The sequence below is a fragment of the Solanum stenotomum genome, chromosome 1 (genome assembly GCF_019186545.1).
Source record: "Solanum stenotomum isolate F172 chromosome 1, ASM1918654v1, whole genome shotgun sequence".
NCBI classification, from domain to species: Eukaryota; Viridiplantae; Streptophyta; class Magnoliopsida; order Solanales; family Solanaceae; genus Solanum; species Solanum stenotomum.
In genome coordinates, this window is record NC_064282.1 from 16,391,103 (window position 1) to 16,531,282 (window position 140,180).

Here is a 140,180-nt window from a genome sequence, read left to right on the forward strand (position 1 = left end):
AGTAGTGTCTAATGAGAGTCCATACTTATAGGGAAAATGCTAAAGTGAATGTGCACAATAAGAATTTCAAGAATCTTTTTTGGGTTTTTGTAAGCAAAATTAACGAGGAATTGTGGTGGGGGTGGGGGGTTGTTGAATATTGAGGCCTTTTGGGATTTCAAGGGCCATGTAAGTAGGAACAGTTCCAACCAAGTAACTCATTAATCTATAAGATTTTGACACGTTTTACAATATGGACTAGTTAAATAACACTAACTCCTAAAAAAAACAAATGAAAGTGGCCATCCCTTTCAATTTGTTTGCTATATACTTTAACTGAAATTAAAATTTAAATAAAAACATGATTTTCAACACTTATGTGAATAAATGTTATACGGAGTAATATTTATGTGATTATAATTTTTTTAATAATTTATGGTCCTAAAATTACCATAATATTTGTGTAACTATAGATTTTTATAATCTCCTAATATTTATGTGTTTTGTTTCTTATGAAAAGTTTGAAGTTGATTGTTTTCAAAGATAATCATATATATTTTCTTTTAAATTGGACAATAAGAAAAAATTCCTTTTATTACAATTGTTTGTCTAATATATTAAGAATATTTTTTTTCGTCATTACGTTACCAAAACTTGTCACATTACAATTTACGGGGAAATAAAAGGAAAGAGAGTTAATGAAAAGGAGAGTGCAAAATAAGGGTTACAGTGGAATATTTGAATAAATATGGATATACTATCCTCTCAACTTTAACAAGAGGTCTTGCTATAATTTTAGATATTATGGAAAAAAATTCTTAATTAGGAAGTATTTCTTTTTTAAATGGTGTGCAAATTCAATTAATCAAATCTCTAATTGAGATAACTACTATCGGCTGGCCAATGAAAAATTAAAGAAAACATCATCTTACCACCCTTTTGAGGTGGTTCATCATCCTGCAGGTTGTACATAATGGTGGAGTCATATGTGATTGTCAACTAATACTTTTTCTTCGAAAATTATACTATGTAGCTAGGTAAATAAATTTTCCTTAAGTATATATATGTTACATATTGATACCTTTTGATTTTTTCGTGAATTTATTTCTTTATAGTTTGACATTTCTTAATGAAAATTATGGCTCTATCATTGATCGTACATTTTAATTCTTCTTTATGTACAAACACAAGTGGCAAAGGAGAGCCTTGACATAACAAGTAAAGTTATTTAATTTTCATGTGATCAGATATATGTTTAAGCCGTGCAAACAATCTATTGTAGGAATGTAAGGCAAGTCTTTTATATATATACACAATATATTTTTATGATTCGGCTTTTTACCAAACTGTACACATACAAAAAAAAATAAATTAGTGCATCGAATTTTATTTTACGTACAAGCGGTCCGTGACTGTAAATCACTCTAATGGAAAGCAACATCATAACATCACTCGAATTTCAATGCACATAAAATAATATGGACATTAGTTATTGAAAAAAGAATATTCTTCTTTTTATCCCAACGTTACGTACAATTGCCCAAATTAAGTCATTTTCTAACAAAAATCAACATGGATATTTTGATTATTTATTAATTTAATAAAGCTCTATATTGTCTCCAATTGTTAGGGACAAATATAGCCAACCTAAAACCAGAGTTTAGTAGTCACAAGCAAATACAATATTACAACTAGCTACCTAGGACCACTTTTCTCATGTGCGATTAAGATTTTTTTATTTTTTTTGGGAGTTTCTTGCCCACTTCATTGGTAATATATTAAACTTAAAAAATGATTAGTAAGTGCGTTAGGTTTGATTAAGTGTATTTAAAAATTGGTGTATAGTTTATTTGCCTTTAATTAGGTGCAAGATAATATGTACAAAGAAACTCCACAACTTTCTTAGTCAGGTATGGCTGTATGATATTAATTTAATTTAATCGTAAGACATTTATCTACAATTAGCTTAACTTGTATTTTTTTATTCTTTTATTATATATGGTCGAACGTGTTTTGTTTTTTTGTCAAAATAAAAAGCATCATGAGTCCAAAAACATAGGCTTCTTTCACTAATAATTTGTATGGACCTGCATCAAAGATTCTCTCCCACCAAAATCGATCTTATCCATTTGAATAAATTAATACATTCCTCTGTTCGCTTTTACTTGTTCAGATTAAAAAATCAACAGATGATTTATTATTTTATAGTATCTATTTTACCCTTATTATTAGGTATTAGGATTAGTAATTAATTATCTCAAATTCATTTTTCAACGAGTGAGATGGACAAGACCGAATTGTTCGGATGATAATTTCTAAGATACTGACTAGTGAGTTCGAGTCACCAGAAACTCAAAAATGAGGTAGTAAAAAACATCGGAAAATGACCATTTTGCTCTTGTACTTTCAGGAAAATGTTATATTTACCTTTGTCGTACTTTTTTGAATATATTTTCTCTTACTATCCAATTTTAGATACATATTTATTAAGTCTCATGTTCTCACTCTTATTATCCTAGGTTGGAGAAATATTCAACATATTTTTCCTAATTTGTTAGGCTTCCATTTTCCTAGCCATAAATTGTCTATGATGACCCAAAATGTGAATTTTGTAGTACTTGTTGAAAGTAGAACAAACATTAGTAAAGGGAAGAAATTGCATGAATTTAATGGCTCTATTGCTTGTTGTTTAGCCTACTCCATCCAGTATTAATTCATCCTCCCATGCCTCCACTTGTTCTTTTGTTCAACAAATGACTTAAGCTCTTGAGGTTCATAAAAGTGTACAATATGGATTTGTATAACTAGGAGATTTCTCTAACCCTTCTTCCATGAATTTTCTCCATATACCATCTGAATTGCACGCCAACGACGACTCCGAACATATTTCAACAGTATTTGCAGGAATTATTGGTTCAAACTTCAGCAGCTTTGCGTATTCGTTCAGCAAATGAAACATGTAATCATACACATATTCTTCGTGAATAAAATGACTTCCCGTTCTCCCAATATCCTGTGCCTGCCAACACATTGGAACCTGTATTGGTGGGACGTAGTAGGATATCTAATGAAATAGTCAAGATGTGTGCAAGTTGACCAAACGTGACCATTATACCTTGTCAGTGTGATTGTTGCCCCATTACATGACTTGAAGAGATCTTTTCTGTTAGGAGAAACATAAGGATTTCCCAGCTTCCAATAAGCGAAAGACGCTCTATCCTTCCATTTGATTCTTTTTTTGCTACCTTCCTTAATCACACTTCTCCATGGCTTTATATTTACTTCAGCCCCACAAAATTTAATAACAAATCAAATTATTAGTATATTCAGGGGCGGAGCTACCCTTGGGGCAAGGAATATATATAGGTCAAAATTTGCTTTAATGAATATATATACTAGTGTTTGACACAAACTGAAAGCACTACAAGAAAAACGCTCTATAGCGAAGGGAAAACTAGTCCCAAAAAGTAAGATTTTGGTCCCTAAAGGTCAATAGCGACCGAAAAATCTGGTCGCCACCTCGTCCCTATAGCCTCCGTCACTAAAGGACATTAAGGACGAGGTGGCGGAGCTGGTCTTTAAATTATTATTACGACCAGTATTAAACTGGTCTCGAAGATTATTTTTGGGACTGTTTTTCTGGTCCCTAGAGATATCTCAGGGCCACCAAAGATCTGGTCCTAAAAACACTTTTAGGGACTATATTCAATGGTCCTTAAATAGAAGATCAATTGGTGCTCAAAGATTTTTAACCACCAGCTTGATGGTCCTAAAAAGATTATTTTGACAAAGTGTGGCCCTAATATATACATTCTCTTTATATCCTATTTTTGAAATTATAATATAATTGCTAATGGCAATAATCAAACAACATTGATAAAGAACTATCATAATCTGCTTTCATATATATATAAATATACACCACAGTACATGAGTCGTCATGTCATTATTTACACAAATACCTCATAGAAAAAAAAACTAACATCCTTTATCAAATAATATTAATATAGATGTCTCGTTTGCTTATTCAACTACCTAAGCTCTTTGAGTTCAAGCACCTGCAATTCCCATGTCTAATAGTGCCAGGTCCAGCAGTCTTTCGAGCTATCCTAGGTCCAGTTGTTGTCGAGCATATAGAGGAAAATTGATCTTCACATAGATTCCAACCTTTAAGGAGTGGAGTAAAGTGTCATATTTCCCTAGTGTAATATTTAGAAATTGGCTGCGAATCCCTGGAGCATGCTTTTACAGTTAACGTGTTTGCGAGGCCATTAATATATTGATGCAGCCCCATCATTTAATGCACCTGCAATGGTCTCCATATGCATATGATACTTTTTCTTAAGATATGTAAGTAATTTAAGAACAAGCACATAACTGAAACAATAAATAGAGATCTAAAACAAATAACATCAATATGCCCACTGTGATCCGACAAGTAAAGTCTGAAAAGTGAAAAGGCATGCATGAGACAGAAAGGTTGTTTTCGGTATCACAATATCTATAACTTTCTATAGATACAATATGAGTACTTTCAAAAGTTCAACAATACTAGTGATTTTCAAAATAACGAGTTAGTAAAATAAACAACCAAGTGAAGACAAAATATAAGAAAATACCTATTGCCTTGAATGTTTTCATCAAAAACAGCTTGGCAAGACGAATGGGCCACAATGCTTTTTCGGACATGTTGAGAGACACCTCATGGATGATCCAGGACTTGTCTACTGCATAGATCTTGTATTTGATCGGAGACACACGTATGAAACATTGATAACTAAGTAACTGGGTCTGGACCAACTAGCTGGATGTGAATATTGTGCTTGCTCAACATTCAACCAGTATTTACTTCCATATACTCGTATTTGGGAGTTGATTCCTAAAAATAATCAACTTGACATATTAAACTAAGGTTCAGCTCCCTTAAATATTGAAATATGCGGAAGTAAATCTTATCTTGTCTTTCTATCTTAAAAGACCAAATAGTAGTTTGTAGTTGTTTCAAGTTACTCAATAATTAGCTCAATACATTAAAAGAAATCAGTATGGAAAAAGGTTAAAAAATAACTCACTGTACAGTAGGTACTTGCCTCAAAACATTTAGGAATGATGTAGAACGCAATGGGACAGAACAGACTACTAGTATAACATCTAAGGATTCTCAAGCTATATCTTTTCTCCTCAACAATTTGTACTATCTATACTAAAGATCTTTGTTTAATTTAGAGTTATTATGATCAACATGTAAACATAATTCATTATCTAAGACAGTAGGTTAGAAGCTAGTGGCAACTTACAGGGTATTTAAGCTTATCTCATTAAAAGATTATACAATTGCTAAATGCTGACTTCTCAACCCTGTCGATCTTCTGTCTCTTCTAGCTCTGTAATTGCTTGTGGCTGTAGATCTTCCCCTATTCTAGTTAACAGAAAAAGCTAGAGTACATATTGTAAGGCAATTGTAAATCAACAAGTATGGTTTCGATCTTCCTTATAAACCTTGCACGCGCACACTACCTCATCCTTCTCTAAAACTTTCATTAATAAGAGTTGGTTCACATGCTATATATAAATTTAAAATGTAACTTTTCTTTGGTGTCTTTATGTTCTCTATCCTACAAATCAGGTGCAAAAGTACGATACGTCTTTAATTACAGAGCTCTAAAATATTTTGCTGCCAAGCAACATGACAATCTTCATCTCAACATGTCCTCAAGATTTACCAAGTCAAATTCCATATACACATATCTATGGATGCTAGAAAATTTTTTGTGAATCACAAATGAGAAGTGATCCAATATTACTTTAGTACCCTTTTACACCTTAAACCACGCACCTCACTATTGGTATAAATGCATTGTGTAGCTAATAAAGAACTAGCTTTGGCTACTTGGAAATTTCTCTAAATGATTTGACATTATAATTTTTCATTCCCCACAGTATACCAGTTTTTCTACGTATCACAATCTAGTCAAAATATCAAAATCAACTTATCAAGAATCTATTTATCACAAAGGATTATCAATAATATACTCTTCTCCAATGCATTACTTCCTATCATGTACTTCCTCATCCATAATAGAAGACACACAAATTTAACAACAACACATGTTTAATCTTTAGAATGTCTTAATCCAATAAAGAGTTCTTTTCATAGAATTTATATTTGACAAGTACAATTGCTGCTATAATACATTTAATAACAATATTTATGTACCATATCACAGTTCATAATTACTTGTTTGAGATTAGCCTAAAGTTAAAAAAAATCTTAACATCATCTTTCAGGCAGATTGCAAAACGACTATAAATGCAACAACCTTCAAATACTTGATTTTGACTCCTCAGGAAAGCCAAAGCTTCATGTCAGACAATGAAGGCCATCAGTGGTGTAGTCAAAATTTGGATAAGGGCGTTCAAATACTGATAAGTAAAATAAACTTTTTTCCTAATTATTGGGTGCACCAAAATTTTAAATCAATTAACGTAATAGTTAGTCAAATCATAAAAACTTACTAGGACTAACAAATATATAAGTCAAAACTAGCATTAAAAAGGTCAAGATAAAATTCTATTTGCGAAACTATGATTCAAATATATTGCAAAGCACTTTAATTCAATGTGTAAACACAAAACAGAATCATATATAACTACAAGAATTTATAAGAAAAACAATGAAAAGTTAATATTTCATACATAAAGGTGGGAAAAAGATAAGGAATTTATAATGTCATTTAGTAGAACTGGAACAAAAGACTCTTATGATTAGTTGTAGAAATTTATTCCAAGTACAAACAAGAATTAACTTTACATATTTTTTTACTATAAATGCATAGCTAATTCTATTATTTTCTTGCGGTAATAGCTTCGCCTTCAGAAGCAGCAATGAACAAAATAGAGACAGAATGACGCCACAGAAATGAATCGAACACGCGAGTTAAAAGCAAGATTGAATACATATCGACCACTTTGCCATCACATTTTAAGTGTTTACATGGTATAATTTTTCAGCTGGCCACCCCAGCTTTTCAATTTGCTATATCAATTTTCTAACTTCTTAATACTTCTACAGTTGATAGTTAACCACTAAGATGGTGATTCCAATAAACTACTACTTAGAACCATTATCAAACCCACAAATTGATCATAGATAAGAATAAAAGAGACAAAAATAATTTATACTATACGTCTCTGGAAAAAGACTAAACATGCCTTGAAGATGAACTTTCGACAGTTTTACAAAAAAATCCATGAATCGCAACCCATATTTATGTTCCATCTCAAATAATCAGTTAATAAAACCCTGTAATGTAACTGGTGCTTACCATAGTCAAACGAAGAGTGTATAGAGGTGAAATCGAAGAAATTACGTGGATTTTCTCCATTTTGAGAAACAGTTGATGCAATGGTCTGCATTTCACAACTTGGCGACAGATTCCACAATTCTCAAAGATCTGAGACTCCTATGGAACATAAGATTACATATCTCATCCAAGCGTGGAACATTAAGATCGTGAATCATGGTTTCAGAGAAGAATTTAGGGTTCGGCTCTCCACTGGAAATTTAGGCCTCGGCTCTCTAATGGTATGAGAGAGAACATTTCTTTTGGATGAATAAAAACTAGAGGGGTTTTCAATTTTGATTATTTTTAAAAGGAAAAAAGTCCAAAGAGCCTTTTTGTCCACTCAATTTTGAGATTTAGGACCAGATCTTTATTAATTTAGGGACTATTTCTTTTCCCTTCACTAATTAATTAGAATTAACCACGAGAAGAAAACCTTGTCCTTATTAGTATGCTTTCAAGGACCAGTTTATTAACTCATCCCTATATTTTGGTCTTGTAGTGAAGTTTAATGTAATGGTTAATTAAGAGGCAGCAAAAATTGCGTGTTAGTACTCGAGGGCAAAGGAAGGTTACCACTAATTACCAGCCCCAAAATGACCAATCTGGGAAGACAATATATATCCAAACTTTGCTAATCTGAACAGTAACTAATATAAACAACGGCGGAGGGCAGGAGTTAGGTCTCTGGTAATATTTGGATGGGATGGCTGGCCAGTCATCGATCTTAAACATGATCTATAAATTAGGCAATTTGCCAGGGTACCACCTAAGAATCCCATACATAGTGAACAAATGTCTACTCTGAAAGTATTGTATCAACATATATTTTGCCATCTACTATATATAATTATTCTGAAATAAGCATTCCATTTCTCTTTCTCCAACATTTTCCTAGTGATTCCTGTTTCCTTCCATCGCTTTAAATCTAATTCATGAATCCATCTAAAATACTCAGGACATGTTGAGTTGTGTTAGTGTTGAAGGGTTTATATGATGTAGGATAGTGATCTCTTGGGCATGTATTCGACCGATTCCATGAAGCACAATCTAACTGGTATTCCAGAATAGGGGATTCATCGAAAAATTACTACTCCCTCCGTTTCAAAAAGATTGGTTTGGTTTGACTTGGCACAAAATTTAAGAAATTAAAGAAAACTTTTGAATCTTGTGGTCCTAAATTAAAGTTATGTCAAATGTACAAAATTGTCCTTAATCTTGTGATTTTAAACATGCCACATGGAAAACAAAAAGTAAAATGTTACCAAAAAAGGAAAGAGGTCATTTTTTTGAAACTGACTAAAAAGAAAAGGAGGTCATTTTTTGTGAAACGGAGGAAGTACTATATTTTACCTGCATAAATTTAAAGATGTCATAATAAAAAGAGATTTTTATGTTTCACAAAGAATGACCTCCTTTCCTTTTCAGTCAGTTTCAAAAAGAATAACCTCTTTCCTTTTTTGGTAACATTTTACTTTTTGCTTTCCACGTGACATGTTTAAGACCACAAGATTAAGGACAATTTTGTACATTTGACATAACTTTAATTTAGAATCATAAGATTCAAAAGTCTTCTTTATTTACTTAAATTCCGTGTCAAGTCAAACCAGGTCATTCTTTGTGAAATGGACGGAGTATCAAATAGTATACTTGACTTACAAGATCAAACCATCCAGTCAAGGACAAGAAAGAAACTGCGACCAGACTAGAGAAGAAAAACAACAAAGATTTTTTGTTCAGATATCTCCATTTTTTTTTGCCATCACTGAATTATATATTTGACATAAGGTATAGTATAATATTGTAAGTACTTAATATTGATAATCAGAGTATATAGTACTACACGTTAAGATTCGTGCTGCTTCCCTTGCCGTTTATGTTAACACTAGAACAAGCGACCTCAAGGATTTTTCGCAACCATTTAATCACTAGACTATATACAATGTAATTTTTCGACAAAAGGGTGTCAAGCGACACCCTTTGGCCAACGGTGGCTCCACCCCCGGACTCACTTGTACATGCAATATGTTATATACATGCGACTTTAATTTAGTGACAAATTCATGAATGATAATTTATAATTTTCACCAATTTCCTATTTCTCAGCATTAATATTAATTTATGAAATTATGAAAATATTAAATTAGGGTCTCAATGGCCTTATATTCGAGCCGACCCTGCATTATTCCCATCATAAGGAGATGGATCACCTTTGACCTAAAAAAAAAAGAATATACTTAAGTGAACTGTAAAATAGTACCTAATTGGCTAATTCAATTTAATTATACAGCTATCAAGTAACATTTGGAAATCACAAGGGATGCATTATGAACTCGGAAATAGTTGAGGGTAGTTTACTAAATCCAATCCCTTTATCAAAGCCCTTCACACGACAATTTTTTCTCCTTCGAAGAGCGACACAGAATCTCCAACACTGTCTTCAGCAATGGCGACTCCTGAGGAAGCTAAGCTCCACCAGTTTCTTCAATGGCTAGAGGTCCCAAAATTGTTTCTTGGAAACTTACCTTTATACCTTTTAACATAATTTTACATAAATGATAATGGGTCACTAACTTGGACTTCAAATTCAGTTAAACAGAGCAGAACTACGTGGTTGCAGAATCAAATACAGTGAATCCAGTAAAGGGTTTGGAATTTTCTCATCTAATCATGCATCTGATGGTAAAGTTTTGATTTTTTTTTGTTTTGCTTTTTCTTGCACGAACTGTTTAATTTTGGCAGCATTTCTTGGTTTAAAGGTTATTTGGTTGGTAAGTAAATGTGGAATTGTCGATAGGATAGCAAGTTTAGATGAATAGAGAGCTCGTTTAATTATCTTGGTTTCTATTGTCCATTTTTTTCTTTGTGAAAATTATGCTTTTTTTCTGTTGGGTCTTTAGGGTGAAGAGGAGGGAGATAATGCTTTATTGCAACTCTGGAGTTTGAGTATTAAAATTCTCGATGTTCGTTTAAATTTCTGTGATTTTTACTTGAGCATGTAAATGTTTTGATTGATTGAATGACTCTTCTACGAGCATTTATTGTTCAACATGATCCTCTGCTACTGGCGACAAAAGGAATGATCTTTTGTTCTGTTTAATGTGGTTTGGAAATCACTGGTCCCCAGTTTTATTTTATCTTTTTCTTGTGTATATAGGATTTTGTTGTTTAAAGATGTATTCATGTTTATGTGCAACATTACTTATCAAAAATAGTGGAAGGAAAATCTGTATTGAATACTGTATAGTAGGGCGTTTTTTCGTTTGTATTGTAGTAATGTTGTTTTGTGATCGATGAAAACTTTAATGTTTGGGGAAAAAGATGGAAATTCCTCTCAATCATGCATGTGCTTATTTTGCTGTGTCAATTTGTATCAGGGATACTACTGGTGGTTCCATTAGATTTGGCTATAACTCCAATGAGTGTACTTCAAGATCCTCTTCTTGGACCTGAATGTAGGGCTATGTTTGAGGAAGGGGAAGTAGATGATAGACTCTTGATTACCTTATTTCTAACCGTGGAGCACCTACGAGAAAACTCTTCATGGAAGCCGTAAGTATTAAATTAATCAGTGTTCATTTCTAAATAGAAAACTCAGGAAATGATTGCTAGAAGACAACAGGTACTTTGATATGCTTCCAACCACATTCGGAAATCCACTTTGGTTTTCTGAAGACGAGCTTTTAGAGCTTAAGGGAACCACATTGTATCGGGCTGCTCAGTTGCAGGTATAGTTTCTTAATGTATGGCGTACTTTTAATAAGGTCTTTCTATTTGGCCATACATAAATCCCTGATAAGTGATACCTGCCACTATGCCATTGTGAGCTTAAGAAAATGAGTTGGCGACATTCTTTTCCTCTTGGATTTGGATAGCTTATTGTTTTACTACTTTAGTATGAATGTTAATTCGTTCTTTACATTCAGTATCAAGCACATAAGAACTTAAGCAGGTTTCTGTTGCAGAAAAAAACATTGCAGTCTTTATTTGATGAAAAGGTGAAGAGGTTGGCTACGAAGCTTTTAACTCTCGATGGACATCCAGAAAGGTATGTGCCATATCAAACTTTTATAACTAGTGATAAGTGTATAATTCACCCTTGCCTGCACAATATTATACTGCTAAAAACAAACTTATACTCTGTAATCACCATTTTTACAGTGGAGACTACATAGTGTATTACTGTGCTTAGATTAGGTGCAAAGGATGTTACATAATGTGCTAACCACTTCTTACCTATGCATACAAGAAAACTTTGTAGCCTCAGTTTCATTGTTGTCACTGTGAAAACCTTTTGGCTTTTTGCTTGTACTTTGAATCATAATTTTATTAGGGGTCAGTGTTCCTTCAGGTGGAAAATGACATAATACGTACTTCAATGCCTTCATGGTTGGTCTCTATGCTGCATTCACGATTGATGGATTGATGGTTTCTTGAACAATTCATGCTAGATAAAAAGCTATATGCTGTACTCACCAGTGTATAGTGGAGAATGCATATTATATTAGTATACAGTATACTTAGATTCAGTGCAAACAGTGTTACATAATACTCTTTAGTTGGCACTTTCATCTTTTTGAAGTTGAACAGCTCGCTAGCCCAATGTGTTGGTCTTGTGGTTTTTATGATGTGATGGACTTTAAAAGTGCATCGGTTATTTAGAAATCTTATTCTGAACTTGTTGCTTTTTTGGCAGAGATGTGAAGTTTGAAGACTTCCTTTGGTATGCATCTTTCTAGGAACTAGACAGTCATTCTCTTCCTAAACAATGGCCCCTCATCTTCACAATTCAATATTATATTAATTTTATGTAAGCTGCTGACACGTTTTAATCTCATGGACATCATAGGGCAAACTCCATATTTTGGAGTCGAGCACTAAATATCCCTTTTCCGCGCTGCTATATATTTCCTATGGATTCAGAAGGACAAGATAGTGACATTTCTAGCAAAATCGTCAATTCTGCAACACAAACTAATGGTTGTGGCAGTTTATCTAATGGAGAGTCTGCAAAAGGTGAGGTCAATGTTCATTGTCTTTAGTATGTTTCTTCCAGCAACGTCCCCTCTCCAACTAAGGAACCTTATTCTTACTTGGTAGAATGAGATCTAGTTCTGACTATAATTTAAATACCTATGATTTCAGTACCCGAATATGATGCACTCCAAGATAAAGTTGCTTCTGCTGCTTCCATTTCACAAGGAGAGATAGTTTGGGTGGAAGGTCTGGTCCCAGGCATTGATTTTTGCAACCATGGTAATTTAGCAGTCCTTTGGTACCACCTATTCCTGGATTAGTTCACTGATATTCTACTCTGCAGTTCTGTATTTGAACTATTTAATAATTTCTGACTAATTAGTGTGATTATATGGATGTCATGGAGCCTGCGAATACACAGAACGAGCTAAAAGACATCTTCCATCTTGCTTCTCCGCTGAAATCTGTAATTTTTAGAGGCTGTTTGTTTCTCTTGTTTCCTTTCTCCGTTGGCTTCAGCTATTTCAAATGTCCAATATACATGTATAATGCTATCTTGTATCTCCAGGACCATAAAACAAAGTTATTCTTAGCGCTTTTTTCAATTAGGAGAAAGTATCAAACTATTGACTCCAATTGCAATACTTGTGCAGCTGTTGTTTACTGTCATACTATACCCTCTTTTTCAAGAAATTATGATTTTGGCTTTATTTTGATAGATTTAGCTTCCTTTTTGAGGCACCTCTATTATCTCCAGAAAGCTGTTGTTGACAGTACACAGTGTCAATTTATACTTTACTACAATCGTCAATCAGGCACACTCAATCAAGTTTTTGCTTGGATCTTTGTAGCTTTTCATAGATTAACATCTTACTCCTTGTATTCTTTTCTTCACTACTTGTTGTAAAGAGCGGATGTATAATATGAAGAGTGGATATATTGGTAGAGCTATTTCAGCTTCGTTTTCATGGCAAATTTCCCATTGCATCAATTTACTTATAGCTTTTTTGATGGTGTTCTCTGCCTTCTAAAAGCTTTATCATTTAATTTCAATTACTGGTCCAAATTAGAGCGAACTGGATAGTGTGAACTCATATGCCAACCCCAATTAGCTTGGGAATGCATAGTTGTTGTTGGAGCACAAAGACTCTTGTATTTATCTATTTCCTTTTCTGCTGAAATTGCTGCATAGATTTCAAAGCTGCAGCAACATGGGAAGTTGATGGAACAGGAGCAACAACTGGAGTTCCTTTCTCCATGTACCTTCTTTCTGGTAGAATTTTTAACCAATTTGATTTCAGTTTTTTTAGTATATGCTATTTTTTCAATCCATACCATACACTCTTTGCTAGTTAGCCAACTAACTCGTGTGCTTCCTGATTAAAAAGCTGGAGAAAATCCTTCCCTGATTGAGAAAGAGATATCAATTAGCTATGGGAACAAGGGAAATGAGGTACATTCACCTGTTATGTGACATTTCATACACCAAATTTAGCATCGGAAACATTGCTTTGCTTAATTTTGCTGAGAATGCTGGCCTTTTCCATTGATGAGTTATCTTGTAGCTTTAGTATGTTTACCACTGTTCATCATCACTAATTATTAAAGAGGATCCTGCTGAGAGAGAAAGGTACATTCATAATGGTGCCTGAGCTGCTATATTAATGAGCTCTCCGCTGATGTCTATCTGGCTTTGGTGTAATGTCTAGAAAATAATGCAGTTTTTAGTCATATTGCCCTTTTCTGGATCATGAAGCAATAGAAAAGCAATTTTGGATCTTTGTTCTGTCCTTTCCACAATTCTGAGAATAGGTTTATCTTTTTCCCCCCTATTATTCTTTTCATGTTTCATGCTAACATAGGTGGTTATCTTATGACAGGAACTGCTGTACCTGTATGGATTCGTCATGAATGATAATCCTGATGACTACCTCATGGTAATCTATTTAACGAATAATTAATATTATGAATCATTACCGGTTGCAATGCATGCTTGATCTCGTCTTCGTCCATGTTACAACATGACCCATGTTAAGAAGTAGAGGTCTTTGTCGATTAAATTGATTCAGGGTCTTAATTAAACTTTTGGCTTCACCTAATATAGTGGATGCATTAATGGCATTCATTAACAACATATCAAGCCTAGGGCCTTTGTTTGGTATGCTGTCCAGTCCATGTTTAATTTCAAGCCTCATAGCTACAACTGAGTGTGCTTCATCTATTATGAGGCCTTCTTCGAGTGGAACCTCATGGAGCACTTGGCGTTAAGGGTCCATATGGATCAGAATTAAGTGCCGAAGGTTCTTAGTAAAGACCTGAAACTACTTCATCCTCATTAATTTGCTTGGATGCTTACCTTCTTTAACTGGTCAAATAACGGATGGTATTAATCTGGATTAAACTTACGCAATTGGAAAACAAATTTCAGGTTCATTATCCGGTGGAAGCTATTCAAAACGTTGATTTCTCAGATTCCAAAGCTCAACTTCTTGAAGCACAGGTCAGCAGGCTTTCTCTTACAAAATAATCTCATGGAACTCTCAAGCAAGAATCAGGCTTGGTGTCTCTCTATGTGCAGTGATAAGCTCATATCTGTCTGCAGAAAGCTGAATTTAGATGTCTCTTACCGCGAAGTTTGCTAAATCGTGGATTTTTCCCTCCATCCAACTCATCTGAGGAAGATAAAGATAAACCCGTCAGTAGTCAAGTTTGCAATTATAGTTGGAGTGGTCAGCGAAAGACGCCCTCTTATGTGCATAATCTAGTTTTTCCTGCAAACTTCTTGAATGCATTGAGAACCTTAGCAATGAAAGAAAATGAACTTTATCGTGTTTCTTCCCTACTTGAGGAGGTAAGATTCATCTTCAGCAACATCTCTTGGTCTTTTTTCATTTTATTTTTTTTAGATGGAAAAGAATAGATAAAAACCAAAATCCCCAAATATGCTTCTGGTTAATAGTTCCTACAACTCCAGTTTCAGTTCTGTGAATACCTGGTCACTCGTGAATCTCTTATGTTAATTAGATATTTTCTTTTGACTTCTGCTACTACGTAGATTCATTTTCTCCATTGTTGGGAACTAGGCATCGTCTAAATTCTTCTACAATCATGAGTAATCTTGATACATGTTTGCTATAAATGAACTGAAAAATATCATGGAATTTAAACTGATGATTTTAGAAAGAAGTATTAAACTCTCATATTTCTGCTCTCCCTTTGGTCGTCACCTGAGAAACCAAGATGTGAACACTGCCGTGTCTTGTAATTAGTTTAAAAAGAGTACAGATGCTTCATTAGTACTGCTTGTGAAGGTGTTTAACAGAAGTACATATAGGAAGGTGTTATTGTTCATGGAACAGACTAGAAATTAAAGTGTGAAACATAAAATGGTAGAGGGAGCAGTAGGTTTTCTCCATTGGTTTACTTCTTGTCTTATTAATCTTTCTAATCGCTTAAGCGAAAAAGCCATTTCATACAGATCACTAATTTTTTTATATTTCTCAAAGCTTGTTGGATCTGGAGGAGAAAGGCAGCCAACTGACACAGAAGTTCAAGCAGCAATATGGGAGTCTTGTGGAGATTCTGGAGCTTTACAACTTCTTGTTGATCTGCTTAACATGAAGTAATCTTCTACCTAGTACTACCATATGGTGCCATTGGCAGTGTAGATTGAAAGACTTGCTATTAGATTCTTTGTGCTACTCGTATCTCTTGGCCTGTTGACAATGTATTTTTTTTCTTTACTTGCTTACTCACTCTCTAAACTTTGTTTTCTATTGAAGGATGTTGGATCTAGAAGAGGGTTCAGGAACAGAGGAGAATGACACTGAATTACTTGAAAAGGCTTGCACCGCAGAAACCCCAGAAGATTGCAAAGAGTATGATTGAAAACCACTCCCATACTTTTACCTTTAAGAGAAGTTTTTGTTACTTGACTTACCAACATGAAAATAGCTTGCAGGTTTAACTTTGTTAAAACTAACTTTACTGCAGATCCAGGACCAGTGACATTGCCCAGAATCATTTGCTAAGTAGAAATAAGCAATCTAGCATAATATACAGGCGGGGGCAGAAACAACTAACTCGTCTCTTCGTTAAGGAAGCAGAGCACGCGTTGCAATTAGCATTGACTGAGGAACTCTAGATAAATCTTGGGTTAGAACTTTTACCTAAATATTTGCTCTATACATTAGAACTTTTAACTTACTCTACATTAGTCAGACAGAAAGAAGTTAAGAACATTAATATTTCAAGATCATTTAGAACACGATTTTGTCCGTCACAAAAATGGTTAAAACTGGGAAATCACCAAGTGCTTCTCTCTTTCCATGGCCAGTTTTGAAACATAATAGTGACAAGTGAGTGATCACTCTTCCAAGCCAGCAACATTCCTGAGTGTCCAGCCAATACCATACGCGGCAGCCCCAGCAATGAGTCCATTGAAAAGGGTGATGCCTGCAGAAAGTGCATAATTCTGACTAGCAATCTTGGCCTTAGCTATCCCCAACAGTGCCAGGGCAACTGCAGAAAACACACAGGCACCAATGAACTTATACGTGTCATTTTTTGTGAACGGGATGAGCACGATGAATGCCAGAAGCGGGGCACAACCAAACACAATGAAGGCAGTAAATGTGATTATCCCACTCTTCCATGGCTTGTCAGCTTGATCTGGTGGCAATAATCCTTTCTGTATTGCCATCTTCTCATCTATCATGATGTCCCTATACTTTGCAAATATATTCACCACCTTGCACCAACAGAAGAGATTGTTAATCTCGTGCAGGGGATAACTGGTGTCTGCGTGATACTGAAAAGAATGGGAAAAAAAACAGAGCATTCAAGTATAGGATGAAAATTCAAAACATACTGTATTAGCATCAGTTTCATTCATTCCAAGTTGCTGATAATGTCGAAGTAATTCCTCCTTCTGAGGCCTGTGCTGGTTAATGACATCCCACTCAGTTACTGTCCTCTCCTTGGCTGCCACATCTTTCTCCGTGCTGCTTGACACGTAGTCCCCAAACCCCATAGATATTCCATCCGCAACTAAATTAGCAAAACCTAGCACCAAAACATCAACTGCAACAACAAAAACAAACATTTACACAGTAAGCTAGCTGCAATATTCTCCATTGAACAAACTCATAGATAAACTGTTTCTATGGCTTCATCTTTAATTTTATGGTTTCATATATTATAATATTTGTTGCAATTTTGAAAGTCGAAATTACTCGATATATATATATATATGTGTGGACAAGGACAAGACCAAATGTGAAATGAAATCATTTTTCTTGGGTACCAGAGGAAAGATGGCCAGCAGAGATGGAAGAAATGAGGGAGAAAGAAGTGACAATGGCATCAAGCCCTGCATACACGATGCTCTTCACTACTTCTCCTTTCCATGGCTCTTTCGGTCTCCCATTCTTCCCCTTCCCTTTCTCCAATTCTCCATCTAATGATCTCAGTAATGGCGCCTTAAATCCACCGTTGCTGTTTGTTTCCGCCATTTTTTCTGATCAATTCACTTCGACTACTCGATCGGGGAGGGTAAAAAGTGTTTTATGCAATTGGTATGTACACGTGTTAAGCTGTTATTTATTGTTGTGAAGAATTTGTCATCGATGCATCTTTCTTCTTCCTTCACGTGTCCATTTCCACTTTTTAGCATCTTGTAAACGGCGTGTGGCAGCCACAGTACCCTTCACCTAAGGTTCCTTAATTTACCCATTTTACGCCTAATTTGTTTTTATTATTAAAAAATAATAAGATGTATGAATGGATATTTGATATTGAAATTTGGGACAAGGGTCAAAAATGCAAGGATCAAAAAATGTCATCTGTTCGTAGTTTGATTCAAAAATATTTATTTTTCAAGTTAAATATATATATATATATTTTTTAATACATTCTTTTCTAATAATATTTTTTAAATTAGCAAATATTTATCTTATTTCAATTCAGAAAAAAATGAAAATATTTCTTATTTTATTATAATTATTTTTTGTGATGAATATACTATGATCTTATATATATGGCATATATTATTGTCTAAAGGGTAAATAAAGTTATTTTATTTTAATTGATAAAATGAGATTAAGAAGAAAAAAAATTCCTACATTTTTATTTGTTAAAGTGATTTTAAAAGAAAGAAAACAAGAACAATGTTCTTTAATAATATGTTAATTAGGAAGAAGATATGTTTAAAAAGAAAAAATTAATATATTTATTTGAAAAAGGCATTTTTGACCCATTTAGTAACTATAGGGGTATTTTTGGACCAAAGTATTGACTGCAAGAGCATTTTTGAACCAAAGTATTGACGGCAAGGTCATTTTTTAGCCAAACTATAAACGAAGGACATTTTTATTCCTTTCACATAGTTTAAGGACATTTTTGATCCTTTTTCCTTAAAGTTTAGATAAGTGAATCAAAGTATATACATATGAATATTTGAAGAGTATATAAGTGTGATGATTAGTGATGGTTAATGTAAATTGGTGATGATGTTGACTACTAGAGATGGTTATTAATAGTATTTAGCTATGATGGTCGAAGGCAATAGTGAGTAATATTAATTATTGATAGTAATAGTTGATGATAATGATGGCAGATAATTGTGTGATGGACTACAAAATTAATGAATGATAATGGTGGTGGTTATTGATATATGAAGTGATGATGGTTAATGGTAGTGATTATCACTAATGATAATGGTGATTGGTGATGTTGATGGTAAATGATGATGATGATTGTCAATATATATAGTGGTGATTAATGATGGTAATTGTCGATAGTGATAATGTTGGTTGATGGTGAATATTGGTGATGATCGTAAAAGATGGCTAATGACAGTGATACAACGATGATGATTGTGGGTGAGTTGGTTGATAATGATGCACAGTGACAACAATAATGGTAATTAGGGGTGAAAGTAGATGAAATAGTGATGAACGGTTATATTTATAGAATCTTTTTAATGGATGTTGATATTAAAACTTCGCTATAATCTTAATCATATAGATCTATCTGACTTATTAAACAATTATAAAATTAAATAATTATAAAAGCACTTAACGATTAAAATTGAATAATTAATTCAAACCTAAAAACAAACTGATACAATTATCAACTCCCTTACGTGCAAACAAATAAGGTCTAAGATAATTTTCACGCTGAAATAAAGTTCATAAGCTTTCAATCTATAAAGCGGCTGGGTTATCTTCTTATGGAGGAAAGGTCAAATTAGTAGTACTTGTCTCTACTATGATTTTAACTCAATCTCCAAAATTTTCACTCACTTCATTAATCGTTAAATCACTCTCGAATGTTATTAGAAGTTAGATCATACCTTAGATATTATGAAGACTCGACTTAGATCTTAAATAAGATAAAGAACCTAACCAACTGTCTGACCAAAAATTAGCATTACTGCATCCATATTCATCATCTAAAGATGGACTAAATTCCCTCAGAGGAACAAATCTGATAAATGTGTACCACCTTACATGAATTGCAATAAAGTATATATATATTATATTTTTTTTTAAAAGAGCCTAGCATTTTGTTGCCATATTACAACTATGAAAGCTAATCAAAATTGAAATAATAGACTAAGCTAGAGTCTCTACTTTTTGTTTTAGACCAAAGGTCTCTTCTCTTCTTCCTCTTCAATGCCTATCTGAAATCTGTTATCTTCAGTCTCGCGAGGTTTCTCAGTTTGTTGAAGAGGGATAATTTTCTGCGGCCTAGGATGCGGGGGTTTGTTTTCAGGCAACATCTTCATTATGATGCACATACACATCAACAGCAATCCAGTACCATGTTGTTCGGTCAAAGGCTTTGTGAATATCAAGTATGAAAGCAATAATGTTACAGCCTTCCTTGCAGTTGTAATCTGATAATGTCAATGCAGTTAATGATTTGTACAAATTCAAGCAAATGCGAGTTCAAGTTGGAGATGTATACACACGGTCATAATGAGATAATCAAGAAACTTCGTTAAAGGACAAGTCTTAATAGAAACAAACCATTGTAGTAGTGGCAGCACCAAATATTGCTACGAGGGAAAGGACAGACACTTGCCCCACGAAAGTAGCGCAGGCTTCAAACACCAAGACTCCGTAAACATAGGGATGCTGCAGGAGAAAAAGAAACAAGGTAAGCAGGAAAAAAGGTTGAAACAAGATGCATGTTTCTGGTGATGATTACCTGAGCACATGCAGGCCATGCTATCCTTAGTTCTCCTGTTACAATCATAGCCACAAACAAGATAGGAAAGCCGACAATTGTTGAGCAGTAGAGCATCTCCATCTGTTAAAGTTAAAGGTTAAACAAACACTCCTAAAGGTGTGAACTAGTCATAAGTTTGTCATGAACGAGTATTCTCGTGATTAAGCATCATATTGAATGCAAAAGCACATTAAATAAACCTGTATTGTGTTAGGATTAGACGTGAAGATTGCCTCTTGATAATTCCCCACAAAAGAATCCATAACCAAAGCACCAGATATCATTAGCACACCAATTAAGCTGAAATTTGGCGAGGTTTGTGCATCAGCCAAAGTGAAAAGAATCAGGCCTGCTACCAAGAGTACTGCCGAAACATATTCATGGGGTGGATATTTTCGTCGCAGACCGGGCACGAAAGCCCCCATTACCATGACAGGCAAAACCTGAAATATTTGTAAATGGAACATGAAGCTTGTAAAGTACAACAGACTAATAAACTTCTATCCCACTAATCAATGAGACGCACAAAATTGTTATTCCACCAAGATTATCATTAATCATGTTGTGTCCTGGACTATGAAGAATAAAAAGTTAACGACTCTAATTGCACAAAATCTTATGTTAAAGGAAAGGCAGTTGTCAAGGTGCACCAAAAGGCACTTGGTTAACTGAAATATCATATTTGTTTATTTTGTCCCTTATTGTTCTTATTGATAAGTTTAGCATAGGAAACAACTTAAAAGTCCTTCGAGATCTGTCATAAAATTGGTCTACCATATTTACCAAAGACGGGGATCTCTGATTGGTATTCTTTTCCTACTAATTTCATCTAGGCTGCTTCTGTAATTTTAATATATTAGAGATGAGCATCTTCTCTTTGCGAGAAAGAGAGGAATTGACATAGGTATTCACCTTGGCAGATTTGAACATGATTTGTGCTGGATAGTTGAGGAAAGCCAAAGACCCTTTTGTTAACCCATGTGAGCCCATGAGAACGGTAGAGAGCTTAACATAATCCTTCCACGGGTTCACCATTTGCTTAGGAGTAAAACCATTGAGGAAATGAATAAGAGCCACATAAACCAATCCTTGAACAAAGGTAAAGTACCATCCATAGCTGCATTTAGTCAAATACCCACCACATAACCAAATTAATCTCTAAACGCAGATCAAGTCCAAAATATTTAATGATGATCCTAAAAAGGAAACATGTCAAATTACCTGAATTGAAGCCTATTATATACATATTCCTGTAATTGATCATGAAAATTAAGGTAAAATCAGACATATTCATAACATTCTCATCATGAAAGATACAGAACATGCTTTGTAACTCTAACTGCAAAAGAGAAATACTTCGGTATATAGCTTATAAGCTAAGAAAAACTGAGTAATGTTCTACAATGCTCTCGCCCCCCAACATACTAGATATTTGAAAGCATTTACCAAATTCTAAATCATGACATTGGAAAAGCTAAAATTAGCTTCACCTTTACAAAGGAAATATACTCAAGTGCACTAGTAAAGTCCAATATAATGTCAATTGGTACCAGTACCAGGAATAACATGGAGCCAGAAACAACTGTAATAAACATCTAGCTACGCTTGCGTATTAAGGAAAAAAGCAAGGGCCCTTGAAGTGAAAACACAGGCAAAAGCTGGAAAACAACAATTTCTTTATCTAACAGTAAAGAGAATTCTTCTGCAAAATGGACCACAAAGGGGTCCCAAGAAAAAGATTCAACATTGTAGAGACATTAGAAAACAACAATTATATAAATGAGTTACTATCATGAATGATAAAGATCTCCACAATATGTTACAAACTTAGTGCATTCAATCAGTATTGTCCTCTAATATAATCAATTTTTTAAATTGAAACTCATAACATGAAATCAAACACATTTTAAGCCAGAAAAATTAAGCCCAAAACATAGTACTAAACATGCAAAAAGGAAAAAAAAATCAAACAAAAACTTCCACCTACTGAAAATTCTTGTTGACCAAAAATCCCAAAAATCAAAACCCTTCCTTTTATGATGATTTCTCAGTGACCAAACACCAGATAAAAAAATGGGCAATTCTTGGTGACCAAACAGCAGACAAAAAAATTGCAGAACAAAAAATAGAGATTCATAAAACTTGCCTCACAGACGCCATTAACAAGATACCCAAAGAAGAACCCAGAAGAGCATAACAGGAATTGTTGCCATCTGGGTCGGGTCGAAAGAGAAATACCAAACAGAAACAGAGATTGATCATCATTCTTCATCTTTAATTTTTTTTCTTTTGTTTGTTCTTCCCCTTTTCGGCAAACAATTTTATTAAAAAGGGCGGCCTCAAAAAGTGCTCTTGGACTTCGTAATAAATCAACTTAGCTGATTCAAAGCTTGCATGTTGACTTTGGGTACACAAAAAACAAACAAATTCTAAGAATTTAAGGAAAACGTATCGGTTCCATTACGTTAACAAAAAAAAAAAACAAGAATTAATCATAGACACACATGTGGGCTTCAATAAAGAATCAAGAAAATGAGAAGCTTTGGTGAAAGCAGAGAAGAGAAGAGGGTGATGGGGGTGGGGGGCGGGAGGAGACTTGGAAGTCTACACAGTTTTGAGATGACAGAGTACTAAGGGGAATAGAGAAGAAGAAGATTCTGCTAATCTTCAATTGTGATTATATAGACCTCTTTCTTAAATTGTGCGACTAAATTTAGTCCTCCTTTTACTTCTAAAGTAAAAAATAAAAAATTTACTTGCTCTATTCCTTTTTACACTTTGTTTGATGCTTATCTGTATTGTTAGTTTAAATATAATATTTATTTTTATAAATTTTTTTATATCATATATTTAAATTCATCATTAGATAACGAAAAAAAGTCTCATTTTTATGTAAGGACTAATTCAATGTAATTGTGTTATTATCTTAATATTTTCTTCTCATTTTGTCTTTATTTATTATTTAATAATCATATTTTATTTTCTTGTATTACCTTTTCATAATAGTTCTACCTCATTCCTTACTTTTATCATAGGTTTATCACTCAATAATTTCTAATGTATGATATTATATTATAAAGGAGAACGATATAATCAATCTAAATATTGTATTCGTTAAAATAATACAATACGATATAATATAATATGACACATCATAAAAAAATACTTAACAACTATCCAAATAAAGTGTTAATTGTCACATAATTAATTAAATTAATTTTCAAAACTAAATTAAATTACATTAATTTAATAATGTTAGTCAAAGTTTATATGGTTTGAACAGGTAAATAGAAACAGAAGGAGTATTTGACTATTCTTGTATGATGATAAGTTTTCCTTTTTTAAAGGTAATATTTTTTTTTATCATAGAAATAATCTAGATACCATTTAATTCGCTTTAAGAGACTAAAATGAGAAAAACTACATGCTTTTCTTTATTGAAGATGAAGATTTAACGCGTTTTATTAAATATTTGAGGACCAAATAAATATTCATTTAATTGAGAGCCCAAAAGTACAACTATACCTTCTCTTCTTGATTATTATAATTAAGTAAAGATTAAGTAGTTTTCTATTAACTTCAATGTCAACATATCTATATCATAATCAAGTAAAGATTAATTAGTTTTCTATTAACTTCAATGTCAAGTTGTCAACTTATATTGAAACGTCAAAGTGGAGGAAATTATATGTTTAGTCTTACTAACGTATAGGAGTTATTATTAATTAACACCTTCATAAACTATGGAAAAAAAAAAGAATAATCAAATACTTCTGCCCATGGACCAAGGAAAGTATATAGTAAATTATTTCTGAATTATAAAGCAAATCAAATTTATAATTGTATCTCGTATCTCATGAACCAAGCAAAGTACAATACTTTTACCTTATTCCACTAACTATTAATTTTGTGAATCATGTCATACAATCTTATATATTCATAATTTCCAAGAACAACAATGATTTTTTATCAATCGTATATATCCAATAAAATAAAGTATAAATAAAATCGTTATATTTTATATGATTACGTTGTTCATAGAGATTAGTACGTACTTCATATGAATCAGTTATTTATTCTACAAAATTTGAACTTAATTAAATCTTTATATAATATGGAGGTATTTGAATACTTGTATAGTTGTATAAAGTTTTAAACTTATATAAGATATAGCTGTATACTGTTATCAAGCATAATGAGAATACTTGAGTAACAATAGATATTTTTGTAACTTAAATTCTACTCTAATTAAGATCGAATAGTTTGTTTAATTAGCGTAATTAGTAGCAAATTATTGAGCTAGTTATTGCACTCTATTATTTTTGCATTCCATGATTGAATAAGGATTGATGAATTATTATAATGCAAATTAAGAAATGTATTCCTTAAAGAGGAAATGTGACTGGTAGATGTAATGCAAAAATAATTAGTGTTTAAATTTATTTATATATGTCTGGAGAGGATATGTGACTGGTAGGAATTTGATATAGTAGAGGATTGAAGGGTTGATTTTCTTTCCTAATGAGTTATAGTGAAGTATTATTACAAATGAATTATATGAATGAGTAAAGTATTTTAAATTATAAATTATACGAATTTAAATTTCACAAATGAATTTTGGTTAAGAGAATGGATAAATTTTAACTCCAAATCTTAAATAAATTATGAATTAACATTGAGTCGTCTGAAGAACAAGATAAGCTGAGTAAGTTTGTATCTTGTGGTAAGTTAAAGACATTTACTTAAAGAATTCTAATAAAACTCATATACCCTACATTGTTCGATAAATATTATAGATCATAAAATAAAAAAACGTTTAATTAATATAAATATTTTTAATAAGATATTCATATCAGACGGAGGAAATATATGCTATGAAAAAAAAAACACTTTGTAATGGAATGATTTGGTAAAATATCTCCCTCAGGTATTAGTGTTTAAGTGGTTTATGATTTCACATCTTCCAATAAATTAGTTATAATTAGAGAGTGATAGAACTTAAAAATAAATTAATTTCTACTAATACCTACATACTCAAAGGCTTCTACTGGTCCACATTTTGCTTGAGCCACAAGATCAAGACAAAACTTTTGATGATCTTGCTTTGGACAGACTCATCAAACTTTACTCTAATGTCACGTTGTCACAATCTCTAAGTTTCTAATGCTTTCTCCGTTTTTTTTTACTTGTCAAATTTTGATAAAATATTAAATAGATTTACTCATTATATTTTTTAAAGAATGTTAACTCAATGTTAGTAAATTGAAAGTATAATAGGAAAAAGAAATTATCCCTCCTTAATTTATCAAAAAATAACAAGTAAAAAGGGATATTAAATTAGGAAGTATTTGACAAATAAAATAGGAACAAAGGGAGTATTTATTTTGATTAAACAAAGGTTATTAACATTAATTTTAAATTATTAGTTTTCTTGATCAAATTTTTTAAAAGTAAAAAATGTTTATTTATAAAAAATAATATATATTATCAGAGAGTTTAAGTGTTTGATCAAGATTTCAGAAAGAAAAAATATATTTTTATGAAATATCACAAGTTATTTGTCAAAATTGAAAAAATGATTTTTCTTCTAAAAATTATTTCTGTTAGTTTTTAATATATTTTAATATTAAATTAAAATATTGAGCGCACATATTAATGGATAAAAATTGACAAGGAGATGATCAATATTTTTTATGTAACTGCGTCTACTAGAGTCGTGATCTACCACTAACTACTCACCAATCCGATGCAATATTACTATCGGACTATTTTGTTATTTAATCTATGAAAGAGTTCTAAACTTATAAATCCTGGTGTTTTATCTTTGCATAGACAATATGAAAAAGACGAGAAATGTAACAAAATATGATAGTGAAGTTAATATAGTAAAAGAGGAAATTGAGATAAAGGAAAAATATTTTAAGTTTTCAACTTATTTATTGTATGTAAAAAAAAGAGTATGATTGAGTCAACGAAGTTGTTAGACTGTTGTACTTTAGAGAGAATAAGTGAAAAATTATATTATTTAAACAGTGTAAATTATACAATGATGGACTTGAATCTCTTTAAAAAGAGTGAAATATTTATGATTTAGCTTGTAGTGCATATTTTTATTCTTCTTTGTTAGTTTTATCTTTCAATTAGTATAATTTATTATATGGAGTAGTCACCAACAATTAGAATCTTGTGCAAATACAAATTACTATATAATATTGGTAAAAGTATTTCTCAATAAAGTTATTACTCTGTAAAACTATTTTTTCAAAAAACACTTCTGACAAAAAAAAAAATCAAAATAAGTAAATTTAAAAAATTTAGTCAAAGGCTATAAGTTATGAAATGATGTCAAATTCCTCTAAATTCTCTCGAACTTAAGCTAAAAAATTCTAGTTCCTAACTAATTATTATTATTATTTTTCTCTAATACCAACTACTTGTTACTTATGTTATATATATATAACATCTGAATTTTGAAAAATTATTCATACTGTGACAAATAAGTTTGTGGACTTGAAGTAATTTGATCCAATTGTCAATACCTAATATATGGCTGCGTCAACCTTAATTTCATGGACAAATCAAATACAAGCCGTCTCAATTATTATTGCACACTTGTAATTTTCCTAAGCCCATCATATTATATCAAAACTAAACATGTGATTAAAAAAAATAATTCAAACTTGTTGCACAGTTAGTTTTTTTAAAATAATATCCTCAAACATTTTGGTAGCTATTATAATAAAACATTATTATAAAGAACATATAATATAATGTAATTAATTTTCAAACAAACTTAATTATTATAAAGACATGTTATTGTAGATCGATGTAACTGTTATAAAACGAATCTTACTATATTTGTAAAAGTTAACAAAGCGGTAAAAAAGTGCAAACCATTAGTTTTTAAATCGAACTCCTCTAATAGGAATGTTAAAGATTTTAAAAAAAAAAACTAATGTAACGATATCCTATAAAATACAATTTTTTTTTATGACCGTCTATAAGTTAAAAAAAACAATATACAAAAATTTAATGCATTTTTTTATGAGAAAAATTCAGAAAAGAAAATATAATAAATATAAGGATCAATAGCTATCGTTTTGATAATTGCGCTCATTAGTTATAATTTTGTTTGCTATGGAGGCTGCGGTTGTATATTTCGATTTTGAATATACAAATTTTATATTTATACATTTAGAATTTTTTTAGAATTTCATTTATTTCTGCCAATAAACAAACATCGTAATTATTTTATTTTTTTCATAAATAATTTATAAATAGCTAGAATAAGCATACACAAAATTCTAGATTTATACAAATTATGTGAATTATATAAATCAAGCGAATAACAAAATTTGTCGAATCTATAGCTGCTAATTAGAATTTCCCTAAACACTACCTATAACATTTAACATGGTTTAAATTTTTGCTATTCTGCACAATTTTTTTATTTATTTATTGATTTTTATTATATTTTTGCTGATCTCCCAATAAAAACGATCATTAACAAAATCATAGGTGCTATAATATACTGTTTCAACAAAAATAAAGTTCGTGGGAAAATAATTTATTTTTTTATGATAATTTTTAATAAAATAAGTCACTAATTTTAAGTACACGTACTAGTGTAGGAGACAGGTGGCATTCTCGATAGCTGGGGTGATGGTTCCCAATGTATACCTCTTGCTTGGACTTCACCCCTAAAATAAATTGTTTTAAGAAGAAAAGATATAAAGTCACTATTGAAATTATCTCAAATTTTTAAAAAGATATTTTAATTTTGTGGGTGTCTTATTTCCCTATTGAACAATTTAAGAGTGTTATAAATATCTCACTTTTCACTCAACCTTAATTGTAAGAATAGAGGTGCAATCACGCACCAATTATTGTTTGACACGTATTAAATTCTTTTAATTTTTAATTTTTAGTTTATTTTCATTTTTTCTATTTTTATTAACTTTATTTTCATTTTTTTTCCTCTTTCTTCTTAAATCTTCATAACTTAAATCCTTTGTTCTTTATTGTAAATCCTCCAAAAGTAGTTGTCATTGTCACCTTCAACGTAGCCTCCATGATGCTTCCCTGCTACAACACTATTTCCGCCACTAAAACATCCCTAAAAAAAATCAATTCAACTCTCAAGTTACTAAAGCAAGGTAATGAGATCAAAAAAACAAAATGAAGTTTCATAGTACTCTCTAATCAATGGAGTTCACATTTTTATTTTTATTTTTAAAAGAGGATAAAAGAAGAAAAAGAAACAAAGAAAAGCAGGAGAAAAGAAAAAAAGTGATAAAAATGGATGAAGTAAATGATCTTCTAAGTTGAAGAAGATGAAGAAAAGATAATTGGATTTTGAATTTGGGTGAAGAAGATAAAAGGGAAAAATGATGTAAATTAATTAAATAATTAATAATAAAGAAATAAAACGATACATGACACTTCAAAACTAATTAATGGCAGTGAAAAGACTGGGTCATGCGCCTCATGTGCGTGGTAACAATCAAGACGAGGAAATGGGTCAAACCCATTTACAAAGATATTAAATAGTTCTGTGGGATGATAGGACACTTCCAAAATTAAGGCATTTTTATATAAATACGGAACAACTTTAGTGGTGACTTTATTGTCTTTTCTCTTGTTTTAAAACTTGAACCATCAATATATTTTTAAAATTATTTCACTAGTAATATTATATTATATAAAATTATGAGAAAAATTTAAAAGTATATGTATTTCAAAATTATTCCACTACCCAATAAGTCAACTTTACATCTTCAAATTGGTACTTAAAATGGTGCCATATTAGTTCTACTATAACTTTGTTTTGGCGGTAGATTTATATGACTTATTTTAATTGAACAAATAATAAGATATTTTTATTAAATATTTTTCAAGTCAAATCGTCAAATTTAGTAGATTAAAATGTTTAATAATATATATATATTTTTATTATTATTATTATTATTATTATTATTATGCTTAAATATTCAATCGGAACAAATTATAATACAAAGTTTGAATAAAATTTACTAGTAAATTTAATAGTTATCATTGAACTGGACCTTATTTTAATGTACTCTCTTTGTTTAACAATAATTATTCACTATTAATTTGACACACCCCCTAAAAATAAAATAAAATAATAGAGTTTGAATCTAAGGGGAAAAATCAGTAAGGTCAATGGTTAACACATGCAATGNCTTAAATCTTCATAACTCAAATCCTTTGTTCTTTATTGTAAATCCTCCAAAAGTAACATCCATTGTCGCCTTCAACGTAACTTCCATGATGCTTCCCTGTTACAACACTATTTCCGCCACTAAAATATCACTAAAAAAAATCAATTCAATTCTCAAGCTACTAAAGCAAAGTAATGAGACCAAAAAAAAATGAAGTTTCATAGTACTCTCTAATCAATGGAGTTCACATTTGATTTTTTTTTTTTAAAAAAAAAGGATAAAAGAAGAAAAGAAACAAAGAAAAGCAAGAGACAAGAAAAAAAGTGATAAAAATGGATGAAGTAAATGATCTTCTAAGTTGAAGAAGATGAAGAAAAGATAATTGGATTTTGAATTTGGGTGAAGAAGATAATGGGGAAGATGATGTAAATTAATTAAATAATTAATAGTAAAGAAATAAAACGACACATGACACTTTAAAACTGATTAATGGCAGAGAAAAGACTGGGTCACACGTCTCATGTGCGTGGTAACAACCAAGACGAGGAAATGGATCAAAATGGCCCATTTACAAAGATATTAAATAGTTCTGTAGGGTGATAGAACACTTCCAAAATTAAGATGTCTTTATACAAATATCAAACAATTTTAGTGGCAACTTTATGTTTTTTCTCTTGTTTTAAAACTTGAACCATCAATATGTTTTTAAAATTATTTCACTAGTAATATTCTATTATATAAAATTATGAGAAAAATTTAAAAGTATATGTATTTCAAAATTATTCCACTACCCAATAAGTCAACTTTACATCTTCAAATTGGTACTTAAAATGGTGCCATATTAGTTCTACTATAACTTTGTTTTGGCGGTAGATTTATATGACTTATTTTAATTGAACAAATAATAAGATATTTTTATTAAATATTTTTCAAGTCAAATCGTCAAATTTAGTAGATTAAAATGTTTAATAATATTTATTATTATTATTATTATTATTATTATTATGCTTAAATATTCAATCGGAACAAATTATAATACAAAGTTTGAATAAAATTTACAAGCAAATTTAATAGTTATCATTGAACTGGACCTTATTTTAATGTACTCTCTCTGTTTAACAATAATTATTCACTATTAATTTGACACACCCCTTAAAAATAAAATAAAATAATAGAGTTTGAATCTAAGGGGAAAAATCAGTAAGGTCAATGGTTAACACATGCAATGCTATTGTGAAAATTGTAGTAAAAGGTTCATGTTTTGCCATACCTTTGCCACTTTTGTAATTTGTGTATTAATTACTAGTAGACACATTAAATGCACATGGAGTATAGGATTATGGGTTAATTGCACTCTTCCTTTTCTAGCTTTCAATGTAATTCCGGCGTCTCTATTTATAGGTCATCATTTTAGATTTTATGTTCCTTAAGAAACTGGATAAATTTATCATTATACTCTTATTTAGTATTCCCTTTGTCCCTAATTACTTGTCCACATTTCCTATTTTAGTTGTCCCTAATTACTTGTCCATTTTGACAAGTCAAGAAAATATAATTTTATTTTACCTATTATACCCTCAATTAATTACTTTAAAAAAGATAAAACTTTTTGAAAAGCTTAAATTTTTAATTCATCCACTTCATAATTAATAGGGGTAAAATGGTAAAGTACTATGTCAATTATTATTTTCTTAATAGGTGTGTCAATTCAAAAGTGGACAAGTAATTAGAGACATAGGAAGTATACTCTTTTAATAAATGAACATGAATTAATTTTTTTTATTAATTAATTTGACCAATGAACATGAATAAATTATTTAGTTTTTCTATGTTGTTCAAATTCATATTTTCATTCAAGGCTAATAATTTTCAAGGGTAAAATAAGAAGAATAATGTTATTTATGCATTGATTTTGTGAAATAACAAGTAGAAAAAAATATCTATTTTCAATAAAAACGATGTATAAATAGAAACGGATGAAATATTTGTGTATCCTTCAAGTTTTTTTTTCTTAAAGAAAAGTTTTTGTAAATTATTATTTAAAAAAAAATTGGTTCACAATTCACATCATTGTCAAGTGTACCTATTTCCGCTTTGATTCCGTTTATAATCCAAAACTGTTAGGTTGATTTTGTTTCCTTTCCTTTTTCTGCTTCCACTTATTCTTTTTAAATCAAACTAACTAATTTTTCCCATATCTATATACAGTAACGAGAGATATTTTAAATATATGCATTAGGTATCAAAATATTTGTCAAAGTTACACAATCAAGACATTATTGATTACTCCCTTTCATTCTAAAATAAGTATCGATTTAATTCATCCATGCCTAATGAGAAGAGAAAATACTCTCCCGTCAACTTTTATTTGTCATATTTTGTTTTTCGAAAGTCAGTTTAACTAATTTTCAAAGTTAAAATTAGATTACATTAATTTTATATTTTAAGCAAGAAAATTTAGATATTCAAAAACTACATGAAAAACACTATAAATTGCAATTTTTTTGCATATTAATATGATGAAAAAATACATCGTAAAATGTTAGTCAAAATTTTTATAGTTTGACTCTAAAAAAGAAAACTATGACAGTTAAAAATTGACGGAGATAGTAAATATAAGGTATAGTTTGTAAGTTATACCAATACACTCTATTTATTAGATGTTTTTTGAGAATTGGACATCATTATTATTTATTAAGAAAAAGTTTTTTAATACAAGGATATATTTAGAAATAATTACTATTTTTCTCTTGAATTTCTAACATGGCACTTAATTTGTTTTTTTCTTTCTGTCTAAAGCGACACTTAATTCAGAATGGAGGGAATAACTTTTTCCCATTCTATCCTTAAAATTAAATGATTTTGAAAGTAAAAATAATGATTACATAATGTGTCAAGGGTAAATTAGTAAAAAAAGTATAACTTACATAAATCTCATAGTGTAAGACCTAAATTACATCTTATCCCTACTCTTTTCTATTTTACAAAAATCCCTTAAAATATCAGTCATCCCGATATATAAGTTTCATCCGGAGACATTAATTGTGATACATTATAAAAGCGCTTAATATGGAATATTAACGTAAAATTGATTTTCTTTCCCCCAAATCACGCATAACTAATTTCTTTCCCACAAATCACGTAGAACTGATTGATATCAATCCATTCCAATCTGTAACAGCTTCACAAATTTCAAAAAATCAAATTTTCATCTTCTCTGTCAATTCGAAATCTTGAATCTCAAATCAACCATTGTAGATGATTGGACAAACGATTCAGGATTTTAAATCATCAATTCGAAATCAGTTATGGATGTTGTGGTCATTATTGTGTTTTGATGTGAATACATAGAAGGTAACTAATCTACATATGTTTGTTTGTTTGGCATTGAGTTCCAAAAGAATATTTGTTAGGAATTTCTTGTGGCTGGCCCTAAGCAAAGACATTGAAGCAGGATAAGTTGGGCTTAGATTAATTACTAAAATTGACATGCAAATTACTGTAAATGAATGGAGTATAAGCGCCACCAGTATAGCAGATGGAAGGTTCGCGAGCTTTGGATTGTCATGTGAATTAATGTGTAAAGATGGTTGTTAATTACTTAGGACTTCTGTCTTGTATTTTGTTATGATAAAAAAAGTAAGAGAGTAGTTGTTCTATATTGTAAATTATTATTTTTCAAATTTTGATAAATAAAATCTTCATACATTGCTATTTCCAGAGGTATTTCGTGAGTTGGTTATTGATAAATTGGTATATATATAGTATTGTAATGTATCATGGTTATAGTTTTATTTTGTCGTTTTGATGTGAATATGTAAATCATGATATATTAGTATTAAACGACGCTCGTGTATTGTAATTTGTATCTATAGATTATGATGTGGTCATTATTGTGTATCTAAATGTGATTTGTATAAAAGTGTATCATCATAATAGATTGTATATGATACATGTAACAAAATGAATTAACAATTGAGATGGATCAGATACGTTTTGAATATCGAGTGTATGTATCATGAATTTCTATAAATGTATATCACTCTTCTTGGATTACTTGTTTTGATCAATAAAAATGTGGATGATACACTAATATATATATATATATATATATATATATATATAAATCAATCTTGAATTTTTGTGAATGATTGTATCATTAGTTATTGTAATGTATCTGGTACATGTTATAAGATGGTTATAAAATTGTGTCGTTATGTGTTAGTTTGTTGTTACATAGGTATCACTTTGAAAATTAAAAAAAACGTATTTCATATAATGTATCATTGAATTTTTTAATGTTTGCAGTTGTTCCATGTGGTCTAAGTTTAATTTTTCAGTTTATGTTGCTGGGAGAAGATATATTGTTTGTCTTAAGTGAAAAATATGTAATTGTGGTAAATTTCAACTAGACAAGATACCTTGTGGACGTTGTGGACAAGAAGGACACAATCGAAGAACTTGTATTTTCTTCCTCAAAGAGAAGTGAAACAGATTTTCAGAGCAACTACAAAATGTTTTGACTGTGTATCATGACCAAACTATATTGTATATGATACAAAATTATGAATATAACAGTCCATTCAACAATATGAACTTTATACTTGATACATCCATAAGATCTATTCACACAAAAAAAATTAGAACCGAGCTGTAACCATCAAATTTACGTTATGATACATAATTTGCACTACAAAGTATCTTAATTGTTGATAAAAATGTATCTGATACAAAAAGGTTATGAAGAAAGGGTCTATGTGAGCTAAAATAAAGTGTATATATAAATGTATCAGAATAAATAAGAATTAAGTTATCAATTAGATACATGAATGAATCGACAACTAACTGCAACTAAGTGTCCAATGTATCAGCATGAATGAATCAGCAACTAACTACAACTAAGTTATCAAGTATATACATGAATGAAAAAACAAAAAAATTATAAAAACAAAAAAATTGAAAAAAACAATAATGGAGAATACGCAAAGTATCTATTTAGTGGTTTGAATTTGATTGATTGGAGAGAGAATCCTTTTTAAATTCAAATTGAGATGAAAACTGTAACTGATAAGATTGTGGAGTGAAATTAGGGAGAGATTCAAGGAGTGAAAAAAAGAAAGGGATAAGTGGGTTAAGGCTGGGATACTTATGTATCCGGTTGACTTAGAATTGAGGAAAAATAAGGAATTTTAGAAATATTTTGAAATGGTAGGAAATAATGGAAATTATGGAAAATAAAAGTGTGTATATAGGTAATTTTTTCAAAAAAAAAAAAAACTTCTTATTTATTATTTTTTAAAGAGCATGTCAAAATTAAAACATAACAACTAATTTAAGATGATGAGGGTATCATAATACTAGTATGTTTTTAGATATTTTAGTTTTCTCAAATAGTACCGAGAGAAAATGGAATTCAATAATTAGTTTTACACTTAACTTGGACCATCCAAGATTGCCTTCCATATTTGATTAACGCTTCACACATAATCCTAATTAGTACTCAAAACAAGTTTTGACTTAACTATGCTACTACAAATTTGTTGTACTAATCCGTTAGAATAATTAAATACATTATGAAAGATGCCTCATATATATAATATAATTTTTTTTTATCAAAAGGGTTTGAATGTGGCTATGTAACATCATGTCAAAAGTATGCACGTCGATCGATCTTTTGTTCAAATCTATCTATAAAAAAAAAAAACATTTTGACATGATAATTAACTTTTAGAAATAATTTTCCCTGCATCGCGCGGATATGTATATTGTATACTTATATCTGATGAAAAGAGACGAAAAGTCCACTTGTTCAGGTAGAAGAAGAGGCCAGATTTTATGGGCCAGAAACAGCCCAAATGAAAATGTTGGGTCCAAGCCATCGAACTAGACACTAGCCATCAAGTTAAGTACTTATTGGGCCAAAGAATTTTCAAAGTGGAGATATTTCATAAATAGCTGTAGTTTAGAGCATAATTATCAATTATAGTTATAAAGCATAATTATCAATTATAGTTATAGTTTGTCTAATAACGGTTCATAGATACTATTTTGGAGTTGTACATGTTCTACCTGTTCCTTCAATCTAGTTGTGTCGACAAATGATACAATTTCGTTGGATACACTCATAACCATCGCTAGTCATGATTTCTGGATATATGAATACAAGTATATTTTTGAACTCATGAATAAAAGTTGATTGTTGATATAGTGACTCCGGGCATATAAAAATCCACCTCAAATCTGCACCTAAATCCCTCAAATTTGAGATATAAATTCCTCATGATACACTCAATCTTTTGAAATAATACTAACAATTTTGAATGATAATCAACTTATCAACAATGGTGATATCTGAGATATAAAAAGGGAACAAAGCTGATAGCTCAGATTAGAAAACATCTATTAGTTCAGGTTCAGATATAAAACTCAAAAAATTTCATTATTTTAGATATTTTTCTTTACCTTTTACTCTGAAAAAAAATGATCGTGCTCAGAAGATAGAGGTAAAAGGATTGATAAATTTCTGACCTTGAGGCTTTAACGGGGCCAAAAGTCACAACAAGAAATCATAGAAACAAAGAAATACTTGAATTTAGTGTGTACTATGTACAAAAGCAACAAAAAAAAAAAGAATTGAAAAGCTCTATTGATATACTTCCTCCTCTTTCGTTAATTGAAAGGGAAACATAATTTGTCTACGAATTTTAAAAATCCGTGGCTTTATAACTAGAACTATACATAATTAAGTCACAAAAAAACGTATCCTAATATCTAATCGATCTATAATTTACTTATATGTATTAATTATAACATGTTCTACACATGTTAATTATACGATACATGAAATTCAATGTTCTAATTATGAGAAAAAACACCTTCCAAGACTTCATTGACCAAATCATTAAACACTTCAAACTCCAAATCCAAGATAAAGTCTTGTTTTTCCTCTTCAAACTTGTTCCAATTTGCTACTTTTTCCATGTCTTTTATATAGGCTTCTCTTTTATCCTCAATTTCCCATTCAAATTCCTCATTGTAATCATCATTGATCCAAGATTTTGCCTCTCTCAATAGCTTTTCATCAATATTAACATTGTTTTGATGTTTTCCACTTGTAATCAATTCATTCCAAAAGAAATCAAAGAGAAGTTGATCATCATCCATATAGTTTACTTCACAATTGATCAACAATTGCTTTGCCTTTTCTTCAATTTCTTCATCTTCTTTTACTTCTTCTACTCCTTTAGAGTTGATGTTTTCTTCAGCAAGACTCTCAAATTGTTGAATTCTTTGCATAAGCATGCTTTTTCTTTCTGTAATTTAATGAGGAAAAAATATTGTTAGCTACAATTCATGTGATATTTAAATATAAACATAAAGCAAAGTTATATTCCTACACAAAATTGGTTATGACAAATTAGTACTTTATTTTTTCGAATTACCTATATACCTTTATTAGGATTTGTTACAAAAAGTTACCTTTTATTGTCGGTTATATCTTATAATATAATTTTTAGCATTTTTAATTAAAGAAAACTTCTACAAAGTAAACATACGCTGTATTTATTACTCATAGACTAATTGTAATTCCATATGAAGTAAATTTTTTAGGCTTTTTTCACGGTTTAAATAATTGAATTATTCAAAGTATAAAAATTTGAAAAAAAATTGATTTGCCCTTTCATTTATTGAAGTTTTATATTTTCTAGGAAATAAATTACACTACTTACAAAGTTATATTTATGATTTTACAAAGGATTAATAATGGAAAATATGATTTAAATTATGTCATCAAATATTTTTCTTATTATGTGTGTATCAACTCACAAATTCAGTTAATATGGAATAGAGGGAGTATGATATATAGTAACTTTTCCCCCATTTAATTTCTATACCATAATATCAAAATAAAGGTAATTAGAAGTAAAATTAAGGTAATTAGAGATTAAAACTTACTCTGGAAAGAGAAGGCTATAATTCCTTCATCATCATCTTCTTGAAATGGAGATTCAAGAATTGAAACTGGGCTATATTGCTCATTCTCATCAAAACACAACTCTTCCTGTTTAATTAAAAAAAAAATACCATCGTTAAGATCTTTTAATATTTGGAAAAAAAATTACTATATTTGTTATGATAATGTTAACCTAATTGTATTAAAGTAATAATTAATTCAAGTGTAGTCAAAGTACATTATTGGGACCATGACAGCCTCTAGACAAAACTATGCCAAAATACGACAAAATAGAGATTATTAAATATAGATATTTTATATAGGTATCCAAAGTTTCATGCAAGTAATAAAAAAATCACCTTATTAATAATTGATTTTCTGGTTTCCATGCAATATCCACCGACACTATTCTTTCTACCCAAAAATTCACCATTTTCACCCCACCATGACGGTAAATCCTCCGCTGTAAAATCGCTATCGCACCAACTTGTTCTCTTGCTGCTCGTGGTTGTGGTTGTGGTCGTGGTCGTGGTCGTGGTAGTGATTGTACCGCACCTATACGGTGAATAAGAAGAATCTAATTTCTCTTCCGCTAAGTCTCTAAATGATTTCCATCGTAAGATGTCTTTGACTTTGACTTTAACTGAGACATCTTGGTCAACGTTATATTTTTGACTTTTCTTGTAGTTATTCTTCCTTGATAGTTTTCTTGAAATGCTTCTACGGAAAATGGAAGGAGATTTCACAGAGGTAAAAGGTAAGAACTTAACAATGTTGATGACCTTATTAATTGCGGAGATTGTAGCAGTTGCGGCTCTAGATGATCGACTTCTAAGTAATTGATGAGATGAGCCTTTGTTTGACCTAATAATTCTTGAACCATGAATGTATTTTTTAGGGTATGATCCAAAATCATTAGATGAATATGGATCGTCTTGAAGAAGAAATTCTTTAAGCAATTTGGGTCTACGCTCAAGTGATAATCTTGCAAGTTGACTAGGAGATGAAGAAGCCATGGTTAAAACTTATATGTCAAAAAGAGTATTGTTGCGCGCTCTCTCTCTCTCTTTCTTTCTTTTGTTTTGGTGGGGTTGAGTTGAAGGGAAGAGTGAAGTTATACCGATATATATAAGAGGAGAGAGAGAAAAAAAAGATAAGAGGTCTCTAGAGCAAGTGATAAGGTCAAGAAATTTTGTTAGGGATAATTTAGAGTATTTAAAATTTAATGTATATATATAAAATATACTATTATTTTTTGGAAATAATCTCTCTGTCTACACGAGATAGTGGTAAAGTTTACGTAAATTTCATCCTTTTCAGACCTTACCTTATGGAATTTCACTCATCTCCGTCTACATGAGGTCGTAATGGTAAAATTTACGTAAATTTCATCCTTTTCGGACCTTGCTTATGGAACTTCACTAATTATATTGTTGTTGTACTGCTATTTCATTTCATTTTTATGTGCTTTAATTTGATTAGCTAAATACATAATTTAAGAAAATAAGGGAGATTTTTTAATTTTATTGTCTTAAACGAAAAGATGTACATGTATAATATGTCGAAATACGTACTTTAAATCTTGTGGTTAATCACTTCGGCCGGTTAGACTCTCCTAGAAAACATTTTACTTCTTTAATCATTAAAAAGGTACAATGAAATGGTTAAAAATAGAAAAAGACTACATAATTAGACATCAAGAATATATTACTTATATTATTAGTAATTAAGAGTTTTCTACGTATCTTACACTTATATTTTTGTTACCATAAATATAAAAATAAGGAGAGAGATTCGTATGTATCCCAAATACATGTGAATCACACTAGATACATGTATGTATCTCACATACCAGAGATACATGAGAAAGTGGCGAGCGATATTAAAGAAAGACGAACGAGATTCGCTATGTATCACATATAGAATCCACTTTAATACAATTTATCTAAAACAAGTTATATTTAAATTTGACCGCATGTATCCAAGATACATATATGTGAGTGTATTTGACCTCTAGAAACACCAAAATCAGATAAAAATACGTAACTAGAGTAATTAGCTCCTGAGATTTATGTAAGTTCACCTTAAAAATATCACCACTGACCAGAAACTTAATTAAGGTTCAAACACGGCTAATGGTAGGAGTAAAAATTAATCAAGGTAGTAAACTTCAATATATATCATTAGCATAAAAGAAAAATCAAAAAGAAAAGGTGAGGGAACCGATGCAATGGACGAAGAGAAAGAAGACAAAGCAGAGGTAGAAGCATGGATACTTCTTAACTTAGTAGAAATTTAGGAAGACAGATTTAATGGTTGTTGAGGTATGTCGGAGAAGAGCCAAAAGAAGCCGCGATTTGACTGACATTTTTTGTTAATTATTACCGGCCATTTCTGCGGGGCTGGATTTGTCTGCTACTTTTCCGTCACATGCACATAACCACCGCAACTTCTACCTACGTGCCTTGCACTATATATATATATATATATATATCAACTCTTTAATAATTAATACTAAGGAGTATCAAATCATTAATTAAATGTATATACCTTTCTTCAAAATGGAGAACGAATGCAGTTCTAGTATCTTGTAACGATGATGGATATCTCTATTGGAGTTTGATTATTTTGGATTCGTGCCGGTTAAGGCCCAAATATTCCCTACCTAGTATTTTTCCATACCTAAAACTTTTGATTAAGGGAGTTGGAGCAACCTATTCACTGTACCACATCATTTAATGACATGATGAATCAGAATTGAATATAGTTAAAAACCTGATATTTGTAAAGATAAAAATAGAGAATTCAAGTTGTTTAATTTCCTGATGTATCGCCGAACAAATTAACTAGTATTCCGATATCCTATTCCTATATTATCAATCTTTTAATTAAATAAAAGTTTTATATACCCACACTTTTGAGAAAAATATTTAATTAACTTTATGAAAACATGTTTGTTTAAATTATTATTTATATATAGAGCTGCTAAATGTATCTAAAATGACTTTGAACATTCAATTATTTCACTTTAACGTCTCAGTAATTACTTAACAATGATTAGAATTTAGAAGGATACATTTTGGAGAAAAAGAATTTACATAAAATCAGTCTGTAATACACTTATGAAATCTTTAGGTAGGTTCATAATTGGGTAATGATGCGAACATACATTGCACAATTTTTATGCATAAATTGAAATCATTTGAATATTGTACTATATAAACATAAGGAATTTAATCATTGTAGAGAACCTTTAATTTGTCTAAAATTATGTTTTCGGCTTGTTAAGTTAGTACATGACATTGGAGGATTCTATTCGCTCATACATTAATTAATTTACTACTAAGTATTAATTAATTACTTATAATTAGTTTTAAGTTGTGAAAAATGTGCCACTACAAAACAAAGGTGACTTGTTTGACTTTGTTAACTTTCATGCATGATGTATATTTTGTCGTTTAGCACAAAATTAATTAAAAGAAATAATTAAAAAAAAACATAACTAGTGGATACTACTAGTTGAGAAAATGTGAAGAAGCATGGAGAGCCTTGCCTTGGTGTTGGATGCAAAATTAGTAAAAAAAGAAGAGCACGCATGGACTCAAAACAATTTTGTACTACTCCAATATATTATTAATTTGCAAAATAAATTGGAGGTGGAAAATATTGATTTTGGCATCAAACTTGTCTCCTTTTACTCCTACAACTACAAGAAATGAAGATTTTACTAACTTGCAAATCTATATACTAGTATTTTGGTACCTAGTTCTCTGCATCAATTAATTAAGGTATCCAATGTTGCAGTTTTTACCTTACCCCCTACCGCTGTTGATTTTTCTATTCTCTCTACAATTGCGTACTGCTAAAAACTAAGAGTGTGCTTGCTACTGAGGAAAATATTTTCATTATGTAAGGATTAATAGTGTAGAGGTTATTTCATATTATAATTGATTTATCGTACAAAGAAATTGGTAGATATATATAGTATATAATTAAATATTTTAGACTGGATTTTTTTTAAAGAAAAAACTCTTATTCGATATTTAATATTTATTTGAAAACTTAATTAATTTGAATTTATGTAAACAAATCTCATTATGAAAGTAAAACGCTTTCCATCAAAGAACTGACTCTGTATATAATTGGTTTTCACCGATGTGGCGAGATGACCATATATAATGCTAGGTATATATCCTTCCCAATATCAATGTATATCCATTTATCTCTTGTTTTACGGGAATATCCATGAAAATTATGTATGATATATACAATATATAACATGATATACATAATATATTTACATTAACGACAATGAGCATTGTGCTTTTGAGATGCTAGTATACGTGATCTATGACGCTATAATTGCATTTTTAGGGGTGATGTTTTACTCCAAATCTCCTAAAATCTTCATCAGATTTTATATATATCATCGTCCATGTGTTTCTAATCAATCCTCACACGCACTTACACCCGTGTAATCCAACATCAACAAAACAAATAGAGATAAAAAGAAAGTTAAAAATATGCATTTTTATCTTCTTTCTTCTCTCTCTCTCTCTCTTGATTTTTCTTCTTAATGAGATGAAAATTAATATGTTGTTTTTAGACATCTTTCAAACATGAAATTAGGATGATAATTTTCAACCAATTTTTTTGGATATAATAATAGAGAGATTTGATGAGAAGATTAAGGGGTCGTTTTGTTTGAAAATGAGTTATGATGGGATAAGTTATGTTGAGATTAATTATGATGGAATAAGTTGTGTTGGGATTATTTCTTATTGAGTGTTTGGTTTGCTGTATTCAAAATAATATATATTGATTAATTTTAAGAACAAGTTGTTTGTTTACAAAATTACCCTTCACTTTATTTAATTTTTTAAATTTTCTTTGAGAGCTTTAGTTATTTATTTTTTAAAATAAAACTTTTATTTTATTTAACATAAATATTTTTGTTTATGTACTCCCATGTAAGTATCATGTGTATTTTAAAATATAACTTTTTTTTATTTAGCTTAAAAATAAAACTTCCCTCTTTAGTTTGTTAAAGAGAAGAAAATTTATGAGAAATCAAAATAAAATAAACATAATAATTAGTCAAATAAAAATTATATTTATATAGTGTAATTTTTTAATAGAAAAATATGAATGATTATCATAAAAATAAGAAGTAGTAAATATTATTATACATGATATTAAAAATAATGTAAATATAAGTAAATATGAAATGATGTATAAAAAATATTTAAAGGGATATATTTGTCATTTACCTATTTTATCCTGGGATAAGTTATCCCGGGATTACTATACCACCCAATATGAGGGATACCTTATCCCGGTACTAATTCATAATTCTAGGATAAGTTATCCCAAGCTTTCCAACCAAACAAGGAAATAAAGGGCACTTAAAATTTATCCCGCGATTAACTTTCCTTATCCATTACACCAAACGACCCCTAAAGATGTTTGGGGAAAGTAATTTGATACAAACTTCAAATAACAACAACAGTATACCTAATGAGCTCTCACAAATAGAATTTAGAGTAAATAGACTGTTTCAATACAAACTTAAAAGACAGAGAAAATGAAACACTCAAGCTGTTTTAATAGAAACGAGAGAGAGTTGATCGGATGGTAAGTACCCCTCACTTCCAACTCGAAGATTGTTTTAATGGAGATGAAAGTGAGTTGCTCGGATGGTAAGCACCCCTCATTTTCAACTAGAAAGATTGTGAGTCTGAGTCACCAAGAGAGCAAAAAGGGTGTGGCCCAAGTTATAAAACGTGTATTGGGCTACCGGGTGCCAATTTAAAATACTTGGGCTTTTAAATGCCAATTAGTGGCCCAAGTTTATATGCAACACGAAATTTCCAAAAAAATTACTACTACCAGTTCATGGGCTGACCAAGAAATTGCTCATCATTGGGCTTGTTATGAAAAAAGAGCCCAAGATTTTTCTTCTTGTAACAGTCCAACCAATTTCACAACGGCTAAAATTCCCCTTCTTCTTCCACTGTTTCAAGTTGTAACTCTCGTAGAAGAAAAACCTTTCGAATTTGTGAGAGTAAATTGATGAGGATGAAATGGGGGTTGGCGGAAATTTCTGGGATTTGCTGAAACCCTACGCTCGAGCAGAAGGATTTGATTTCTTGAGAAACAAACGCGTAGCTGTGGACTTGTCATATTGGATCGTTCAGCAAGAAACTGCACTCAAAGGCCAAATTCGAAATCCTCATATCAGACTCATTTTTTTCCGTACCGTCAACCTCTTCTCTAAGGTACGATATTGTTGCAGACACCCACCTAAGAATTTGAATTCTTTTTCTATTTTATTTTAATAGAAAAAAGAGAAAACTTGGCGGGTTTCCTTGTTTTTTCATTTTTTTATTTTTTGTGGTGGTGGTGGGGGTTATTCTAGAGCTTGCTTAACAAATGTATTCATGGCTTCTTTGATCATCGTTGTCAATCAATTATGTCTCAATTCCATTCTAGTGGAACTCAACTATTTGAATGATTTGTACCCATTCGGATTTGATTTTCTTTAGACGATTTTTAGGTCAGTCAAGCTTGGGACTGGATATGCTTTGAAATTAGGATAGGTGGAGACTGGAGTTAATTATAAAGACCAAGATAAAACTATCATTGTAAAGACTTTGTTTTTCTGCATTGGTTTCTCAATGGGAGCAGATAGGTGCTGCTTGGCAAACTTTAGTGTTGACGGAAGTGTTGTTTGATGATTTTGTAGTTTGGGGCATATGCTGTGTTTGTCACGGATGGTACTGCATCACCACTAAAGTCTCAGGCAAGGATTGCACGATTTTTTCGGGCATCAGGAATTGATTTATCAAGTTTGCCAGTGGCTGAGGAAGCCATTTCAATTGAAAGGAACAAGGCATTTCAGAAATGCGAAAAAGAATGTGTTGTAAGTTTGGTTACTGTCACTTTTTGTTTTGACTCTCTAATCAACATGTATCTTTGTGTTTCTTTTTTATCTCAAATTTCTCCTTAGCAGTTCACTATGACACTGGCTTAGGGTTCTTTAATATGTAAAAGTCGTTGTAATGAACAAGTTTTGATATTGTAGCAAGTATTGAGGCTTTGGTAATTTGTTGGATAACTTACCTCCATGATATTGGGTAGTAGGACTAGAAAGCTACTTTGGTTAAGGAGCTATTCACATACTTTATTTTGAAGAGTAAGTAAGACTATCACATGCTTATATAGAATTGTAACGTGCCCTAATATCTCAGTTTTTCACTGACCCCACATGGGGTGAAATGATGCAAATTTTAGAGTCTTTCATGTTGCTTCGACTGTTCTCCACGAGATGCAAAAGGTTATCAAGTCAATCTTTTCAGATGGAATGAATGATATTATATGAAGAGTGAAGAAAACTGAGGGTTGTTTTGTAATAGGACTCCATACTTTAGCTTGCTATATGGTCAGTTCAGGCACGATCATGTGTGAATATATATTTAACTTCTTGTATTAGAGGAGTAAAACTTATAGATTGTAATTTGTTTAGCTTGTCCTATGGAAAATACGGGGATGTTTTGTCCCAATCTCGTTACTACAGGCAGACGGCAGTACAGTCTCTTATTTTTGACTTTATCCAACTTCCCTTTATTTTTACAAGTCACCAAAGATGGAAGTTCTTCTCTAGATGTTTAGTGAGCTTGACCTTCCTCTCTTACATAGCTGCTAATATTACATGTTTCTGGTTGTTAGCTAAAGTATAAATTATTATGTTCCATTAGGAGTTGCTTGAACTCCTTGGAGTGCCAGTCCTAAAAGCAAAAGGAGAAGCGGAAGCACTCTGTGCACAGTTGAATAGAGAAGGACTAGTTGATGCTTGTATTACTTCTGACAGTGATGCATTTCTCTTTGGAGCCAATTGTGTTATCAAAAATATGCAACCCAACTCCAATGTAAGCGTGCTTGGACTCTCCTTTCACATGAGGTCATGGTTAAACTAGATGCTATTACTTGGACTCTCCTTTTGCATGGGGTTGTGATTAAACTAGATGCTATTACTATGCTCCCAAGTATCTTTATGTGTAGAGAATGCATAAAAGATGTAAAATTTTGTTAGTGTGTTTATAACTGTGGTACGAAACATTTGACATGATATAAGCTCTTATTTCATTGTTCTGTTTTATAAGGTTAGGTTGCTCTTCTTTTATTGTGTTTGTAAGTCTTTTTTTGTTTCGCTTATGCTTTCTGTTTATGGGATATGGTGCACATTCCTACAATTGATTCTTTTTTTTTTTGGTTTCCCATCCGGTGTCCGGTACCCACATTGGAGCCCAACTAAATCCGGATTCACGCTGGGAAGTCCCACATTGAGGGGTAAAGCGCTCCCTAACAAAGGAGCAAATGCTAGTAACAAAAGTTGAAACTAAATGAGCATAGTTCTTACCAAAAGTTTTAATAGGATAGATATATGATACTTAACTAAATAGGTGATCATAAATAAATATAATAGAGATAATATGTCTTTAAATTTCCTTATCATAGAGTTTTGTCTTCTTCACTTTTTTTAAATATTTGTTTTTCTTTTACAAAAAAAAGAAAATCTTGTTAGGTCAATTATAAGAAAAATGATGTGATTTAGGCTCTTTTGTTATTCTATGTGAATATTTGTAATATATTTGTCATATTAACCATTTATGATAAGTCATAAGTAACACACTAAAATTCTCTTAAGTCATAAGAGAGAAGTTTTCTAGTGGTATGCCTTTGTAATTCTTTTAGTTTCTCAATTCATATTTAGTTTAGTACTTTTAAAATTTTCACCTTCCTTCCATTGCTTTCTGTCTTAATATTTTCTATCAAGAAAGGGATGTGCTAGCATAACTCTTGATAAAAATTTTCATGAACTTTGTATTGTATGAAAGACCGGTAGAGTTATTTATCTAGTGAAACAAGTTGATAGAGTAAGATGCTTTTAGTGGTAATTAAATTCCCGCAACTTTGTATGCAGACGATTTAACTGATATCACTTGTTGTACATTGAGTCTAAATTAAATCTTACCTAAAGATGCATCTCATTTTTGGTGCAGGAACCATTTGAGTGCTATCACATGTCGGATATTGAGTCTGGTCTAGGGCTGAGGAGGAATCAGTTGATAGCAATTTCGCTTTTGGTGGGAAATGACCACAACTTGACTGGTGTACCAGGGATCGGGATTGAAACAGCAGTTCGGTTTGTCAAATCTTTTAGTGATGATGAGATCTTGTATAGGTTTGTATTTCTCTTGATTTGAGTGAGCAGGTGGATTATGGGGCATGGGAAAGTCAATGATGATATTTTCAAATTTAAGTTGTTGGTATGAATACAATGAATAGTGGTTCCTGAGTACCCATTACAGTTTACTGCCCATTAATGCAGGTTGCGGGAAATAGGTGGAGGGGATCTACAGGATTTTCAGCACGACGTCAACTTAGACAGTAGTTTAATACCCAGTTCAGATGAGAGCCCTCGGAAAACCAAAGTGCCACATTGTTCAATCTGTGGACATCCCGGAAGCAAGAAAGCTCACCTTAAGTTCTCTTGTCAGTACTGCAGTGCCACCGCCAATGAGGGTTGCATTAAGAAGCCATTGGGCTTCAAGTGTAATTGCTCCCCATGTGATTTGGTACATCTGAAACACCCTGCTTCATTGATCTTTTACTGAAATGATATGTTATTCTGTCAGGCAGCTTCTTATTCAGGGCATTCCTTTTTCCTTCTGGTCTCATCCTTCACTAAACGCTGGCTGTGATGTTATATGACAGGATAATAAGGAAAAAGAACAGAAAAGAAACGAGAATTGGAAGCTTAAAGTTTGCAGAAGGATAGCCTCGGAGCAGAATTTCCGAAACAATGAGATCACAGAAATGTACTTGAACAAACAACAGCAATATAGTGAGTGAACTGGCAATTATGATAGAAGTTCATTTATAGTCTGCCAGTTTGTGGTGCTGTTTGCATATTTAGAGAAAGAGACTTGAGAAAGCAAGTGCAATTTGCATGTGAATATCTTTTTATTTTGATTTATTTATGTTTACCTCAGTCGCATGGCATCTAATTTATGATTTTTTTTAATTTTTTTTTTGAACCCAGTGCTTTATCTAGAGGGCCAGTAAAATTTTTGTTAATCACTGTCTGCTGTTTACTCACCAGAGCCAATGGATTTCCCACCACCCTCAGTCCTCCTTTTCTACATTTCCGGTCTTCATTTTCAGCTCGACTTGTATGATTTTTCTAGCCTCTTGTTAACAAATTAGACCTTGTGCCTAATTCAACCCGGAAAGCTTGCCCAAGTAGTGAGGATATTTCCCAAGACCATTTAAGGAGACTCCATTCCATTCACTTAACTGATGTGGATTCTAACACCCTTCACACCCAGGGCTGGACATTAAGAGTGTGAAGTTATCACATTGGTGGCCCAACCTTGGTGGATCGACATTAGGGATTTCGAGCCTAACCTAAACCTAAAAACCTAGCTCAAATAGTGACGTAAATCTGCTATATGAATAGGAGTCTTGCCTTACTCTAGATTTTTGTTATTTCATGTCAAGTTTTTTTTTCCTATTGAATAACTATATTTATATCATGCTTAAGGAGTCCAATGGTATATTATCTACAGTCAATTCTAGCAATTTCATTTCTTTTTTCTTATATTTTTCTATATAGTATTAGCGGCCCTACAATCTTGGAGTCTAGGTAGACCTAAATAGCTTCCGGCTAAACTTTTCTTTTCTTTTCATAAGTTTACTGTTGTTGTTTCTTCTATGTGACAACAGTTCTAACAGAAAACATTCCCTAAAACTCTCTCTATTTCATGTTAGTATAAGTTTATCTTGTTGTAGTAGTCTGAACTCCCATATAAGTTCCCTCTTGCATGTTGTCTATAATCAATTCAAGACAAGTTTCTGTACCTTGTTTACCCTCGTGGAATTATTTTTTGCAGATGGAGATTATCATTTATCATGGGAAAATCCAAAGATTGATATGATAGTTGATTATCTGGCTTATTATCAGCACTGGGAGCCATCTTATACACGTCAAAGAATGTTTCCTATGTTATCCACCATATTTCTGAGAGACGTGGCCTCAAATTCCAAAGATCAATTGTTAGGCGGACAATATGAATTTGACTCCATTCAGCGGGTGAAGACAAGATTTGGACATCAACTTTACGTAATCAATTGGAAGAAACCAACACGTGAAATGAGCAATGTAATCTGCATACCTTCTGAAGACTCTGATACGGAGCAGGAGCTGGGGATAGCTGATCAGTCCACAGATTTACTTGATGAACCTGATTCTCCGCAGATTCATGTCAACGAGGGATGCAGCTTTTTGTCAACTGAAGAAGATATGGTGCTTGTACAGAATGCTTTTCCAGAAAAGGTGTCCCAGTTCTTGAGAGACAAGGTAAAGACTGATTTACTTTTTCTCTGCCGTACTTCAACCCCCCAACCCCAATTCCATTCCGCAAGAATGTTAGTTTTGTTTACTAAATGCTCATTTGTGATATCCCAGGAACTAAAAGAATCAAGATCACGTAGAAAAAGACCAATGAAATCTGAGAATTCAGAATCACCGAGAGGTGTTCAACTCAGCATCAGCAACTTCTATCGATCATCCAAAGTCCCTTGTCATGAGAAGCCAGAGGAGAGTGAAACTGGATGTCCAAAGATTAGTGCGGATGCTTCTAGAGAAAGAGATAAAGAACCCATCCGAAACTACTCCAAGTCAGTTAGACGCAAGCTTTTGTTCGATTAGCCATATTGCAGGATTATTCAATACCTTTGAATCCTGTAAATTGGTTATCACAGTGATGGTGCATATTAATCTTTATTTTTGTTTTTTTAACCCCATTTGGTAAAATGCAAGCTCACTTGTATAAATGTAGGTTAGTTTTTCTCTTAGGCAGCAATAATTAGAATGATGTTCTTAGGCAGCAATTGTTAGAATGATGTGCATATAACTCTTTTGTTTTGTTTTCTTCCCCATTTGGTATATGTAAGCTGACCTATAAAATGAGGTAAATATAGATGAGTTCTCTGCAGCAATGGGGCGACCTATTCAAAAGCGCCTTGTTTTGTGGAATGCATGGGGTGGGGAGGTCCTTGATATTAAGGTGTCAAGGTCGAAGACCACAGGTGTAAGCAACCGGTTTGATCATTCGATTGACTCCTTGCTGCCGGTTCGTGCTTGTGGTCATGCTGGCAAAAGCTGGGGTTTTGCCTACTATTGAATTTGAACCAATGACTTTTGCCGTATGGAAGCGATACTCTATCCGCTAAGTCAAGTAGGTCAAAAGTTCATGGATTTACCTAGTTCAGTTTATGAGCTAATGAAAATTTTATGAGAAATATTACTGCATGGTCTAAAATTTTATTGAAAAGACGATAACCTAATGTTTTGTCAGTTATGATAACTATTTGCACAATTTCTAAAATATAGGAATAAAATCTGAATGGTGACTAAAAATAACATGTGTGTAAATCTATTGAAAACGAAGAATTTAACAATTGAACCTAATATTTTTTTGTGGTTGAAACTATATGAATTCTCTTCGCTTGATTCGTTGAAGTAAACTACTTATATGCTTCTAAATTTGTTTTGATGGATGCAGAAGTTTGAATCCACATAATCATACATAGTAAAATGTTAAAATCCTTGAATGAGGAATAAATAGAAAAGGAAAAAAAGGCATAATTATCTACACCACTTCATTAGAACTCAGAAAAAAAAAACCAATGAATATACTCATGTTTTTGAAGATTTATCCATCCTTGTTCTCTTATAAACTTACAAAAAGGCTCTCACAAACTCTCTCCTTTTAAATTGGAATAATTATCTTTCTAGAGCCGCCCCAAAAATAACAGTCACAATAATATACATATTTTGTATATTACCCTAAAATATAATAGTCGCAACAAATATATATATATATATATTTAAACCTTTTTTCTTCTTCTTTTGTGTGTATGTGTTGGGGGTTGTTATGATAGGAAACTCTCAAGGAGAAGAAAATCCAGGGCTAGTCACACTTTTATTATTTCTTAATATAAGATTATATAGAAAAACCAATAAAGCTATTTTCTAAGTAATTTTCAGACTACTTTAGAAAATTTTGCATTGGGCCTACAAACATAGTATAAAAGCAATTAATGGAAATAATTTGTGTTTGCTGTGCTCTTACAAAATACAACATTATATCCCTTATTGTCACATTATTACCTCCAAATTAAACATCTTCCTTAGAAAAAAAAAAAATGGACATTCCTGCCAATTCATCTGTTATGGGAACTAAAAATATCTGCATACTTTTAGCTCTTGATGATTTTACTTGTCATAATATTGTTTCTGATATGCTTCACAACCAAACTTATCAAGGTATATATCACAGTATAAAGTTTCTACATCTTTCTTTAAAATAAAGTTATTAACTTTGAATTCTGTTGTTTACTGTTTTTATCAGTTTTGCATGTTGGAAAAACAATGGATACTTTAAATGCTGTTTGGGAAAGAAAGAGTATCTTCAATCTTGTTCTTACTAACATCCATAGGCTTAACACAAATGGGGTTGATATTCTCCAAATCATCAAGAACAAACTCAATCTTCCTACCATTTGTAAGTGTTTTCAGAGTTTATTTGTTTTTTGCAATTAAAATCTTTAAAGGGGTTGCACATTTTTTTTGTCTACAGTTATGTCACCAGATGATACAAGATGTGAAAATCAAGTACAAGATTGTAGTGTTGGAGCATATGTTGTGAGTTTCTCAGATACAGATGAGATGAACAAGTTTTGGCAAATGGTGTTAGAGAAGGAGAAAGGTAGAAAAGCAGCAGTTAGTCAAGAAGAGAATGATTCAAGATTGCCTCAGAATGTAACTGCAGAGATAAGTAGAGAAAACACAACATCTGCTGATACTGATGTAGCGATAAGGGCGTATGATCTGAAGGGTAAGCGAAAAGCTAACAGTGACAGAAGTGAAGAAAATAGAGACTTCGAAAAGAAACGAAGGGTTGTATGGACTCCAAAGATGCATCAAAGTTTCTTGCAAGCTATCCAGTACTTAGGCTATGAAAGTAAAACATTTCCTCCTTTTCTTTTTTCCCCTGAGAGTTCTTTTTATTTTTTTTGTTCTAAATTATGTAGTTGATATTCATGATACTTTTTTTGGTTTTCTTAATTGATATCCAGAGGCTGTTCCTAAGAAAATAGTTGAAATTATGAATGAGCCTGGATTGACTAGAGAACATGTTGCCAGTCATTTGCAGGTGTGTTTTCATTTATATTACTAAAATTTTCTGCAGAACTTTGAATCTCTTTACAATCACTTCTATCAAATTTTCATCAGATATGCTATCCTGTTAACTTTTCCTTTTTCTCCATATGGACATTGCTTCTTTTTTTCTGTTCTAGGAGTTATCCAAAATAAGGAAATGTGAATCATAATAGCGTAATTACAACACGAAATCTCTGAAATTAATACAAGAATCACCAGTTTTAGTAAACACATGATAAAATGCATTTAATATCTAGCAAAATCTTTGCATTAAGAGCTAGAACCTTGCACTTGTCCCTTGATGCATGTCACAGATGTTGAATGTCTTCATTCTCTAAAAATCGCGACATATTAAATTCTCATTATATACTATTATGGATAAGTTTTAATTGCTATTTAACAAAAATAATGTACATATTTGCAGAAATATCGCATGTGTATTAAAAGAGCGCAAGAAAGTTCAGCTGCTTCTATCTATGACCAAATCCTAACAAATGATGCTAATGCAAAATGCTTTCAAGTTCAACCATACCTATCTCCTCTAAATTTCAGCAGTTCGCGAGGATATTCTCATTCTATACAACAGCCATTTCAGACTCACTTCCAGCAAGGAACTGGCGGCATGAACTGCCCAACTTCTGGCCAAATGGGCAGTTTCCAGCAGCAGAACAGTCTCTTGGATTTTGCAAATTTGCAACAAGCAGATCATAATGGCCCAATTGGACAGCATTCGACATTTATGCCAAGAATAGCTCATAGTAGTAACTTCAGAGTATATGGTGACAAGAGAAAGAACATGCTTTTCAGCATCCAAAGTGGCAATGAAAACCAGCCCACAAACTCAAGTAATTCTGGTTTGGAGTTTCTTGGTTTTAGATTGAGCACAGATGGGAAATCTGTCAACTTTGGTCACAAAAGTTCCTCTTGTACTGTAATCCCAAATAACGCGTATTCTGGTCTATGTTCCTCAATATCAGAGGACTACATTCACAAGCAGCAATCTTCACCACAATTCTTGGAAACCCCTACTGAAAATACCTTAATTCAATCCTCTTCAGTTCAACCTGAAAATCTCACATTTAATCATCCTTCTAACAGCATTTCACAACAACAGAATCTTCTACCATTCGATAATGCAGTAAATACAATATCATGTCAAATCCCAGAAATGACTGACAGCTTCATACCGCAAGAACAGCTTGCAGCACAGCCATCATCAAAGGATCTTGAAAACTATTCTGCAATATTATTCAGTGATGATGAAGTATATGTGCCATCACTAGAGAATTATGATTCTATACAGCAACAATATTCTGCACCAGAGTTACCACAAGTAACTCTTGAAGTCAATAGTTTAGGTACTGAAATAGACATTAAGTCTCTACTGGAAACAACAGAAGACAGAAGTACACAACTATTTTGGGAGGAGAATGAACTTCTTTAATCTTGCTGACTCAAGCTTTTACTCATTCAAAGTTGTATAGGTAGTTTAGCGATTCGATGTACCTTTTATCTCATCATGTTTGTATATAAATCTGAATTTTCATGAACCTCAAGTTACTAACTAGATGCTGTAGTACTACTATGTTCTTGTACTATGCTTACACATTTGGTCATCATCATAATAAAAAGAGTTTTGTTTGATAAAGTCTATTTTACCCTTGGAATGTAAAAGAAGATAACCAATGAGTTAGGGGTGGGCATAAATACCGAAAAATCGAAAAACCGAACCGAACCGATAAATTCGGTTCTTCGGTGTTTCGGTTCGGTGTCGGTTTTTTTTTTTCGGAACTTCGGTTCTTCGGTTCGGAGTTCGGTGTAAGGGTTCCGAAACTACGGTGCACCGAAGAACCGAAGTTTTATTAAATAAATTTAAAAGTATTTATTATATTACCTAATTTTTAACTTTACTTGGCCCATTTCAATTTTTATATTTAGATCCTAAACTTAAATAGCAAAAATCTTAACAACAAAATAGTAAACCATAAAGACCTAAAGTCTAAACTAAACAAAACTCAATTTAATTCAAGTTTGAGCGGCAACTTGGTGTTTCTACTTTCTACTTTATGATTTTATCATTTTATGTTGTTACTTTGAAGTGAGAACAACAAGTTGATGTTCTTACCTTTTATTGTTAGACGGTTAGTTGTTACTTTGAAGTTTGAAGTGAATAACAATTGTTACTTTATCATATTCTCTCTTTATTTTTGTTGACACCGAAAAACCGATTTAAAAACACCGAACTAAACCGAACCGAAGTAGAAAAAACTGAACCGAACCGATCTAGTTTGGTTTAAAATATGGTGCACACTTTCTAAAACCGAATACCGAAGAACCGAACCGAAATTTGATTAAACCGAACCGAAGAACCGAACGCCCACCCCTACAATGAGTTCATTTTTAAAAGGGTAAACCTGTCTTTTAGTGAACATTTCCCTGGATAAACCCCTGAAATTAACAGACCAATAACTGCAAAAGAACTACCAATGCCTTCTTTGCTACATCCCCTGTTGCCACTCTCTTCAACGCCAAAACCTCCGGCAAATTCGCCGGCGTACGATGGACCCTTTGCTGTCCATAGTACAAGAACCAAATCCCTTCATACGGTAGCTGCAGTACCTAAAACTACAGGCGAAACAAGAATCAACAAGGCTGAGGATGACTATCATGCCACCGTCAAAGCTCTCAACTCTAAAGGTCGTTTTCCAAGAAAGTCACTTGGGCAGGTATTTACTGGTTCTGAACGGTAATTCCATTCTATTTAAGTATTTCAGTAGATAGGTATTGTTCGTTGGGGCATTTCATCGAACAGAGAAGTGGGTATTATTAAGCGAGCTGGTGTTTGATGTTTTTCAGTTGCGTAGTAAAGTGAACAGATAAATGGGTGTGATTGAGTGAGTTTGGCGTTTTGTGTTTTTCTAATTGTATTTTGAACTGTAGCATTACATGCTGAATTCAGAGGTAAATGATCAACTAGTTGCTGCTGCTGATGTGCAAGAAGGGGATTTGGTGGTTGAAATTGGGCCTGGTACCGGTTCCCTGACAAATGTTCTTGTCAATTCTGGTGCAACTGTCCTTGCAATTGAAAAGGTTTATTCTTTTTCACTATCAATGTACTTCTGATTTATTTATTTGCCAAGCATAGAGTAATGTTAGGAGTCTTTAGTCTGGTTAAGAGAGTCTTGTATGTTAGTGAAAAGTTTGAGATTTAAAGAGAAATTAATTCATGTTGGAATGACATTAGTTTAAATAGAATGTAATGGTTACAGCCCACTATCTTGGGATTGAAGTGTAGTGAGTATATGTGTGTATCCCTCTGTGTGTGTAATAGAATAGCTTGGGATTAAAGCATAGTGAGTGTATGTGTGTGTCCCTCTGTGTGTGTAATAGAATATCTTGGGATTAAAGTGTAGTGAGTGTATGTGTGTATCCCTCTCTGTGTGTAATAAAATAGCTTGGGATTAAAGCGTAGTGAGTGTATGTGTGTGTTCCTCTGAGTGTAATAGCATTGAAAATGTTAAAACTTAACAAACTTTGAGGATATATCTTTACGTAAACAGTTATGAGAAAAAGAAAAAAAGCTTATCTAACTTCTGTTCTCAATCTTGTTCTTGTTCCTTTTTATTGTTGACACAATTGTTCTCTTTTTCAATGATTTAAGGATCCCTACATGGCAGCCCTTGCAACAGAGAGATTTTCCAGTCTAGACTATGTAAAGGTACAATTTTAGTTCAGTTTCCTCCACTTTGAATACATAATTAAAAGTTAATATTTGAGAATATAGTTCCTTACCCAATATAGAATGTTCTTCTACTGTAAAAGAAGATAAATGTACTTGGTTTACGTTATGCTTCAGTAGCTTCTATTGCAAGGAAATATAGAAATGTGATAATGTGACCACTGCATCTATAGGTCTTGCAAGAGGATTTCACAAAATGTCATATACGCTCCCATTTGTCCACAGTTTTGCAAAGTAGAATGAATTCTTCAGGTGTAAAACCGAAATATGCAAAGGTGAGAACCTGCATTTATTTCTCAAGTTCTTCCTTTGAATCTTGGTATAGGAATCTGTTGGTCCTATTCTTGACACATTTGTGCTTTAAGATTATGTGTTTTGTAGTGCAAATTACCAATGTCTTCAATATCATGCTAACAGGAGATGTATATCCCTTTCCTTATTGCAGGTAGTCTCCAATCTACCTTTTAACATAAGTACAGAAGTTATTAAGCAACTTCTTCCCATGGGTGATATCTTCTCAGAAGTAGTTTTGCTACTGCAGGTTGGTATTGTCAGTTTAAATATGCTTCCACATTAATTGATCGCTAATGCCAAAGATAGGTAGTAGGAATTATTTGTTGATATTGGGAATAGTGGCATAGTTCTCTTTCTTTTTTTGCCCTTTCTATTTTTTTTTTAAAACTGGATAACTTATGTTGTGCATCAGAGACTGTTGGCTGTTCTGTGTTTTGTCATACTCTTTTACGATCTACCCCTCCTTGATCTCGATTAGAATTCACCAATTAGATGTAAAAGATTATAAGGCTGAAGCAATAGGACTAAAACTTCTTTGACTCAGTCCAAGCTTTTGCATCTCAATTTTTAAAGGGTCGTTAACTACCTGTATGATTTCTTTTGATAAATCCCAGAACTAAGCAGGCTTCTTTGTAATGCCTGTGCATGTTTAGAATGAGTAATATTGGTTGCCTCGGGTCTTGTCATTTTTCTTGTGCCCCGTCCATTTTGTTACTGTGAAAGTTTCTCTGATTTCTTTTTTCATTTCTTATGCCCAAATTTTTATTACTGAACACCAAGTTGGTGTCAAAAATATGTCCAAGTTGTTTATATGACAACCCAAGCCATCTAGGTACCTATAAAGTTTGTGAACCCTCTATACAACACAATATTCACTCTTTGCACCAAAAATACAAGTGAAATAAAAGGAGATTTTCATGCTTTCCACATCATTCTCACTCTTTTCAAAACTATGTTCGTTTTCTTCCATTCCATAAGCCCCAAAAGAGACGTAGTGGTGACATTTTAAGGCTATTCCTTTCAGTGCTAACCTCTGTACTCAAGGTTGCATCCTTTATAGTCTGTGTTTGTTAAAAGACGAGCATACTAGAGTCCTCTATCTTGAAGCTAACCTGGATCCAACTAGTAATGATTAGTATCCTCTCTAGATTCTTTTTCGTGCAACATCGACTCACAAATATTCTCCTTCTCTGTCTCAAATTTAACACAATTGGGGAGGCATCACGAACTGCACACCAAACAAAGAAATCAACTCTTTTTGGAGTCTATGATAGGGCTTTGACTTCTGCCATAGTCTATGTCTCGTTCTGCATCGGCATCCTGAACTGGTTTCTAATTTAACGTAGCTAAGTTTCTTGCTTAAACCTACATGGTAGTTACTTTTGATGGTTACCAAAACCTAACAAGCTCCTCGTGCTGTTTTTGTATGTTTATGGTAACATCTATTACTACTAGTTCTGGAAAAATATAGTGGTAGATGTTCTGGGACGTAATGTAGGAGGTCATTTTCACAAAGTATGCAACTTGATGGCATACAGGAAACAGTTTGATAGATTTCACCTGTTACCAAATCCCACCCAACTGTTCCAATTGTTGGAAGGATCACTGACACAGTTGATTGTATGGAATTTCAGGAGGAAGCAGCTGTGCGCATGGTGGATTCATCCTTACGGTCCTCTGAATACCGACCCATTAATATTTTCATCAACTTCTATTCAGGTACTTGAGAAGTCTTGTGAGAGGTGAAGTAGTCCTTTATACCTCAATGTCATAACTCTAGTCCTGGACTGAGGATGACACACATTTTGTGGTGATATCTTGAAAAAAGACAACCCTAATTACTCGAAGTATATCTCTGTAGTTGTATACTGTTTGACTACAAAAACAACCCCCAGTTATCTTATTTGGACTGGGATAGTACACTTAGTTTTACTTTGTAGGCTGTAGCTATGAATAAGAATACATACAATATATGTAAAAATATATGAAGTAAATTTTCTGCATATGAAAGGTGACAAGTGCGCCAAAACCTCATCTTTTTCCAAGTTTTACTTGGTTTCCGGCTATCGTTACACCAGGTCCTAGATTCATTTTTGGCTACCTGGTCCCGGGAGACAAAAAAAGCACTCTTCCAAGATTCTGCTGATAAATTCCAAAAATTCCACTTCTAATTATCTGATATATCAACTCCTATTTGCAGTGGATTTCATTTCTGATCCTTAGTACCTCAAATTTGTGTTTAGTTGAATGCTGGCGGTCCATATTCTTCGAGTCTCAAAGATATACTGTACTAATCAAAATGATATCTTTAATATCAATGACATTTTCACATCTTTGTAAAATAAATAGATCCAAAACTTTTTGTATGCTTTAATCAATATTCTCAAGTTTTTGCATTTACATTTATCTCTGCAGATCCTGAATACAAATTTAAGGTGCCGAGGACAAATTTCTTCCCACAACCTAAAGTAAGTGCCCCTTTTATATTTACTGTTTGAACACTGTCACGACCCGGGAGCACCCCCAAGTCGTAACAAGGCGTACTCGACCCCGAAGGGGTCTTATACAAGCCACATAGTCATTCATTGCATTCAATAATGAAAATAGTGCGGAATAATAAAAAAAAACTTATTTACATCCACACATTTAAACTTCTTAAAACAACTTTAAAAACACACAGCGGAAGTCTAAGTCTCACATGGCCATCTTAGACACAGTCGCAAAACATAAGTAGGGACACGGCCCTTTACAATCAAAAGAAGTCTATTACATGAACAAAAGAACTTAAAAGTCTTGTCCTCGAATCCATGAGGACATACCAAGTCTTGGAGGAAAGCAATCCAACACTTCAAACTAGCTAGGAGGGATCACTTGCCGGAACCTACACTTATAGTAAAAATATGAAGAATATGGGTTAGTACACAAAATGTACTAAGTATGATGACCATGCAAAACATGCTTAAAAAGGGACATTTTAGTTAGAAACCATGCATTATGCCACCTTTTTGAAATATCATGAACAATAGCATAAAAGACATACAAGACAAGCATAACATCAAGTAAGTCATAATATCACCTTTAAACAATATCAACATGAAAACCTTTACCTTGGACCTTCACCTCAAGAAACCCTTATGCTATACCTCGTGCAATGTATGGATGACGTCCCATACCACCATCCATACTAAGGCACCACATTTAGGTCACTTAAAGTAACTTATCATTCCTTTCTTTCACCTTTGCACAATATTCATACATAAGAGGTATATCATTAATTAAGACATGACAAGGGAAAATAACTCGTAATATAACCCAAGTATAACATGCATAACATATTAAGCATTTAAGAGCCAACATTCTTTAATAACCTCATTTAGGGTACATTCATGTCACAGTCATTAGGATTTAGAGAAACTCACTATGACCCTCTCCAAGCCTACTCGTGCAATGTATAGGTAGCATCCCATACTACTACCTACACTTTGTAGAACCTGTCAAGAAACCATAATGAAATCTCACATGATGGGAAGTAAGCGTTTAACCGACATAGACCATGAGAGCTTGTCATGGAATCCGGTGTCATGAGTCCCCACACCGAAAAGAGGTGGTCTACTTGCCTAAGGAAGACCGGTATATATAGCTTAATGGATCCACTAGCTTCCTATGCGGGCACATAGTTTATGGGATAAGGTAGACGATCATTGAAACTCATGCCTAACTGTCGGGGGAGTTTCCATCTAACCAAATCCGCTCGGTGCTTAGCCTACATTCCCATAGAATAGTTCATTACTTTGACATCATCACACATGAAAGGGTGCCATAAGCCTACCGATTCAAGGTACATTATTTAACACATGAAAGGGTGCCATAAGCCTACCGATTCAAGGTACATTTAGGAAAGCTCATTAACTCCTCTTGAAAGGGTGCCATGGGCCTACCGATTCAAGTCTCATCATTAACCTTTATGGAAAGGTGCCATAGGCCTACCGAATCCAAGGTTCATTACTTATCATTAATGGAAGGGTGCCATTAGCCTACCGATCCAAGGTTCATTATAAGCATGTGTGGAAGGGTGCCATAAGCCTACCGATCCAAGGATTCAACAATCAACAATATAATCATTTATACAAGAAAATGATGCATAAGCCCTACCAATTCAAGGTATACTTTATATTGAAGAATCCTTCATATTATATCATCAACATTCATGAGTGTCATCAACACATCTCTGGATTTCCATACATCTCATAACTCAAACTTTAAAGCATCGATTCATCAATTCTCCATAGTTGGACATTTTGTCAAACACCTTGAAGGCATGTAATGGAATCAAAGAGCATGGAAAATAGGGTAGTAATTATGCAACCAAACCAGTGAACAACCTACAACAACACCTTTACATTCATAACATGATCACATTATCTTCATTGAATTCTCATTCGTATAATGTCATGATAACACTCCAATTTCTCATACTATGCCTTTAAGGCCATAAGCCTCACATACCAATACACCAACAATACACCATAAAATAAGCATGGGTAATGACATACTTCAACAATCTAAAGACCTTTAAACAAGTTTGATTCATATACATTCATTATCTAGCAACCCACTTCATAAAGGCATAAACTAGGAATAGAGAGAAATCATGGGTTCATGGAGTATTTTCATCTTAAATCGTCAATACAACAACAATATAACCATAAAGTGCCATTAGAAACCTTTTAAAACCATTTGGTGGAAGAACCCATGAGATTGAGTGAAAACCTAGATTTTTCATACTTTGAAATAACTTTGGATTTGGCTCCTTGAATGGAAAATTAGACAAGGATCAAGACCACCATACCTTTGCTATGATCTCCCACGAAATTTGATGAAGAAAGCCTTGAATCCAAAGCCCTAGCTCCCACTTCTTCTTCTTCTTAAATGGAGGATTGTAGAGAGGGAAATGTTTTTAGGGATGGGAATGAACTAATGGTATATAGGAAATAATATAAGTCCTTTGAAAAAAATGGTCCAACACTTAGAAAAAATTTCAGGCGGGTGAACAGTAAATGAACAGTAAAATCAGCTACTGGAATTTGCCTTTTTCTGCCGGACAGATTTTACGAAAATGGGCATAACTTCTTCGTCCGAACTCCGAATGAGGTGAAACGAAGTGAGTTAGGTAGCTAACTCAAAGGGCTTTCCATGGATATATTATTGGCCACCCAAATAATTTGTGTGCTAGGAGATATGACCCTCCAAAGTAGACCCTCGAAAAAGGCTTCACTTGGAAATTTTGGATTTTGATACGGTTGCTCTAAAATTTGGGTTAGACCCATTTCCCACTCAATTTGACCCCCTAAACAAGAATATGAAGTCGGATTTTCGAAAAACGAAACGGATCTTTTAATATACAGCTAAACAAGTTTCCGGTAACTTCCGAAGCACATTTTTAAGAACTTTTGGGTCAAATTCAAATATAATCATTTCATTAAGTTCTTGACTCCAAACTCACATGTGAGGCTCTAGTTTCACTCTATCATTTTCCGAGTCGTTACAAACACCTATTCTGAACCGAGAACAGATCATAATTAACTATTTTTTGAACTTAAACATTAGCAGTTTGAAATTTAGAGACTCTTCCAGGCACACTGTCACTTCCAGTAAATTGAACATACACCCCTAGACAACTTCAGATGTGATGCTCTGTCCAATATCAAACACTTTGAACTATGGTAGAATGAAGCTTTACTTTAATGTCTAAATAAGTTTCCTTCATTACAAGATATCTTATAAGCGTGTTTCCTTTAATACTTCCCTTGATCTCTTTGACGAATAGTATTATTTGAAGAACACAGTTCCCAAATCATGTACAGGATCTTTGCTGGTGGTATAGTTTTTCCATGTCCATATGATGGTGTCTAATAGGTAATTGTTATGATTATTTCATTGGGTCACAAAGTGAAATTATCTGTTTTTTGTTCTTCAGGTTGACGCAGCTGTAGTTTCCTTCAGACTGAAGCAACCTGTAGATTATCCTCCCGTTTCTTCAGCCAAAAGCTTCTTCTCAATGGTACTCACAGCCTTCTCTTGTACTTCCCTTTTTGCTTCCCGCGTGTGTTCAAATGTGATATGATATAACGATTGGAAGCATAGCACTACTTTATAAACTTTATATAAAAATAAACAGCATCTGCAATCCGTGGTTAGGCCAATACTTGTTTATAAAACTAATTTGGGAATTTAGGGTTAAATATGGCGAGTAGTTCATCTTCATCATTATTATTAGCTGACATTCTATTCCTCATTGATGGTTAAGGTCAACTGTGCATTTAATGGGAAACGTAAGATGTTACGAAAGACGCTACAACATATATGCTCTTCTCTTGAGATTGAAGAAGCTCTTGTTAGTGCTGGTCTTCCATCCACGGTATTACTGATGTAGTTTCTCATTTATCTAGTCAATGAAACTGGTCTGTCTAAATCATTTCTTCTCACGTTTTGTTTTCCCCTTCTTTTCTTTTCTTTTTCAGTCAAGGCCTGAGGAGCTTGCTCTTAATGATTTTGTAAGGCTGCATAATTCAATTGTTAAACCCTAGGATCTTCTGGTGTCACTTGGTGCTGAGCTGTCCTGAGGATACTTGTGCTTAAGCTTCACTGGTACCAGAATCTGGAATAGGGAGTCTACAAGCTGCCACAAGCCCAGAGCAATATCACCAGCAGCAAATTCAAACAGCTAAAGTTGACAGCAAAAAGAGCAACCCCGCAACACTTGATTTGAGCCTCCCTTGCTCTACTGTTGTCAAATTAATTAAAGCCTTAATCCATTCAACACAGCATAAGCGCTGAGAGAATTGTCAAAGCATCAGATATGAGTGTAAATATGTTATAGCGTGCTCTCATTAGTAGAGTATGCCATTAAGTATAGTCGATATTTTTTTTGCATCAGATCACCCTCTATAATCCATGAATAGTGAGAATTCATATGACACTCTAACTTGGTTTGGTATTTGAAGCGTAATTATTGTTGTTATTTTATCTCATTCCCTTTCATGTATTGTTATGTAATTTTAATTTTGACTCTTGAGTCGATCAATTAGCACTATATTTGCAGTGAAATGAAGAAGCAAAATCAATTCATAATCCAAATAGGGGAAAATGGTTTAGATTAGGGAATATGAAAATACATTTGGAATGACCAATAATTTATCTTATCTACTCCACTAGTAAAGTAATTTCAAACGATTCTCTATAGAGTTGTTCAAGAATGGAACTGATAAATAAGATCCAAGGACCTCAACTTAGTCCCATGAGGATCAAATTCCAAATCAGGGCCGTCATTGTCATAGCTCCGCCGCTGCTCAGCCACAGCTGACGTCGGGGAAAGAGGTCTTTTAGGTCTCTTATTCTGAATGAAACAATCCCTCATCCTCTCCTCAACTCTGTCAATACTACTCTTGGAATTGTGCTCGGTTTCATTAACAGCATCTTCCTCATCCCCAACTTGCATAGGTTCACCGCCTGCGGCGGAGGAGACGGAATTCTCGGGAAACGGAGGTGGTGCAGAGAGGAGATGTGGTGGTGGATAGTGGTGGGATTGGGAAAGGAAGTTGGAGAGATGATGGTGAGCAGATTGAAGGGAAGAGTAGATTTGCAGGAGTTGAGAAGAATCAGCAGTGGTGGGGAGTTGTTTAGCCATTAGGGTTGCTTGGTCAAGTGCTTGTATCAGTTCAGCTATGCCTCCTTTCTCTGAAACTATCTCCATCTCCATTTCTGTTTTTGCCTTGTGACTTGTGTTATGTTGATGGATATAAGCAAAACCTATTTCAAAATTAGTACTAATTGTTTTTTTCTTCTTCTAATCCAGCCTTATTACAACAATACATATTATAGTCCAATAATTAGTCATTTAAGCAAAACATAAGATTAATTTAGTCAAATGCCTATTTCCATTTCAAGAGAAGAGTCCATGCTTATTACTCCCTCTGTCCACACTAATCAACTTTACTAATTCGTCAAATCATTTTTTGAAGATGCTAATAATCATAAACACTATAGTAAAGCTAGTCCATTTCGCACTGTCGTAAAAAATAGTTCCACAAGTGAAATTTGGGAGAGTCTACGCAGACCTCACATCTATCGGAGATTGTTTTCAATAATGAGAAATACGGAGAGACAAGTCACAAAACTATTTACTACCAAATCTTTGACCTCCATACTCTCCAATCTAGGGTCATGTGATTAGATCCTACCTGATCAACTCTCTCCAAGCTTAATTATATCTCTCCTCAAGTCTTCTAGCGTCAAATAGTGAAATTTGTAGAGTCTGATTTATCCTAGGCTAACCATCTACCTTTTGAAGTTCCTTCTTTTTGGTTCTTGGTTACCCTAGTATATAAAGCAAATTATCATGGATGAAATAGAGTTGGCGTCCATGTTTATATATATATATATATATTCACTCGAAATAGATGAAAAATGTTTTCTTCTGTCCGAGGAACGTTAAGTCTCTTTACATTGTGGCATTGTTAGGAACATCAAACTGATTATACAAGCACGTATTTAGGAGTACCACAGTTATAAAATGTACAAACGGCTCTTCAAAATGGCCAACAGCTAGAGAAAGACAAAAGCTTTACATGTACAAGAAATGAAGTGAATGAGGAAAAAAACACTAGTAACTAGACACTGAGCATCCGTAGATAGTCATCAATTATGGACATTGCAGAAGATCGGTAACCCGATCCAAACAAGTTATAGTGATTGAGGTAGTGATACAGCATGTACAAATCTCTCCTTTCTTCAAAACCAGGTTGTTCAGGCATCACCTGAACATACACGGAAATGAATAAGAGTAAATACCAAGAATATGAAGCAAATGTCAAGACAAAGACCACCATCCAGTGGCTAGTTGACAGCCTGGTTAACAAGCCAATATGGTGGTGGATCACAAAATTCAATTGTGATCCTAATAATACTTCACTCGTTATTCGAGATTACCGGTTATCTATTAAGGAACAATGGGAAAAAAGGATTTCTTTTTCTTTCTTTTCCCCCCTTTAGAAAGTCCTTGCAGATTAAATGTCGAAGACAAAGTGAAACAAATGTGAATTTTGGAAATGTAGTTAATTGCAGCACCTCAAAGTAAGCCTTGTAAAAATCTCCTCCAAATCCAGCACACCATGACATTCCAAATTCTGCCTCATTATGCCCATCTACAGAGGACGAGATTCATAATATTAGTGCATCTGGAGCCATTAATTCGTATACCAAAAATCAAGCACCTGACAGCCAGAACATAAATATTGCCCTGAGATCGTTCAACTTATGTATATTTCCTTATTCATCTGAATTGCAATGTGCAGACTGCAGATGATATTGGCACAAGGAATAATGAGGAGAAAGGGATTTAAGTCATATTACAATAGACATTAACATGAATCACATAAACCAGGCTGTACATCTGGAGGTAAATCAAACCCAATGTCCAACGATAGTACTTTCAAACCCAATGTCCAGCTAAAGTACTTCCAAAACCCAATGTCCAACTATAGAAGAGGCTACCGGAGGATCACTCTACCAATTTATGTGAAGTTTGGCACAATTCAAGAGGCAGTGTCATTTTTAAGTGTTGACCTTTCATTAAACAGTAATCCCAATTCCTAACTGAATGTTTGCGAGCTATGTTGCTTGGACAATTCAAAAGTGTCATCGGGTGTGTGTCGGATCCTTCAAAAGTAGTGCATTTTTGAAGGATCTGACACGGCTGCGGCAACAATTTTGGAGAGTCCGAGCAACTTAGTTTGTGAGTATAAGGACGAATATCCAGTAGAGGTAAGATCTTGTCCCTCAAACTTGATAAAAATTCAGACAAGTGCATGTCAGTTCTCCAAAAGTAGTGCATTTTTGGAAGATCCAGGGGTTGCGGCAACATTTTTAAAAGAGTCTGAGCAACATAAGGTAAGCTGACACCATATGGAGACTTGTCAACTTTATGTATTTGTGGACTTTGGTCAATGCATTTATAGACAAATTTTATGCAATTTGAGAAATTTCAAAGTTATAAGTATTTCTCATATATTTTATCATTTTCGCCATTTCACCATTTAAGTTTCGGAAATTGTCTTTAAATGGTTTTGATCAAAATTCCGAGTTTGACCATTGAAAGTCAAACGTCAGGCAATTGGGAAGGTTGGATTATCTCATACTGGTCTTCCTCTGAAAAGTCGAAAAGGAAGCAAATATTTACCTTATTAGTGTCCTATATTTCAATATATACTTGTCTTATTGTCATTAAATACTATAGGAGTAATTCAACAGGACCCTAGTCATTTACATTAACTATCTAATTTTCCATCTCTTATACTGTATTGATCTTTACTGCTATAACCGGTAATGTTAATGGTTCTGATAAAAGAGGTCGTTATATTAAAAGGAGCTATATAAGTTTCCATAGTAATATAAACTGCACCAAACATGCTTGCCTCAGATAACGCAATTTTCAGGTGCTCGAAAGAGATATATTTCATATATGAAGTAGTGAATTATGAAGCAAAAACAATAATTTTTTATAACAATATTGAAACCGAAACATAGGACTTACAGTAACATGCAGGGTCAAGAATCACAGGTTCACCATTCTTGTCATATGTCATGTTCCCGCTCCATAAATCTCCATGCAGCAAACATGGCTCTATCACAGCATTTTTGAATAAAGGTCCCAGGTTCCTTGCTAGCCTTTGCCCTAAGAATGGATCAATTTGATAGAACAAAATAAATAAAGCATGTCAGATATTGAAAAACCAAGTAAACATCATTGGGTTGTTTAAAAATATTTACTTATTTAGCCGTTTATCTCAAGTTGTAGAAACTGCCAAGCCTCAAATTCAGGAAAAAGGAATATTACAAAAATGTGGGTTTTGACATATATTCAGCTCCTTAGAGTTTGATATTTGCGCATCATTCCATGTATGTCGATGTTGTCTCATTGCCCAATGAAAATACTAGGTTGTAGAAGTTTAAACTAGACACTATCTATCTCAGAATGAGCAGGGGAAGATAGGTATGATTATAAATCACTCAAAGGCAGATTAAAAGATAAGTGGGAGCACTGGTTTGCGCCGGAGAAGAAGAAAGCAAGCTACTTTTGGCCGTTAGCCCATTACAATGAATTTAATAAGCAACAATCCCTTCTCTGCTACTACAGTAAGTTGGTTCAAATTATAATTCCAAAACGAAGCCTGAAGCAACTTCAAATTAAGAATGAAGGAGGAGGATGTACACATTTCCACATTGCATTTATCATGATCAAACAGGATAAATTCCATAAAAGGAGTCAAAGTTTTCTTTTCCAATATAATGGGTGATTTAAACCTCTTTCATAAATGGTTGGATCTCCATACTGTTCACGAGCCATCTTCAACTGGTATCCCAGTCTGTGTTCTGCGAAAAATTCAACCCAATCTGACATCCATGTGCTTATCTGTGGAGTACTACACATATGCACAAGTATTCAGCCCTTGATATGTCCGATCGCCTTAATATATGGAGCGATACAAATGATAAGAAAACTCCAACTTCAATTACTAGACATTAAATTGAATATTTCTCATTTCACTTTTTTTTTGCCTAATAGTATAAAAGCTACACATGATCCTTCCATTTAAACAAATAGTACAATTGTGCAGGTGTGCAATTCACCAAATAATAGGTTTTGCGAAATGCACCCTCATAATGGAAGAATTTAGATATGATGCTGGCATGATACCTGCCAATAGTATTGTCAACGTGAAAGCCAAACCCCTTCTCAGATTTTGCTGCTTTGTGCATTTCAGCAAGCTTCCTTCCTAATGCAGACTGAAAAGCAGAAAATGGTCAAATATCTGAATGTTATCACCAAATTAACGAAGAAAATGATATTAAGGAAATAGTAATTATGGGAAAAAGAGACAAACAATCACTCTCACCTGATTGCCTCTAGATGCACCAAACTCAATAAATTCCATAATGATATACGAGCCGCCAGTTGGCAGAGAACCAACCTACACAATGCATCAAACAATAAACTCTAGGATACAGTTACAAACTTTTTTTTTTTTCAGGAGGAAGAGGAGGAAAGCTTCTACAAAGTTTTAGGACACAAGAAAAAAACTGTCATCCTTACTTTATATGGTTTTGGTACACGGATTGACCCTGTTTCGTACATAGCGTTTAAACCCAATGCCTCTCCCTCAAACATTGATGGTCCAATACTCCTGATTAGATTTTTAACAATAACATATTAAGCAATTATCTACCCCTTTTAATACCATATTAAGCAACCATCTATCACATCTATTTAACGTTTTAACAGGAGAAACATAATCAAAATACCTGTTTGTTTTAACAAAAAAGGAACCAACATCAGTGTCATAACGAGTTGCCCGATTTATGCACCCACCACCAATTGGACTGATTCCTTTGATCTGTGTTGCCTTTCCTTCTGAAAGGATCCATTCACGAACTGGATCATCACTCATTGCAGCCACTGTGGAATTAAAAGGAGCGAATACACTTGATATGGGAAATGAATGTTTGTTAATGAAAGCAGATAGCACATAATTGAATCGAAACCATAAAGGTTCAATGGATTGTCATGACCAATCGGATGTACAGGGTGAAGACTTTTAAGGCGAAATCACAATCACAATAACTTCTTTCACACTTCTAATGAGTTCAACAAGTTGTAAAGTGCACTGGAAGAAACCACTTCTATTCAACGACATTCAACCCACAGTATCAGGAATCAGGATTGTAGGAATTCAAGTGGCTGTAGTCTAGCACCTTAAAAATGAATTCTAGATTTTCAGATTCCGCTAAAAATTCCAGAATATAGTATTACTACCAATTTTCAGTTACCTAAATGAACAACCATATGGAAGAAAAATGCTAAGACAAAAAACTATTTGTACAATGTTAAAAGTTGGAAAAAAATCCTGAAAGGATCATAATTGATTTGAAATGGACCAGTAAATGAAGTTACTTTACAGGCACTCAGTGAAGTTCTTATCTCTTCTTTACATCCCAAAACTGGGATTTGATAAGTCAAGACTCAGGAACAATCTTTGCTAGGACAACTTACATTACTTGCATTGTTTGGAGTGGAGGAAAAGGAAGAAAGGCAATTGAGAGTGAAAGAAGGAAAATAGCAGAGAATGTGAAAGAAATTTAGTTTTTCCTTTGTTTGCATAAGGAAGAAGGTGGTAACTGAATAATTTTTTTTAAGTACTTATTTATCATCATTCAACTAAAAGGATGGGTGCAGGGGAAAATTACTTCCTATTTTTGTTTTCTTAATGATGGTTGTGTTCGGGCCAACTTGCGAGCACCTCAACTATTTCACCGAGCACCTGGTACATCCCAGCATAGCTACAAGGTAACTCCGAAGCTCCTTTTTCAGTGAGTAGAAATTAACTCTCTCTATCATAAAGTCATTCATGAAAATGGAGCCTTGGGAGTTTTATTCTGCTAATCCCGACAATTGATAGAGCTAAACAGTGAGACAGAGATATAGGAAACAAAAATAACTATCTGAATTCATCTAATTTGCTTGACGAGTCATTACACCCTACAAATTAAACTCAATATGCCCCATAAACAACACCTCCAAGTTAACCCCCAAACCCTTAAACTTCAAATTAACAGGAGAAAAAGAATTAAGCGGGCAATTCCATGATTAAAGTTGGGCCAGAGAATAAGCTCTTTGAAACCATCCGGTATAATGCTTCACATCACATTAAAAAATTAACAAGAAAGTTTGATGTACTAATAAAAGAAACAGACATGCACAAAAAAGTTGGAATCTTTACGCAAAATATCTTCGTTACATGAACTAAATGAGCAAATTCAGAAGAGCATATGAAATTAATAAATGGTTCAATTTGTAAAGAAGCATACCAATTAAAGGTTTGTTCTTGTTGAAGTTGAAGGGGTGTTTGAGAGAAGGGGAAGATATAGAAGGCATGGAAGAGGAAAAGGAAATACTCCCCAAGTGTGTTACAGCCATTTTTGCCCTCTCTTTTGCCTGGAGATATTTCCCCACTTTTTATTGGTTCTTGATTCTTCATTTTTAAAATTTTTTTTTTACCTTTCTACTGCTGTATGTACTTTTTAAATAAGGGGTGATTGTCATGTTTCATAATAAAATTGAGTATATTTGAAAATTGTGTTTGGACATGAATATCAATTAGATTTTACTTTTTATTTTTGCGAGCAATTTCGAGTGAAAACATATTTTTAAATTCTGACATGTTTTTTCTTGGAGTTCAACTCCCAAAAAAGTGAAAAAAAATTCATGTCTAAACTTCCTCCACCGAAAAGAGAGAAATTATAGGATTAACATCATTTGTGGGTTATGGTGACATTACCATTGCGTTTTTATACTCCAAAAGAGAATAAAAAGTGTGTAAGTTGTGATGAAAGTAGTAGTAAATGGTATAATATGTGTTCTTCTTCCTTGTGGGTTTCAAAGAATCTGTGATGATCTGATGTTTGACATCTAATCGTCCAAGTTACTAATAAATAGTAGTAGTAATACTTTGATCCACTTTCCCGTTTAAATGAGAGTCTGACTTGAATGATTAGATACACAAAATCGTAGTTAGAATTTATACACACAGAATCAATAGATGCATGACTTGTATTTGCATAATCCGTTAACCATGGTAAGTGATGAGAGTAAGTTTTTATCCAAAATTATTGGATCTTTATTGGATGTAGAAACGATATACTTTCACACAGTAACAGGTGTAGTTAGTAATGATATAATCCATGTAATATGAGGTTGTAGTGGATCCAAGTAAAGAAATTAAGAGATCCAAAGAATATAAACTACATTGTGAAAACACAGTAGCAACATTCAGTCTTTATAGGTATATGATCTTCTAGATCAGCTGTTAGAAAAAAGCTAGAAAGCCCAACATTTTATGGTTTCATCATATTCTGGATATTGCATATCAGAAACCAGAACTGCAGTGAGGTAAAAACTTATAAGCATAGCTTGACTGTAAATTACTAAAAGTCGTGTATGGAGGCTCATATTCTTACAGAGTATATGACCCTCAAATGAGCCAATTCTAGAGCATTTCAATAAGACTTTAGTTCGTTGTCTACTTTGGTAATGTCTATGATGAAAAACGGAGACTCCAAACGCCTTCTTTACAGTGATACTACAGAAGATTTGACATTGTACAACATCATATAAGATGCACTGTGTTTTGATAGGATAACCAGTGTGCCACAAACTTGGTCCAAAATCTCCGAATTGCTAAAAGAGTGCAACTAGATCTTCTAACCGGTTATATGTAACATTCATCTACAGAAGTTTGTGCGTCCTTCCTCTGTGTCTTCAGATTCTCTTTGTTCAGAATCAGTCCCATTTGTCAGTCTCCAATAAGATAGGTCTGATACAAGGAAACATCTGAATGCAAACAGAAGGCATAATTTCTTATGGTACCTCTATATTTGCCTTCCGTCATGACCTTGCTTCTGCTTCCCGAGAGACCTCAGGTTCAGGATTAATTGAAACAGAAACTGCTTCATTGCTGTTACTTACAGTACCTTGTGACCGTTCAGCAGTATGCAGAAACCACTGCCTTGAATGCTCCAATGAAATCTCAGAACTGTCAGAGTTTTGATCCCTGCCAAGCATTGCAGGGCGCCTTTGTTTGTTTTCAATAGATTCCTGTACGGAAAGACGACAAACTGGACAGGTAGACTGTTTTCTTAGCCATATATCAATGCATGAAAGATGGAAACTATGGCCACATTTGGGCATAATTCTCAGAATTTCGTTCTCCTGGTACTCCGATAAGCATATACTGCACCTGAAATTCAAATTGCATGACCTCATCAATGCACAAACTTTTCAAACTTAGTCAGAAAACACTTTAATTTAGTTATAAAGAAAAGACCAGGCTGGAAGACGAGAGGAAATAGCAGCCTGGACGGTAGAATGAGATTTATTATAACCTCAATGAACAATCAGACCTATGGTTTCACCCAATCCCCTGTATGAAAGTTCAACATAGACAAGAGGGAACCCAATAAAACACGACAGGGTGCATTCTTTCATCCCTATATGGTTATACCTATTTTCGCTAGCTTAGGTAAATAGTACATCAGAATATTCATCACATTTATCTCTCCAAATGCATAAGATGATAGTTAATTGCCAAATGTTGCATGTAGCACATAGCTCAAACAAAGTGTATGGTGCTGCACTTACTGTGTATCTTCTTCTGAGGAGGTGAAAGCCTCACTGTGAAATTTCATGGTCGGAATTGCAGCAACCATAACTGAGTCAAGCCCGTTAATTCGATGCTCTGGCTGCCAGAATAGGTTTACATTAGTGAATCTGTCAGGAATTTCTAGGAATAACAACTTAAATCACAATTCATACACTTAACAGCTTAGAAGAGATATATCATAAATTCCAGTGAAGCAATATGTGGAAAGAAACAAATGCCAGTAGCAAAATATTATTCACAGACCAGCATCCGCAAAATACCATCTTGAAACTAATAGCTTGTTTGTCCAAGCTTCTAAACTCAGCTTATTTTGGGAAGTGCTTTTTCTAAAACTGCTTTTCAAAAAAGTAATTTTGGTGAGAAACAATTTGTGTTTGACCAATAAATTAAAAAAGCACTTTGAGCATCAATTAGTGTTTGACCAGTTTTGCTAGTACTTTGTTGAGCCTCGACTAAAACAACTTCTACTACTCCCCACATTTATTTTCTCCCAAAAGCTTGGCCAAACAGGCTATACTATAACTGTTCCTGATAATTAAGCACAAGCAACGACTTAATTCGGAATGCAACCAAAGAACTAAATTCTGAAAGCAAAAACATGCAATCTTGACAAGCACTCATACAAAGTACAAACTCTCCACATTGACTAATCAGTCTTGATATTTGGTGATTTTCTGCAGCTCCCTTTACTTAGATAGGGTAGTCAGTGATACTATAATCTCATTTTTCCACCTTCTGTTTCCATGATCACAAAAATCTTATTTTTTTGGTAAAACTTTGACAAAACCAGCAAGTCAATCTAGAACAAAGTTTAAGCCATCAAATCCTAAATGATTCTACACAAAACCAAAACACAATAAACAAATGGACTAGTACTAAACAGTTGTAGCTCTAACACAAAGCAAAACAATTATCTGCAAAATCAGAAAAATCTTCTTGAATGAATCAACAACTTTGATAAACATTGATTAGGAACTAAGAAAAAGTAGTAATTTGAGCAAAGCTTACCTGTTCAAGATCAATCCCTGATTCAATTTCAAACATTTGCCTTGATTGCCTCCTGCTTATCCTACCACAAATCAGTCTAGTACACACAAACACAATAAAAGTTGCACTCATCCCAAAACCAATTATTGTGGTTATCAGATTCATGCCAGACCCAAACATCCCAACCCCACTTTGCTGCTTCTTCCTTTTCCCAATACAATAAATTTTCAATTCAAGAATGGGGGTAGAAGCAAAATGAAGAACATCTAGTCAAAGAAAGAGCCAAAATGAAAAGTAAAAAAGATTATAGTTTTACAAAGACCAATTATTAGAATAGATCCACCTGAATAAAACAAAGAAAAGGCAATAGAGATGGTCACTTAACAACTAATGAAAGGAGTACAAATACCAACACCCAGAATGAGATTCACCTTAAAAATTCAAGATTTTTTTCAAATAACAAAAGATACTTTTTTTTAAAAAAAAGAAATCCCATCTAACATTGAATCCTAATCTCTTTGGGTGGACTCTAAGTTAAAAGAATTAAGACCAAGAATAGGGCCATAATGGATAGTGTGGATGAGAGAAGATGTGTAGACTCTTTCTGTTCCTTTGGCTTTGCTTCCTTGGACTTATATCTCAGTGGGATCCACTCCAGTTACCCCACCCCCCTCACCCCTCACCCCTCACCCTGGTTTATTGATATTCAATAATATTCCTTCGGTTTCAATTTATTTGACTTATTTTGGTTCGACAAGTAATTAAAAAAAGGTAAAGAAAACTTTTGACTACATGAAATGGTCATTAAATCAAACAAATTGAAACGAATGGAATAAAAAATTAGAGGATGAGGAAGATTTTGAGAGGCCTAAAAGGGTATAAACTTTTTGAGTAATGATGGAATTGAAAGTTGTAAATGACTGTGTAAAAAAGAAAGTGGATTCTTAAAGATTCCTTAGTGAAAGAGTGACAAAGATTCTGAATTGTCAAGGTGATTTGTTCTGTGCTTTTACTTTCAGCCTTTTTTGCTTAAATATGTGCTAAGTGTGTTTACTAATTTGGGATAATGCTTTCTCCTTTTTATATATGTCAGTGTTGTACCATTTGATTTTTATTTAGAAAATCTTTCCACTTGTGTTACTCTTTCTGAAAGTGTTATTGTGGGCCAGATTTCAATAATGAGACTCATATCTGAATTGGGTTGGGCTCAAAACAAGAAGAAGAATGTTCACTCATTTATGGATTCATTGTTGTATAAATTATAGGAACCACATATTATAAGTACTAAATAACATCATATCTCTTATAGTTTTCTATTTATCAAAAATTTCTTAAAAATGATATTTGCGGGATACATAGCGTTGTGCACAGGATACATTAGGTTTGATATATTCCACATAGCGGAATACATAGCATTGTGCACGGGATACATAGCGTTTGATACATTCCACATAGCGGGATACATAGCGTTGTGCACGGGATACATAGATAAATAAGGGATTTTTGAAAATTTTAAAATAAGTAGGGATAAATGGATATTAAGGTAAGTAAAGGAGTGTAGTTAAGTAATTTGTCTTTCATTGTTTACCCATTGCTTACTTTTCTACTACCTTGTCTCCTGAAATAAGCCTAGTTACTTCAACAATCAGACATAATGAATCTTAGGGTAAATCTTCAACCTTACGCATGTGTTTGGTACGAAGGAAAATATCCTCTGAAATTATTATTTTTCATTTTCTTATGTTTGGTTGGTTGAAATTTTTGGAAAATCTTTATCTAGGAAAACAAATTCATTACAAATGAGGAACATAACTTTCCTAAGTCATCCACACAATTAAAGGTTAAACGTATTAAGTTTAAATTTTGAATATGTCAATATTAGTAGGAGTTTAGGATTCATGCCTAATGAAAACGATATACAAGTGCACATAGAATTAACTTTTTGTACTACTTTTTAGTCCCATAATAACAAAACTTTGTCATACTCATTTGTATATTTCGAAGAAAGTGCAAGGTGGATGATTGCATCGGTTATCTTGATAAATCATGCTCTTCAATGATTACAATATATTGTAATTTTTAAATTAACTACCTTTCACTAATTATATCTCTTTTTGTTGGAATATTTAATGGAGAAGCTGACGAACATTCAACTAGGTGAGATTGATCCTTCAATTTTTCCTAGAGATTGTGCTTCTACTTTTGGTGATAATTCACCATACAAAATTATTAGTAGCAAAAACATAATAATTTTGAACGCACTTACAAGATAGTGACGAGTACTTAAACTACTTGATTGTGTTAGCACGCAGAAAAAGTTCGCTCGATAAATTAATTTCATTATGCTACAAGGTTCCAAACCTTCTCCTGAACTATGGAATCTGATACCTTCATTAATGGATACAATATATTGGTCAAGCTTATAATTTTCAAATATAATTAACTACCTGTATTTTTCATTTAGCTGACGGATTATTTGTTATTAGCTACATAATGAAGAAGCTGACCATCATTCTACCAAGATTCTTTTTTTTTCCTCTTGGCTCTATTAGTTTTCTTATTCCATCACTTTCTGTTTTAATTTGTTTTACTTCTCCTTTTTAGTCCGTTCTCTTCTTTTTTGACAACTCCTTAGTTTCAACTTTTCAGATTATAAAATTCTACATTTAAGACCATAAAATTCAAAAATCCTCTTTATTTTTTCAAATTTCGTGCCAAATCAAAACTAGACAAACAAATTGAAATAGAGGAATTATTTAATTTTATATCCTCTTATAAAGTATAACTATATGTTTAACTGCCAGAATTAATAGTAATTCTGCAATACTTGTAGTAATTAAACTAGAATAATGATCTTCTTCTTCCTAAGAGCCTGTTATCTGCTTCTGTTTAAATTAATTTGCTACTTACTATTTTCCCTTAAGCTTTTAGTGTCATAAATGACTTGTCTCCTTTAATTTGACTATTCCATCCTTTCATTTTTATTTGTCAGCTTTTCGAAAGTCAATTTAATTAATTTTCAAAGTCAAATTAGATTACATTAATTTGATATTTAAATAAAAAAGTTTGGATATTCAAAAACTATATGAAAAGTATTATAAATTGCATTTTTTGCATATAAAAAAAATACATCGTAAAATATTAGTAAATTTTTTTATAATTTAACTCTAAAAAATGAAATTATGACAATTAAAAATGTACGAAGTATGTATTTCATATCAGTTGGACTTTCCTCGTGGACGTCACATATATATAAAAATTTAACATTCTTATTAAAGTTTGTCTCACCATCTTACTATATGATATAATCATATTTGTCACACCTCGATCGATCACAATTAATCCACAAGGGCGCGTGCATGTCAACTTGTATTTCATCTTATTCTTATATTTAAAAAAAATTCCTTTTTTTTTATGTGAATTTACTGAATATGTTATATGAACTTCATAAAAAATTTATAATTAGATTGTGGCAGTGCGGGTCGCACTAAATTCTGCATAGCTAATATAACTTCATAAAAGTGACACACTTTAATTCCTTTTGTGATCAAGAGAAGAAAAGAAAAACAATAATGCAAACGGATCATTGATAATTGATAAGTTCAACTCTTCAAATAATTAGTCCAATGTTTGCCTTTTCATCTAATAGCTAGCAGCTTAAGTAGTGGTGGTCTCCACACATAATATATTAGTAATTTAATTTAATGGTGGAATAGCCAACAAAAGCAAGTTTGGTTATGGCAAACCTTATGCACTAGATCCCAATTACAATGATTGAGGAACTAATGATGTTAGATGATAGAGACATTTTAGGTTGTAAGTGAATTTAAAATGTTGCTAAGTACATTCAAATGTTCTCTCGGAGCGGCTAATTAAGTCTTATTATAAGCTTCTGATATTATCTAGGAAGACTAGTATGTGCTACCAAACACTGATTTACAGACATTTTTTTACACATACTATGTTTAACCAAAATAACACCCTCTCTGTCCCAATTTATAATTTAATTTTAAACCATTCATTCTACTATATTGAGATAATATATAGTTATTATATAAATATGTATGATTTGTTTTACATTAATTAAAAGTTTTTCTTTTATTCTTAAGCATGTGTTCATTCAAACATTTTTATGTAAATTAATTTGAACGTGGAGAGTAATAAAATTGAATTGGTATTATTAGTGCACTTTAATTTGATTTTAATAGACATTTATGTCTTTTAACTTTGGATGTGCACAAGCAGACACTTAAACTTGTATAAAATTGAATAAGTATACAAATACATACTACGTGACAATTTGCATGAGATGCATTCGAGCTGATTTGTATTATGTCATATATAACGTATGTATTTACTTGTTCAACTTTATGCAAATTCAAGTATCTATTTATACATAGACTAAATTGGAGAGCATAGATACCAGCAAAGACTAAGTTAACGTGGAATAATACTCCCGTTAATTCCTCCACCACTTAGATGGATGGCCTCATAAATAATCTTCATAGTCTTCTTGAATATGTGGAGTACTGATATGAAATTGAAGGAATCAATGGCCGAATGAGACAAAAGTCATTAGTCACTAAAACCCCAAATATACATCTACTATATAATTAATGTAACTTAATTCATAACCCAAATTTATAGTATTAATACTTGATTAATCCATGAATGAATAGGAATTCTGATAAAGGAGGAAAAAAGGACAAAAGAAAAAAGACAGAAAGATGAGGACTTTGGAGGGCCCTTCACTAATCAATATAATTGGTGCTACCAAATCCAACGTTCCAAAAACGTTTTCTCCATTCAAAATCCCTTCGCTAATTTGTCTTCTTTTATGTTGATAAAAAAATTGTATTTATCCTGATCAGAGACACGGAGTAAGAATTTAAACTTTATGGAGATTTAAAATTCTAAAATAACTATATTTAGTAACTGGATCATAACTTTAATTTTAACTCAAAAATAAGGCTTAGACTAAGTCTACTAGATTCGATCGAACTGATAGGTAACTTTTTAACTCTGCCCTGAACCCCACCAAATATTTACACATGAATTGCATTCCAAAATGATCCACTTAGGAGGCAATGACTGCCTTTAATTATATATATGTGTGTGTGTGTGTGGAGTTCTAAAGATTCACCCACCTAATATTTTCGCAATGCTATAAATTCAAACAAGATCAGGTGTTACTAATTAAAGAAACACTATAGAAAGAAGACAACATAAAGGTAAGTGTTTTAAGTACTATGTGTGATTATAATATTTCAGTTCAAATTAAATGAGAAGCAAGTTGCATCATTACCATTTCCATTATTCCCCTAGTTTGCCCTACATCCTTGCCTCTTAAGGTTAATTAACTAAATAGTGTATTTAGCTCAGGCAATTAACCCAATTATATTGCACGTCAAGTGGTGTTTATACTTATCAATTCATGACCCTTGTTTCTACATGGATGATTAATGTATTTATTTATGAGTTTAATATGCTTCTAAAAGTTTTTAATAGTTACGTCTTTGCATGTCAAGCCAAGACACTTAGTCATTCTGCTAAGTATAATACATGTATTATGCAAAAGATTGATCACTAAAACTAATAGCAAAACAACAAACGAATAATTGAGAGACGGGGTATATGCTTTTGCCTTCGGGCCCTCAATTGACCTCTTTTAAATATTAAATAGGATTAAGCACTTCGGATTGCTTGCTACTTCCTACTAATACTAATACACATGATAATTTTATCTATCAAAACTTAGGCAGATGCAAATAAATTACCTAAGTTCTTTTATCTCTATTCAAATTTAAACCTTCATCGTGTTTCACTTATTAATTGACAATTATATTTCTTTGTATTTTGAATTTCTTTAATAAAAATTTTTGACTCTGACACCATAACCACACCTGCTCAGCCACAATGGCTCAATAGTTCTTTAAAGTGCCCCTTATTTATAGTGCAAGATTGGCAACACTAGTCCTTATAGTACAATACTTTCTTCTCTTGTCAAACAACTATAGTAGTACTATTTTGTAACTTTCCCCTTAATTAATGGCTACATATTTAGAAAACATGAAAACCACCATCACAACCAACACCAACACCATCAAATCATCATCAACACAACCAAAAAAATCATCATTAATAACAAGAAAATTTGTAGGTGTAAGACAAAGACCCTCTGGTAGATGGGTTGCTGAGATAAAGGACTCGTCTCAACGTGTGAGATTATGGCTAGGAACATACGATACTGCTGAAGAAGCGGCTCATGCCTACGATGAAGCTGCCCGAGCCCTACGAGGCGAAAATGCACGAACCAACTTTGCTTCTACTGCTCCAAATTCCGATATGGATCAATTGAATAGTTCAGATGATACTAAACATGGTCTTAGCTTTTCTTCTATAAAAGCGAAATTAAGTAAGAATTTACAAAGCATCATGGCTAGGAATTCAGAAAATAAGTCGTCCAAGAGTATTACTAGAGTAAGTGACCATTTCACATTTGCTAGGATTTTCCACTTCAAGAATAATTATGATCAACAATACCAAAATCATCATCGTCATGTGGACATGAATAAAGTTGTGCAACCAAGTATTAGAGTACTTCCACAAGACGTAACTGATAAAAATAACAACGCTAACAATAATAATAATAATGATTCGTCTTGGGAAAATTCATCAAGTGTATCTGATTGTAGTAGTGAATGGGCTGCTTTTAGGCAACTTGGGCTGGATTCTGATAATTATGGATCAGATGGAAGTGATCAGTATTTTGTTGGATCAGATCCATTAATGGCAGGGTGGATTAGTAGTCCAGATATTATGAGTAGCAGTACTAACGAAGGATCATCAAGAAGCAAAAGGTTTAAGGTTTCTTCTTCTGTTATGGTTCCTCCTACTTTTAGTGAATCTCCATTACGAGCTGAAAATTATGTACCATTTTAATTAGTTTTTGTTAATTTGTAATTTTATTTTTATGTTTCTTAAGATTAATCCAAAGTTGGATTTTTAAGAGATCCTAGGATTCCTTTCCTAAGGGAAAGAAAGCCAAAAAAATAATAATAGTTTTTATTGTTATCTCTGTGTGAACGTAGTCGTTGAAAACTTGTATATTAATAAAGGAAGAAATTAGAAAAATGGAATCCAATGAATAAGAATTACACATGTATGTTCCAAAAAGATCAATAATGTTTAAAAGTCTTACTTCGAAGTAAAGCGCTTTCTATCAAAAACAATTTCATACATAAAATTCAAATTCAAGATCTCTAATTAACATACATTTCTTTATCATAACGGGACTGTGATCTGATTTGCACCTGAACACTAATTAAATCGATTTTTGATGTTGGCATATTGCAAATGGAATGGCGGCCTTTGTAACATTTCTAAATTTTAGTAGAGATAAATATTAAACATGTATTATTAATCACGATATAAATAAGTCAACAAATTAATGCTCAAAGTGCAGGCCCTTAATTCTTATATAATATATTAATTAAGGAAAATGACTTAGATAGTAGAGTTAAAAATATTGTATTTGGCTCTTTTCATGAACTTTGGAAGGTTGGATAGTGATATATACAATTCCTTAAGAGCATTTAGTTTGTCAGAATCACATTAATTAAATGTTCAACCTTCTTCTAATCAAACACAATGTTCAAGTCTCTGAAAAATTTATATATATATCAAGTGTTTATATCAAATCAATAAATGTATGATACGTGTTCTAATGAAAATCTAATTTGAAAGTTTTCCTCCTTTGAGTTACCATTATTCCACACTTAGTGCTATGTATTGGTAATTTTGAAGACCAATAACAATAAGAAGAACCAGGAAAAACAAAGAAGAAAGATAAGAATAAGATTAAGAATTAAGATGGAAGACAACTGTTCGTATTTAATTTAATTTATATTACTAGTGCTTAAGATTTAAATACTTTGCAAAATGTAGCTACCTTTTAAATAAGTGCCTTAAAAATCAAATCAAAATGGCCCATGATGGATCCCCCCCCCCCCACCCCCTCAGTAAAAGAAGAGAGAAAGCAATAGTTCAAGGTTCAAACGGCGTCACTTTTGCGTCTGTCCTCCCAAATTGATCTAATATCTTGTCGTCATCTTCTGGGTTTCATCGATTTGGCTGTGAAAAAAACCTTCGGAGGTACGATTTTTCGAATCTATCTTCTCTATATACTGGAATTCTGCAGAGGAATTTAGTTTGAGCTTTTTGCTTATTAGTTTCTCCTTATTTTTATCGATCTTCAGATTATTATTATTATTTATTATTTTGCCCAAAATTGACAAGCAAAGGTTGCATTTTCAGGTAAACTTCCTTTTTCTGTTCATGAAAATCAAAAGATCCGTTACATTTTACACTGTCTATGAATTTATACATTGCATTTTTTTGAATGACTGTTAACTGTTAAAAATGTTTGGTGATTTTTCCGTTTTTGTTAAACATTTATCAGTTTGAAGAGGAGTAATAGCTTGTTACTTTCATGAGGAAAAAAAAATGATGAATTGATATTTTCTGGAAACTGATCCTTTTTGAACTAAAGTAAAAAAGCTCTTTTTTGGATACTAAAAGAATACATAAAAAGACTAAGCTAAATTAGATAGAGCAAGCAACTACAGAAGAAGAAAAAGAAGAAGAGAGAAGTTTGAAAATTTGGGAACTCTATTGTGGGTGCATAGATTGAAAAAGAGAAGCTGTGAGGATTTCAAGTATCTTCTTGTAGAAAGTGTTGAATTTTGTGCTGAGGAATTATGGATAAACAGTTTATTTCAGCCCATTCTGAAAATAAAGAGGAAAAAAGATCCTTTTGACCTGATTTGGATTCTATGACCCAATATAGTTAAAAATATTTGTTCTAGGTGTTGATATGAATGGTTGTCAATATTCAAGAAAGACATCAAATCATTTTCGCTGGTAGTCTTTATAAGTTCTTTATTTTTCCTATGGTACACATTTTCTCTTTACCATCATCCCATCAACTATTTAGAAAATCTAATTAACAATTTTGGCCGAGTTCTCAAGTTCAAAAGAAGTTAAAGTAGAGAACATTCTAAATGAACCACATTTTTTATCTAGACGTAAATTATTTTTTCAAGGAGTTCATATATTGGAATTAGCTATATTCTTCCTGCTCAATAGATGTTTTAGCAAGTTGAATTTTTAAATACCTGATCAAGAGATATTAAGGACTGACACTAGATGATTTCTTCTAATTTGCCTAAGCCTTGTACTTGTGGGACATAGTAGGTGCGCTCAAGAGATAATAAGAAAAGTCAAGGTGAGCTCAAGCAGGCCTGGACACCATTGTCATTAAAAAACTGAAAGCAATTGTGTTTGTTCTTAGAAACAAACTGTGTTTTAGGGAAACTAAATGCAATATAATTTCTGGAACAAGAAACAATTTAAAGACAGGCAAGAAAGAAGATGTGAGATATTCTGAAAATTATAGTAGAATTTAGTGCCTTGAGTTTTGGTTAAATTCCTTTGTGAAAATGTGAATTCAATAACAGCATCAGTCACACTGATTAAATATAATGACAATAACTTGAAGGTGGTAGTGTTTGATATCTTGTTAGTTTGAAGAATGATCTAGTCTGTATGCAATACTTAAGACTGACATGTAGTCATATTAGCTTTATTGAGTTGACCTATGTTGAATTGGTGAATGCATGACCTTGTTGCGTTCATCTCTAGAAAGGGATAAGGAAAGACAACACGTAAAATGTCACAAATTGCTGAAATGTTAAAAAAATAAAAGATCTCTATCTTCTTTTCACAATCTTGTCTCGAAATTTTCATGTTAAAGGAATTATGTTTGGCTATCCATATATCTCTTGCCATGAATGGTTATCTTACACTATCTCTTTCACTGAAGGGGGGAAAAGTACACAACATGAGGGCCATATTTTGTGGCAATCTGGAATTTGACGCTCGCCAGTCAGATGTTGAGCGGCTTTTCAGAAGATATGGGAAGGTTGATAGGGTGGATATGAAATCTGGTATACTACCTTTTCTTGACCTTAAGTTGTTTTCTGGTTATTTTTTGAAAGGAAGCAATCTCTTAGAGGTAGAAGCCTAAAGGGTCAAGGTAAACTGTGTGTTTACATTTGTTTCCAGCATGCCTATTATGTTTGTTGAAGGACTAGACCACAATTATGTGGAGAAGTTCTTGGAAAATGTAAAATGAATGTGTTCTGTTTTAATAGTTTATCCATATACGTGTATGTTGTTTTCCCATGGAAATTCAAGTTTTTGGTATTTGTTCTGATGGATGGCTTTATGTTTATTGAATTGTATCCTCATAAAAGTTAGATGTTATTTTCTTTCTGATTGTTCGAAATGTTCTCTCCAAATTGTTTTATCCGGAGAAAAAGCAAGTTCTTGTGTAGTTGAACACCCAATCTCAATAATTTCTTTGGCGCAGGATACTTGGGAAATTCCTAGATCTTCCTGGATGAAGGATTCTCCGCCTTTCTTTTTTTGGCTTGTGCCCAAGATACATACTCTTATGTTTATCTAAAAGAACCAATATGATCTGCCATGGTTCTACCATCGTACAATTTACTGAGACCATTGCCTTTGCATTCCTCATGACCTTTGCTCAGTCCTCAATATCCGACATGTTTCAACATAGATAGCATGACCATCTCGGATCCAGTGGCAGCTGTTGAGTTCCTTCATACAGATTTTTCTTTCCCCTTCCCCCCTTCCCCCCTCATTTGTGGGGGGTTTTGGGTGGTAAGTTTGATCTAGTTGCATTCTGTAGTGTGCTGATATTTATTTGCAGGAGGCATCTGAACTGACCTTTATGTATGAAAAATTTAACTGAATTTTTTTGGTTTGATTTCATGGCACTTCGGTTTTGTAGGATTTGCTTTCGTTTATATGGAGGACGAGCGAGATGCTGATGATGCAATTAGAAGACTTGACAGGATAGAGTTTGGTAAAAAGGGACGCAGGCTTCGTGTAGAATGGACTAAGGTATGATGTTGTTGAATCGTGAGTTGCAGCACCATGACCGATAATATTTACAGCATCAGTTTGGTGTGGAAATTCCGCACTTTTTTTGTGTTATAACTTATATGCAGAACTGAACTGACTAAGTTGATGTTATAGCAGGATCGTGGTAGTAGGAGGCCTGAAATTTCCAGAAAACCTGCTGCGAATACTAGACCTTCAAAGACTTTATTTGTCATCAACTTTGATCCAGTTCATACTCAGACAAGGGACATAGAGAAGTATTTTGAACCATATGGTAGAATATCAAATGTTCGAATTAGAAAGAATTTCGCGTTTGTTCAGTATGAGTCAGTGGACGATGCTAGCAGAGCATTAGAAGCAACAAACATGAGGTTAGCAGTTTAGAAGATTCTTTGATGAGTATTGTACTTTCCTTGCTTGTAATTCATACATATCATTGTTACTGGAATATTTGATTACTCTTGCTAAGTGAGTGCTCCATTTCACCTTATAAAAGATGATTAACCTCTCTGAAATAGTCGGGGAAATGACTTGAGTATAGACTGTAGGCACAAAACGTTGAAGGGTCATTTTCCCTTCAGCAGTTCATTGCTATGGTCTTACTTATTTCTGTAGATTAATTGTAGGTGTTCCTTTTCTATCTAGGTAGATATAATTGAGAATCAGTAGACAACCTCATTGCCCTCTTTCTTCCCACTTTTTTTTTGTTCATCGGGTACCTGGATTTCCCCATCAATACTAGTACCAGGTAAGTTTATCCAAGTCTCAGACAAACGTGAAAAATCACTTTAAGTTTTGTCTTATTGAAGATTTAAATTCTGATCTCTCGTGCTCTCCCACTTCATGTAATATTGGGCAACACCCTTGGTTAACACAAAAAAATTGCCATTTTTGCATTTCTCTTTTTCGTGGCTGCTGCAATTCTACATTATAATTCCTTTCAAATGACTCAAATTGTATACTCTTACTTCTACTCATTTGAGATTTTTTATTAATTTGACAGCAAGTTCATGGATCGAGTTATTTCTGTGGAATTCGCAATTCGAGATGATGATGACAGGAGAAATGATCGCAGTCCTGACAGAAGAGGTCGTGACATGTCGCCTGACAGAAGAGGTTATGACCGTCGGCGTTCGCCTAGCCCATATAGAAGGGATAGGGGTAGTCCTGACTATGGGCGTGGAGCACCTCTAAACTCGAGGCCTCAGACCAGGAGAAGTCCTGAGTATGGTCGAGCCGAAAGTCCTGTCAATGAGAGATATCACAGGTCCCTTCACAATCTTCTTTTTTTTTTTGGTTTTTATCCTTATGTCTCACCCCCACCCTGGGGTGGGTTTATTCAAGCTGTATCCATGTCCAAACCTTTCATATATACTAATGTTGTTATGATCTTTACCAATGCAGTCGTTCACCACCGCCACGTGAGAGGTCTCGATCTTGAGAAGAAAACTTCCAACCAAAGATTTCATAAGAAAAAAACACCTTCCGGTTCAAGAAAGAAGTATCAGTTGTTTATGTTGTCTGTAGGTCTCATCGTTGTCTGGAGTTTTTAGCTTTAACCTTGGGTAGTCAACCTGCAGATTTTTACTATGTTGTACCATTTTGTACTTTAGTTTGATGTTCATTTCCATTGGTGAGTATGTTGTGTGCACTAGTATTTAAAATACTACTCATTGTTACATTAGCTTAAAAGGAGAATGTTGTTAAAAACTCCTTGATTCTATTTTTTCTGCTCTTTAGGCCATGTGCTGATTGTGAATGTCGTTGCCCATGTTTAGTGATCCTGCACACATAAAGAGTCTCACATTGAATGGTGGAGGAAGTTACAGTTGCTTTACAGTCCTTGGGGGTCATTTTTGCAGATAAAGTTATTTCAGAATTATAATCCTGGGACTAATTTATCCTACGTGGGATCGAATAATCCCAAGTTGGATGGCATATCTAAGAATAAGCTCGAGATTAAATTTTATACCCTATTTGATTGAAGGTATAAGCTAAATTATAATCTCAACCAAATAGAGTATAATCTTAATTCCAAGATATCCCACCTATCAAAACTACTTGTAGAAGAATAAAGTGGAGGCACTAATGAATTAGAGTGGATCAACTGTACGATGAATTGCGTTAATTCATTGCTACCGTACAAATTCATGTACGCACTAATAAATAAAATGGACTAGAATATGGTGGTACGATTTGACCAATTTGAGTATGCATGTAATGTGGTTTGTTGGTTTGTGATTTAATGTAGTGGTTTCAATATTTATTGATTGTTGATTCCAAATTCAAATAAAAAGACAGCAAACGTTACACTATTAGGTCATCTTTATCTATTGCATATAATTTATCTTATTTTAAAATGCACAAATTTAAAAGACATTTATTTATAAAATATTTTTTTGGGCAATTTGATAGTGTAGGAGATTTTTTTATTTTTTATTTTTGGTTTCTCATCCGAAGCTCACATTAGAGCCCCAACTAAATTCGAATACGCACTGCAGGGTCCATTTGAGGGTAGCGCTCCCAACAAAATTTTCTCCATATTCAGGGCGCGAATCAGAGACCTCTGGTTAAGGGTGAAACACTCTTACCCGTGCACCACAACCCATGTTGATGTGTAGGAGAGTGTTGTTTGTAGTTTGTAGCGTTAGCATTGAATAATGTGACCGACAAGAGACAGCGTTCCGTCGAGGTTACGTCAAGACAAATTCCCGCACGCTCCATCTACGCTTTCCCAATCTGTACCTTTCAATTTGAATTCTCCAGGCTTACGGTAGGTGCTACAAATCGAAAAATAAATAAAATATTTTTCCGTCTCAATTTATATGATAAAAGTTTGACTAGAAATGAATATTTTTTTATTTTAAAAAAAAAACGACTTTTGAAACTCATGGTCTAAAATAAGTTATAGATATTTGTGTGACTACAAGTCATTTCATTAAAAGTAAAATAGTCATTTAAAGTTAAATTATTAGTACTAAATATAAATAAATATTATTTTTTTGAACTGTCTAAAAAAAAGTGTGTTAGATGAATTGGAACGAAAAAAATAATATGTACTTGAAGTTATCGTTAGTAAAAAAAAGGCTTAATATTTGGATAGTTACTTATACACAGTATATTGTAAGATAGATTCGCAAACTTATTAGTGACCAGATAGATATTTAAACTTGGCCAAGTGAGTGAAACACGCTTCTAATATATTAAATGGACCAATAATTAGATGACACATGTAATATTTTTTTTAGATGTAGTATAACTAAAAATGGAATAAATACTCTTTTAAAAAAATAATAATTAGAAATTCACTTTTATTTTGCGTTGACTTTGTCAATAGTCTTTAAAGTTAAAATATCAAATTCAACTACATATTACCAGTTGGAAATCTCTTTCATCAACTCAAATATAAACTAAAAAGAACACTACAAATTTCACAAAAAGATTACAATTTTTTTTAATTTTTGACTAAAAACATAGCAAAAGTACATTAAGCCCGCGGACATCAAAAATTTATAAGATGATTAAATCACAAATTTAATTATAGTGTCCTCATTTTGGAACAGTTGTGTTAGCTTAAGCCAAAAGCTTGATGCCTCATTAAACTTTAGATTAGTTTGATTTTCATGTAATAATTTTTTATATTTGAAAAACTGATTGGAAAAATTTGAATATGTATAGTGCATGGTCATGTCAGATAAGAAAATGAGTGCTGAAGAAATTGATCAAAAGTCATACAGTTGACCATGTGGGGTGGGGGTTTGAGATTTCAAGTGACTAATATCTTTTTAAGTATTCCACTAATCATGTAAGTTCATGGTTGCCTATATTTTTGTAGCACATGATTTGGTTTATAATTTAATGATTGAGGAACTTTGTATCCATCATTACTTCTCTTTTCAAAATTTGAACTTCCTCATAAACAGAGTAGACAGATATAGCAATAAAACAAATTATCCTCTCTCTTTTTTCAAATTATTATTGCACATGTTTTTGTAGTTGAATAAGATCTACAATTAAGATCTAAGAAGAGGGAAGCAAAATATTTGGCATTATATGCAACTATCATTGTAACTATCTTGTTAGCTTTCAACCAAAAGCTAATAAGATTTTTAGTTACATATTTATTATTTAGTTAAATAAATAAATATGTCATTGTATGATTTTAGTTACATATTTATTACATAGTTAAATAATAAATATGTCATTGTATGAGCTATTTATTACTCATTCCTTTTGAATTTGTTAAATTTTGATCTGACACATAGTTTACGAAAGTAAATTAGATTTTNAAGATCTATAATTAAGATCTAAGAAGAGGGAGGCAAAATATTTAGCATTATATGCAACTATCATTGTAACTATCTTGTTAGCTTTCAACCAAAAGCTAACAAGATTTTTAGTTACATATTTATTATTTAGTTAAATAATAAATATGTCATTGTATGATTTTAGTTACATATTTATTACATAGTTAAATAATAAATATGTCATTGTATGAGCTATTTATTACTTATTCCTTTTGAATTTGTTAAATTTTGATCTGACACATAGTTTACGAAAGTAAATTAGATTTTGAGAAAAAACATTAAGTGATACTTGAAGTTGTTCCAGATTTTCAAAAAGACACCTTAACTTTGTGTGTGTCCTATTACCCCACAAAACACTCAAAATCACAATAAATACACATTTTTTACACAATATTTCCACTTTGGACAAAAATATCCTTCGAATGTGCAATTTCTTAAAAACAAAAAGTCGGACCCATTATTGATGTATTGAAGGATGCTTTGGTAATTTCCTATGATGAATTCGTTTTGTTTGTTTCTTTTAAATTTATTTTACTATACTAAATAATTCTATAAAATATTATGAATCACGATAATTAATTAATTAAATATTTAAAAGATATAAAAATATATAAAAGATCTGATTGACTCTTCAAATTTTACCGGTGACACATAAATTGGGACAAATGAAATAATATATATTATTTGAAAATTTCTTAGAAAGTACTATAAATTACAGTAATTAAAGACAAAAAAAATTGATTGAATCTCAATTTTTTTTAATACTACATAAAGAAAGAAATCACACGACTATCTATTAACCCCTATACAATTTACCTTGATCCTTAATTTTCATTCTTTTATCCAATCCAGGATCATGTCCTTAGAAAGTTGATGATATGTCATGTCATGTCGAATCGCTTTTCTCTAATTCTTCTTCGTCTACATTTGCCTCTCATTAGACCTATCACTATTAACCTCACCCCTCTTCATTGGGACATCTATGCTCCTTCTCTTTACATGTCTAAATCATTTCAACCCCGCTTTTCATATATATTTTATCTACCACTACAATTACTCTTACCTTGCACTGTAAATTTCGTTTCTAATTATATTAGTTATAAAACTTGTACGTTAAAGTGTTTTAACTTTTTTATTTCTTTTGTAGAACTATTACTTAATTAGGATAATATTAAGGGTGACAAACGGGTTGAGTCAGAATTGGGCGTGTCATAATAGGCTAGGATAATAATTTGGTCAAAACCTAATCCAACACAAATTTGCTTGGTTGAAACGGGTTAGGCGATCAGTTATATAACGGGTCAAAATCCAACCCAACTCAATTTTTACTAAGCTTAATTATTTTATTTGTTCTTTTAAACTATTTTAATACCTAATAAAATTATTTTTTTCTTTATTATTGTTGAACATATCAAATTGGAAAAAAGTTTTTAAAACATATTTGACAAGATTTCTCATGAGACAATTCGGGTTACATATCAATCCAATTTTTAATGGGTTGAAATGTGTTTGAATGAAATGGGTTAAGCTAATAAATGGACCGGTCAATAACTCGCTCAAACTTAAACGGGTTGGTTGGATTGAGTTTGATTTTGTCACCCCTAAATAATATTACTATTCTAGAATTTAAAATTCATAAATGTTAAACTCTAATTTTAATCACCTCTTAAGAAACTATAAATAGAAAAATAATTTTACTATATCACTCTTTGAATATAATGTCTTGAAAAATATAATAGGAAAATGACTATAATTGATGATAAGGATAAAATAAGAACTAAATGTATTGATTTCATAAAGTGGACATGTATTATTGGACATCCCAAAATAATATAGTGGACAACTATTGATAGACGGAGAGAGAGTGTTTTTTTGGTACATGACATTCTTGAAATTGATGTATCTAGAAATTGTATTGTCCTCTATTTGGAAGGATTGGGAATTTTGAAATTTGCATAAATTTGAATTTGGATGGACCATTTTATATGTTTTAGTTTTGACACTTTGGTTTTCTTTTTGGCCTCAAGTATAAATAAGCACATCAAAACTGTTTAATTTTAAAAAGGTAGGTTGAGCTCCTTATATTTGTTTGTTTATATTTATATTACACATCTTTTATTATATAAAAAATTTCAAATATTTGAATTATTTTATTTATATATAACATTGGCCACTTCAAGTTCAAACTGTTTAAATTCTAACCTTATTTAATGTGAAATTTTCAATTATTATTTGTATTTTAAATCTTCAAAAATAGATATTGGAGTCTATTTATGGTGGATTTTCTTTTTTCTTTTTCCTCTAATTATTGGATGACAAAATTAAATTCCATTTTCCATAAAAGGTGCCACTTTTTTTATCCAAAAGTGTCACTATGCAGTACAGTGCCAGCTACACGTTCACCCACCACCATAAAAAGCAAATATATTTCTCATGGGTCCCACATAATTCACACGTGTCAACTTTTACTGACACATCAGCCTCCTTGGTAAAATAAAATAATTCTTGTAATAACATTTTTCAAATTTCAACGGTCTGATTTACTGTTTTGATCCTTCAATCGCAACCGTTCATTTCTCAGCATGCTCTCTCTTTGGCCTTGCTGATTATTATTGGAAAGAATCTAGGTGACAATAAGACAGGACTGTATCTGACATTTTCTTCTTCTTAAAGAGAGAGAGAAGAGAGATTTGGGGTTTCTTTGATTTTGATTTTTGAATCAAGATTTTGTTGTTTCTCTCTATGTGTTCTGTCTTCTTTTGTTTATTTAGGCTCCACTACTTTAATTGGTGGCCTATTTTTTAAACTAGGTGCTGTTGTAAGTTGTAACAGCTACATTTAGCTTCTTCTACTTCCAGTTCAAAATTCTTCTCACTTTCTTTCATAAAAAACCCAAAATTTCCTTTTGGAAGATGGTCAACATTTGAGATTTGGGGATGTTTCTTGATTTACATTTCTTGCTAAGTTTTGATCAAAGTTTCTATCTTTTTTGAGAAAAAGACCTTCAGCTTGAGAGGGGTTTGGAAGGAATTTAGGATCAAGCTATTTTTGGTTCCAATTTGAGGAAAAAGGGTGCTACAGATTGTTTCTGAGTCTTAAAGGTTGGTTCTTTAGCTTCTTCTTTTTTTGTACTTGATCTTGACATTAGAAAGGACCATGCTGCTTCTAACTGTTTTTTTTTTTTGAGTTGGGGTGAATCGGAAACAACCTCTCTACCTCCAAGGTACGGGTAAGGTCTGCGTACGCGCTACCTCCCTCGACTACACTTTGTGGAGTACACTGGGTATGTTGTTGTTGATCTTATGATTAGACAGACTGAGAATGAGGGGAAAAGGGTTTTTTTTTTTTTATTAATCTTTGGTATGTCTTGATTTTTCAAGTCTAGGTGATGATTAGTGAGTGATCATTATTTTTTTGGGATTTATTTTCTTGATTGTGATATTTGCTTATAGAAACAGTAATGCAAGTCTTTAAGTGGCTGATAAAGCTTTGAGTGACTTGGATGATAACCAATAGACTAGTCAATTAGAGGTATGCAATGAAATTTCTTTATTGCAGAAAATTTGGTGAACATTCTTTTAGTGGGAGCTTGGCCCCATTTACAAAACTATGTATGTACAACTGGAGATTAAAAAAAATCTTATCTTCTCTTCAAAGCAAAGAGTCTTCCTTTTCAATACTATACCAGCAATGGATATCCATATATATATGGGGATAAAGTTGGAATTAAGTTACAAATTGAACTAGTGGACCTGTCCTTTCTTGGAATTTTGGCCATTTAGATTTAGATCTACTCCATGTTATGTAGTAGTTGAAGATTTTACTATTCATCTAGAATCAATGTCCTATTCCGTAGCTGAAAGGTAAAGTTATGAAGTTCCATTTTTCTTTACCAACTTGCCCCTATCTTTTCCCTAAATACCCTGCTGATAACATCACCTGTATGTGGGGCATTTTGGTCATGGTATAAAACGTCAGCCGACATTTTCTAATGGCTAGTTGTGGTGTATTTGTAGAAGAGTTGCATCATTTCACTTTCATCAGCTGTCAATGAATGTTTAAAGTTTGGAAAACTTGAGATTTTCCATGGTGATTTTTCTGTCTACTTGAAAAAACTTTTGAGTGAACTCGTGTGGGGACTACTTTATTAGGTGCTTAGTAATTGTCTGTCGGCTTTCATTTTCAGCTAACCAGATTTCTGTGATCATGCAAGATACTCGAACCCTCTAATGTTTGGCCTCCTCCCTATCTGTCCTATTTATTTAATGAAGTTTTTTATTTGCTGATTCCCTATAGTTTAATGTTTTGTGATTGTAACTGCTCCCACAACTTTAACTTTTCTAGGAGAAAAGATGATATTTTTTATGCTTTTCTGAAACTAGTCCACCACTTTGTCTGAAGTTTACTTTTCCATCTGAAAGACATCTTGGTGCTTAGCTGACACATTTTTCTTCCTTAAAAATCATTTCTTTGTGGATTCTCTTCTCCTTTGATACCAAACTCTCAAAATGGGTTGTTGTCAAGGAACTTGATCCATGTTTAGATCAGTTCATGTGAAAGATTGGATATTTTCCTGTAAATCTTTTCAGTGTCAGAATTATTGAGGTTCTTTATTTTCTGAATTGCAGTTCTTCTCAGCGAGGTAAAGAGTCTGATTCCTTCAGCTGTACTTCATATGATGGTGGGTGATAGTGGCAACTTGTCGGTTGAAGAGTGGCTCTCGCGTGCACAAGAATTTGTGCCTGTTGCACTTGAGAAGGCAAGAGAGGTTAAAGGATTCCCCGGTAGATGGAGGATGATTATCTCAAAATTGGAACAGATCCCGAATCGACTGTCTGATTTATCTAGCCATCCTTTCTTCTCAAAGAATGCTCTTTGTAAGGAGCAATTGCAGACGGTATCAAAGACGTTAAATGAAGCTGTTGAATTGGCAGAGAAGTGCATGAAAGAGAAGTATGAGGGAAAACTTCGGATGCAAAGTGATTTAGATGCATTGTCAGGGAGATTGGATTTGAACTTGCGTGATTGTGGGCTCTTAATCAAGTCTGGAGTGCTTGGTGAGGTTACTTTGCCGTCATCTGTTGCAAGCACATCTGCGGCACCTGAGGTAGCAGTACATGGAAATTTACGAGAATTGCTTGCTCGGCTTCAGATTGGACACTTGGAGGCTAAACATAAGGCCCTTGATAACCTTCTTGAAGTCATGAAAGAAGATGAGAAAAATGTTTTGGCTGTCCTTGGTCGAAGCAATATTGCAGCTTTAGTCCAATTGTTAACTGCTACTTCTCCTCGAATGAGGGAGAAGACAGTAACTGTAATTTGCTCGCTTGCAGAATCTGGGAGTTGTGAGAATTGGCTGGTTTCAGAAGGAGTTCTCCCTCCTCTTATACGTCTTGTTGAATCTGGTACAACTGTGAGCAAAGAGAAGGCCACCATTTCTCTCCAGAGATTGTCTATGACAGCAGAAACAGCTCGTTCTATTGTTGGACATGGTGGGATTAGGCCTCTAATCGAGATCTGCCAAACTGGTGATTCTGTTTCTCAGGCAGCTGCTGCTTGTACCCTGAAAAATATATCTGCTGTTCCAGAAGTTCGACAAGCTCTAGCTGAAGAAGGTATCATAAAAGTTATGATGAATCTCCTAGATTGTGGAATACTGTTAGGATCGAAAGAGTATGCAGCTGAATGCTTGCAAAATCTAACTTCTGGGAATGATGATCTCCGAAGATCAGTTGTGTCAGAGGGTGGAATCAGAAGCCTGTTAGCATACTTGGATGGTCCATTGCCCCAAGAATCAGCTGTAGGGGCCTTGAGAAATTTGGTTGGGTCTGTGTCAACAGACATTTTAATCTCGCTTGGTCTCCTTCCAAGGTTGGTCCATGTCCTCAAGTCAGGATCGCTTGGTGCACAACAGGCTGCAGCATCAGCAGTGTGTCGAATTTGCGCCTCAACTGAGATGAAGAGACTTTTGGGTGAAGCTGGATGCATTCCTCTCCTTATTAAGATGCTGGAGGCTAAAGCAAATGGGGTGAAGGAGGTCGCTGCTCAAGCGATTGCTAGCCTAATGTCCCTTGCGCATAATTGCAGGGAAGTCAAGAGAGACGATAAAAGCGTGCCAAATTTGGTTCAGCTGCTTGATCCAGCTCCTCAAAATACAGCTAAGAAATATGCTGTTGCTTGCCTTTCCTTGCTTTCCTCGAGCAAGAAATGCAAGAAGCTGATGATTTCCTATGGAGCAATTGGCTATCTGAAGAAGCTTACCGAGATGGATATTCCAGGTGCAAAGAAGCTACTCGAACGCTTGGAAAGAGGTAGATTGAGAAGCTTGTTTAGCAGAAAATAGGTAGGCCAAAAGTTCAATGTCCTTCCTTGTACAATATCTTACTCTTAATCCAATCTATGATCATAAAATCATATGTAGCTCAAGGGGGGGAATTTAGTAGGTATAAAACCTGTTGTTCTATGCAGGTCAAGGGTTTAAATAAAACCTCCTGACCATTAGTAATAACTTCTCTCAACTTCTATTTATCAATTTCTTATCAACTAAAAGCAAGATGGTTATTTTGTCATCCTATTACTTCTCTTTTGTTTTGTTCATCTCTTGAATGTTTTCGGAGATCTTTATACAAAAAATTCATGCAATTGAGAATTGGTGGTGAGAAGCTCATCGGTATCAGCTCCTTCACCGACTACTCTACTATGTAATTTACATTTATGAGATTGGCATCTGGCAGGTCTTTTGATACCACCAAGGTGAGTTGCTCGCTCCTTGTTTCAGGGAAACCTGTTTCAAATTGAAATCAAGACAAAATGCATCACTTTTTGGTTCTTAGAATGGAGAGGAGAGGAGTTTAAGTTTAGAGGCAAACCTACATTCAAACCTCTCTATAACAACATCGTTTATCTATATAGCAAAATGTTGTTATAGAGAAAATATAATGTAACATAACATGAAAAAGTGGTTCCAAATAAGCTTGTACTAAGTGAATGGAATTGGGATATAATGAAATAGAGTCACTTTGAGGTTCTCTCTGAGATGAGGTATGTAAGGAAGCACCACTACCAAAAAAGTCTGGGGAGTTGTGAAGAAGCTTCAAGCTCATATTGATTATGGATTGGGAATGTGAAATTATATGAGATCGAAGCTCCTGTTGTTCCTTAGACCGAGGGCTAGTCATAGATTTGCTATGGTCTTTTTCTCCTTTTATCTTATTTCTGGTTAAAAACCTTTTTTAAAAGCATTATGTTGTGTCACTCCAAAGAGTAGAATAATCCGACAGTTAAATATTGTTATAGAAAGGTTGTACATGTATTTTTCCGATATATGGAGTTTTTTGTTGTGCACTTGTATTATCCTTTACACAATCCTTCAGTATATTACCAAAGCATGAAGCCAATAGCCGTCAGTGAACTAGGTACATTCCGACCAACTGCCAAACTCCGGAATGATATCTTTAAGATTCCAAAAATAGTGAATGGCTGTAATATTTTTGTGGGATGTAGCCATAGCTGTCATGCTTCTAGGTTTTTGTTGCTTCAGAAAGTGAGTCACATGAAGATTGAGTTTGTTGTGCATCAGAATCAGCACATTGAAGGGGGTTGGCAAGTAGCCAGCCCCACAACAAATTTGGCTTTTTCTTTGACATTTAAGTAATCATCAGTATCAACTCATACAAGCTAACCCTTGAAGATGATCAACGTCTGATATAAATCATAATCAAATTTACATGTCCATAATAAAGATCTTAAATTTGAACTCAAGTGTCATTCGTACATTTCTAACATAATGTTTTACAGCATAGAGAGAGCCAGAGAATTAGTAATGCTGACATTATTTTGTTTGGAACGTTTGATTTATTGTATTAAATACTTTACTATTACACATAATTTACAGATTCATTCATATATGTTTTTCTAGTACAATTTCATTGTCAATCACATTAAATGGAAATGATCTCAAATGTCTCTCAATAAATGCTTAATAATTCACATCTTCAATATATCTCTTTAAATTTGATTATGTTCTGAGGAAAAGGAAATAAGAAATAAATAAATAAATAGATGAAACATGCATATAGCAGAGAGAATAGGAATTCATTAAATAGTTGAATTCTAGCTATAGTATATTTGGAGTGCAATATTTAATGGAATAAACATGTTTCTTTCTTTTTAATGTTTTCCTTTTTCCTATTATTAAAACACACATTATTACATCATGCGTTTTTTTATTTTTTAGTGGAGTCCACAAGAAGAAAAACAGACCTTAGCTGACGCTCTAAGCCTATCACAATTACAAACTTATCTTTGCTGTGCAGTGTGCACCGCATCAGTACGCAACTCATATCGCTAGTTGAAATAACAACATTTATTTATCATTAATAAAGTTCGCACGCTTCTATTCTCCCAAGATTCTATTTATGAAATTTTACTGAATATGTAATTATTTTGATATTTATATTGGTGTAAGATTTTTCTAAGAAGATAATTTACTAAATAATTATTTCTTTTATTTTCACAACTCGAGAAAATTTTAATTCCACCATTGACCCCAACCCAACTTGGTAACGCGACAATTAATATTTTTTTATATGATAAATAAGAGTTGATTGAGTATAAAAAGTAAATACTGTTAGAGTTTTGCCCTGATTTTTTTTTTCATATTTGAGTTTTAGTTTTTCCTTACAAAAAAGTTAAAACATTATCATAATTGTTTTTACTTTCCTGAAAGGAAAAATAAGTCTCTTACATATTTGGTTATTCTTTCCTGAAAAGTTTGGAGGGGTATAAATTGAAGATCCTTATTCTCATAGCATAATAATGTAGTCGTTTAGAGACTTTTAATTATATAGGCTATCATATAATAATATTATGTCATCTAATTATTGACATATAATTTATTAAGTAAGTTTTGATATACGTCCTAATTACTTTCGAACACAGTATAAATTTGAGTATATTTAACGTTAATAACGTAATTTTGGAGGACCAAGCAAGGCCTTATCAACAAGACGGCCTATTGTATAATGAAAGCAATATTACAAGATTGAACAAGCAGCTCAGACGCTACCATAAACTGTTTCCTTTTTAGGTGGTGTAAATTTCAAGGCAAAACGCTGTGGCACGAATCCCCGTAAGCCAACTCTATCCATATAATATATATATATAAACTTTCTTGCTTTACAAAGTAGATCTTCTTCTCTCTTTTTTTGATTCAATTCACGAACCCTATCTCTTAACAGGTATTAAAATTGACTCTTTCTTCTTTCTTGTTTTATCTGTCAATCGGCAAATGCTCTTTTTAATTGATTTTGTTTGGTCCCAATTTATGGGATTCATGTATTGTTGAAAAGTTACACGTGTTGCGAATCCTAATTATATCTGGTTCGATTCTATTGAATCTTCAATTACTGGGGGTTTCAGTTTAATAGTTTTTTTTTATTCTATTGGATCCTTAATTCTTGGTTTTTGGCTTAATATTTTGTCTGATTGCTGTGTTGGATTTTTAGTTACTGGGTTTTTGGTTTGTATTCTAATGAATCTTTAATTACTGGGTCGTGCTTACTTTCTACAAAAAGATTGAATTTTTAATTAATTATTAGTAGTTTCATTTTTTGTACTAACTTTCTGTGATTCGTTTCAGATGTATACATATATCTTGATGTTTATGAGTCCCTATGACAAAGATGTGTGTCTTTTCTTTTCATACAATTTAATGCTTTTCATACAATTTTATGAGTCTAGGAGTTTTCAGTTCATTTGTTCTTGAGAATGTATGATAAAATATGTGAGCTGGTTGGAAAGTCTACTCTTCTGCCATCCTGTTCTGTTTATGTAGCCTGAGTTAATCTATTGGTATGTATAACGATTCACGATGTGGAAATAGGAACTTGGGGGTGTATCACTTTAGGTAAATTGGGTGAGGAGTATGTGGTTGATGGCTTTTGCCAAACTAGCAAAAAAAATTTGTGATACTGAGACAAAATACTGGGGTCGTGAGGGAAGGATTATGAACAAGATATATTTAAGATTGCCCGTAAAAGCTTGGATAGAATCCATTTAAACCTGATAGTTGCTAAATAGAAACAAAAGAACATGAAACCTGATTGTTATAAACAAATGCAATGTGCAGGAGTTGATAAAAAAGATCCCTCCATAAGCTAAATAGACTTTGTTTCAGCATTCCTTTGTGTCTTAAGTAATAATTTCTGTGATGAAAAAAGAGGTAACTCGAAGGACCAGGAGAGATAGAATAAACCCTCTCCTGTTTCTGCTAAGCTTTCCATCTCCAGGGAAAGGAAAAGTGGACATACTGAACTACTTATGCCCTAAGTATTGAAAACCTGGTTTACGCACTAAAATCATGATTCAACTGCATGAGTGAAATTCTAACCTCAAGATATCCAAAACAAAAAGACACGGTCTATGGTATTCATTGTTAAATTGCTATAAAGGTTATCTTCTTCCAGATAGTTTAATGGAAGAACCTTAGTTTGCTTAGCTCATAGAATGTGTTTCTTCCTCTCTTATCATACGAATATTATGAAGGAATTGAGATGCGTGCCCTTTATCATCATCATCACTGATATTACTTCTTTGGTTATCTAGAGTCATTTGACATCTTGGTTTCAAACTCTTATCTGAATCTTATTAGTTTCTCCTGTATTTAAGGTGTCAAGTCGGTTTCTCGAGTAGTAGCTTTTCTCCAAAAAAAAAAAAACTGGTGATTTTCTTTTACTTCCATCTATTCCTTTTTGAATGGGGAACTTACAAGCAATGGACATACACTTGCTCAGAGTAATCTACACACCCAGAATTATGGGCACACTCTAGGGGCTCATTGTAGTTTGTTACGTTTCTTTGCAACAAATATAAAATGGTTGTCTATGAGAGAAGTAATTAGTTTGCTTCTGAGAAATGGTAAGAGCATCTCAAGGGCTGTATCTTGTCTTCCTATCACATATCCAGTTTCCTTATTATATTAACCTTGTGCAATTCTTATTTTGCAGTATTTGTAGAGTAAAATGAGTGCCTTGGATGCAGCCAGAGCAGAACTTGCGCTTGCAGTCTTGTACTTAAACAAAGCAGAGGCAAGAGACAAGATATGCAGGGCAATACAGTATGGTTCAAAATTCCTGAGTAATGGAGAGCCTGGCACTGCTCAAAATGTTGACAAATCAACTAGCTTAGCAAGGAAAGTATTCCGTCTTTTCAAGGTTAGGTTACAGTGCAATATTGCATATTCATATTAAGGGATTTTCTTTATTCAAACAGTGGTACGTACTATATAATAGCGTTTATTTTCACCATTAGCTATTATGATTTTGAGTCTCGTGTCCTTTACTGCTACAGTTTATCAATGATCTGCATGGGCTTATTAGTCCACCTGCCCCAGGAACCCCACTTCCACTCATCTTGCTGGGGAAGGTAAACACCGACTCTCTCTTCTTGTGATCTCTTTTTAATTCTCGTGTTACCTGTCTAACAGTGCTGGTGATTTCAGTCTAAAAATGCATTGCTATCAACTTTCTTGTTTCTGGATCAATTTGTGTGGCTTGGAAGGACAGGCATTTACAAGGTATTAAATCTTTTATATTACGTAGTCGTTCCGTTTCTATAGAGATGAGACAATGAAGGGAAAATGTCCTAAAATTCTTGTTTTTTTTTACACAGAACAAAGAACGCACCGAGTTACTTGGCAGGATCTCTCTCTTTTGTTGGATGGGTTCTTCGATATGTACTACATTAGTGGAGGTTACTTCTCATCTTACTATTCAGCATGTGAAATTAGTGCTTGATCATTGTTCCTAGTGTTTGCTTTTATGCCAATAGATTGTCTCACAGTTTGTTACCCCAGATTGGGGAGATTGGAAGACTTTCTGCATCAATGAAAAAACTGGAGAAGGAACTCAAGAATAGCGACAAATACAAGGTTTGTCAATTCCAAGCAATCATGCATTATGGTTATTTGGTAGCACTGTGGAGTTTTGCTTTTAAGATTATTCTACATTAGTAATATTTGGTGGATTTTGCATTGTAGAATGAGCAATACCGGATTAAGCTTCAGAAGTCAAATGAGAGGTCTCTAGCCCTGATTAAAGCAGGCATTGATATAGTAGTTGCTGTCGGATTGCTCCAATTGGCACCTAAGAAAGTCACTCCTCGCGTAACAGGAGCCTTTGGATTTGTTAGCTCCTTGATATCATGTTATCAGGTACATGTTATCAGAACTTTTTTATGCCTTAGATTAACCTAACTTCAAGAAAGTCTTTCATCAAAACTTCTAGTGCCAGTGTATTGAGATGTCTTATTTTCCTTGTGCAGTTGCTCCCAGCACCGCCAAAGGCCAAGACATCGTGAAAGGCTCTAATGCTGTTGATGAATTCCAAATACCACTAGAATAATTATTTATGCTATGCATACTGCTTATGAGGTCTCAGCAGTTTGTCTACATGTTACAGTATTTCACCTTGTTTACTGCATCTTTCATTTTGGTACAGAACTTTAATAATGACATGATGTGTCTTAGATTCACTACATTTTAATGGTATGGCATTTCAAGGCCAGCTATTGTACTGCAAGAAGATTTCTAGATCGTAGTCAACAGTAAATCCAAGTGTCTTAAGTGTCTAGGAGTGAGAAACTCTCAGATAGTGGACTAGATTTGTATTTAGACAGAAGTTACAAGAGGCCGAATGCCAATTCCCCTTTCAAGAGAATAAAGTTCGACATGATTTGTATTAAAAATAAGAAACACATTCTCCTGAGGTAAGTGTATTGACTCCATGGATCTAGTGTAACCTAAAAGAAAATTAAAGCGCATAGTTTCGAAATGGTGCTTAATTAGGTCGTGCATTTTAGGCCAGCTTAGTTCTCTTATTCATCGGTCAATTGCAAGGGCTTATCTCAAGGAGGGACAAGGGAAAATGTAATTGTCCGGTTTGCTCCCTCGATGCATTCCCTTCTCTTCCCTATTTTGTACCATATATAGTAAGAGAGAGCGCAAAGTCTCATCTGAACTAGAAAACCAAAGTTACTTTGGAAGCATAATTCCTTTGGTTAACATGTGTAAAATCTTGCAGAACTATGTAGTAACAAAACCATCTTAGAGAATGGAGGGTATTTACTTGGAAAGTGATGTAGAAAACTAAATGAAAAGAAAATCATAACTTTAAGTTGCAAAGGGTGTTAGGAATGGAGGAATACATTTTCCAGAAGAAACTTCACGTCTCACTATCCATTACTTTGTAAAATGTTAAAAACTATTTCAAGTTAACTATCAGACAAGGTTCTCTTTCATATCAAAACACACCAAAAAAAAATTTGGTCCATTTAATTGCCTTCATCATTCCGCTGCATAGGTCCAAAGCCCAGCAGGTAATTCCAAGCACTACTTTGTTGGGATGTTTTTGGAATCTTGGATGAATCCTATTAGACAAGCTTTGCAACATGGACTAAAGAAACCCTCTCTTGTACTCGAGCACAAAGTCTCCAGACAGTTCGATGTTCTGTACACCAAAGGCAGGACTGAGTGGTCGTCCTCTCACTTTCACATAGTTAATGCTGCACATATGAATCAACAGTTTTCAGATCACATACGAAAGCAACAAGCACTGACATTTGATAAAACAAGTTAGTAACTTCTACGCTAGTATTCACAATTACACCACTTCTTATATCTGAAATAATCCTAGTTTCCAGTGAAAACTGTGTTTCCTTTTTCTGCTTTTTGTGATATTAAATTCAAGCAGGATTGAATAATTTCCATTTTTCTTGATGAACACCTAATTTATGCTTACCAGTGTTTCTTGAGATATTAATTACCTTGGAGTGATGATCAGGAGCACTTTTTTTATTATTATTATTTTTCCTCCTAGTCTGTTTCATGTTTCCTAGATGATTGGAAATTTTTCTTAAATCTTACTCCATTCAGTAATTTGGGTTGTAAATAAACTGGGAAGTAGTGAATATTGATAGTCACTATGGAAAACAAAAAGTTCCTTCACAATGCCATACAGAAGAATGAGGGGAAATAGAAGAATGCATAGTATAACCAAAAAGGATGAGTCTTTCTTTTGTCTAAAAGAAAGATGTTGGTGAGTGGTAAACATGGACTTAGATAAGGAAAACTGGAAAAAGGAACATTTCGAGTATAGATCGATATTCGTTAGTATTAGAGGCAATTGAATATCCAAAGAAATTGCATTGTTCTCTAGTTTCTTTCAAAATTGTCCAACGAAGTTGCATTGTTCTCTAGTTTCTTTCAAAATTTACAAATTTAGGCCTCATTTCTTGAATAAGAAATGTATGTTTTGAAGAGAAAATATGGGTTTCAATTTCTTTGACAAATGAAATTAGTTACTCGAGCCTAATCAGTAATACATAGACAAGACAGCAACAAAATCTTGCTAATGGATAAACCAATAAATACGAAACACATTCAAGACAGGAAAAAACTGAACACTAACCATATGTAAAACAAGTTGTCAATGTCACATCTCTGAGCTCTGCCCAACAGTTCAATCTGCAGATATCCACCAATACAAAGCACTGGTTTTGGTAACTTGAACTGCTGCAAGCGGTTTTCCTGACCATCAAAGTTTGATCTGTTAATTTTTCTATGCAAATTACTCTATGACACTCCTTTGAAAGGCCTGTAGATGATGTTTAACCTAGTTTACTATTTACTTTATGACAAGACTTAGATGCCTTGGCTCCTTATCAGTGGTGAACTCTTCCACAACTTCTTTTTATTGTTGGAACTGTTCCACCTACGACCAGAATAAACTTATATGTGCCTCCACCAGTAAAACCACAATTTAGTCAATAAGATCACCTGTGTTGGGAAAAGTAAAGTTAATAACTGCACCTGTCTCATCTGGAATTCTTCCGAGGTATATGTCCATATAAACTTGTCATCAGCAGGCTGTAGCTGGGGGAAGTGCAGAAGATAACTCTTTTCTCTTGAGGATTTGAGATGTCCTAATCGAAATCGAACAGATTTCGCGGAGTATATGGGCCTGCCTCGATGGAAATAAACTGATTTGCAAACATATTAGTAAAAGAGTGCCAAAAACTTTGGAAGTCTGATCATGAGTGGTCAAGAGGGCATCTAGTGCCACAAGGTGAAGATAAGAGAGAAAGAACAATCACCTTCAAAAGGTTGTAGGTTAATTTCAGAGATACAACAAAGATCAGCTTTCAATTTGTAAATTAGTGTCTCGGGAGCATTGGGATCACTGTGCCCTATACTAGACCAATATGAAGGCCCAATTCCATATCTGTCTGATGGAGCTAGAGTATTCACAATACCTTCAAATGGATAACGGTCCGTACTTGAAGCCCTGACTGCATGACCCATGCAATCACTTGAGCGTGAGTTTGATGTTTCAATATCTTGAAGAAGAGAAGCATAAACATTATGGTCTCTTTTTAGAGCCTCCCAACTGGAATTGCTAGACTCGACTTTTCTTTCTGCTACTCTCAAATCTGGTTCTGTTATACGTGTAATGCTAGAAAGCTGCGGAAACTTTCTCAGACACAGTTGCTTGGAAATTCCATTTGTAGCCACTGCAAACAAATAAGTAGACCTTCAACTCATTCATTCTCCCATATTCAAGAAGCAAAAAATGGCATCCCTAAATTTCTTGAATAAATGCTCATTACAGCATCAGGTTTCTGTATGAAAGAAATTCTAAGAAATTGATGCCCCGTCAAAATGACAGGGGAAGTGATGAAATTGGAAGGCCGACAGACCAAGATACAGTCACTAAGTTCTCGACTTCAACATAAATTAGTTACACCACACACCAACCACAGAAAGAAAAAATGATATGCAAGTATAGTGTCTCCAACTAGTAATTTATCAAATAAAAAAGAGTTATTTACAAAATACTACCCCCAATTAATTAATTACTGGATACAAACTCAAAAGAAAATTTACAACATGCAAATGGACAAGCTACACTCAACTAGATAGATCAGGTGACATTTGAGGACAAACAAAAAGGCCAAGTGTGCCATCACACAACTAGATTATACTTCTTGAGAGATCCATCAATATAGCAATCCAAAAAATGATGGTGTTCGTATCCATAGAGAAGTCAACTGTTTTTAGTTCTGAAGTAAACATATCAATGTTTCTAGAGAACTGGAAACCGGGATATAAGTAGTTTGAGATGGAAACAATGGAGCCTCAAGCAGGGGTATTCTTTCAGCTTTTGCAGAATTGCATTGTGTCCCCAAAAGATTCTTTCCCTTTTTACTTTCTCTTCCTGGAACAATCTTTTTCCTTCAACCGAAAAGAGAATCTTTATTTAAAAAACATGTTCAGTAAAAAAAAATTAATTTCACTATATGAAAGTTTTGAAATGTTTTAGACCTTTTGAGAAAGTTCTACACTTTTACCCCAAAACCACTCCTCGTAAAGCAACCCCAAAACCAATTCATAGAACCAAATCCCAACACTCACCAACCCCAAGAAGAAAAGAAAAAGACAAACCAAATTTTTTTTTAATCTGAAAGCCCTGTTGATCTAATGCAAAAAGGATTCAAATTCAAGGACTAATTAATTTGGTGTTCATGAAATATCTATCACAATTCTTCCTTACTTAGCCACTCAGGCATCAAGTCATTAAGAATCAGGAATTGTGGAAAAAAGGAAGATCTATGCGAAGTTTCTAAAATATAAAAGAGAAACAGGGACACAAGAAACGAAGGTATATTAGAGGTCTTCACAGCCAAGGTTGGAAACGTATTGCAGTATTTCAACTTGTATAAAAATTTCCGATGGTACTAGACATCATATTTGTAGATAGCAGGACAAACAAAAGGGATCAGGCAATTTGGTCAAGGTCTAACCTTACATTTTGAACCTCAAGAGGTTCTCTTATACAATGTTCTTGTCGCATGCATTAATTAATTTGCACCTGGTATTTTGATAAAAAATCAAAGAAATTTGATCATGATTGGTTGGCTGTACCCTTAAGAGGATTCTCCTTCCTTTTTCTAGGCTCTACTTATTTGTGCTCATTCCAGGCATATTCAAATTGAAGATTTAGCGTCAATGCTCATAGTAGGTGTAGATGCAAAGGAAGAAAATGTTATCAATGCAGAAAGGGTCTTTACTTAAGTATTTATAATGATGAAAGAATGAAAGATAGTCAACTATGAGATCTTAGGCACACTAAATATAGCAAGCATAGGTAAAAGACTAGAAGAGAATGGAAATAGGAAAATGCAATCTATGACATATCATTTATGAAACATAACACTGTTAAGAGTGTAGTATTATGATGAGATGAAAAAGAGAACAGGTTTTCAGTCTCACAGCCTAAATAAAGTACTAAACAAGGCAATAACTGCTTTAAAGGAAAAACTCAAGGCTTGAACGACACACCAAACTGGCGCCAAAGGCATGAAACAGAGGCAGCACGGACCACATCAGCTGGATCATCCAAACGCATCAGAATGTTCAGAGTCATGTCAGTTTCAAGCCATTGCACAAAATCAACATGCGTCTCCATACCAAAGCAAATCTAATCAAAAGTTCCAAACCCTGATTCATCACAAAATACATAATTCATGCAATCAGCAAAATTATTTATATTGAAAAAGATAGAGAGGAAGTAAGTAAAATAGATAAAACTAAAGCCAGTTTATATTTGTTCTTGGGCCTACTGAAAGGCTCACGAGAATGGCTTCGCTTAAGCTGCTTTCAAGGAATGAAACTCCCGCATCAAGTCAAAACACACATAAAAATTCTCATCCTTCATATATTAACCAATTTTCCAATTCAAAAACACCAAGATGAAAAATCTGGAAACCATCTAACCAATGAAATGAGAAAGCAAAAATGAGGCAAGAAAGACAAGCATAGGGAAAATACTAACACTTAGGTGCATTAAGAAAAGGAACGAAAAGTAGCATGCAACCAAGAATGACCTGCGCATCTGGAGTTCACCCACAAAATTCAACAAAAGAATGAAGGCCAATTAAACACAAAGACCAGCAGAGAGTAGAAAAGGAAGGGAAGGGACATGGTACCTGTTGTATTGAAGAAACAAACAAAACCTAGAGAATGGAACAACATGCATACAGGGATAGAGAAAATGGCCACTGTTTCCACCCTATTTTAGAAGTGGAAATGACATCACAATGGCTGCATTTACTGTGTAAACTTTAGAAGCCTCAAAACTTTGTTCATGGATAAACTAATTTCTGAGTTATCTGTAAGCACTGAGTATTAAACAGATACTTCAGAACTCGACTTGACAGATAAATGGGGAGGAAAAATGGTAAAGATTACATGATTCATCAAGGGAAGAACACAAACTCCTGGAAACTCCTAGAGAGCACATATTCAGAAACCCCTCTCTTGACAATTCACATTAAGTCTACTTGTTACATTCTTTTTTAGAAGACCCTACTTGTTACATTCTAGACAATAACATAGCTCAAAAGCCTGTGCATCGTCTCTTCTCCTCCAAGATAAACATTTATAATGAAAATGCAGTTTAAAGTTTTGATCTTGGTCCTTTCTTCCCGGGAATGTGCAATGCATCGTAATGACCAAATCCATGATACAGAACCTTAATAGGATTGTCATTGCCATATTCTTGCCCGTATTCAGCAATAGAAATCAGGCCACTTGCGTCCTGGTCATACATGTAAACACTAATTGGCATCTGGAGAACATGAGAAGCCATCAAAAGTTCTGGTTCACCTCCCCACACATGAGAATTCCTTATTTGGGCAACATATGTGTTAAAATCACCTTCGATGAACCATTCGGTCTCTTCTCTCCTCTTTATAAATTCATCTGCCACTCTGGCCCGCAATTCATCTGCTAATTGCCTCTGTAGGTTCTCATTAGGAGGGGCCTTTCCTGACCTTACACAAGCACCATGAGCAACAGAACGAAATAAACATCTTCCATCTCCAGGTATACCAATTACAGAATAGTCAGTATAGACCTTCTTTCCATGTGAATAGCCAGTGGTTGAGGAATCACAGCTATCTCCCATACTTCCTCCTGATGCTTCAGCATGTACTGGTTCAGAGGCAGAGCAGCAGACTAAAAATCCAATAAATAAACCTGCAGATGAATGATTTCGCTGTCCAGAATTACACCCAAATTTGTGAAACTTCGATTGAGTAGGTAAGAAAAGCCTCATATTCACATTTTGGGACGAAAAAGAAATATCACAGCACACATTCCTGCGACTCGCAGCAGTTGTAAACGTTAACGAGCGGCAGCTATTCTTCAGGTTGGAGTTAGTATACCCAACACATCTCTTTTGGGATCCCTCAAAGTTGATTGATGATGAGATACAATTTGACCTGGGTGCAGAAATAGTAAATTTTGCAGGGTTGGTTGAAATATAAAAACGTAATGAGCTGGATGGTGATTGCAAAACAATATTACAGAAGCGGCTTGCCATTTATGTTCTTACAGAAGCAAAAACAAATCTATGTATCTCCCTCTTTTTTAGTGCGAGAAGGTTCTAGGTATGGTCTGGAAGAGGCCAAAATTCAAGGCTCTGGCTTTATCCAACTAACCAGCCCGGTCTTGTGCTTGTTAGGGCCATAGGTTTTGGATACACCGACAACAGTTATACATACACAAGTGCAATAATCCTGGTCAGAAGACAAACTTACACCTCTATGAACCCAGAAAAATTGCTCAAACGGGAAACAAATCAATTAACAGACAAGTTACAAGAACCAAATGAAATCCCTAATTTGTAGATGAAAACTAAGACAGTAGCTTGTGCTTCTAGGCGAAAAAACCCAGATGAGAAAAGGCTAACCTTTAGAGAAGGGAAAGTTTACCGTCTACGAATCTGATACAAAGCCGCTGTGTTTTCCTCAAATACCAAAACTCTATTGGGAGGGCTCGTATCTTACTTTATCCAAAACAAAGTAATATTGTTTATTTGGAAAAGGGTAAATATTGCCCTGAACTATGCGAAATAGACCATTTATATCCTTCATTACATTTTGGGATCAAAAATACCCCGCAGTTATCCCAGGAGACCACAAATATCCTCAAGAGTTAACACCCCAATTTTTTAGTGACGTGACAAGCCACATGGGAATAATCCCTCCACCTAAGCATTATCAATTAAGATTCACTACAAAGGAACTTGACCAAAATCCCAAAATATTGCCACTAAAGGTTATGAGTGATTTTTAGTGGCGACTAAGGATCCAACAATCATTCGCTAGTAAAACCTATTTTTTCAACAAAAAAATATGATAATTAATTTTCAATTGCGACCTAATTTTCTAAAATAAATAACTTGCAATATCCATATTAAAAACATCCAATATTATTACGAAAAATAATCAAAATTACTTCTCGATTCAAATCTCCTACTATATATATATATAATGCATCATTGTACATTTTATACATTTACATATGACATAAAAATAAAACATATAGTGTCTTCAAACTCCTACTTAATCGATATCATATTTGGTTTTTTAAAAACAATGAAGAAAAGAACACAAAATTAGAATTTAATGTTAAAAACTTTTAGTGACGATTTTCTGGGCTTTTGTGGGGACTGTTGTTGCCGCTCTCTTAGGATAACAGCAGGGGCATTTTTTATCCCAAAATGTAACGAAGGATATAAATGGTCTATTTCATATAGTTCGAGGGCAATTTTGACCCTTTTCCGTTGTTTATTTTTATTGGTATCATAACTTTATATCCCTTTTTAAATACTCTAATGTTTTAGAAAATTGTTGATATGTAATAAGTAACAACCATCCAAATAAGCTTTTTATAATTCTGAAACTATAATTTCAGGATAAAACCAAACAACCCTCGAGTATTGGATTATTGCTAAGTAAGACAATTTCAAAAATGGATAGATTGATCGTTAATATAACATCCAATTAGCAATATGAAATTCTGCATAATACTCGGTGTAATTTCACAAAATCAAAGTGCAGAGATAATTTATATTTTTTTAAGGTAGAAAGGTTGTTTCTAATAACCTCAATTCAGTGACACTGAGGAAGCCTCACTTACCGTATGTGTAAAAGCAAACAGTAATGAAAATGTCATTTGCATGAAGGAGAATGCATCTCTTTACTGATTTGTTATTGAAAAATGTGCAAAAGCAAAGTAGAAGCATCTCAACAAAAATACAGTTTCATCCATAAGGGTTTATGCAGCTCTAAAACTTTTAAGTACAGAAAGAACTGCTGGAAAACTACTTAATTAAGGACCATCAAAGACAAGCGAACGAACTTGCATTAATCGCGATGTTAAATTACAAAAATCCCACTTCATCCATTTCATCATCATCATCATCATCATCCTCTTCGTCGTCGTCCCCCCATCCCATGAGTTCGAAACCTGGATGGTGGTTCTGTAAAAAGAACTCCACAATGCCAGCATCAACCACAAGGTCATCTGATAGTGTTGGAGGAATATTTGAGTCTTGATGACCTCCATTAGTCAAGCTTTGCAACATGCATCCAAAAACATCTCGATTGTACTTCAACACAAATTCTTGAGACGGCTCTAGGACCTCTATGTCGAATGCAGGGCCCAGAGGTCTCCCTACGACTCTTACATGACTAACACTGCACATAAGAATGAAATATCATCAAAATCACATTTATGATTACAGTCAACCAGCCTTGTTATAAAACACTACAATACAGTTTTTTGGGTCAGTAATGCAATGCAAGTCCAGTACAACAACTTGCTGATAGATAGAGCAGTAAATAGTAAGTAGACCTTTCAATCAAAGAGAGAAAAGATGAACACAAACCATATGTAAAACAAGTCGTCCATTTCTTGTCTCTGAACTCTGCCCAAAAGTTGAATCTGCAGATATCCACCAACGCAAAGCACAGGTTCTGGCAGGTTGAACCGCTGAAAGCATTTTTCCTGGCCATTAAAGTTTGATCTGTCAATTCTCCTCTGAATGCAAATTAGTCTATACACCCCTTTCAAGGACTTTGAGAACAAATTTGACTAGTTTTTACTTTCAACAACACTTGATCAGAACAAAGCCTATGACTACTCTCACCATCAGGAAACTTTTCCACCAATAACATAGAAAACTGAGTAAATAAGATTAGCTTTTATAGGAAGAAAACTAAAGAAGTTAAAAAAAACAAGACCTGCGTCATAGGGAATTCTTCAGAAGTATAAGTCCATATAAACTTGTCATCAGCAGGCTGTTGCTGGGGCATTTTCAGGAGATCACTCTCATCCTTCGAGGATTTGGGGTGCCCTAATCGAAATCGAACAGATTTTGCAGAATATATGGGCTTGCCAGGCTGGAAATAAGCTGAATTGGAAAAATTATGTATTAGTCAAGAGGATCAAATAAAGCTTCAGAAGCCTGTGAAACTCAAAACTGTAAATTTGAGGGGAATCTAATCCCCCAGGATGATAATAAAAGTGACTGAAAGGAAGCTTCAATCACCTTCGAAAGGTTGCATAAAAACTTCGGTGATCACACATAGATCAGCTTTCAATTTGTAAATTAGTGTCTCGGGGGCATTCGGATCACTGTGTCCTTTACTTGACCAGTAGGAAGGTCTATTTAGATATTTGTCCATCGGGATTAAGGTATTGACAATACTTTCATCTGGATAATTGTCCGTGCTTGAAGCACTGACTGCATAGCCTATGCAATCATTTCGACATGACTTTGATGATTCAATAGCTTGAAGTAGAGAAGAATAAACTTCATGGTCTCTTTTTAGAGTCTCCCAGTTGGAATTGCTAGACCCAACGTCTTTCGCTTCTGATGCACTCAAATCTAGTTCTGTTATCAGGGCAATCCTAGAAAGCTGCTGAAACCTCCCCACACAGAGTAGCTTAGAGAGTCCGTTGGTAATCACTGCAAATAAAGTAAATCATCAACCTGTTTGTTCTTCCAAATGGTAACAAACTTTCAAGGATAAAAACTGGCATGCCAAGATTTCTCGAAGAAAGGCTTAATGTAGCCAATTTCTTGTGAAAGAGATTGTAAAGTTCCTAGAAATTGATGCCACATCGTCAAGCCAAAAAGGCAGCAAAGTCAGATTAAGGCAGTACTGAGTAAAGTGCTAAGGCAGTACTGAGTAAAGTGCCAACATCAAAATAACTTAATTGCATTGCACACCACTCAGAAGAAAAGTATAATTTTCAAAATAGTAGCTTATTAAAAGAGTTAAAGAAATACAAACAAGTAGTTAACTACTTTACACCATGCAACTGGGCAAGCTCCACTCAACTAGATAGCTCAGGTACTATATTCGAGGATAAGCTAACAAGGCCAAGTATGGTATCACATCACAAGATGATACTTCTAGATAGTCATCACTATATAAAATATTAACTATACAAGCGATAATGTTTGTGTTCAAAGCCAAATCAATTGTTGTTCTTTTAAAAAAAAATGTTTCTTTTTAGTGTTTCGGGACGAACAATAGTCCCAGGCATGCCCAAAAGCTGATCCTACCCTTTCAGTTGTTGAAAAATGCATTTTGTCCCCAAAGGTTTCTTTTTAAGAAACTGTGGAATGTCTATTTCCTTCATCCAATGAAATTATATATAGATATATTTCAGAGGGCCAAAGATGTAGTTGGATTGAAATTAGTTTCACCATATGAAAGTTCCCAAATGTTTGAGAGCTTTGATGAAAGTTCTCCAATTATTCACAAAACAATCACAGAACAAATTATCCTATAACTAAATCCAAGCACTTGGTATGTTTTCCCAAAAAAAAAAAACAAAACCTAACCACATTTGAAACTGAATTTCACTTGATGGTGAGAGTTGATCACTAATTATCCTACAAATATGCATGCATTCAACTACTCAAGGACTGAGACAACTCACATACATTAATTCATCAAATTCACTGAAATAATAAACGATGTGTTCTCTATACTTCGACACAAGTAACTTAGCAAATTATCCGACAAGCTGCCTCATTTGACCTCTCCTTGCATTTCTTATAATCATGCTAAACTATTTAAGAAATTATTTTAGTCAACTTCCTTCTACTTATTTTGTATTTAACTTTTTCCGTATGGCAGGGAAAAGTAATGAATGATGTGTTATCTATGCATCCGGATGCAAATAATTCAGTGAATCATCCAACAGCTACCTCACTGGACTTCTCATGCATGTCCTGCGATTACGAAACGCCAAGTAGAAACAAAAAATAGCAATAATTTGGTCAAAGTTCAATCTTAATTGTGAAACTCAATAAATCAGACAGTGTTTCTCATCACAGACATCACTTCATTGTGTGATTGGTATTCAACACTTTCATGAAATCAACCAAATCTGATTATGATTCGGTTTGCACACTCTTTAAAAGATCCGTCTCTCCTTTCATCTTTCCAAGACTTCACTTATTTTGTACTCAATCCGGATATTTATCAAGGCATATTCAAATTGAGGATAGAGACTCATTGCTTAATAATTCTAGATGCCAATAAAGTAGTTATGAGTCTCTATGCACACTAATCACATGATGTAATGGGATAAAGTATACCAAGTGTATGAAACAAGAGTAGAAGAGTCTTGTAATGGAAACAAAGGAAAACTCTGCGGTTTGTGAAATTTAACAACACGAGAAATGATAACCAGTATAACCCCACAAAATGGGGTCTGGGAGTTACGAGTGTACGCAGACCTTACCTCTACCTCAAGGGTAGAGAGGTTGTTTCCGATATATCCTTGGCTCAAGAAAAATCATCCAAAGCAGTCCAGAAAAAAAGTAGCAGCTGTACAGGAAATAGCAGATAGTAACAAAAACAGCAGGTAGTACCAGGACAGTAACTACAAAAAATAATATGATAGGTGAAGTACAACCAACAACAAAAATTGAAGGACAAGAAACTATCGGGGCAACACTACAACTACTGTTTTTTTTTTTGATAACCGAGAAATCCATCTGTGACGCGTCCTTTGGACCAATCACAGCCTTCTAAACTCGGTGGATAATGGGCCCGCCCCTCTACCCTTCTCCACTTAAATATACAACTACTGTTATTAAGGAAGACAGAAACCTTGATTGGCTTACCAAATTGGCGCCAACGGCGTGAAACAGAGCCAGCACGGACCACATCAGCTGGATCATTCAAACGCATCATAATGTCTAGAGACACGTCAGTGTCCAGCCATTGCACGAAATCAAAACGTGTCTCCATGGCACAACCAAAAGCGTACACCCCTATATAATTTCAAGTCCCAAAACCTATAATTGTCAACAAACACAAACAAAATGATGCAATAAGCAAAAAATCTATTAAAAGAGAGGGAAGTTAACGGCAAGGTTATCAACACTAATATAGAGAATTCAGAGTTAAATCAGCAAATATATCCCAAATAAGATAAATATATGAACTTAAAATACCAACTTTACTTGTGCTTTGGGTTTCAAAATGGATCATGTAAAATGTCTTCTCTTTAGAAACTTCCAAAGAATGAAAGTTTCACATTAAGTCCATCAATTAACTACACCTCAATACCAAATTACTCAAAGTCGTCTATTTGAATCTTCTATATCCACCAGGTCCTTTCGTTAAGTCAATACTCACATAAAAATCTCATCTTTCACAGAATTCACCATTTTTTTCCAATTGACAAAAACCAGAAAGATAAAGATATATGAGGAGGCTACATACCAATTCAAATGAGAGGGAAAGTAGAAAAGAGGCAAGAACAATAAACATAGATAGATTTAACAATCTGGGGCTGAAAAAAAAAAGTAGCATACAACTCAAGAACAATCTAGAATTCTGGGATTAACCCAATAAATTCAAGAATGCATTGAACAAAAATGTAAACAAACAGAAAGAGTGGAAAAGGAAGAAACTTTGTACCTTGTGAATTGAAGAAAGAGAAGAAAACCCTAGAAAGAAGAGCAGAAATAAATGCATAAAGAAATCTAGAAATGGAAACTGTTGAGGACAGATAAAAGCATTACAATAGCTTCAATGACCCAATTGATTTATCTGAAGCTTCCAAATTTAATTGGTGGATAAAATTATTTCTACAGCTTTGTTCAAACAGGGAAGAAAACGCTAGAATTTCTGCATTTTAAATTAATAAATTTCATCGATTTGGTTGGTGGGCCGCTTTATAATATAGATCTATATGTGCAGAACATGATGAGATGATGGAAAAAGTACAACTCTTTGCCGCACAAGTAGACTTGTCAAAATGGGCTGATCCAATCCAATTTAATTTAATTTTAATGGGCTAGAGAGTTAAATGGGTTGGGATGGACTGACATTTTTAATTGAAAGGTCTATAAAATAGTAGTCCAATCTAGCCCTAAGTGGGCCATGGATTGGAACGGATTGACCCTTCAACCAAAAAACGATAATATTTTCCTCTTAGAAAGAATACGAACGTTGATGGATTACACATACTTCAGTAAATATTTATAAAACAAATACATAATAGCCAAGATACAATATTCATAAGTTTCATCCAAGCAAAAAACATTACATGATCACTATTTTCATAAACAAGATAATAAAGGAGAAGTGAAAAATTAGGCATAAAAACAAAAGTAAAATAAGTCAAAGATTCTTAGTTATAATGAAGTAATGGACTTGGGCTAATAAAAAAAATTTAGTGGCTAATGACCCTAAAATATAAAAAATATGTAAAAAATATAGTCTTGATTTTATATTGATATTTTAAAATTATTTATTGACAAAATCTTAGCAAGTAAAACACTACTTAAAATATAGTGTAACTTACAGAAATAGCTATAGTTTTAGGGTTATTCGATTGAAATAGCTATAAGTATCATATTTTAAAAAAATAGCTACACTTTGTGTTACAAAATGGCAATATCCATATATATGTCTTTTTTTCTTTTAATACAAAAATACATTCTAATTAATTTCTCACTAAATAAGGTAAATTAGTTAATGTAACTGACAAGGCTTTTTTCCAGCCCTTAAACCCACAAATTTGGCACTTTAAATATGTAACTGACCACTACCTTTTAGGATTCTTATACGTTTAAAAATAAAAATTATGTTTGCTCTTTCTTCTTCAATTGACGCCTAAGAAAAATACAATTCAATGGCTACCATCACAGTTTTGATCTGGCATTCCAAAAAATGGAGTGAAGAGAATTGCTATGTAGAATATAGCATTGACAGGATACTAGTGTTGAAGGAATATGCTTCGTATTCTGATTTATGGCGGTATGTATATTAATGAAAGGTTAATTTTTTTTGAGAAAAATAATATTTCTGGTATTCGGTTGATTATGTATTCATTTATTTAAGTATTTAATGTATGTTACTTTCATATAGAATGTGTAAATGAAATTACGTATTGATTCTAGGTTGTCCCGTCAATTGATTACATTCATTCAGTAAGTGATGAAGGGAAGACTTATATCGTATGCTTGGAAAAGAAGACTTGCAATTGCAACAGGTTTCAAGTTGACGGAATATCGTGCACACATGCATGGAGGGTGTTGNTTTTAATGGGCTAGAGAGTTAAATGGGTTGGAACGGACTGACATTTTTAATTGAAAGGCCTATAAAGTAGCAGTCCAATTCAGTCCTAAGTGGGTCATGGGTTGGGACGGGTTGGCCCTTCAACCAAAAAAGGGATAATATTTTCCTCTTAGAAAGAATACGAACGTTGATGAATTACACATACTTCAGTAAATATTTACAAAATAAATACATAATAGTCAAGATACAACATTCATAAGTTTCATCCGAGCAAAAAACATTACATGATCATTATTTTCATAAACAAGACAATAAAGGAGAAGTGAAAAATTAGGCATAAAAACAAAAGTAAAAGAGGTCAAAGATTCTTAGTTATAATGGAGTAATGGACTTAGGCTAATAAGAAAATTTAGTGGCTAATGACCCTAAAATATAAAAAATATGTAAAAATTATAGTCTTGATTTTATATTGGTATTTTAAAATTATTTATTGACAAAATCTTAACAAGTAAAACACTACTTAAAATATTTATAATAAATATTTTTTAAATTCACAGCCTGCGGGCTGGCCTCTGAGGCTTGCGGATTGGGCCTACGAGGCAAGCGGGTCAAATGAGGCTGGGCTAAAAAACCTCGTTTCTAAATGGGCTGAAAAAATTGAGTCTAACTCCATCTAATTCAAAGATTGGGTGAATCGGCCTAGTGGGTCAAACCCATTTTGACAGCTCTATGCTTAAGGGATAGGCAAATATTTCTATCACTTAATTAGTTCGGCATAATTTTAGAAAAATATTATCTTCAATTAAATAAATTTTGTTGGAATAAGTTATTTATATTTTATTTATTTATGCTTGTTATTAGGGGGTTGCTTAGTTTGGGTCAAACAAAAAAAAAATAGTAACTTTTTTGGATATTTGGTTTAGATTTTTGATGTGGTATATATTTTTTATAGATTAAATATATAGTTTTTTTTAATATTTTAATTCATGAAATCAAAATAATTAAAAAAAAAATTGAACGACATAAGTTTATATTTTTAAGCATGACAAATTATATCATAAAAAAATAGGGGTGAACGTTCGGGCCATTCAAAATTTATGTAAATTTCAATTTTCGAACCAAATAATTACAATCCAAATCCAGTCTAAATAAAATTAACTAATTTTGATTTTGTATGTTCGATTTGGAATAATCATTTGGATAATTTAGATTTATTTTTTATTTTTAACCTTTTTAAAACAGATCATAACAATTAACAAGCTCAATATATTCATCTAATAATTTTTTCCTTGAAATACATAACTTTCTATAGTTAACAAGAATTAAGGCTACCTTGTCTTCCACATTATGTAATTCTATGTTGGACCTATCATTGAATACATACAATATGAATAGGACTGATTATTATTATTAAACATAAATTCTCAAATTTTTGAAGATATTCGAAATACTAAATTTAATATTCAATTTGAAATTCATAAATTTTAAAATAAAACCCAAAATTCAATTCACAATTCAAAAATCTAAACCAAATATCCAAAAAAGTTTTAAAAAAAAATTGTTAGACCACATGCCTCATAAGTTACCTTTACATAACTTGTTGAAATATGTTGCTATTTTAACGAACCTTTAAAAATAGGTATATAAAATTTTAATAAATTAAGAAGTAGTTTAGATGTAACTTCTTATATATCTACTCTAGTATATCATGCAAATAATAAGAATGTACTTAGATTTTGAAATTGCATCACCCTAGGACTTTTTTTTTTAGAATTTTGCTAATAAAAATTCGAACTTTAGTGCACTATACTAGAATTTTACATGCAAGAATTCTCAAGTTTGGAACACAATTATGAAATTTCAATGGTAAAAGTTAGGGAAATTTTCCTCCTTTTTCAAATTTTCAATTATGTATTTTTAATTTTTTTGTTTTTGACGAGAAATATTAGTGTTAAGTAGTTTAAAATAATTTCTAATTTGTATTTTAAATGCAACTTATATAATTGAATATACCTAAAAGTTTATGATCTTTTCAGAAAGAATCAAACCTACAAGTTTGTCTTTGGTATACTTCAGTAGCTTTGAAAATCTTTAGCCACAAATAACGAACTTTTATTAAGCAGTGTAATAAAAAATAATATAAGATTAATTAATGAACACGTTGAGTTTTTTTGGTATTACTATTTGGTATTCAAAATCTACTTACCAATTAATTTGTGTAGAGATTGTGAAGGACCTGAAAATTAATCCACATTTGTGCTGCGATTGCAAAAATCCTGAAAATGTATATATTTTTTTCTATTTTCAAAACTCTAACCAAAATCACGTTTATTTTTCTGTCTTGCATCCGATTTATGTAAGGTTTAGAATGTGTAGGCTGATAATTTGTAATTGGTAGGAAATTTCCTTCGACAACAACATGACTTGCATAATCTTGCATCCCAAATGATCCTGTCTATTCCCTTGAGTCTTGACAACAACATAAGTCTAAAAAATTGAGGAAAAATTTAATTTTGAATAATGATTGATTTGATGTGAATTGTGATCGTATTGTTGTATTATTTTTTTATAGTGTTAAAAATATTTCTCTATTCAATTAATTAAATATAGATACATTTCGATCTGCTATATGACATAGCAAATAGTCTCAAACTCTTGTAGGAGAATGAGACTGTTAATAAAAAGCTCTCAATCAGCCACATAAATAACATAACAAGTGGTCTCAAACTGAACATAGGGTTCTAAATAAAAAATCGAGAGTGAACTTAACGAGAATTTAGTGGTGTATTCCACTCATATTACAAGATCGGTTAAATTTAATTAGTCAAATAAATGAGTTTTTTTAATGATGTCCATAGTTTGTGGATAAAAATAATAATTCACACATAATTTAAGAGGGTTTTCAATACTTTTATCATTATTTAATTATTATTTTTTATCTTACCTTTTATATAATAGTTTTATGCCTCCTCAACAACTCTACTTTTTTTTGTTGATTTAATCCTTTAAATTTTTATGATACATGACATTATATATGTTGGGATATATACTATTAATCATATGTTAAGATATAATATTTATTATAGAATAAATATTTATTCAGTTTTAATAGATCATATATTCGTTTATTGTGTATGTCTACTTATATAGTAGATGATTCAGTGTGTAGAGTTTTAACTTATACATGGAGGATTAAATCATCGGTTCTTATAAGTAGAAAGTTTTTGTTCACAATCTAGGATGGAAATTGGACATGCCATCGGTACGATTGTAGCACAAGATTATATGTAATTTATCTTTATTATGGGAATGGTATAGTTCCAATTTCTTGTGGTAGTGCATTTTGTATGTATTGAACGGGACCGAGTAGAAATAGTTGTTTTAGACTGGCTAACAAAAACATATTCTCTAAACTATTAAATGTACTTATATTCTTAATCCTAATATAACTATTATGATATGTATTTATTAATTATCGTTTTGATTTATTAAAAGATGAGATTTTGAGATGAGTCAATATGTCTGGTAGGTTGGATGATAATAATATATATTGGTGAAATAATAAGTTAGTTGATGGAATCCATGTCTCGTTATAGGGATTGATTGATATGCCTTTTGAGAAACTTATAAGTTTTCATCGTGTCAAACCTTGCAAGTGGATTTATGAATCCGACACATGAAATAAGTTAAGTAGTGCTCTAAAGGAAATTAATCATTAAGTTAAATTTGTCAGTAATTTAATTTATTGATTAGTATCTGAAATCTTAACATGGAGAATTACATAAGTGTTTAATGGAGAATTACGAAATATAAATAGAGGAGTGCAATTACGAATTTCTAGTGGAATGATTTGTAATTTATTATGATAAAAATAATTCAAATTAATTATTTGAAATTATTTCCATAATAGGAAGCCTCAGTAATTAATTTTGTGGTCTCTACCGTGCCCATATTTAACTAGAACTCAGAATCCTATTTCTAAAGGGAATAGGGGAGACAGGAGTTAGTTTTCTTATAAAAAGAAAACTAGCGTGTATTTTTCGGTTAAAAAACAAAAAGAAAAATAGACTGTGTTTTGTTCTCCTCTTTGGATTGGGAAGAAATCTCTATAAATAGAGATTCTCCTAACCTAGAAAAAGATTGATTAGTTTTCTATTCATACTTTCCCATCCAAGTATTGAGAGAGTTCGGATATGAACTTGGGATCACTATAGAAGACCATAGTTGTTGGCTGTCTTGTGGATTCGCTTGAAGGTCTGTCTAACTTGGGGATTCGCTTGAAGATATCTGTTCACACTTCAAGAGGTATATATCGAATTAAATTCCAGCAAGTCTATGTGTTTTAGCATAAACGGTATTGGTTAGCTATTATTCATGTAAGCAGTTTGATCCTGATATGCTTTCGCTGTGCATATAGTTTTCCAACAATTGGTATCAGAACCACGCTTGCATCTGAATAGATAATCTAATTTAGTTATACATATGATCGATTATGTATATGACTTCGGTTTTTATTCGTTTATAACGTATAAGAAGAAAACAAGTTTAATATGATTCATGTCCTCTATTGGGGTGGTAATTCTGTTTGCCACCGAGGGAGGTCTTGATTTGTGTTTTGGTAAGTTGAATTTGTTTGAATTGTGCCTGTAAACACAGTGACCTTGAATAGTTTATTATATTTCTTGTGGGGATTAATTAAAGGTCATCTTTTTTCTTTTGGTTAATTGAGTGATTTTGATCTTGAAGGAATTAATTAAAAAAGTGTCTTTTGAAAAATGGATAGCACCTTTAGGTTCTGCTAACTCCTTGGTCTATTTCTTTTAATTTCAAAAGGAAGTTTAGTGGGCAACTTGGCTTGCTTGCATAAAGAAAAGGAGATTAATTATAAAACATGCATTTTTTTTTCAAGTGGGTTGGTGATTGGCTGTGATTTGTGACAATTGAATGGGAATTTTGTTGCCTAGTTATTACGGGCCGATTAGTCCACTGATTTATTCTCTTAGGCTACAAAATTGACTTTATTGTCATTTGTTTTAAGAGCGACAAATCTAATGCAATAATCGTTCCTTCATGGTTTAATTATATGGGCATTATTATTTCGTTACTCACGTTATATAATATTGTATAATTAAGAATTTATGATTAGTAAATATTAACTGTTAAAGTGGTTTATTTATTTGAAATCATTGAAAAGTCTTAAAGTATTATATATACAAAATTATGTCAATACATGAATTGAGAATTATGATTAATAAATAGGATTTACGAAAGTGATCTATTTATTTGAGTCATTATAATATCATCAATGTTTCATGTATAAATCGTTTAGATGGGTTTAGATAGTTTGTAGGATTAAAATTTGATTTGAATATGATTAGATCATTCTTTATGCTAATTATGTTTATGTTAAATTTGAAACATGATTACACATGGTTATTTAACATGAATTGATATGTGATAAGAATGTATATCATATTGTTTTAATTCCTAAAGATACTTAAATTACTTGAATTTGAATTTGGTCATAGCTTTGGAAATAAAGATTCTTTATATGCTCCAATTGACCTGAAATTTGGTAAGTTCATTGATATCGGCCTAGTAAGAGTACTCATTGTTATGTGGCTATGATTCTTTGAGGTCGTTAAAGTGATTTTCAAGTTGTTCTTTCGAATTAAAATATTGATTTAGTATGAATCAATCCTTTATATATGTTCTATTTATGTTAAATGTGATGCATGATTACACATGATGAGTTAACATGAATTGATATATGACAGGGATATAGATCTGATTTTTTTCCTGAAATCTATTGAATCTGAATTTGAGTATAGCTTTGGAGATAAATATTATTTTTGAACTCTGATTGATCTGAAATTCGGTAGGTTCATCAGAAGCGATCAAATTTAAAATACTCATTGTTATGCAGTGTTTTGGTAATTTGAGGTCGTCCAAATGGTGTTTTTAGATAATTTTTGTATCTTGAAAATTAATTTTATCGAAAAAATTACTCGACTATGATATAGTGGTGATAGAGTTTGTTCTCTATGGTCTTCATGACTAAATTTTACTGAAGTATTAAGTTCCTGTGTTGGCTTAGGCCTTCCTCCATATTGAATGAAATTAATACAAGTCATTAAAGTTTAATCTCTAGGTTTTATTATTTGTATTGACTCTCCTAAACTGAGTAATATTTGATTGGATCAATGGATCTAAGGATAATGATATTCACTTGACTTAAATTAACATATACTCTCCATCTGAGTTAGCTTTTATTCTAAATTTGTTGAAGTGAATATTTGACACCACATATGTATGTTGCATGAGTAGTCATTTTTTCATCAAAATTTATTGTTCAAGATGCATGAATATCTATGAGGTGTGTTTTGAATTTTTGTATTCAATGCATTCATAAACATGTTGATTTTTGGAAAATAGTATTCAGATAAAGTAAAGAGTTTCTTAGAATTTTGTTCTTGGTTCTTGATTTGTGTATCTATTTCACAAATGATGATATCTATCATGTGATGAGAATTTTCGAACGGAAAAATTTTGAACTCTATTTTGACCATATAACGTTTTCAACCAAATTGATCATAGTTTTGGAATTCGAAAAAAAAAGAACTCTGATTGATCTGAAATTTGGTAGATTCATAAGAACGACCTAGTAAGAAATTAATTTTTTTTTTTAATCGTTATATGAGTTTTTGGTCATATTTGATTAAATAGTAGTGAAGTATTAGTTTTATGTGCTGGCATAGACCTTCCTCCCTATCGAATGAAATTGATACAAGTCATTATGTATTTAATCGTCTAGTTTTGATAATCTGTATTAACTCTCCTAAACTGAGTAATATAGGATTGGATCAATGTAACTAGAGGAATTTCACTTGACTTAAACTAATAGTAGACTCTCCATCTGAGTTAGGTCTGTATAAGTTTATGGAGTGAATAATCGATCATTGTACATGTGTATTGCATGAGTAGTTCTCCAATTCCATCGATTGGCTATTCGAGATGCATGTATATATCTGTATAAATGATCTCTGAATTTTGTTATTTGGGATTATTCGAAATATTATGATCTATTTAATGTATTATATCTCATATTCTCAATAGACTTTACGCACCCACTTAGTACTACTTAAGCTATTCTTTTGGTAGAGATAAGATATTAATTCAAAGAATGCATTGTACATGTACCTTATGTTAGAAAGGATTACTTTCAGTTTCAAACTAGATAAGAGATGAATATTTGATATATTTGTTTGTAACTCTCATATCATTGAGTTTGATGAATATTTCATTTTTTTGTGGTATATAGATGCATATTTTTTTTATTAGTATTATCTCTCATAAATTGAATTTTATTAATCTATCTCATAAGAGAAAGTATCTTTTAAATTGAATGAAACTTATTGTACACTGGCGTCTAAGTTATTTATTTTGAATAGAACTTCGAGGTTGGTTAATGGATGGACATAATGGTTCATTGAAAGTGAAGTCACTACCAACATGTGAGTTCTGTTTAGAAGGAAAAATAACCAAGAGACCTTTCCTCTTAAAAGGGAAAAAGTGATAGTGATAAGTTAGAATTATTCTATTTTGATTTGTGAGGTAAATGAACATTCAGGCAAGAGGTGAATTTGAGTATTCTGAGATTTCCACAAACGGTTACTCATGATATGAATATATATTTTTGATGCTTTATTAGTCTGAATGTCTTGATAAACTGATCAAAATATTTAAGACTAAAAATAACATCATGACAAATATATAAAGTCATTGCAATCTGATTGTAGTGACGTAAACCTCTCTGCAAAGCTCATGAGTCACTTATCATATAGAATAATTGCATTTCAATTGTCTACAGACACTCTATAATAGATTGGTGTAGAAAAGAAAAGAAGTAGACTCTTATGAAGATGATAAGATTAATTATTGACTTATTATTAGTTATTTTGTTTCTATTGGGATAGGTTCTAATAACTATATATCACATTCTGAATTCAATTTCTTTCAAATAAGTACATTGAACAGCTATAGAACTAGGTGGATTTGACGTAAGTCTAATATGTGACATGTTCAGATATAGGATTGTCCAATACATGTGCTGAGTGGAAGAATAAGAAAATTGGAATTAAGAATGGAATATATGTGTTAATTGAATGTCCTGAAGAATGAAAGAAAGTTTATTATAATGTCCTAAAGAAAATAAGGCAATTGTTAACACAACTGTCTGATTTCTAGAAAAAGATCATTTAGTAAATCATGTTCCTAGAAGTAAACTAGTTTTTACAGGAATTGAACAAAGAATTAATAAATAAGTCAATTGTAAATTCAGACGCTCAAAAATATCTAATCGGTATGTCAGAAATGACATTCCATTGTATTTAAGTACGTAGTGGAGAAATGTTACTAGACATAAGAAAACTACTACCTTAAGTAGTGGGAGTGATGTTGAGCAAATGAACACTACATGAAAAGTTGTTAATATTTCAATATCGAAAGATTTTGAAGAAAAATATTAAGATTCAATGAAATGAAAGTGTGATTATGTAGTAGTGCTTAGTCGTAGTGGGAGAATCATAATGAAGATTGATTTGTTTTTGTATATGTGAGAGAACTTTCATGATAGAACTCTTGAAAAGAAGTACACTCTTGTAGAGTTTCATGATAAGGTCCCTCAAGATCTAGTACAAAATTGATTGTTACGACGAAGCACTACTAAATAAAATTGCATGGGAAAACAACTTGGTAAATTTATTTCGATAAGAAATAAATGAATGCCTGTGAAAGTTGTAAATGCATAGTCAAGAGTCTAAGTGAGAGATTGTTAGAGTATATACTATTAATCATGTGTTTAGACATAGTATTCTAACAATTTTTAAGATTAAATAACTAAGTGGGAGATTGTTAGGGTATATACTATTAATCATGTGTTTAGACATAGTATTCTAACAATTTTCAAGATTAAATATCTAAGTGGAGATTATTATGGTATATACTATTAACCATGCTTTTAGATATAGTACATTATAACAGTTGTGATGGTTAAAAGTCTAAGTAGGAGATTGTTGTGATATATACTATTAACCATATGTTAAGATATAATATTTATTATAGAACAAATGTTTATTCAGTTTTAATAGATCATATATTCATTTATGGTGTATGTTTACTTATATAATAGATGATTCAGTGTGTAGAGTTTTAACTTATACACAGAGGATTAAATCATCGGTTCTTATAAGTTAAAGATTTTGTTCAGAATCTAGGATGAAAATTGGACATGCCATCGGTACGATTGTAGCACAAGATTATATGTAATTTATCTTTATTATGGGAACGGTATAGTTCCAACTTCTTGTGCTAGTGCATTTTGTATGTATTGAACGAGACCGAGTAGAGATAGTTGTTTTAGACTGGCTAACAAAAACATATTCTCTAAACTATTAAGTGTACTTATATTCTTAATCCTGATATAACTATTATGATCTGTATATATTAATTATCATTTTGATTTATTAAAATGTGAGATTCTGAGATGGGTCAATATGCCTGGTAGGTTGGATGATAATAATATATATTGGTGAAATAATAAGTTAGTTGATGGAAAATCCATGTCTCGTTATAGGGATTGATTGATATGCCTTTTGAGAAACTTATATGTTTTCATCGTGTCAAACCTTGCAAGTGGATTTATGAATCCGACACATGACATGAGTTAAGTAGTGCTCTAAAGGAAATTAATCATTAAGTTAAATTTGTCAGTAATTTAATTTATTGATTAGTATCTGAAATCTTAACATGGGGAATTACATAAGTGTTTAATAGGGAATTACGAAATATAAATAGAGGAGTGCAATTTTTTGATTTATATGTATATACCAACAATTTATAGCCTCGTATCTGGAAAGTCCCACGTTTGAGATAAAACGGGCACTTAATCAACAGTGTTAGATGTAAAAAAATGTTATAATGGGAAAAGTAGGTGAAATTGAATTAAAATCTCTATATTATTTATTTAATCGGTTAAAGTGTACTTTTCTTACTAAAAATATTGGAGTAGTATATTTTTTCTTTTTAAAATATATTCTATTTCTAATAAAAAGAGTATTATTTTTGAAGAATCCTATCTTATCTTTGAACGAAGTCATTCTTGTCTAAATTGATGCTTCTTCGCTAGAAAATTATATTGTAACGTAGTGATATACTTGGCTCTTTTGCTTTTTAGCGTATTCAATCTTTTATATTTTGATTCATCTACTGTTTGATAAGAGAACTGAAAAGTATCATCATCTAAGCTCAAAATCAACTAGTATTGTCTATCATTTCGTGGACTAAGGTACAAAAAAAAAACTGAAGCTCTAGGTGCTAAATAGAAACGACTAGAAAGCAGAAGGGACTTTTGAGGAGAAAACGGAGTATATACAAAACTAATGGCTGTAAAGCAATCAACAAGAAGTTAATTGTTTAGCTAAGCTACTAGGGCATATTAACACAGAATCAACGCACAGACCACCTTTTGTATGTGTACAATCTATCTGTGTCAATGAATATTTCATCTTTGTTGGAACAGTGGCATCCTTAACAACAAAATCTCCTACATGGTGCTGCATCCAAGTTCCTAAATTGTCCAGATAACACCGGGATGTCACACGACAATCATCCCCTGTTGTTAACTGAAACTGGACAGGTTTTAAGTCCCAGCCGTGAACATGCTCATAGCTACAGGCACGACGTTTGTGCCTCTTTGTCGCCTTACCAAGCTGAAGTCTGAAGAAGAGGCTATATGTCCCTTCTGGGAATTGGAACTTGAGATCCCCATCGACTTCAAGCCACCAGATTTGTTGAAGATAAGCTACAGTTTGGAATCTACATGAAGAATGAGAGTATCAGTATAGAATCAGATGCATAATTGAACTTCAAAAGTCTACATTACTGGACAAGGGAAAGAGCAAACAGATCACAAAATGTATGAAATGACTTCCTAAGCTAACAATTTAACAATACAGAAGTCTTCTTTTGGCTTACTTATTTCATACAACCACACAATTCCATATACTAATGAAATCAACCTATTCGAGGATTCACCCTCACATGTCAAAAGAAAGGAATGAAACGCGACAACACCCCCCCTCCCTTGTTTTCTTTTTCCCATAGGGTATTTGATTTTGTTACGATATCTCTTTAATTGGTCACCCCGATTGACCATCAGGCCAGCTCAACTTCGTGAATGCCCTGAAGGAGCTTCCCTCATTAGGATGAAACCTCGAGGATTCACTCACTAGGAACTTGATCACCAGGCTCAACATCACTTGACCAATTTATACTGATCTTAGCTTAATAAGTGATCTTGCATTCTTAGAACTGTCAAAATCTCATTGTATCGATACAAAGACAGAGTTCAGATTAGGATGGAGTTACTATTTGAAATATGAAAAGGGTTTGATTCATTTCATAGTTCATACAATAGTATGGTAATGGTGGGTTGATTCATATAGAAAAGAGGATAAGTAATCCGCTATAACATGTTGTTAAACTATCAGTAAATTTTGAAGTTTTTTCCTTTCATGTTAGGTGACTACTAGTCAATAACTCATAAAAACAAAACACTTGTTTGTAGTCATTTTTGTTGAGAAAAACCCCACCTTGATTCATCGGTCGGAATGTGATTCCAGTATCTGCGATCATCGATGCCGGTAATTGCCATTCCTTTAGATGAAATTGCCAAACAAACCCCTCCATTCTTCTTGTCAATCCATACTTGCTGTAACCAAAATTTTTTTTTAAAAAAAACATCAATTCAAATCTCAAACTTGGCAGGGGAAGAGGTAATATAAAATGTTAAAAAAAAAGAGAAGAGACAGACCTTTGTGCCACCATCAAAGGACCTGGGAGAAGAAAGCTTAGCAAAAAGGTCCTTTTTACAGAGGGCATCATCAACTTTGAGGGCAAGCAATTGTTGAAGAATATAGTTATAATTAGAGGGCAATTTGGGTTCCCAAATAAAATCAGCAGATGAAGCAGCATGAAACACCCTATTAATACGTGATAACTTGCAGATCTCAGGTGGATCAAGGTATGAAAGTAGAAGAGCAACACAAGCCTCTGGTATATCATCAAGCTTAGGCTTAAATGGCAGATAATTCAACCCATCATCACAATTTGTGTCAATGGAAGATACATTAGCACCCATATGATCAGAAAAAATCAAGAAACAGAGAAATGAAAAAAATGGTGGAGGTTTTTAGAGTCTCTCTCTATGTATTTATTTATGTCTGTATCTGGTGGAACAAGAAAACAAATTGTGGATTTTGATGTTTTTTAGAGAGAGAAAAAAAGGCTTTTTGACTGTTGGTATGACGAGGAGGAGGAGGAGAGACAAAGTATTCTTATCCACAACTATTTCAAACTAGGGGGTCGTTTGTTTATCGTTATTGATGTATTAAAATTAGCATAATTTTATATACTTATTTAGTTATGAAAGTGAAAATAATAGTACTGGTCATATAAAATCTAGCATAAATTATATAATATTTTCATGAAGTATAGCATTGCTAATATAATGAAACACAATTTTATCCTCAAATGAAAAATATTTAAATGTTATATTAAACATTTATACCATTAATCTCTATATTACTAAAGTTTAATTTCTCCTCTCTATATTACTTGATCCTTGTTTATAAGGCATACCGATTAGAAGTATAATTTACTAAACTAACATTATTAATGATGATTTTGATTTTTAGATTTGATTAATTTCATTCATTTAATACTAAGGATAGTATAAGAAAAAGTAATAAATCCCTTTTAATTTGTTAAAATGAATCAGGAAATGAAATATATGTTTTTTTAATATAAGAGCCACATAAATAAAACGAAGGAGTACATAATTCTAACTAGCAATCAAATAATTTCTGAGAGGTTGTTTGATAGTTGATTAGGTTTATGCAAGTATTACTAATCTATGAATTTGTTATGAGAAATTGATGTATTATCTTATGTAGGGGTTAGTTATTCATATATCATTTATTTCATTTTTTATTTTACATAAAAATTATAACATAAATTTTCTCATTACTTTATATATGTATTCTTTATGCGAGTTTTTAAACTATAAATCATGCATGAATGAAACGTTCTAACCAACTATTAAATATATTGTATTCCTTATACCAACTGTGATAGGTTATTTTGGTTTTTGTTAGATACTTGGCTTATCAGGTGTCCTTTGAATGGTAGTGAAGCTTTTGCCCAACAACTTGCCAAGTTGGCTTGAATTCCATAAGAGTACTTGTCAATTGACAAAATCAATTATTCCAAAGAAATTACTCTTCTGGATAATGCATATATGATACTCAAAAAAGTGCCATCGATGATCACTTCGAGCAAGAATTACAAGTCTGAATTGAATAATTATATTATTAGTCTTGTTCAATTTCATTTCCTGTTAGTTGTGAGGGTTTATTTTTTTTTTTAATCTCGTATAAAACTTGATCCAAAGTTAGTAGATGATTAATTTCAAAACGTGTTAGAATGTAATTGTTACTAGTCATTGTCTTAAAAAATATATATTATGTCAATTAAATTATTACCGTTAAAATAATTTTAATGTAATGATATTTTATATATTATACCTCATATATTCATCTTTAAGCCAATGAACCAACATTTGTGAATAAAACTGTATTCACTAAATAATTTCACTATTAGTTAATTACTTTTGAAAATATAATTTCGCTATTATAATCCAAATATAACTTATACACGATGCCATAAATTCTTAGTTATGCTTATCTTTATCAATCCATTGATATGAATGTTTACTTTTCGATTCATTATAGTGTTTACCCGAAATAACAAACTTTTGAGAAAAAAAAAGAAAAGAAAGAACCAAAATTACTAAATTCTTAGGTAGGACATCGACATTATATGCCATTATATCCAAATCAATAAAATCATTCTTATGATGGCAGGTTAGCTATCAATTAATTAATATGTTTATGTGGTCCATCTTTCTTTTTCACCATTGCACTTTTGTTTCCACAAGGAAAAACATTAACTATTAATCAACATTAGAAAAATTAAAAGTGCCCACCAATCACTCTCCTAACCACAAATTTTAATATTAAACTAATGGAAAAGCAAGAAAATAATAGTATTCTAGTAACTACTAATAAAGTTAGGTTGGACACTCCCCCCTTGTGCAACTTGTTTGTGTCGTATATATGCTAAAAATCAGAATCTTGAAAGGTAATTTTAATTCAATAGAAGACAATTAGATATAGATAGCAAAATCCACTAGCACTTTACATGTGGAATTGAGTCAGCAATTAGAAGTAGGCCACAAATGGCTTTTCACTAACACGTATATATTCTGAGTCCGGATCCAAAAGGGCAAAAAAAATTATCAAAAATTTCAAAATGGCACATCAAATTTTTTTAAAATCAAAAGGGCAAAATCGCTCCTGACGAAGCGATTTCCCTCTAACACAATGAGTAAATTTTTTTATTATTATTATTAAAAATCGCTGCAAGAGCAGCGACTTGCAGCGATTTTGTAAAGAAAAAAAAAAAATCCTTACACATCGCTGCAGGGGCAGCGTTTTTCATGCCTAATGCTATTATTTTCATGCCTATTCTTAATTATTAATAATATAAAAATGATAAACAAGATGGACAATATACTCAATAAAATTGTTGAAGCATGAGGAAAATTGAATTATATATCATAAATAATAATAAAAGAATATTAAATTAAAAAAAATAACTTTTTTTTTTAAAATTCTTAACCAAAATCAAGAAAAAAAAGATTTTTTTTTGGAGAAAATAGCAGCGATTTTTATTTTTCTTAACGTAAGACAACTTTTGTCAGAAGAAAATCGCTTCTGAAAATCGTACAACTTTTGTCAGAAGAAAATCGCTCTTGAAAATCATACGACAACAGTAAAATTTAATATTTTCTGATTTAAAATCATTGTTGTGGCAGCGATTTTTAATAAAAAAATTTTTTACAAAATCGCTGCCCTAGCAGCGATTTTTAANTTTTGTAAAAAAAAAAAAAAATCCGTACACATCGCTGCAGGGGCAGCGTTTTTCATGCCTAATGCTATTATTTTCATGCCTATTCTTAATTATTAATAATATAAAAATGATAAACAAGATGGACAGTATACTCAATAAAATTGTTGAAGCATGAGGAAAATTGAATTATATATCATAAATAATAATAAAAGAATATTAAATTAAAAAAAAAATAACTTTTTTTTTTAAATTCTTAACCAAAATCAAGAAAAAAAAGAATTTTTTTTTGGAGAAAATAGCAGCGATCTTAGCAGCGATTTTTATTTTTCTTAACGTAAGACAACTTTTGTCAGAAGAAAATCGCTTCTGAAAATCGTACAACTTTTGTCAGAAGAAAATCGCTCTTGAAAATCATACGACAACAGTAAAATTTAATATTTTCTGATTTAAAATCATTGTTGTGGCAGCGATTTTTAATAAAAAAATTTTTTACAAAATCGCTGCCCTAGCAGCGATTTTTAATTTAAAAAAGATTTTTTTTTTTTTTTACAAAATCGTTGCCCTAGCATGTGCCCTTTTGGAATTTTTGATTATTTTTTTTGCCCTTTTGGCTCCAGACTCTATATATTCCCTTCGTTTTAATCAAGAAACTGAATTTCTTGCTCCATTACAATTTGAATAGAAGAAAATATTCTTTCAGATATCTCATACATAAAAATAAATTATAATGTTGATTTTGTTTGTAAGGTGAATATAAGCAGAAGAAGAAAGAAGAAAGAAACTTCTAAAAAAATTTCATGGTTGTACATCTGTTTAAGAATGATGTTTTTTCTAACGTTTATCCATGTGATGCTTACAAGAATACATAGCTGTCCATGTCCTAATTGTTACACTTGGTTTTACTTTATTTAGTAACCATTGCTGATCTTCTCGTTTTCATATTGATAAGTAGGATTAAAAACAGCAAATCAATGCAGTGAATTAATTAACAGATATATATGTTGCGACTTGTTACTATAAATAAAACGATTCAATAAAGATCTTACTCCCATATGAGTTAGGCAAGTTGAATTATGATATATATTTTTTTTATATAAATTCAAGTCATTTTGATTTGTCAACTTTAATCCAATCTACCTATTTGACATTTCTACATGTAAAAATAGTCTCTTGCCAAAATGTGAAAGCAAGCTACTTATAATAAATCTATGTGATTTGTCGATCCGTTTTTGGACCTGCATATACCAAAAACTTAACACGTCGATAGTCTATAATCAAAAGTCTATTTTCACACAACAAATGGTCGAATTTGTCGTGTATAAGTAGCCATTTATTTGGACCATGAAACAATTCTAAAATTTCCACTTCCATAGATAGTCATCCCTAGTCATTTGCACAAATGTAGTGTATTTGTGGAGGATCGATATGTACGTATATTTTTTGTTTTCTAACCTGTGTTCAGAGTTTGTATTAGAGCTTTGACAAAATTCGAATCGTGCACTACATGGTCCATTCGGGGTGGCACTACCAACTGAATTTTCTCCATACTCAAGACTCAAATCCGAGACATCTGATTAATGGTGAAGCAATCTCATCACTGCACCACAATTCATGTTGATGATATGTACATACCATTGCAAAAAAAAAAAAACTAGTTTCTCATTAATAACTTTTTGGTGGCTATTCCACAATATTTTGATTGATAGGGTAAGAAAGAAAAAAATAGTACTAGTATTTACACATGAAAAAATTAAAGCTTTTAGTATTTGAACAAACAATTGTTTTGAAGCATGCATTTTTTCAATGAACTAATTTTATGGAAAACAAATAGGATTTATTGATTCGCGATTGAAAAAAATAAAATCTAGACTGAGTTAGTTGCTTCATGAGATGGAACTCAGCCAAGTATGACCACTAATTTGTCACAGAGCCAGTAATTGTTTCTCATATGACGGATGGTGAATTGTCATGACTCATGACCTATGGCCGTACGTAGCACATTATATACACAGGTAATAGCATGTCACCATACTATATTATACATTTAATCTGATGATTTTATTTTTTTGGGGAGGATTCATTAACTAGATCAACGAAGCATTGTCAATCAAGTTGACAACCCTTAATTCGAAATTTAATCTTTTCACAAAAACAGTTGAATTAGCTGATGTTTTCCAAACGCTATATTGGACCATGAAGCAACCACTAGTAGTTTTCCTACCAAAATACGTACTTGCCGTACACAAAAATTATACATGTTCATTGATTACTGTTAAATTAGGTCTTGGGCCTAACTTACACCCCAAAAGGGGGCTCAAAGGGAGGAGGATTGTCCAAGCCTTATAAGGAGTTAATCCATCTCATTAATCACCGATGTGAGACTTTTGTCATTCTTTAACGCCCCACCTCCTGCCCAGTGCTTAGCATCTAGTGCGTGACAATTTTATTTTTGGGGGCCCCAACATCGGGTGAGACGGACCCTGCTCTGATACCATGTTAAATTAGGTCTTGGGCCTAACTCACACCCCAAAAAATAGCTCAAAGGGAGGAGGATTGCCCAAGCCTTATAAGGAGTCCACCCATCTTATTAACCACCGATGTGGAATTTTTGTCATTCTTTAACAATTACGTTATATATATATTATGTCGATTATTTAAATTTAATTAATTTTTCTGTAGAAACGTTGTTGTGTAATGGACAAGTCGAGAGAAAAGGTAAATTCTTTAGATGGTTGGGCTGGGCGGCTGGCCCAGTGGTCATTCCCAATCAAGAATGTTAGACAGGCCATACTCGATACGTTCTGATCACATTTTCCTCTTCTAGTTATATAGCAAAAACTGGTATTTTCCCTCTGGGAAAAACCTTCGAGGTCAAAAGTTAAAAGTGTTGCTCAATAGACAAAAGTTGTTATACTTGAAGTTTCGCAGGTAGAAGGACAAACATGATAAGAAATTTAAGATCGTTCATTTTCAAGGTCATTCTCGTAATTCATGTATGAGAAAAATTAAATTATCTGTTGATCTTTGCTAGTTGTCCAATTTTCATAAGCCAACAAAGTCAAAACATTGAAGTTTGTTCATGCTCTATCTTATGAAGAAATTGAATGCTTAAATATTTACCATAAAAAATTGGCCATAATTTGGCCAGAATGGTAAAATGACATGTTCACATCATAAACTAGTTTATTTTTGGATAATTTTGTCGTTTAACTTAAATATTGAATATATTCTTCAATTATGTTTCCAATACATTGAAAATGATTAATGAGATTAATTATTGATGATTTCATCATTAAACATGAGAAAGAAACCACAAAATTAACCAAAGAAAACATAAGTCTCACCCACTCTTCTTACTTGAAATTTTCAAGATCTGAAAAAAAAATAAAAAATATGACAGTAGTAGTAAAAAAAATAAATATATATATATATATATATATATACTATAATTTTTGCAATTTCTAAATTTCCTCCTTTCTACTTATTCTTTTTTTTAAATTTATTTTTCATTTCTTATTTCTTAATGATAAAAAAAAGTACAAAAGAGGAGTAAAGTGTAAGCTATCTATTTTAGTTTATAATTTCTAATCATGGAAAGATAAATTATATCTAAATTTAAATATTAAAAATATATATCTATAATACTCAAAATTAAAAATCTGAAATTCATCAAGTTGGCAAAACAATTACTCTTATTTATTTAAAGGAGTTGTTACGCATGAATTTTCTAGAAAAAAGTTAAATGATAAAAATATATTTTATCCGATTATACTTAGAATGTATGTGAGCGAAATATGAAGAAAACTGAAATTATCATCATGTTTCCTCCATTATGTGATTGTTTTCATATCCTCAAACATATATGAATCACATCATACACAAATAAAGACTTATTAAAATTAATATTTATTTATTTTAGTACTAGAGACGTATACAAATATTTTTTGGGAAAAAATGTTGATGGTTTTTCATTGAAAAATTCTAATAACTAGGAAAGGATATAGAAAGTTCTTTATGATTTCAAAATAAGCTTTTATAAAAAAACAAAAACAAAAAACATCTTCATAATTTTAAGATGATAGTGGCAACACAAATTTGTTAAACATGAACTAGATCAAGGTTTCATCACATGTATATTTTTCTTTATTAGTATTATTTGTTGTTTTATATAAAAAAAANACAGAGGGAGTGAGTGAGAGAGGAGAGTGGCGAGCGAGAGTTTGAGGGAGAGAGGCGCTGGGAAACACTTTGCTACAGGACACAATTAAATCAAAGTGTGGTTATACCATTTAATTTGAATTAATAGTTTGCCATTATGTACAATTTTCCCTAAAAAAATGTATATATATACTATAATTTTTTCAATTTCTAAATTTCCTCCTTTCTACTTATTCTTTTTTTAAAATTTATTTTTCATTTCTTAATGATAAAAAAAAGTACAAAAGAGGAGTAAAGTGTAGGCTATCTATTTTAGTTTATAATTTCTAATCGTGGAAAGATAAATTATATCTAAATTTAAATATTAAAAATATATATTTATAATACTCAAAATTAAAAATCTGAAATTCATCAAGTTGGCAAAACAATTACTCTTATTTATTTAAAGGAGTTGTTACGCATGAATTTTCTAGAAAAAAAGTTAAATGATAAAAATATATTTTATCCGATTATACTTAGAATGTTTGTGAGCGAAATATGAAGAAAACTGAAATTACCATCATGTTTCCTCCATTATGTGATTGTTTTCATATCCTCGAACGTATATGAATCACATCATACACAAATAAAGACTCATTAAAATTAATATTTATTTATTTTAGTACTAGAGACGTATACAAATATTTTTTGGGAAAAAATGTTGATGGTTTTTCATTGAAAAATTCTAATAACTAGGAAAGGATATAGAAAGTTCTTTATGATTTCAAAATAAGCTTTTATAAAAAAACAAAAACAAAAAACATCTTCATAATTTTAAGATGATAGTGGCAACACAAATTTGTTAAACATGAACTAGATCAAGGTTTCATCACATGTATATTTTTCTTTATTAGTATTATTTGTTGTTTTATATAAAAAAAAATGTTTGTTATTAAATGATATGTTAAAATATTAAGTATGCATAGTTGTAGTCACAATATTTTTTTTTGCTCTCGAATTAATATATTTTTTAAAACTGATTAAGATTTTTTAAAATTAAGTAATTTTATTGTATTTATTAAATGAATAAATTTAAATTACCTATTTAAATAATTATTTGAATTTAATTTTAAATATTTTTTGAAATATAATGTAAAATAGTTCAATAATAACAGTTAAAATTCAAAATACTTTAGAATCAGTAGATATCGACACCATAAAGAAATACTAAAAATCATATGGTTCATAAGTGTCGATCCTATTTCACAACAACCCAAGATAGTTACACATTAATGTTGTAGTTTTGATATTTGTTAATTATTATGTTTTAAAAAATTAAACTACGTATTTAAATCTTATGTTTTAAAAAATTAAATTACGTATTTAAAACTACGTATTTAAAAAATTAAACTACATATTTATTATTATGTTTTAAATTAAATTACGTAGTTCTATAATGTGTTGATTTTTATCAATTCTAAGGTATTATGAGTTTTGATTATTGCTATTGAAATATTTTTCAAATTACATTTAAAAACATATTTTTATGTATATTATTAACATGTATTTTAATTGTCTTCTTCGGTAGAAAATTCTATATTAAATGAAAACAATTTTTAAAAAATGTATATCCTAATGGGAAAATCGTTTTGGCTAGAAATGTAAAAGGACATGTTCACACTATAAATTAGTTTATTTTTGGACCTTTTTTTGCCATAATTAATGTGTTATTCGTGGCATAGTCATAAATGTCTTATCATCAATTATTTTTTAGAAACATCTAATTTCCAAAATAACTTTTTTTTTCTCTTGAAAAACATCCATTATATATATAGACTAATCTATTTAGTTGATTATATTTAAAGAAAAATTCAACTGAAATTTTTTGAATCTACGGTTAATTACTATATTTTACTAAATTTGTATTACAAAATAATTAAGTATAATCTTAAGTAGACAAGATAGTCATTTGTAGTTATTATTAAGGAGAAATTTAATTTTCTTCAATAATGAGATTTATTTTAAGCGAATTTTTCAAAGGTATGCATTGGTACCTTATGAACATTTTTTTAAGGTACAATTCAATTTTTTTTTAACTAAAGCGTACAATTTTTTTTTTATTATCTGAACAATATTTTTTTAAAAAATAAATCGAATGAACTATACACATACACAAAAAAATATACACAAAAATATTTTATTTTTATTAGATGAAAAAAATATTCAGATAATGGTAAACAAATAAATCCACAAATAAGATGTTTAAGACTGAAATTAATGATTGAAATAAAAAGGTTTTTAAAAAAATCACAGGTAACAAATATCAAATATATTACTGAACTTTGTGAAAAGTATCACATTAAAGGAAGTTTCTAAAAGGGAAAATTACGCGGAAAAGCAAATATATACTAGTTAATTAGCTAATATAGCTTTTGTTTGAATTGATTACGGCTCACAACTTAATTTTAGCTTTAATTACGTCACTTGTTCTCTTTTATACATATACAAATACAAGTTATACACATATATATACAACTATATGACATATATACAAATAAAATTAGTCTCTCTCCACTTTCTGACCTTTCTCGCTCGTCTCTCTCCTCTCTCTCCCAATCTCGCTCGCCTCTCTCCTCCCTCTATCTCTCGCCAAATATGCAAATACATATGTTTATCAGTTATATATATACAATTATCTGAAATATATATACATATACAGTTCGTTTCTCTCCCCTATCTACCCTCTCTCGCTCGCCTCTCTCCTCTTTCTCCCAATCTCGCTTGCTTCTCTCATCCCTCTCCCAATCTGGCTCGCCAGATATACAAAAATACATATGTATATTAGTTGCATATATACATATGGAGTGTAATTAAACTATTTTTGAGGGGCTATATGCGAAAGTTCCCCTTTCTAAAATTACCTTGAATGTAATTAACTTATTTATAGCATTATGTCATATTTTCACTATAAAATATATAAAAAAAATTGTAACACGAAAAATTACTTTCTTATTTTTTAATACATGAAATTCATCTAACTATTAAATTTACCACACGAAACTTATCTTTCTATATTTAACACATAAAAGTATAAACTTTATTAAAAAAAGATTTGTTATATCTATAAAGAATAATCTTTAAAGTTTATATTAAAAAATATTTTATTCATTTTTTAAAATATAATTATGAAATACAACATTCAAATCAGTATATTAGTGAAGAAAAAATAAATCAAATCATATTATTTTTTAATATTGATGATAGTGTATTAAATATACTATAATGAAGATAAATACTGAAATTTAAAAAGTCTATAATTTTATTTTTATTTTAAAATAAATTGATCTTTTTCTATTTTTTAATTAAAAGATACTAAAGTTAAAAGGGTAAAAATATTCAAAAAGATAAAATAACATAGTATAAAATATATTATTTTACCATTTTGATCAAATTTTATGATCAAAAGGATTTTTCTTGATAAAATTACTTTTACATATGGTTAACTCATTCATTTTTTGCGGCATTCACTTGACTTTATCAGATAATTATTCAACCAAAGTACAATGGACCACTAACTTATCACGGAGTAATTAAAAGTTGTTTTTTTGGTCTTAGTCCAATTCAATTCAGCCTTTGAAAATTACATGACTTCATAATGAATATCACACTTGGGAAAGACCTAAGTCGTTTAATCATTATACTTTGGGGAATTAATTTGAAAATTTCTTATTCACCATTAAATGCATTATTATCCTGACATTATTATCTAGGAATATACATCGTCATTTCATTCGATTCAACTTTTTTAAGGTTTTGCACATTCTATAAAAAAATATATTTAATAATCTTAATCATAAGAGTATTTGTCCCATCACCAATATTTATCTATACCATTTCAAAATAGCTTTAGATATACGGTATTAAAGTTTTATATGACTGAATTCAAACCGTAGAAAACTTCAAACATCGCATGTCTAAATTTATTTCGAAAGGAAAGACTTATAATTTTTTACACACTATAAATATAACTTAAATGATGATTCCAAAATCGGACATTTGTGCACTTCAGATAATAAATTGTCTTGGAATAAGCCAAAGTTTGCGAGAGGCAGAGAGCAAAGCCTAGATAATTAATTCAAATAAATTTTTGTCCGAGAACACCCATGGCCTATATACTCTATTAAATAATAAAATGTATTCTCTCAATCTAATATTTGATTTATTAACATATGTAATTAAAACAAACTGAAGTAATATAACTAAGAATTTTATTCAAATAAACAACAATCAGGGGCGGCTCTACAGCTTTGAAAAAAAAGCAATTGCCTTAGGCCCCAAAATTTGAGGGGCCTCATTTAAAAAAATAAAATAATAGGTTATAAGTATTTTTTTTTTTAAATATCGAGTATTACTTGTAGAAAATAATTTTTTTTCATAAAAGAGCAAAGAAGTAATAGAAGTTCAACAAATTACGAATACTATGTCTCAAGAAAAATTAAATAATTGGCTATAATAAACTTCATAAAAATATATATTTAAATTTAAGGCCTCCATTCAAATTTGACTTTAGGCCTCCGATTTATTAGAGCCGCCCCTGACAACAATTTTAAGAGAAAATCTAAAATGAGACACATTAAAATATGAGGTAATTTACTAAATGAACTTTGCACATCTTCTTTAGAAAAAAAGTATGTACACACAATAGATTTAACACCCCCTATCATGAGGGTGAATTTCAAAGTATTTTTTTACTATCCTGAACTATTCTTCCGAGACTAGTTTTAATAAAGAAAACAAGATTCACGAGTTATTTTGGGATAATTGGATCCTACATCCTCAATTTGATCTCTGAAAAATGTAAAAAAGCTTAATTGGAGCACCGCCCCCAGAAATGGACGCTGCAATGCAAGGATCCAAATTTAGTCAGGTTTAATATCAATATCGAACATAAGGAAAAATAAAATAAAATTGTGAACAATATTATTTTAATATAATCTATACTCC

At 32.4% G+C, this 140,180-nt stretch overlaps 18 protein-coding genes and 1 pseudogene across 27 annotated transcripts; 8 read left to right on the forward strand and 11 right to left on the reverse strand.

The window, feature by feature from the left end:
- Positions 1–2,752: 2,752 nt before the first annotated feature.
- LOC125859390 (uncharacterized) lies at positions 2,753–8,406 on the reverse strand (annotated as a pseudogene).
- Positions 8,407–9,659: 1,253 nt separating this feature from the next.
- On the forward strand, positions 9,660–17,798 carry LOC125877874 (ribosomal lysine N-methyltransferase set10). Of its 4 annotated transcripts, none has more exons than XM_049559176.1 (17): positions 9,660–9,819; positions 9,914–10,004; positions 10,700–10,874; positions 10,945–11,050; positions 11,288–11,370; positions 12,019–12,045; positions 12,172–12,338; positions 12,468–12,578; positions 13,492–13,572; positions 13,688–13,752; positions 14,180–14,236; positions 14,728–14,799; positions 14,902–15,150; positions 15,806–15,921; positions 16,082–16,177; positions 16,293–16,454; positions 17,555–17,798. In XM_049559176.1, the coding sequence occupies exons 1-16, from the start codon at positions 9,769–9,771 to the stop codon at positions 16,441–16,443; spliced, it is 1,698 nt and encodes a 565-aa protein (XP_049415133.1). In that variant the 5' UTR covers positions 9,660–9,768; the 3' UTR covers positions 16,444–16,454; positions 17,555–17,798. The 4 variants fall into 4 exon arrangements, with proteins under 4 accessions (XP_049415133.1, XP_049415126.1, XP_049415117.1 ...); XM_049559169.1 differs by lacking the exon at positions 17,555–17,798 and adding an exon at positions 16,636–16,832; XM_049559160.1 differs by lacking the exon at positions 17,555–17,798 and having other exon boundaries at positions 16,293–16,510.
- Positions 16,460–17,812, reverse strand: LOC125877901 (membrane protein of ER body 1-like). The gene is made up of 3 exons (XM_049559195.1): positions 17,605–17,812; positions 17,170–17,381; positions 16,460–17,049 (listed from the first exon to the last, which is right to left on the reverse strand). The coding sequence occupies exons 1-3, from the start codon at positions 17,810–17,812 to the stop codon at positions 16,666–16,668; spliced, it is 804 nt and encodes a 267-aa protein (XP_049415152.1). The 3' UTR covers positions 16,460–16,665.
- A 2,005-nt stretch (positions 17,813–19,817) lies between these two features.
- Positions 19,818–23,113, reverse strand: LOC125853227 (UDP-galactose/UDP-glucose transporter 4-like). The gene is made up of 7 exons (XM_049532900.1): positions 22,681–23,113; positions 21,756–21,784; positions 21,447–21,651; positions 20,735–20,977; positions 20,514–20,615; positions 20,333–20,440; positions 19,818–20,199 (listed from the first exon to the last, which is right to left on the reverse strand). The coding sequence occupies exons 1-7, from the start codon at positions 22,804–22,806 to the stop codon at positions 19,942–19,944; spliced, it is 1,071 nt and encodes a 356-aa protein (XP_049388857.1). The 5' UTR covers positions 22,807–23,113; the 3' UTR covers positions 19,818–19,941.
- A 13,226-nt stretch (positions 23,114–36,339) lies between these two features.
- LOC125874527 (uncharacterized) lies at positions 36,340–38,775 on the reverse strand. Its single transcript, XM_049555434.1, has 3 exons — positions 38,030–38,775; positions 37,673–37,778; positions 36,340–37,029 (listed from the first exon to the last, which is right to left on the reverse strand). The coding sequence occupies exons 1-3, from the start codon at positions 38,684–38,686 to the stop codon at positions 36,572–36,574; spliced, it is 1,221 nt and encodes a 406-aa protein (XP_049411391.1). The 5' UTR covers positions 38,687–38,775; the 3' UTR covers positions 36,340–36,571.
- Positions 38,776–43,660: 4,885 nt separating this feature from the next.
- Positions 43,661–49,600, forward strand: LOC125863019 (flap endonuclease GEN-like 1). Its single transcript, XM_049543160.1, has 8 exons — positions 43,661–43,948; positions 44,416–44,592; positions 45,428–45,598; positions 46,733–46,914; positions 47,062–47,308; positions 47,448–47,577; positions 48,626–49,092; positions 49,201–49,600. Exons 1-8 carry the CDS (start codon positions 43,754–43,756, stop codon positions 49,441–49,443), a joined length of 1,812 nt encoding a protein of 603 aa, XP_049399117.1. The 5' UTR covers positions 43,661–43,753; the 3' UTR covers positions 49,444–49,600.
- A 132-nt stretch (positions 49,601–49,732) lies between these two features.
- Positions 49,733–53,404, forward strand: LOC125859474 (two-component response regulator ARR14-like). Its single transcript, XM_049539274.1, has 5 exons — positions 49,733–49,901; positions 51,149–51,301; positions 51,377–51,760; positions 51,876–51,952; positions 52,385–53,404. Exons 1-5 carry the CDS (start codon positions 49,733–49,735, stop codon positions 53,402–53,404), a joined length of 1,803 nt encoding a protein of 600 aa, XP_049395231.1.
- Positions 53,405–54,413: 1,009 nt separating this feature from the next.
- LOC125863107 (ribosomal RNA small subunit methyltransferase, chloroplastic) lies at positions 54,414–63,031 on the forward strand. The gene is made up of 10 exons (XM_049543251.1): positions 54,414–54,686; positions 54,901–55,050; positions 55,622–55,678; positions 55,873–55,974; positions 56,145–56,240; positions 57,628–57,712; positions 58,409–58,461; positions 61,971–62,054; positions 62,301–62,411; positions 62,515–63,031. The coding sequence occupies exons 1-10, from the start codon at positions 54,447–54,449 to the stop codon at positions 62,578–62,580; spliced, it is 1,044 nt and encodes a 347-aa protein (XP_049399208.1). The 5' UTR covers positions 54,414–54,446; the 3' UTR covers positions 62,581–63,031.
- A 119-nt stretch (positions 63,032–63,150) lies between these two features.
- LOC125863260 (uncharacterized) lies at positions 63,151–63,808 on the reverse strand. Its single transcript, XM_049543447.1, has one exon. The coding sequence runs from the start codon at positions 63,750–63,752 to the stop codon at positions 63,243–63,245; it is 510 nt and encodes a 169-aa protein (XP_049399404.1). The 5' UTR covers positions 63,753–63,808; the 3' UTR covers positions 63,151–63,242.
- Positions 63,809–64,537: 729 nt separating this feature from the next.
- LOC125863117 (protein-ribulosamine 3-kinase, chloroplastic) lies at positions 64,538–70,084 on the reverse strand. Its single transcript, XM_049543262.1, has 9 exons — positions 69,917–70,084; positions 68,354–68,507; positions 68,145–68,235; positions 67,948–68,022; positions 67,749–67,837; positions 67,355–67,473; positions 66,585–66,725; positions 65,120–65,196; positions 64,538–64,809 (listed from the first exon to the last, which is right to left on the reverse strand). The coding sequence occupies exons 1-9, from the start codon at positions 70,023–70,025 to the stop codon at positions 64,663–64,665; spliced, it is 1,002 nt and encodes a 333-aa protein (XP_049399219.1). The 5' UTR covers positions 70,026–70,084; the 3' UTR covers positions 64,538–64,662.
- Positions 70,085–70,993: 909 nt separating this feature from the next.
- On the reverse strand, positions 70,994–73,866 carry LOC125863213 (RING-H2 finger protein ATL64-like). Its single transcript, XM_049543388.1, has 3 exons — positions 73,276–73,866; positions 72,246–72,346; positions 70,994–71,844 (listed from the first exon to the last, which is right to left on the reverse strand). The coding sequence occupies exons 1-3, from the start codon at positions 73,432–73,434 to the stop codon at positions 71,493–71,495; spliced, it is 612 nt and encodes a 203-aa protein (XP_049399345.1). The 5' UTR covers positions 73,435–73,866; the 3' UTR covers positions 70,994–71,492.
- Positions 73,867–79,302: 5,436 nt separating this feature from the next.
- On the forward strand, positions 79,303–80,196 carry LOC125859569 (ethylene-responsive transcription factor ERN1-like). Its single transcript, XM_049539377.1, has one exon. The coding sequence runs from the start codon at positions 79,303–79,305 to the stop codon at positions 80,194–80,196; it is 894 nt and encodes a 297-aa protein (XP_049395334.1).
- Positions 80,197–81,306: 1,110 nt separating this feature from the next.
- LOC125863157 (serine/arginine-rich splicing factor RS41-like) lies at positions 81,307–85,966 on the forward strand. Of its 6 annotated transcripts, none has more exons than XM_049543320.1 (7): positions 81,323–81,408; positions 81,513–81,570; positions 83,138–83,261; positions 84,131–84,243; positions 84,379–84,614; positions 85,247–85,510; positions 85,648–85,966. In XM_049543320.1, the coding sequence occupies exons 3-7, from the start codon at positions 83,156–83,158 to the stop codon at positions 85,682–85,684; spliced, it is 756 nt and encodes a 251-aa protein (XP_049399277.1). In that variant the 5' UTR covers positions 81,323–81,408; positions 81,513–81,570; positions 83,138–83,155; the 3' UTR covers positions 85,685–85,966. The 6 variants fall into 6 exon arrangements, with proteins under 6 accessions (XP_049399286.1, XP_049399277.1, XP_049399302.1 ...); XM_049543345.1 differs by having other exon boundaries at positions 81,324–81,408; positions 84,382–84,614; XM_049543329.1 differs by lacking the exon at positions 81,513–81,570 and having other exon boundaries at positions 81,307–81,408.
- A 5,244-nt stretch (positions 85,967–91,210) lies between these two features.
- Positions 91,211–95,119, forward strand: LOC125863039 (protein CELLULOSE SYNTHASE INTERACTIVE 3). Of its 2 annotated transcripts, none has more exons than XM_049543182.1 (2): positions 91,211–91,651; positions 93,179–95,119. In XM_049543182.1, the coding sequence occupies exon 2, from the start codon at positions 93,226–93,228 to the stop codon at positions 94,891–94,893; it is 1,668 nt and encodes a 555-aa protein (XP_049399139.1). In that variant the 5' UTR covers positions 91,211–91,651; positions 93,179–93,225; the 3' UTR covers positions 94,894–95,119. The 2 variants fall into 2 exon arrangements, with proteins under 2 accessions (XP_049399139.1, XP_049399146.1); XM_049543189.1 differs by lacking the exon at positions 91,211–91,651 and adding an exon at positions 92,621–92,781.
- Positions 95,120–97,526: 2,407 nt separating this feature from the next.
- Positions 97,527–101,113, forward strand: LOC125863195 (peroxisomal membrane protein 11C). Its single transcript, XM_049543367.1, has 8 exons — positions 97,527–97,680; positions 99,557–99,763; positions 99,900–99,974; positions 100,051–100,125; positions 100,221–100,301; positions 100,405–100,479; positions 100,588–100,761; positions 100,872–101,113. Exons 2-8 carry the CDS (start codon positions 99,572–99,574, stop codon positions 100,905–100,907), a joined length of 708 nt encoding a protein of 235 aa, XP_049399324.1. The 5' UTR covers positions 97,527–97,680; positions 99,557–99,571; the 3' UTR covers positions 100,908–101,113.
- Positions 101,114–101,758: 645 nt separating this feature from the next.
- LOC125863124 (F-box protein At4g00755-like) lies at positions 101,759–108,468 on the reverse strand. The gene is made up of 6 exons (XM_049543275.1): positions 108,359–108,468; positions 105,946–106,104; positions 103,701–104,117; positions 103,417–103,586; positions 103,016–103,134; positions 101,759–102,110 (listed from the first exon to the last, which is right to left on the reverse strand). The coding sequence occupies exons 2-6, from the start codon at positions 106,070–106,072 to the stop codon at positions 102,002–102,004; spliced, it is 942 nt and encodes a 313-aa protein (XP_049399232.1). The 5' UTR covers positions 106,073–106,104; positions 108,359–108,468; the 3' UTR covers positions 101,759–102,001.
- On the reverse strand, positions 106,804–108,362 carry LOC125863132 (OVARIAN TUMOR DOMAIN-containing deubiquitinating enzyme 4-like). The gene has a single exon (XM_049543285.1). It carries the CDS (start codon positions 107,987–107,989, stop codon positions 107,063–107,065), a length of 927 nt encoding a protein of 308 aa, XP_049399242.1. The 5' UTR covers positions 107,990–108,362; the 3' UTR covers positions 106,804–107,062.
- A 1,165-nt stretch (positions 108,469–109,633) lies between the features above and the next one.
- Positions 109,634–113,776, reverse strand: LOC125863079 (F-box protein At4g00755-like). The gene is made up of 5 exons (XM_049543233.1): positions 113,603–113,776; positions 111,005–111,424; positions 110,697–110,866; positions 110,342–110,460; positions 109,634–110,150 (listed from the first exon to the last, which is right to left on the reverse strand). Exons 1-5 carry the CDS (start codon positions 113,727–113,729, stop codon positions 109,835–109,837), a joined length of 1,152 nt encoding a protein of 383 aa, XP_049399190.1. The 5' UTR covers positions 113,730–113,776; the 3' UTR covers positions 109,634–109,834.
- A 12,584-nt stretch (positions 113,777–126,360) lies between these two features.
- Positions 126,361–128,327, reverse strand: LOC125863141 (F-box protein PP2-A13-like). Its single transcript, XM_049543296.1, has 3 exons — positions 127,882–128,327; positions 127,661–127,779; positions 126,361–126,884 (listed from the first exon to the last, which is right to left on the reverse strand). The coding sequence occupies exons 1-3, from the start codon at positions 128,206–128,208 to the stop codon at positions 126,464–126,466; spliced, it is 867 nt and encodes a 288-aa protein (XP_049399253.1). The 5' UTR covers positions 128,209–128,327; the 3' UTR covers positions 126,361–126,463.
- Positions 128,328–140,180: the final 11,853 nt, after the last annotated feature.

What these genes read in the sequence shown, in the direction of transcription:
- LOC125863141 (XM_049543296.1), bottom strand. Translation starts at nt 128,208, where the DNA reads ATGGGTGCTAATGTATCTTCCATTGACACAAATTGTGATGATGGGTTG. An exon ending in CCTTTGATGGTGGCACAAAG is followed by an intron (nt 127,780 to 127,881) that starts GTCTGTCTCTTC and finishes TTTTGGTTACAG; the next exon opens with CAAGTATGGATTGACAAGAA. An exon ending in ATTCCGACCGATGAATCAAG is followed by an intron (nt 126,885 to 127,660) that starts GTGGGGTTTTTC and finishes TTCTTCATGTAG; the next exon opens with ATTCCAAACTGTAGCTTATC.
- LOC125863019 (XM_049543160.1), top strand. Translation starts at nt 43,754, where the DNA reads ATGGGGGTTGGCGGAAATTTCTGGGATTTGCTGAAACCCTACGCTCGA. An exon ending in CCGTCAACCTCTTCTCTAAG is followed by an intron (nt 43,949 to 44,415) that starts GTACGATATTGT and finishes ATGATTTTGTAG; the next exon opens with TTTGGGGCATATGCTGTGTT. An exon ending in ATATGCAACCCAACTCCAAT is followed by an intron (nt 45,599 to 46,732) that starts GTAAGCGTGCTT and finishes TTTTTGGTGCAG; the next exon opens with GAACCATTTGAGTGCTATCA.
- LOC125874527 (XM_049555434.1), bottom strand. Translation starts at nt 38,686, where the DNA reads ATGGCTTCTTCATCTCCTAGTCAACTTGCAAGATTATCACTTGAGCGT. An exon ending in GAAAATCAATTATTAATAAG is followed by an intron (nt 37,779 to 38,029) that starts GTGATTTTTTTA and finishes TTAATTAAACAG; the next exon opens with GAAGAGTTGTGTTTTGATGA. An exon ending in TATAGCCTTCTCTTTCCAGA is followed by an intron (nt 37,030 to 37,672) that starts GTAAGTTTTAAT and finishes ATTAAATTACAG; the next exon opens with AAAGAAAAAGCATGCTTATG.
- LOC125863039 (XM_049543182.1), top strand. Translation starts at nt 93,226, where the DNA reads ATGATGGTGGGTGATAGTGGCAACTTGTCGGTTGAAGAGTGGCTCTCG.
- LOC125863079 (XM_049543233.1), bottom strand. Translation starts at nt 113,729, where the DNA reads ATGGAGACACGTTTTGATTTCGTGCAATGGCTGGACACTGACGTGTCT. An exon ending in TTTTATGCAACCTTTCGAAG is followed by an intron (nt 110,867 to 111,004) that starts GTGATTGAAGCT and finishes TTTCCAATTCAG; the next exon opens with CTTATTTCCAGCCTGGCAAG. An exon ending in GACGACTTGTTTTACATATG is followed by an intron (nt 110,151 to 110,341) that starts GTTTGTGTTCAT and finishes TCTTATGTGCAG; the next exon opens with TGTTAGTCATGTAAGAGTCG.
- LOC125859569 (XM_049539377.1), top strand. Translation starts at nt 79,303, where the DNA reads ATGGCTACATATTTAGAAAACATGAAAACCACCATCACAACCAACACC.
- LOC125863132 (XM_049543285.1), bottom strand. Translation starts at nt 107,989, where the DNA reads ATGGCAAGCCGCTTCTGTAATATTGTTTTGCAATCACCATCCAGCTCA.
- LOC125863195 (XM_049543367.1), top strand. Translation starts at nt 99,572, where the DNA reads ATGAGTGCCTTGGATGCAGCCAGAGCAGAACTTGCGCTTGCAGTCTTG. An exon ending in CACTCATCTTGCTGGGGAAG is followed by an intron (nt 99,975 to 100,050) that starts GTAAACACCGAC and finishes TGGTGATTTCAG; the next exon opens with TCTAAAAATGCATTGCTATC. An exon ending in GAAGGACAGGCATTTACAAG is followed by an intron (nt 100,126 to 100,220) that starts GTATTAAATCTT and finishes TTTTTTACACAG; the next exon opens with AACAAAGAACGCACCGAGTT.
- LOC125853227 (XM_049532900.1), bottom strand. Translation starts at nt 22,806, where the DNA reads ATGAAGAATGATGATCAATCTCTGTTTCTGTTTGGTATTTCTCTTTCG. An exon ending in TTGTTAATGGCGTCTGTGAG is followed by an intron (nt 21,785 to 22,680) that starts GCAAGTTTTATG and finishes GATCAATTACAG; the next exon opens with GAATATGTATATAATAGGCT. An exon ending in CTAATCCTAACACAATACAG is followed by an intron (nt 20,616 to 20,734) that starts GTTTATTTAATG and finishes TAACTTTAACAG; the next exon opens with ATGGAGATGCTCTACTGCTC.
- LOC125863260 (XM_049543447.1), bottom strand. Translation starts at nt 63,752, where the DNA reads ATGGAGATGGAGATAGTTTCAGAGAAAGGAGGCATAGCTGAACTGATA.
- LOC125863213 (XM_049543388.1), bottom strand. Translation starts at nt 73,434, where the DNA reads ATGTTTGGGTCTGGCATGAATCTGATAACCACAATAATTGGTTTTGGG. An exon ending in CAGGGATTGATCTTGAACAG is followed by an intron (nt 72,347 to 73,275) that starts GTAAGCTTTGCT and finishes CTATTCTGGCAG; the next exon opens with CCAGAGCATCGAATTAACGG. An exon ending in TCCTCAGAAGAAGATACACA is followed by an intron (nt 71,845 to 72,245) that starts GTAAGTGCAGCA and finishes TTTGAATTTCAG; the next exon opens with GTGCAGTATATGCTTATCGG.
- LOC125877874 (XM_049559176.1), top strand. Translation starts at nt 9,769, where the DNA reads ATGGCGACTCCTGAGGAAGCTAAGCTCCACCAGTTTCTTCAATGGCTA. An exon ending in AAGTTTGAAGACTTCCTTTG is followed by an intron (nt 12,046 to 12,171) that starts GTATGCATCTTT and finishes TGGACATCATAG; the next exon opens with GGCAAACTCCATATTTTGGA. An exon ending in ATGGGAACAAGGGAAATGAG is followed by an intron (nt 13,753 to 14,179) that starts GTACATTCACCT and finishes ATCTTATGACAG; the next exon opens with GAACTGCTGTACCTGTATGG.
- LOC125863157 (XM_049543329.1), top strand. Translation starts at nt 83,156, where the DNA reads ATGAGGGCCATATTTTGTGGCAATCTGGAATTTGACGCTCGCCAGTCA. An exon ending in TTCGTGTAGAATGGACTAAG is followed by an intron (nt 84,244 to 84,378) that starts GTATGATGTTGT and finishes TTGATGTTATAG; the next exon opens with CAGGATCGTGGTAGTAGGAG. An exon ending in TTAGAAGCAACAAACATGAG is followed by an intron (nt 84,615 to 85,246) that starts GTTAGCAGTTTA and finishes TTAATTTGACAG; the next exon opens with CAAGTTCATGGATCGAGTTA.
- LOC125863124 (XM_049543275.1), bottom strand. Translation starts at nt 106,072, where the DNA reads ATGGAGACGCATGTTGATTTTGTGCAATGGCTTGAAACTGACATGACT. An exon ending in ATGCCTTTGGCGCCAGTTTG is followed by an intron (nt 104,118 to 105,945) that starts GTGTGTCGTTCA and finishes ATTTGTTTGCAG; the next exon opens with TGGCTACAAATGGAATTTCC. An exon ending in AAGAATTCCAGATGAGACAG is followed by an intron (nt 103,135 to 103,416) that starts GTGCAGTTATTA and finishes TTTGATGGTCAG; the next exon opens with GAAAACCGCTTGCAGCAGTT.
- LOC125863107 (XM_049543251.1), top strand. Translation starts at nt 54,447, where the DNA reads ATGCCTTCTTTGCTACATCCCCTGTTGCCACTCTCTTCAACGCCAAAA. An exon ending in CTGTCCTTGCAATTGAAAAG is followed by an intron (nt 55,051 to 55,621) that starts GTTTATTCTTTT and finishes CAATGATTTAAG; the next exon opens with GATCCCTACATGGCAGCCCT. An exon ending in CCAAAAGCTTCTTCTCAATG is followed by an intron (nt 62,055 to 62,300) that starts GTACTCACAGCC and finishes TTGATGGTTAAG; the next exon opens with GTCAACTGTGCATTTAATGG.
- LOC125859474 (XM_049539274.1), top strand. Translation starts at nt 49,733, where the DNA reads ATGGGGCGACCTATTCAAAAGCGCCTTGTTTTGTGGAATGCATGGGGT. An exon ending in ACTCAATCTTCCTACCATTT is followed by an intron (nt 51,302 to 51,376) that starts GTAAGTGTTTTC and finishes TTTTGTCTACAG; the next exon opens with TTATGTCACCAGATGATACA. An exon ending in CCAGTACTTAGGCTATGAAA is followed by an intron (nt 51,761 to 51,875) that starts GTAAAACATTTC and finishes ATTGATATCCAG; the next exon opens with AGGCTGTTCCTAAGAAAATA.
- LOC125877901 (XM_049559195.1), bottom strand. Translation starts at nt 17,812, where the DNA reads ATGGCGGAAACAAACAGCAACGGTGGATTTAAGGCGCCATTACTGAGA. An exon ending in TGCTGGCCATCTTTCCTCTG is followed by an intron (nt 17,382 to 17,604) that starts GTACCCAAGAAA and finishes TTGTTGTTGCAG; the next exon opens with TTGATGTTTTGGTGCTAGGT. An exon ending in ATGAAACTGATGCTAATACA is followed by an intron (nt 17,050 to 17,169) that starts GTATGTTTTGAA and finishes TGTTGGTGCAAG; the next exon opens with GTGGTGAATATATTTGCAAA.
- LOC125863117 (XM_049543262.1), bottom strand. Translation starts at nt 70,025, where the DNA reads ATGGCTGTAACACACTTGGGGAGTATTTCCTTTTCCTCTTCCATGCCT. An exon ending in TTTTTTGTTAAAACAAACAG is followed by an intron (nt 68,236 to 68,353) that starts GTATTTTGATTA and finishes AAATCTAATCAG; the next exon opens with GAGTATTGGACCATCAATGT. An exon ending in TCTTGACCCTGCATGTTACT is followed by an intron (nt 65,197 to 66,584) that starts GTAAGTCCTATG and finishes CGTCCTCTGTAG; the next exon opens with ATGGGCATAATGAGGCAGAA.